The sequence below is a fragment of the Thalassophryne amazonica genome, chromosome 12 (assembly GCF_902500255.1).
Source record: "Thalassophryne amazonica chromosome 12, fThaAma1.1, whole genome shotgun sequence".
Classification (NCBI taxonomy): domain Eukaryota; kingdom Metazoa; phylum Chordata; class Actinopteri; order Batrachoidiformes; family Batrachoididae; genus Thalassophryne; species Thalassophryne amazonica.
In genome coordinates this window covers 4,141,497-4,283,752 of record NC_047114.1, presented here as the reverse complement: position 1 = coordinate 4,283,752, position 142,256 = coordinate 4,141,497, and the positions used below count along the sequence as shown (strand labels likewise).

Sequence of the window (142,256 nt, the reverse complement as noted above, 5' to 3'; positions counted from 1 at the left end):
ACCTTTGTGCGCATGCTTGAGTTTTTTCACGCCTGTCAGTTGCGTCATTCGCCTCTGAGCAGGCTTTGTGTGAGCAGTGGTCCACCCCTCTCGTCGTTTTTTTACTGCGAATAAATGTCTGAACGATTTTGAGCTTTACTGCATCAATTTTTTTCCAGAAACTGTAAGAGACCTCCAGGTGGACACCGTTCGGAAAATTAATATGGCTTTCAGGGACGATTTTATGGGGATTACACAGATTAAAGAGTGATCCAGACGGTTTAAAGACCGCCCACAACTGCTGAGAGCGCGCCACGCTTCGAGCGCCGATCGACAGGCTCAAACCCCGCTGAAACAACCAGATCATTTCCAACGTGAAGGCTTTGTTGATCCGGGACGTCGTCTGACTTTCACAAAAAGGCTGAAGATGTGGACATCAGCACTTTTTCGGCACATTCTACTGTTACAGGAGTTTTTGTCATGGAAAGAAAAGCAGAGGGACGCGCCACGGAGCCGTTCATTACGCGGCACAAAACCATCTCCGTGTTGGTCTCACAGGACGGCTTAAAGGTGGATTTCAGATGGCTGTCGGTTGCTTTTCAGTCATGTGATTATCCGAGAAATTGAGCATGAGCTGGACATGCCCCAACATGTCCTGTGAGGCTTCATCACGGCGTTGCTTTGCGCCATGCGGCTCCACCGCGACGCGCGGAACTCCTCCGCATGTCTGTCTCAATGTGCCGAAAAAGTGCTGATGTCCACGTCTTTTCACAATTCCTGTGCTAGTCAGAAGTTCAGCAGTTGTGGGCCGTCTTTAAACCGTCTGGATCACTCCTTAATCTGTGTAATCCCCATAAAATCGTCCCTGAAAGCCATATTAATTTTCCGAATGGTGTCCACCTGGAGGTCTCTTACAGTTTCTGGAAAAAAATTGATGCAGCAAAGCTCCAAATCATTCAGACATTTATTCGCAATAAAAAAAACGACGAGAGGGGTGGACCAGTGCTCACACAAAGCCTGCTCACAGGTGAATGACGCAACTGACAGGCGTGAAAAAACTCACGCATGCGCACGAAGGTTCAAGCTTGGCTGATGCAATCACACATGAATCAAATCCATATGATTTTTGAAAAAATAAAAAGGTCGGATACTTTTCTAACAGACCTCGTATATAACTATTATAGAATGTCTCTCTGACATTACAGATGGAAAAGCACTGGCATTGTTTCATATTCTAAAAAAAATAATACCATTATCACTCAGATTCTGGGTAAATTCAGAGCACATTTACAGTGCAACGTGATAAAATCTTGAGTCTTGCAAAACTGCAAAAGTTGTATCACGACTGCTCCAGTAATTACAGAGCTGTCTCCATATGAGTGAGTGAGTCCATTCCAGCCAGCTTGTGAAGGGAATAACTCAAACATAATAAATGCTCTTACCTTGTAACTCACCTCATCAAAAGGGCCCATAATGAGGATGAAGTCATTACACAGTTAATGAAAAACCAACTTTATACACTCTAAGTTGAAGTTAGGCTAATAAGAGACTGTATCATTAACATGTTTTAAACACTAAATGCTCAAAATACACACTGGGGGCTAATGATAGCAGACCAACAGGACTACAGGAATAATACAGCATTAATATGAAGACGGACATTTTAGCAATAAGTCATTTTGTAACACTGAATATTCTGAAATAAACTGCAGGCTAATGTTAGCAAGCTAACAGAGGACAAAAGTGATGAGCTAGCTTTAAAGTTGAGACAAACACTGTTAACATTTTAAATCGAGTTCATTTTCAAACACTGAATATTCAGAAATAAACTGTAGGCTAATGTTAGTGAGCTAACAGAGGACAAAAGTGATGAGCTAGCTTTAAAGTTGAGACAAACACTGTTAACATATTTAAAATCGAGGACATTTTCAAACACTGAATATTCAAAAATAAACTGTCGGCTAATGTTAGTGAGATAATGGAGGACTAAAAGGAGAAGGTAACTTTAAAATTCATGTTAACACTGTTAGACACTGAACATGCTGAAATAAACTGCAGGCTAATGTTAGCAAGCTAACAGAGGACAAAAATGATGAGCTAGCTTTAAATTTGAGACAAACACTGTTAACATATTTTAAATTGAGGACATTTTCAAACACTGAACATTCAAAAATAAACTGTCGGCTAATGTTAGTGAGATAATGGAGGACTAAAAGGAGAAGGTAGCTTTAAAATTTATGTTAACATTGGGAAACACTGAACATGCTGAAATAAACTGTAGGCTAATGTTAGTGTGACAGAGGCCAGCAGGAGTCACTGTGCATGTGGTGGTCAGTAAACCTCACTACTCGAAGGCTATGAGGGCAGAGCTCGGTGTCGCAGACCAAAAGGTCCGCCCTGCCTCCACTGTGCATGTGTCATTTGTGACCACAGCAGCTCCTGTGAGATGGATAAACCAGACTGGAGTTCCGGTTGCGCATGTGCGAGTTGGGTAATATCGAACTTCCGGTACAGGGAGCTCGGGATAAACAAGCGTGGTTTGTCAATGGTGAAGCATTGCTGAATTGTTTTAAAACTCTGGAATCGCTGCTTTTATGAGTTTCGCCTGAATATTTTTTTATCCTCTGTGCAAATTAATAACATTGTGGATGTGCAAAGGCCCTTGGTGGCTGATTCAAAAGTATACTACAGATTATACACAGCCGTATATTTCGATGTTTGTATGCTGTAAATTACACCACTGACCACCACAGTGCGTGATGTTCATATACTTGTATATGCTTTCAATTTATCCCATATTTTTGACTTGGTATACGTAATTAATTTGCGGACTGTTAGATAGTGATAGCGTAGATCTATACATGTAGACCAATGCACAATGAACTTTGCATTATGTGTACCAGTAGCTATACTGTTAGTGTCTGTTCGGTTGGTTGGACGGGAAGGCTGGATGCGCCTGGGCGGGCTCAGGAGAGAGTCGTTGGGGGTCCTGAGAAAGCAGTGTTTGCCAGAGGCAAGTCGTGCACTGTGACTTTGAATAAATTTGAAAGTGCGGAATAGTCTGAGTTTGTACTTTGTGAGGGGCTGCATTACAGTAAGAGCTGGGAGAGTAACAATAAGCTAACTTTGAAGTTAAGACAAACATCTTTAACATATTTTAAAACAATTACATTTTCAATGAGTGAATATTCAGGAAACTGTAGGCTAAGTTAGCATGCTAACAGGGGCCAAAAAGGATAAGGTACCTTTAAAATTAAGACAAACATTGTTAACTTATTTTAAATCTAGGACATTTTAAAACCGTGAATATTCAAGGCTAATGTTACTAAGCTAACAGAAAACTACAAGGATAAGCTAACATAAGAGCTTGGACATAGGAGCTTGACACTGACCTCTACTGGTGGTTGGCTCCCACTGCGGTATTGTATCACTTCCTGTTCCGGAGCACAGCGGTGTTTTGCTGTATCTGTTAGCTGTTTAATCTGCCTAGTTAGATTGACCTAGATAACTAGATAACAATTTATTTCACAGTGTAATCTTCACGTGCCTTAACTAAAGCACTCCCTCTGCTGAATCACCTCTAATCACCTCCAGAATAGAATTTAAAATTCTCCTTCTTACTTATAAGGTTTTGAATAATCAGGTCCCATCTTATCTTAGGGACCTCATAGTACCATATCACCCCAATAGAGTGCTTCGCTCTCAGACTGCAGGCTTACTTGTAGTTCCTAAGGTTTGTAAGAGTAGAATGGGAGGCAGAGCCTTCAGCTTTCAGGCTCCTCTCCTGTGGAACCAGCTCCCAATTCGGATTAGGGAGACAGACACCCTCTCTACTTTTAAGATTAAGCTTAAAACTTTCCTTTTTGCTAAAGCGTATAGTTAGGGTTGGATCAGGTGACCCTGAACCATCCTTTAGTTATGCTGCTATAGACTTAGACTGCTGGGGGGTTCCCATGATGCATTGAGTGTTTATTTCTCTTTTTGCTCTGTTTGCACCACTCTGCATTTAATCATTAGTGATTGATCTCTGCTCCCCTCCACAGCATGTCTTTTTCCTGGTTCTCTCCCTCAGCCCCAACCAGTCCCAGCAGAAGACTGCCCCTCCCTGAGCCTGGTTCTGCTGGAGGTTTCTTCCTGTTAAAAGGGAGTTTTTCCTTCCCACTGTCACCAAGTGTTTGCTCATGGGGGGTCCTTTTGACCATTGGGGTTTTTCTGTAATTATTGTATGGCTTTTGCCTTACAATATAAAGTGCCTTGGGGCAACGGTTTGTTGTGATTTGGCGCTATATAAATAAAATTGATTTGATTTGATTTGATAAGACTTAAATATTATCAGTGGTGGGCACAGTTCTGTTAATCTGCTAATTATCGAAGATAATGTTTTCATTATCGGATTAGCTTTTCAGATAACTTTTAAAACCATTATCCCTCTAATTGTCTTCCGATAAGTTTTGGTCCGATAATTTTAGACCGCTAACGTATTTTTGCAGACATGGTAAACAAAGCTGAATAGTTACAAACATTTATGAAACCTAAAATCAGTTGAGTACCTACCTGCTAAATGTTTTGTAGTAGATGTGGAGTTCTATCGTCTATAAACAAAGGAGAGCTGATTCTAGAAGAAACCATTCTATCCTCTGCAGGCAAAGAAGAACTGGTCACAGAAAAGAAAAAAGCTCATTTCTTTTGACCCCATACTAATACTCTGGCAATATCTTCCCAAGTCACCCAGAGGTATACAGTTTTAACTTATGGTTCAAATTTTAACCAAACTAATTTCAGACAAGTTATTTAAATTAATGTCACGTCTGAAGTTTTATAAAGTGAAAATATCAGATATATGTTTTAGTTTTAAAGTAATGCACTAATTTTGAAGGTTTTAGTGTGGAGATGCTGTGCCCAGCAGTGCATTATGGGTAATGTCAGTACATTCACGACAGAAGAAATGCATTTGAGACGCTCTGATCAGGCTCCACACGGACAACAGCATTAAACTCTTTGTATATTGTACCTAAAACTCTCATGAATATATTCTCTGGGTTTATAGATGTTGTCATTGTGTTTGTTTTATGTAAAAATGCCAGAAGAAGCTCAGGTTGCTTCTCATTATTTTCAAATGGAATCATTGCAATCAATTCCTGTTTGCTATTTAGAGTTCTGCTTATGTCAAACACTGTCTGTCATCTTTGTTCCAGAGTAATATAAATAAGATGTCTGAAATTCAGTTTGCGTTTATTAAAGTCCATGCATCTTAAATGTAAACGGATTATCTGGAATTATGTTTTGGCAAGTTTTCACAGTCTCTACTACCATCTACTGGCCAGTAGTGTTCATGGCAGTATTCGCCCTAGTACTGAGCGTCCAGTAGTTGGCAGTGTTCTATTTATTTTGACACCGGTTATATCAGACAGTTATCTAATTACAACTTGGCTTTTTTTTCATTTGTTTTGAAAATGCCTTTTTTTTTACAAATAAAAAATGGCATATTTTACAAAAGCACATTTATCTGTAAACACCAACACACGACACACCTCACATTAACGTGTTGCTTTACATAGAATGAATGAGTCAACCAATCAGTGTTAGCGGAGGCACATTTTACCCATAATCCATTTGGCATCTGTTTGTTTGTTACAAAACTTCAGAATTAGTGCATTATTCAACATTAAACAATATATGTTATATTTTAACCTTGTACAAATGACAGAATTGACATTAATGGAGTTATTCTCTCAGTATTAATTTTATTTAAAAACCAAACCATAAATCAGCACTGCTTTATTTTCCATGAATTCTGCCTCACGGCAACGCTGTTATTGAGTAGAGAGTTGAGCTTTGCTGCTCCTCTCAACTGCTTTGCTGCTGGAAGTTATGTAATAAACAGGAGCTTCCAGCAGGGGGCAGGGTGCTCAAAGACAGAAGTGCTCACTCATTGTTTTGGTCTGTTGTCGCCTTTGATGCTCCCAGAAGTGATCATGATGTTAAAACTCAAAATCAGCTTGTCAGTAGTTGCAAGTGTACCGGTTATCTGTAGATTCTGATAAATTTTTGGGTGGTTTATCAGTTTAGCTTTATAAAAGATAACTTTTCAGTTAGCTGATTATCTGTTACTGAAGCTAATTTTTTGGTTATTTGTGCCCTCCACTGAATATTATTAACATTATGAAGTTGTTTTAGAACAGTGAATTTTTAAAAAAACATTCTCACTTGGTGTAGAAGGGAAACACTAAGTTCTTTAGGTTTCTCCCAGGCTCACAACAACAGATGTGCACATTGATGTGGCACAGGTTTTCCACAAGATGCTATTTGTGATGCAACTCCACATTAGATGTAGAACAGGTGCACGCGGTCTTGAACCAAGAACCTTCTCTTTTGAAAGCAAGTGCGTCAACCATTTGGCCACCACACCAACTGATTAATAAAGGGACAGTTTCTTCTTTTTTTAATCTATCATCTCATTGTTTTATGTCAAAGAATAAAACAAGTTCAAGTACCTTGGGATCTTGTTCACGAGTGAGGGGACAATGGAGCGTGTGATTGGCTGGAGAATCGGTGCAGCAGGGGCAGTATTACATTCGCTCTACCATACTGTTGTGCCGAAAAGGGAGCTGAGCCAAAAGGTGAAGCTCTCGATCTACTGGTCAATTTTCATTTCTACTCTCACCTATGGTCATGAGGGTTGGGTCATGACCGAAAAACTAGATCGCAGGTGCAAGCGGCTGAAATGGGTTTCCTCAGGAGGGTGACTGGTGTCTCCCTTAGAGATAGGATGAGAAGTTCAGTCATCCGTGGGGAGCTCGGAGTTGAAAGGAGCCAGCTGAGGTGTTTTGGGCATCTGGTAAGGATGTGTCCTGGGCGCCTCCCTAGGGAGGTGTTCTGGGCACGTCCATCTGGGAGGAGACCCCAGGGAAGACCCAGGACTAGGCGGAGAGATTATATCTCCACACTGGCCTGGGAACGCCTCAGGATCCCCCAGTCAGAGGTGGTCAAAGTGGCACAGGAAAGGGAAGACTGGGGTCCCCCACTGGAGCTGCTGCCCTCGCAACCTGAACCCGGAAAAGCGGTTGAAGATGAGTGAGTGAGTGAGTGTTTTATGTTCACATTAGCAACAGAGCTGTAGTTTCTCAATTTTTTTTTCTTTACTAACTTCTTCAGTCTTTCTAAGGTCAAAACACAAAAAAAAAGGTTTGGATTTGTCCCGCTTGTCATTGAAGCACCTATCCCAATGTTCTGAGCATTCATGACCTGAACATTTACAAGCAGGTGTGAGAAACTATGAGAACAGATGGCAGGAAATTCCAATGAAATGACAGCAGATCAGACCACAAGACACTGCGAGCAGAGCCCGTGAACTACACAAAGTAGGACTGAGGAACTTGAACGTGAACCATCCTGCCTTGAAATACAAGCAGCTTCAACAGGACGTCTGTAAAAACTCTTCTGGTGCTCTGTGGTGGATACTGATAGACTCGTGTGTCTTCAAACCCTTCCATAGACAACAAAAACACTAGAGTGGACATCAAGCTTTTGTTGCAATATTTTCATCCACCATCTTGTATAAGGAATTGGCACAATTTTTGATTTGTTTGCTTTTTCTGGTGAAAATCTGTTATTGTAAATATTGTAAACCCAGTACATGTCTCTTTTAGTACATTCCTGAAGCAGTTTCACTAACTGTGTTCTTGTGTTTTGAAACTGAATATTTGTCACTATAACCATTTCGAACCTTCGGTGGCCTCCATTATCCATATCAATCAATCAATCAATCAATTTTTTTTTTATATAGCGCCAAATCACAACAAACAGTTGCCCCAAGGCGCTTTATATTGTAAGGCAAGGCCATACAATAATTATGTAAAACCCCAACGGTCAAAACGACCCCCTGTGAGCAAGCACTTGGCAACAGTGGGAAGGAAAATCTCCCTTTTAACAGGAAGAAACCTCCAGCAGAACCAGGCTCAGGGAGGGGCAGTCTTCTGCTGGGACTGGTTGGGGCTGAGGGAGAGAACCAGGAAAAAGACATGCTGTGGAGGGGAGCAGAGATCGATCACTAATGATTAAATGCAGAGTGGTGCATACAGAGCAAAAAGAGAAAGAAACAGTGCATCATGGGAACCCCCCAGCAGTCTACGTCTATAGCAGCATACCTAAGGGATGGTTCAGGGTCACCTGATCCAGCCCTAACTATAAGCTTTAGCAAAAAGGAAAGTTTTAAGCCTAATCTTAAAAGTAGAGAGGGTGTCTGTCTCCCTGATCTGAATTGGGAGCTGGTTCCACAGGAGAGGAGCCTGAAAGCTGAAGGCTCTGCCTCCCATTCTACTCTTACAAACCCTAGGAACTACAAGTAAGCCTGCAGTCTGAGAGCGAAGCGCTCTATTGGGATGATATGGTACTATGAGGTCCCTAAGATAAGATGGGACCTGATTATTCAAAACCTTATAAGTAAGAAGAAGAATTTTAAATTCTATTCTAGAATTAACAGGAAGCCAATGAAGAGAGGCCAATATGGGTGAGATATGCTCTCTCCTTCTAGTCCCCGTCAGTACTCTAGCTGCAGCATTTTGAATTAACTGAAGGCTTTTTAGGGAACTTTTAGGACAACCTGATAATAATGAATTACAATAGTCCAGCCTAGAGGAAATAAATGCATGAATTAGTTTTTCAGCATCACTCTGAGACAAGACCTTTCTGATTTTAGAGATATTGCGTAAATGCAAAAAAGCAGTCCTACATATTTGTTTAATATGCGCTTTGAATGACATATCCTGATCAAAAATGACTCCAAGATTTCTCACAGTATTACTAGAGGTCAGGGTAATGCCATCCAGAGTAAGGATCTGGTTAGACACCATGTTTCTAAGATTTGTGGGGCCAAGTACAATAACTTCAGTTTTATCTGAGTTTAAAAGCAGGAAATTAGAGGTCATCCATGTCTTTATGTCTGTAAGACAATCCTGCAGTTTAGCTAATTGGTGTGTGTCCTCTGGCTTCATGGATAGATAAAGCTGGGTATCATCTGCGTAACAATGAAAATTTAAGCAATACTGTCTACTAATACTGCCTAAGGGAAGCATGTATAAAGTGAATAAAATTGGTCCTAGCACAGAACCTTGTGGAACTCCATAATTAACTTTAGTCTGTGAAGACGATTCCCCATTTACATGAACAAATTGTAATCTATTAGACAAATATGATTCAAACCACCGCAGTGCAGTGCCTTTAATACCTATGGCATGCTCTAATCTCTGTAATAAAATTTTATGGTCAACAGTATCAAAAGCAGCACTGAGGTCTAACAGAACAAGCACAGAGATGAGTCCACTGTCCGAGGCCATAAGAAGATCATTTGTAACCTTCACTAATGCTGTTTCTGTACTATGATGAATTCTAAAACCTGACTGAAACTCTTCAAATAGACCATTCCTCTGCAGATGATCAGTTAGCTGTTTTACAACTACCCTTTCAAGAATTTTTGAGAGAAAAGGAAGGTTGGAGATTGGCCTATAATTAGCTAAGATAGCTGGGTCAAGTGATGGCTTTTTAAGTAATGGTTTAATTACTGCCACCTTAAAAGCCTGTGGTACATAGCCAACTAACAAAGATAGATTGATCATATTTAAGATCGAAGCATTAAATAATGGTAGGGCTTCCTTGAGCAGCCTGGTAGGAATGGGGTCTAATAAACATGTTGATGGTTTGGATGAAGTAACTAATGAAAATAACTCAGACAGAACAATCGGAGAGAAAGAGTCTAACCAAATACCGGCATCACTGAAAGCAGCCAAAGATAACGATACGTCTTTGGGATGGTTATGAGTAATTTTTTCTCTAATAGTTAAAATTTTGTTAGCAAAGAAAGTCATGAAGTCATTACTAGTTAAAGTTAATGGAATACTCAGCTCAATAGAGCTCTGACTCTTTGTCAGCCTGGCTACAGTGCTGAAAAGAAACCTGGGGTTGTTCTTATTTTCTTCAATTAGTGATGAGTAGAAAGATGTCCTAGCTTTACGGAGGGCTTTTTTATAGAGCAACAGACTCTTTTTCCAGGCTAAGTGAAGATCTTCTAAATTAGTGTGACGCCATTTCCTCTCCAACTTACGGGTTATCTGCTTTAAGCTACGAGTTTGTGAGTTATACCACGGAGTCAGGCACTTCTGATTTAAAGCTCTCTTTTTTAGAGGAGCTACAGCATCCAAAGTTGTCTTCAATGAGGATGTAAAACTACTGACGAGATACTCTATCTCACTTACAGAGTTTAGGTAGCTACTCTGCACTGTGTTGGCATATGGCATTAGAGAACATAAAGAGGAATCATATCCTTAAACCTAGTTACAGTGCTTTCTGAAAGACTTCTAGTGTAATGAAACTTATTCCCCACTGCTGGGTAGTCCATCAGAGTAAATGTAAATGTTATTAAGAAATGATCAGACAGAAGGGAGTTTTCAGGGAATACTGTTAAGTCTTCTATTTCCATACCATAAGTCAGAACAAGATCTAAGATATGATTAAAGTGGTGGGTGGACTCATTTACTTTTTGAGCAAAGCCAATAGAGTCTAATAATAGATTAAATGCAGTGTTGAGGCTGTCATTCTCAGCATCTGTGTGGATGTTAAAATCGCCCACTATAATTATCTTATCTGAGCTAAGCACTAAGTCAGACAAAAGGTCTGAAAATTCACAGAGAAACTCACAGTAACGACCAGGTGGACGATAGATAATAACAAATAAAACTGGTTTTTGGGACTTCCAATTTGGATGGACAAGACTAAGAGTCAAGCTTTCAAATGAATTAAAGCTCTGTCTGGGTTTTTGATTAATTAATAAGCTGGAATGGAAGATTGCTGCTAATCCTCCGCCCCGGCCCGTGCTACGAGCATTCTGACAGTTAGTGTGACTCGGGGGTGTTGACTCATTTAAACTAACATATTCATCCTGCTGTAACCAGGTTTCTGTAAGGCAGAATAAATCAATATGTTGATCAATTATTATATCATTTACCAACAGGGACTTAGAAGAGAGAGACCTAATGTTTAATAGACCACATTTAACTGTTTTAGTCTGTGGTGCAGTTGAAGGTGCTATATTATTTTTTCTTTTTGAATTTTTATGCTTAAATAGATTTTTGCTGGTTATTGGTAGTCTGGGAGCAGGCACCGTCTCTACGGGGATGGGGTAATGAGGGGATGGCAGGGGGAGAGAAGCTGCAGAGAGGTGTGTAAGACTACAACTCTGCTTCCTGGTCCCAACCCTGGATAGTCACGGTTTGGAGGATTTAAGAAAATTGGCCAGATTTCTAGAAATGAGAGCTGCTCCATCCAAAGTGGATGGAGCAAGCATTTGTATTTTACTTCTGTCAATATGTGAATTAAAACAGAATGTTGAGTTTTTGCCTTCAGAATTTGAAGTTTTGTGAGAACTTCTTTCCAGTTTCAAGAATTACTGACCACCTTAAGGAGGGAAAATAGAGGAAATGTTTACGTCCATTTTTGCATGGACCTTTGACTTTGATTTTTGTTATGCACCCAGGGAATGGCCCTACCTTGTCTTGGCCGGATGTTCAGTGTTCTAACCCAGGTAGTGACACTACCCTAACTGCTAATAGAAGATCAAAGTCCCAAGATCATGGGTTAAGGGTCATATTCATTTTTTGTAGTTTTTCCATTTTTAGAAATTTTGGAGCAAATGATTGTCACACATGTCAAGATCATTGCCAATATTTAACCTCAACGTTAAATACCAAGGGCAAGGTTAATGGTCAAGGTACTTTGTAAGTAGGTTTCCTCGCACACCGTAGACTTCAATGAACTAATTTCTTTTGGCTTCTCCTGTTTTTCATTGGGATCCCTACACTGATTCCAATTTGGATTTGGCACAGGTTTCTTGCAGGATGTCCTTCCTGTTGCACCTCCAGATGTACATAGAGAACAGGACGCACGGGGCATCAAATTGATGACTTCACTGGGAGGCAAGAAAACGAGCCATTTGCACCACCCATACTGTAGAACATTGAAATATGATATAATGAAGGCCTTATTTCTTTATTTCTAGTAAAGCAGGTAGCTCAGTGGATAAGGAACTAGCTTACAAATGTGTACATCTACATTTGATGTACACCTGTCTGTGTCCTTGGACAAGACATTTAATCTACATTGTCTCAGTCCACCCAGCTATAAAGAGGAACTGGCCCCACATGGGGAAGTAACCTGCATTGGACTGGTGACCTGTCCAAGGGGAACACTGGACAGGATGCCTCATCTACATGAGGCTTTGGAATCCAGAGATAAGCTCAGGGCCTATATAGGACTTATTTCTTTTAAAGTACTTTTGGTATGTCAGTCTGATCTTGATTGACGGCACAGACTATCGGGTGGTATGGCTCTTTGTTTTACCCGTCCTTGTCTTTGGCATTAGCTTACAGCAACTGACTGCAAGCAAAACAAGGATTTTCCTTTGTCTTCCCAACCCACAACCACACAGAAATTGTTTGTATTCAACCATGTGAGTGTCCACAAGTATGAAACAAAACACAAGCTGACCGCGTACAACATGCACTGGGGGACTTCTTGTAGTACGATGGAGGAACAGGCGTTGGATGATATTAACTGCAAGTGCTGGATTAAACCATTTAAAGTTACAATTTCCTTTTTTATCTCTAAAACACAACAAATGCAGCACGGAGATGTTTTGCTGTGAATCCATAAACTGTCTGCAGCATTAATGACATATCATGACATTTATGAATATACTGTTTCCGTATATCAAATACTGAGAGTTAGAAAAGAATAAATGCAATTCAGCTTTGTGTTCTCACTTATAAGTAGTCATTGCTTGGTGAATTTTAAAAATGTTGGAATCTTTTTTAATTATTATTTTTAGGTGTTTCTTGTATGCACCTTGTGCTCATCCTGTGCTTGTAGAGCAAGTGTTCTATCAAATATTTCATGAAGTTTTCGCACAGACATCACTGGAACATCTCATGCTTTTAGCAGATTGATTATTTAAAGTAAACAAAATGTAATACCTAGTTCGTGAATAAACAGTTAAATGGCCCTTTGGGGTCACTGTGACCGTTACTGTACACATACTGTACACTTGTTCCATCTTAATTTTATAACATGTACTCATGCCAACACATCTTTCATTGGCCCCTGAAGGCTTTCATACATTTCTTATTGATTCTAATGTATTTATTTATTTATTTATTTTCTGGAAGGAAATGAGGAAAATGTGCATATGACTCCAACCATTCTGTCAGGTGGCATTAATCATGACAGATCTTTTGAATTGACTGTGATATTCGTTATACCTCTGTGTTAGTTTTAGGTAGGACCCAGCAATAATATTTAAACTTGATTACGGTAACTCCGTCTGAAATCAGTTTGGTGCCAAATTTTGAGGGTCTGTTCCAGTACTAGTACAGGAAAAACTGCGTTCTGCTGCTTCTGGCTGTGTCTATGCAACCTGTCAGAATATACATTACAATCCCAATTCCAATGAAGTTGGGATGTTGTGTAAAATGTAAATAAAAACAGAAGACAATGATTTGCAAATCCTCTTCAACCTATATTCAACTGAATACACCACAAAGATAAGATATTTAATGTTCAAACTGATAAACTTTGTAGGTGGAATTCTTTCCCATTCTTGCTTGATGTACCTTCGTTGTCATATTTTGCGCTTCATAATGTGCCACACATTTTCAGTGGGTGACAGGTCTGGACTGTAGGCAGGCCAGTCTAGTACCCGCACTCTTTTACTACGAAGCCATGCTGTTGTAACACGTGCAGAATGTGTTTTGGCATTGTCTTGCTGAAATAAGGAAGGACGTCCCTGTTGCTCCAAAACCTGGATGTACCTTTCAGCATTGATGGTGCCATCACAGATGTGTAAGTTGTCCATGCCATGGGCACTAACACACCCCCATACCATCACAGATGCTGGCTTTTGAACTTTGCGCTGGTAACAATCTGGATGCTCTTTTTCCTCTTTTGACCAGAAGACACAACGTTCATGATTTCCAAAAACAATTTGAAATGTGGACTCATCAGACGACAGCTCACTTTTCCACTTTGCTTCTGTCCATTTCAAATGAGCTCAGGCCCAGAGAAGGTGGCAGCGTTTCTGGATGTTGTTGATGTTTGGCTTTCACTTTGCATGGTAGAGTTTAACTTGCACTTGTAGATGTAGTGACAAACTGTGTTAACTGACAATGGTTTTCTGAAGTGTTCCTGAGCCCACGCGGTAAGATCCTTTACACAATGATGTTGGTTTTTAATGCAGTGCCACCTGAGGGATTGAAGGTCACGGGCATTCAATGTTGGTTTTCAGCCTTCCTGCTTACGTGTAGAAAGTTCTCCAGATTCTCTGAATCTTCTGATTATATTATTGACTGTAGATGATGGAATCCCTAAATTCACTGCAATTGAACATTGAGAAACATTGTTCTTATACTGTTGGACAATTTTTTTCATGCAGTTGTTCACAAAGTGGTGATCCTCACCCCATCTTTGCTTGTGAACGGCTGAGACTTTTGGGGATGCTCCTTTTATGCCCAATCCTAAGAGTCCTCAGTTCCCAAACACTTATTGAGTGTTGTTAGAAGGAAAGGTGATGTAACACAGTGGTAAACATACCACTGTCCCAGCTTTTTTTAAACATGTTGCAGGCATCCATTTCAAAATGAGCAAATATTTGGACAAAAACAATAAAGTTTATCAGTTTGAACAGTAAATGTCTTGTCTTTGTGGTGTATTCAATTGAAAATGCAAATCAATGTATTCTGTTTTTATTTCCATTTTACAGAACGTCCCAACTTCACTGGAACTGGGGTTGTACCACAGCTTAGTGTCTTCCTGCCCATGTGTACTAATCCCTTGTTACCACCCATTTATAGTAAAATTCTAACAGTGATATGAGGTGATGCCAGCTCAGTCCTCACTTCAGGTCTTGGTTACAAAGTTGGTCCAACATTTTAGGTTTCAACCTATTTACTTGTGTCAAAGTAGTTCCAAAGTAGGTTTCAAACTAGAACAAAATCTGATATCATAAAATGTCATATCTCATACTGTGTATGATCCAACACAAGGGTGGAGGACAAGGAGGAGGTGCTGCAGGAGAATGTTGCTCAACTGCTTCACCTCAGGGAGCTTTGGTGGCTGCTCCCATAAATGATGTCCTTGTGTGCATCTATTTCCTGGACAGACAACCTTTCACTTAAATGATCCAAGTTCCAGCTCTCAAAGGTAATGACAGATCACAAAAATCACCTTTTAACTGACAGACTAAATACAAGCCCTTTATGGCAGGCTGCTTATTTTTCACTCAGACAGCACACTGTGTTTGTGGAATGGGACATGCCCCCAAATTCCTGTGCACTTTACAATGGAAAGATGGGACCTTTCATTTTTTAAAATGTAACAAATTCCTGAAGGTGAAAGTTCAGATGTTATATGGACTTTACATGAGAACATTAATGTTTTTCACTTCACTGTGGCTTTAAATTTAATTTTTCAGTGCAGGAGATACTTTTGTTAATTAAATGACCTGAATACTTCTTTCAACATCCAACTCAATAATCAGTCAACCAAGAAGAATCTCCAACTAACTATGCACTCTTATACATGTATCTTATAACAACTGCTGGTATGCATCTGTGTGTCTGTCACACAGAGGTTGCTGAAGTCATTCACTGGGCCGATCTGCTCAAAACGTGGTACGCGGGTTCGGTTGGGGGTGGACGGTAATGAGTCATTATTGTCCCAATCAAACCAGGACACTGAAAGTTATTGGCGTCAGAAAAATATCCAGTTCTTCCCCGACATGACTCACCTAAGCCAAATTTGGCACATGGGCTCGCCTGCGTGTTGCCAGGTACATACCTCAATTAGGTCCCGATTGGACCCTGAAATTACTGAGGTCATCTCCTCCCAGAAGGGAAAGTTTTCAACCTATCCAGTGCGTCTACATTCTATGATCACAATACAAACTGGATGTGTCTGTAAATCTTGGGTTCTTATGCACAGTATCATGAGTGCCACTTTCTGACAATTACCCCAAACATTTCTACCGTCTACATTTTTACAAATCACAGGTTTATTTTACAACAAATTGTTCAGTCTTCACCATTAACCTTTTGTTAGAAACTAATCACTGGTTTCTCCAAGTGAAATCTAAATCAACAAGACCACATATGCACATGGGAGCTGCGATTTATAGCTATTGTGAAAAGACAAACAACCCTCTCCATATTAAGTGGAACTAATTCACTGCACTGAAAGTAAAGGACATTCCCCTGCACTTATTATTAGGCAGCAAAAATGATGTTGAAACAGTTACCTCTGGTGCTCACAGCGGCTCGTATTACCCAGCTGTGTCACCCTTGGGTGTTGCAAAAGAGCCCCTCTGGCCAGCAATAATACTCACAAACCAAAGCAAAAGGAGCAAAAAGGCTCAATCACGGTTAATGTTGGAGAAAGCTATGTGGGGATTGGGCCGCTGAGCAAAACAAGTGATGACCTATTTCACCATCGCGCCATAAGTGTGTGACGAATTCAGTCTGTTGACTGTTTTGTCCAACACATGGCAACACATATTTACGCAAGAAAGAAAATTTACTTCTTTCATGACAGTAATAACTCCCACATGACCCGAGGTTCTCAGTAATTTGAAGTAAATCTATGATCTTGTGTTGTTCAACCTAACGGAAACATGAAAACATTAAATACGTTGTAAGATTAATTGACTTTGATTTGGCAACAGTGTATTTCATGGAACACACATATAACTGTCAAAAAATAAAGTTTGAGATCACACAACCTTCTCAAATGATATTTTGAATCAGTGGAAGCTTCTAACAGCTGCAACAACACATCAGTATCTGCATCATTTTTGCTAATGTCAAACTTTTTGTTTTACCCAATAAACAATGCAGAAAAACATTTGGGTGGAAATTGTGTCATTATGTAGTTTGTCCAGCAGAGGGAGCACTCCAACAGCATTGATTCCAATCCTGTCAAGCATGGCTGGGAGCCCCATCACCCCTTGGTCACATAAACTACACGAGACAAAGACAAAGTGACCATTCATTTTCAAACAGAGCGGGCGTTTTACAGCAACAAGAGACAAGTGGTTGCTATGCTGCCAGCTAGGTGGAGCCAAAACTGGCAAGAAGTCTATTTTATGCAAATGCTGAGTGGTGCAACATGGCGACTGTCAATCGGAGTGAAGGCAGCCTGATGTACGCTGGTTGGTTATTGGTTAATATTTATATTTATTGATAATAAAAGTTCAAGTTTAAACTGTAAAACTTCAAGTCACACTTAGATTTCTCTGTAAGGAAGGTTTGATAATAATATGTTTGGAATCATTTCTATTTTTAATTGACAGTATATATGGGCAGATATATCAGGATCACAATTTTTTTTTTACTCCTTCAATATCAGCATCAATATCAGCCCCATCAAAATTCCAAATTGGTCGGCCTCTGATGTTTTCCTTCATCTGCTGTTTGTATCAAAGATTTGGGGGAAAATTTGGAATTTGGTCATTTTCTAGTGGGTCAGGTGACACCAGTGATGGCATCATATTTAAATTCAGTTTAAATTTGAAGGTTTTTCTTAAACACTAAAGGAACTTACTAGACATGTACTTTTTTGTATCTAATTAGACTTGTGACAGCTGGACTTCAGTAGCTGTAACTGGAGAACTTTTGCACAGTACGACTTCTATCTGTTACACATCTACATGGTGGAGTGGAACAGAAAGTAATTCTCCAAAAAATGATGTCAAATTTGCACGGAAGACTCAAGCCTAGGTTTGATTCCCGCCCTCCTTTTTCTAATAGTCTTTCTCTGTTTAATGAAAATTTAAATTTATGAAAAATAGTCCCTTGATCAAATAACAGGTTCTAGCAGATGCACATTAATTCCCATGTTATTTGTATGGTTTTTTTTGTTTGTTTGTTTTTTTTGTTTTTTTACTATTTGCAAAATAGCGCCCCCCACAAGCTGCAGACCAAATTTAGAATTTTTTGACCAATAAATGACTAACCAAAGTAGGTGAGGAGTATTTTCCATCAACAAACTAACAAATTAATAATTTTTTTGATGCTAAATTTAGATGTAATAGAGACATACTGAAGTGGAACTAGATCAGAATCGACAATAGTGCTGAGAATATGAACTGATTGAAAGAAAAAAACAACACTTCAAAGCCGAGATGAAGTTTTTAAAGCTGGATTTGAACACAGAAATTGCAAAATCAAACCTGAAGTAGTTTTGGATGTGTGCACGCTGTGTACTGTTCTAGTTAAGGTTTAAAACAAAAAACAGCTACCAAAAACGTATAGAATAATGTCATCTGCATAGAATCAGCAGATTCATCTTTGGGTTTCATACATTCACTTGTAATTTGATATTTGCAAAATGTGGTCCAGATTTTTGAAAAGTCAGCATGAGTCAAACAAGCCACAAAATTATTATTTTGCCCCCTTGTGTGAAATTGAGGTAGACACACACAGCCACGGTAAATAAATGTGATGCTGTTGCTGCTTTTTTTTTTTTCTTTTTTTTTTTTGATTATTGTTATTATTAGTCCTGCCTGTTGTCATCACTCAGCATTAACATGCTCCATCTGAATAACTCAACAATCAGAACATCTGGTGAAATAATCTGCAGTACGAATCAGTAACATAATCAGTGAGGTGTGTCTTTAAACTTCAACTACAGCATTATAAATCAGGTAAATTCAGCCCCTCTGGGTGGAAAAGTGTTTTATGTTCAAATCCTAAAAATAACTGTGACTGGGCCTCGGTGTGCTGTGGGAAGACCGGCCACGATTCTCCACTGATACTAATGATTAAAACAAGCCTCCTCATCTGCTGGACTCTCGCTGTGCCAGATTTCCACCCCCTGCACAGCACTTTTCATTCCAACTACATGACATAAATCAGTGCAGAGCAGAAAAGTGGAAAAGAAGAGTCCCATAAGAAATATATATATAAAAAAAGGAGAATATCACCAGGATCCATTTGGGTAAGAGTTCACTACAGTATCTTTTAAATGCCTCAGTACTTGTTGCACAATCATAACAGGTTCTTGTGCAATCCATAAAACAATGGTTTAAAAAGAGAGAGAATTTAAAAGTGTAAAAGATGAATCCTGTGAGAAAGTTTAATTGTCTCCTGACAGGTTTAAACAAACAGTTAAAAATATTTAAAAGATGAAAATTAAAGATAATAATTGTTCCACTCTTCTGTAACCCTCTGAGATTTTACATCCGCAAACCAAAAAGGAAGCTCACATCAACATCTGCTGCTTTTCTCTAATTTACAGCGCCTCTATTTATTTACTTGTTTGTTTGTTTGTTTGTTATTTACTTGTTTAGGGCTGTTGATTGGACAAAGTTATTCTGAAGATGATTGACCTTTTGGAAATTTCTGCTTAGATCCCTCCCCCCCAAGATATTTTTCTGCAGTTATCAATTATCAATATAATTTATCAATTCATCAATTAAGTGATCATCAGGCAAACAGTGATCAGGCATTCTGATTAAGAGTAAGTTGTGAGATTGTGAAATGTTGTGGTTCCGGCTTCTCAAACATGATTTTCTCTGTTCTCTCCCTCGAATTTGACTTGTTTTTGTTCCACTAGTTGGACAAGTAGACATTTAATGACGTCACTTCGTGCGAAACAGTGATATTTTTCCTTTCAGTTTATTGAAATTTTACTAACTAAAAGTGGACGCAAAAAAAAAATCTTTCTTCAAACTTCAGCTTGCATGTGATTCCATCATGAAGTCACCTTGCATAAAAGTGAAACAAAATGATGAAATCCTATAAATGATCAATGTCCCTCATATGATCAATAATTGTGTACAACTTTGAGTGCCAACAGTTGCAGTGACTTCAAAGATTTCAGCACGTTTGCAATTTTAAAAACACTTGAAAAAGTCGTTTTCCAAGGTGTAAGACGTCACGTGGTGATTAAAGGGCGCATCGCAGCTAAACGCCTGTATGACGTCACTGATTCTGCAGGCTGAGATACTCAAAGCACAAAATAAGCGCACTAAAGTCGCATTATTAGCAGCAGATCCTACCTTTTGTGCGCACAGCCTGTCAGCTCGCTCCACGCTGATTGCGCTTCCATCTGGTACAGACGCGCGCTCTCTGCGCACCGGTTTTTGCTGTGCACGCGCGCACGTGCAACACGCTCCCCCCCAGTTTTCCCTGGAAAGTCCCCGCGAGACGATCCAGTTCGCTCACTGCACAAAGTTGTGCGCAAAAACTCTGTGCTCCTGGAACATCACCCCCCCCACCCAACCACACACACACACACACACACACACACACACACACTTTTCATCCTCCACTGAAAAACCTGACAGAAAGAAAATCTGAAAAAGATATATATATATATATATATATATATATATATATATATATATATATATATATATATATATATATATATATATATATATATATAATGTAAATAAAAACAGAATACCGTACAACAATTTGCAAATCCTCTTCAACCTATATTCAATTGAATACACCACAAAGACAAGATATTTAATGTTCAAACTTATTGTTTTTGTGCAAATATTTGCTCATTTTGAAATGGATGCCTGCAACACATTTCAAAAAAGCTGGGACAGTGGCAACAAAAGACTGGTAAAGTTGATGAATGCTCAAAGAACACCTAATTGGAAACAGGTGAGTGTCATGACTGGGTATAAAAGGAGCATCCCCAAAAGTCTCAGCCGTTCACAAGCAAAGATGGAGTGAGGATCACCACTTTGTGAACAAGTGCGTGGAAAAAATAGTCCATCAGTTCAAGAACAATGTTTCTCAACATTCAATTGCAAGGAATTTAGGGATTCCATCATCTACAGTCCATAATATAATCAGAAGATTCAGAGAATCTGGACAACTAACAACCGGCAAGGCTGAAAACCAACACTGAATGCCACTGACCTTTGATCCCTCAAGTGGCACTGCACTAAAAACCGACATCATTGTGTAAAGGATCTTACCGCATGGGCTCAGGAACACTTCAGAAAACCATTGTCAGTTAACACAGTTCGTCGCTACATTTACAAGTGCAAGTTAAAACTCTACCATGCAAAGTGAAAGTCATACATCAACAACATCCAGAAACGCCACCGCCTTCTCTGGGCCCGAGCTCATTTGAAATGGACAGACGCAAAGTGGAAAAGTGTGCTGTGGTCTGATGAGTCCACATTTCAAATTGTTTTTGGAAATCATGGATGTCGTGTCCTCTAGACAAAAGATGAAAAAGACCATCCAGATTGTTACTATTTGCACAAAAACAATAAAGTTTATCAGTTTGAACATTAAATATCTTGTCTTTGTGGTGTATTCAATTGAATATAGGTTGAAGAGGATTTGCTAATCATTGTATTCTGTTTTTATTTACATTTTACACAACGTCCCAACTTCAATGAAATTGGAGTTGTGTGTGTGTATATATATATATATATATATATATATATATATATATATATATATATATATATATATATATAATGTAAATAAAAACAGAATACCGTACAACAATTTGCAAATCCTCTTCAACCTATATTCAATTGAATACACCACAAAGACAAGATATTTAATGTTCAAACTTATTGTTTTTGTGCAAATATTTGCTCATTTTGAAATGGATGCCTGCAACACATTTCAAAAAAGCTGGGACAGTGGCAACAAAAGACTGGTAAAGTTGATGAATGCTCAAAGAACACCTAATTGGAAACAGGTGAGTGTCATGACTGGGTATAAAAGGAGCATCCCCAAAAGTCTCAGCCGTTCACAAGCAAAGATGGAGTGAGGATCACCACTTTGTGAACAAGTGCGTGGAAAAAATAGTCCATCAGTTCAAGAACAATGTTTCTCAACATTCAATTGCAAGGAATTTAGGGATTCCATCATCTACAGTCCATAATATAATCAGAAGATTCAGAGAATCTGGACAACTAACAACCGGCAAGGCTGAAAACCAACACTGAATGCCACTGACCTTTGATCCCTCAAGTGGCACTGCACTAAAAACCGACATCATTGTGTAAAGGATCTTACCGCATGGGCTCAGGAACACTTCAGAAAACCATTGTCAGTTAACACAGTTCGTCGCTACATTTACAAGTGCAAGTTAAAACTCTACCATGCAAAGTGAAAGTCATACATCAACAACATCCAGAAACGCCACCGCCTTCTCTGGGCCCGAGCTCATTTGAAATGGACAGACGCAAAGTGGAAAAGTGTGCTGTGGTCTGATGAGTCCACATTTCAAATTGTTTTTGGAAATCATGGATGTCGTGTCCTCTAGACAAAAGATGAAAAAGACCATCCAGATTGTTACTATTTGCACAAAAACAATAAAGTTTATCAGTTTGAACATTAAATATCTTGTCTTTGTGGTGTATTCAATTGAATATAGGTTGAAGAGGATTTGCTAATCATTGTATTCTGTTTTTATTTACATTTTACACAACGTCCCAACTTCAATGAAATTGGAGTTATGTGTGTGTATATATATATATATATATATATATATATATATATATATATATATATATATATATATATATATATATATACAGTAGTGTTCAGAATAATAGTAGTGCTATGTGACTAAAAAGATTAATCCAGGTTTTGAGTATATTTCTTATTGTTACATGGGAAACAAGGTACCAGTAGATTCAGTAGATTCTCACAAATCCAACAAGATCAAGCATTCATGATATGCACACTCTTAAGGCTATGAAATTGGGCTATTAGTAAAAAACAAATTAGAAAAGGGGGTGTTCACAATAATAGTAGTGTGGCATTCAGTCAGTGAGTTTGTCAATTTTGTGGAACAAACAGGTGTGAATCAGGTGTCCCCTATTTAAGAATGAAGCCAGCACCTGTTGAACATGCTTTTCTCTTTGAAAGCCTGAGGAAAATGGGACGTTCAAGACATTGTTCAGAAGAACAGCGTAGTTTGATTAAAAAGTTGATTGGAGAGGGGAAAACTTATACGCAGGTGCAAAAAATTATAGGCTGTTCATCTACAATGATCTCCAATGCTTTAAAATGGACAAAAAAAAACCAGAGACACGTGGAAGAAAATGGAAAACAACCATCAAAATGGATAGAAGAATAACCAGAATGGCAAAGGCTCACCCATTGATCAGCTCCAGGATGATCAAAGACAGTCTGGAGTTACCTGTAAGTGCTGTGACAGTTAGAAGACGCCTGTGTGAAGCTAATTTATTTGCAAGAATCCCCCGCAAAGTCCCTCTGTTAAATAAAAGACATGTGCAGAAGAGGTTACAATTTGCCAAAGAACACATCAACTGACCTAAAGAGAAATGGAGGAATATTTTGTTGACTGATGAGAGTAAAATTGTTCTTTTTGGGTCCAAGGGCCGCAGACAGTTTGTGAGAGGACCCCCAAACTCTGATTTCAAGCCACAGTTCACAGTGAAGACAGTGAAGCATGGTGGTGCAAGCATCATGATATGGGCATGTTTCTCCTACTATGGTGTTGGGCCTATATATATATATATATATATATATATATATATATATATATATATATATATATATATATATATATATATATATATATATATATATATATGCTGAAGAGGACATGCCCTTGAAATGGGTGTTTCAACAAGACAATGACCCCAAGCACACTAGTAAACAAGCAAAATCTTGGTTCCAAACCAACAAAATGAATGCCTCGCAGATGTGAAGAAATCATGAAAAACTGTGGTTATACAACTAAATACTAGTTTAGTGATTCACAGGATTGCTAAAAAAGCAGTTTGAACATAATAGTTTTGAGTTTGTAGCGTCAACAGCAGATGCTACTATTATTGTGAACACCCCCTTTTCTATTTTTTTTTACTAATAGCCCAATTTCATAGCCTTAAGAGTGTACATATCATGAATGCTTGGTCTTGTTGGATTTGTGAGAATCTACTGAATCTACTGGTACCTTGTTTCCCATGTAACAGTAAGAAATATACTCAAAACTTGGATTAATCTTTTTAGTCACATAGCACTACTATTATTCTGAACACTACTGTATATATATATATATATATATATATATATATATATATATATATATATATATATATATATATATACACGAGGTCTGTGAGAAAAGTATCGGATCTTTCTCGACAAACAACACCTCCGTGTTGGAAGCCTTACAGGACAAGTTGGAACATGCCCAGCTGTTAAACAATTTCTCTGATACTCACTCGACTGAAAAGCGATCGAAAGCTGCCTGAATCTTACGAATGGTTTCCAACATGGAGGTGTTTTTTGTCCCGCCACGGCTGCGTCCTGACGCGCGAATCCGTCCGCACGTCTTTCATTACAAAATTTACTTTAACAGTGGAATGTGCCGATAAAGTGCTGATCCCGACAGCTTATGAAACTTCTCTGCTAGTTACACGACGTCCTGCATCAACAGAGCCTTAAATTTGGAAGTGATCAGCTCCTTTCAGCCTGTCGATAGTGGCTCGGAGCGTGGCGCGCCCTCCGGCGCTGTGGGCCATCCTTAAAGCAGCAGTAACAATCCTTAATCTCTCTGAAGCCCATAAAATTTTCACCGAAAGCCAACCGAATCTTCAAAATGGTTTCCAGCTGGTTGTCTGGCAGAGTTTCTGAAAAAAAATTTCAGACATTCTTCTGTCAATGAAAAAACGACGAGAGGGGTGGACCAGTGCTCACACAAAGCCTGCCCGCAGGCGAGTGACGCCTTTTCTAACAGACCTCATATACATATACGAGGTCTGTTAGAAAAGTATTGGACCTTTTTATTTTTTCCAAAAACCATATGGATTTGAATCACATGTTATTGCATCAGCCAAGCTTGAACCTTCGTGCGCATGCGTGAGTTTTTTCACGCCTGTCAGTTGTGTCATTCGCTTGTGAGCAGGCTTTGTGTGAGCACTGGTCCACCCCTCTCGTCGTTTTTTATTGCGAATAAATGTCTGAATGATTTGGAGCTTTGCTGCATCAGTTTTTTTCCAGAAACTGTGAGAGACCTCCAGGTGGACACCGTTCGGAAAATTAATATGGCTTTCAGGGACGATTTTATGGGGATTACACAGATTAAGGAGTGATCCAGACGGTTTAAAGACCGCCCACAACTGCTGAGAGCGCGCCACGCTCTGAGCGCCGATCGACAGGCTCAAACCCCGCTGAAACAACCAGATCATTTCCAACATGAAGGCTTTGTTGATCTGGGACGTCATCTGACTTTCACAAAAAGGCAGAAGGCATGGACATCAGCACTTTTTCGGCACATTCCACCGTTACAGGAGTTTTTTTCATGGAAAGAAAAGCGGAGGGACGCGCCACGGAGCTGTTCATAACACGGCACAAAACCACCTCCATGTTGGTCTCACAGGACGTCTTTCAGGTGGATTTCAGACGGCTGTCGGTTGCTTTTCAGTCGTGTGATTATCCGAGGAATTGAGCATGAGCTGGACATGCCCCAACATGTCCTGTGAGGCTTCATCACGGCGTTGCTTTGCGCCATGCGGCTCCACCGCGACACGCGGAATTCCGCTCCTCTTTCCATGACAAAAACTCCTGTAACAGTGGAATGTGCCGTTCATTTCTAAACTGGACGCTGTCTTGATCCGGTATGTCATCTGACTAGCACAGGAATTGTGAAAAGACGTGGACATCAGCACTTTTTCGGCACACTGATACACAGTGGGGTAAAAAAGTATTTAATCAGTCCCTGATTGTGCAAGTTCTCTGACTTAGAAAGATGAGAGAGGTCTGTAATTTTCATCATAGGTACACTTCAACTATGAGAGACAAAATGAGAAAAAAAATCCAGGAAATCACATTGTAGGATTTTTAAAGGATTTTCTATTCTTTTTTTTTTCTTTTTTTTTCTTTTTTTGGTAAATTATGGTGGAAAATAAGTATTTGGTCAATAACAAAAGTTCATCTCAATACTTTGTAACATAATCTTTGTTGGCAATGACAGAGGTCAAATGTTTCCTGTAAGTCTTCACCAGGTTTGCACACACTGTAGCTGGTATTTTGGTCCATTCCTCCATGCAGATCTCCTCTAGAGCAGTGATGTTTTGGGGCTGTTGCTGGGCAACATGAACTTTCAACTCCCTCAACAAATTTTCTATGGGGTTCAGGTCTGGAGACTGGCTTGTCCACTCCAGGACCTTGAAATGCTTTTTACGGAGACACTCCTTTGTTGCCCGAGCGGTGTGTTTGGGATCATTGTCATGCTGGAAGACATAGCCATGTTGCATCTTCAATGCTCTCACTGATGGAAGGAGGTTTTGGCTTAAAATCTCATGATACATGGCCACGTTCATTCTTCCCTTAACACAGATCAGTCGTCCTGTCCCCTTTGCAGAAAAACAGCCCCAAAGCATGATGTTTCCACCCCCATGCTTCACAGTAGATATGTTGTTCTTGGGATGCAGCTCAGCATTCTTCTTCCTCCAAACATTACTAGTCAAGTTTTTACCAAAAAGTTCTATTTTGGTTTCATCTGACCATATGATATTCTCCCAATACTCTTCTGGATCATCCCTATGCTCTCTGGCAAACTTCAGACGGGCCTGGACACGTACTGGCTTAAGTAGCGGGATACGCCTGGCACTGTTACTTTGGTCCCAGCTCTCTGCAGGTCATTCATCAGGTCCCTCCGTGTAGTTCTGGGATTTCTGCTCACCGTTCTCATGATCATTTTGACCCCACGGGATGACATCTTGTGTGGAGCCCCAGATCGAGGGCGATTATTAATGGTCTTGTATGTCTTCCATTTTTTACAATTGCTCCCACAGCTGATTTATTCACACCAACCTGCTTGACTATTGTAGATTCACTCTTCCCAGCCTGGTGCACATCTACAATTTTCTTCCTGGTGTCCTTCGACAGCTCTTTGGTCTTGGCCATGGTTGAGTTTGGAGTCTGACTGTTTAAGGCTGTGGACAGGTGTCTTTTATACAGATAATGAGTTCCAACAGGTGCCATTAATACAGGTAACAGGTGGAGGACAGAAGAACTTCTTAAAGAAGAGGTTACAGGTCTGTGAGAGCCAGAAATCTCATTTGTTTGTGTGTGACCAAATACTTATTTTACACCATAATATACAAATAAATTCTTTAAAAATCCTACAATGTGATTTTCTGGATTTTTTTTCCTCATTTTGTCTCTTATAGTTGAAGTGTACCTATGATGAAAATTACAGACCTCTGTCATCTTTCTAAGTAGGAGAACTTGCACAATCAGAGACTGACTAAATCTTAGGCGCATGTCCACTGTGAGAGACATAATCTAAAAAAATTTTTAAAAAAATCCAGAAATCACAATGTATGATTTTTTAATAATTTATTTGTATGTTACTGCTGCAAATAAGTATTTGAACACCTACCAACCAGCAAGAATTCTGGCTCACACAGACCTGTTAATTTTTCTTTAAGAAGCCCTCTTATTCTGCACTCTTTACCTGTATTAATTGCACCTGTTTGAACTTGTTACCTGTATAAAAGACACCTGTTCACACACTCAATCAATCACACTCCAACCTGTCCACCATAGCCAAGACCAAAGAGCTGTCTAAGGACACCAGGGACAAAACTGTAGACCTGCACAAGGCTGGGATGGACTACAGGACAACAGGCAAGCAGCTTGGTAGAAGACAACAACTGTCATGATTATTTATTAGAAAGTGGAAGAAACACAAGATGACTATCAGTCTCCCTCGGTCTGGGTTTCCATGCAAGATCTCACTTTGTGGGGTGATTCTGAGAAAGCTCAGAACTACACAGGAGGACCTGGTCAATGACCTGAAGAGAGCTGGGACCGCAGTCACAAAGATTACATTAGTAACACATGATGCTGTCATGGTTTAAAATCCTGCAGGGCAGCAAGGTCCCCCTGCTCAAGCCAGCACATGTCCAGGCCATTTGAAGTTCACCAGTGACCATCTGGATGATCCAGAGGAGGCATGGGAGAAGGTCATGTGGTCAGATGAGACCAGAATAGAGCTTTTTGGGATCAACTCCACTTACCATGTTTAGAGGATGAGAACAACCCCAAGAAAACCATCCCAACTGTGAAGCATGGGGGTGGAAACATCATACTCTGGGGGTACTCTTCTGCAAAGGGGACAGGACGACTGCACCGTATTGAAGGGAGGATGGATGGGGTCATGTATTGCGAGATTTTGGCAAACAACCTCCTTCCCTCAGTAAGAGCATTGAAGATGGGTCATGGCTGGGTCTTCAGCATGACAATGACCCCAAACACACAGCCAGGGAAACTAAGGAGGGGCTCTGTAAGAAGCATCTCAAGGTCCTGGAGTGGCCTGGCCAGTCTCCAGACCTGAACTCAATAGAAAATCTTTGGAGGGAGCTGAAACTCCAAACCTGAAAGATTTGGAGAAGATCTGTATGGAGGAGTGGACCAAAATCCCTGCTGCAGTGTGTGAAAACCTGGTGAAAAACTACAGGAAATGTTTGACCTCTGTAATTGCAAACAAAAGCTACTGTACCAAATATTAACATTGATTTTCACAGGTGTTCAAATACTTGTTTGCAGCAGTAACATACAAATAAATTATTTAAAAAAATCATACATTGTGATTTCTGGATTTTTTTTTTTTTTAGATTATGTCTCTCACAGTGGACATGCACCTAAGATGTAAATTTCAGACCCCTCCATGATTTCTAAGTGAGAGAACTTGCAAAATCGCAGGGTGTTCAAATACTTATTTTCCTCACTGTGTGTGTGTGTGTATATATAGGGTGTGCATTTTACATGAAAAAGTTTTTGTTTTTGTTTTGCAGTTTACTTAAAATGCATGTCTTTGCAAATTTCAAATATTTCAGTTAAATAGATGAGTTCAAGTATCTGGTGAGGATGTTCCCTGGGGAGGTCTTCCAGGCACGCCCAACTGGGAGGAGACCCCGGGAAGACCCAAGACACAAAAGAGGGATTATATTTTCCAGATGACCTGGGAACACCTCAAGATCCCTCAGAAAGAGCTGCAGGATTTAGAAGAGGATAGGGAAGTGTGGGATGAGCTGCTTAGTCTGCTACCACCACAACCTGGACCAGGATTATCAGATAAAAATGAATGAATACTTAGATAAAATTAATATATTTGCTTTTTAACTAACATAATACAATTTTGTGGAACAGTCTGACAAAGAAATAAATAAGGTTGATGTTTAATTTTTTTAGTGTACAGACCAAAAGTTTCAAAGTTTTACATGCCGATTTTCTGTCTCTAATTTGAAGAGCACGTGATGATGAGCCACTGATTGAGATTTGGTCATCTTTGGTGCACCAGATTAGAGGAAAAATGTTCATTTTTTCTTTGCTGACGTAATAAATGATAGACTTGCCTGACACTTGCTGAGCACCAACCAGTCTTCTGTATGATTTATAGATGCTAGAAATTAGGAGCAAGTGTGGTTGAATTTAGGTGCAGCTTCTCTGTCACCTGCTGGAATGTCTGGTATTGTTTTATCATTTTGTCAGGTGTGGTTGAATTTATATGCAGCTTGAAATGAACTTTTTTTTTTTTCATTTTCACAGCCCACAGTCGGTCTGGTGGCCACCAAGGTCACTGGTGCTTGTTGAGTAGTTAGTTTCATATTGGATCAGGTGATATGGAGACAGAAGCAGATAATTTCTTCTAATTGGCATTTCGATGTGACATAACAGTACAGACCTGTTGTCCCTGAAACATCTGCACCAAAACCAGGCTGCAAGATGACAGCTTGTCAAACATGTGGCCTTATGCACACCGCGACAGTGACAGACGTACACAAAGGAGGCAAACAAGCACAGCAACCTTTCATCCGAGCATGTGATTATGCTGTCAAACTCGGAGACAGAGTTAGATTGGCGAGTCCAGAGCTGCTGCGTGGAGCCATAAACAAGCCCTCTGAGATGGGCTTCAAAACAAAACCAGCTGGACTAAAACAATTCACAAAAGAACATATTCTGCATGAAAACTGACTCATTGTAGGGGATCCATCCACTAACTAGATACAGAAAAATAGCTGCTCTTGACCCATTTAGGTTGCCAACTTTTTCTTTTCTTTTCTCACTGTGAATTGTTCACATCTACCACTTCTTGGATCCACTACTTTATCCAGATTTACCTTAAAGGTTGAGTCACTCATAATTCAGGAGAGAGCCAACGTTCTCATCATGCTTTGAAAATCTAATCATTAGTTGGCGAGTAATCCTGTTAACAAATTAATAAGAATTTTTTCTGAAATCCAGCCTGATTGTTTTTCACTGTGTTTGTTTTCCTCAGAGCTGCAGAAAGCTGCTAGACCATGAGCCAGTAGACAATTTTGGCTGAAACAATACCACTTAACAGGACTAATCATAATCAACACTTACAATACAGCTTTAGTGAACCATGACCTACACAAAATGTACGGTGGCCATCCAGGGTGGTAGCTGTAGCCAGGTAAATGGTAAATGGACTGCATTTATAGATAGATAGATAGATAGATAGATAGATAGATAGATAGATAGATAGATAGATAGATAGATAGATAGATAGATAGATAGATAGATAGATAGATAGATAGATAGATAGATAGATAGATAGATAGACAGACTTTATTGATCTCACAGAGGAGAAATTCACATGTTACGTCAGCTCTTAAGGTGGGTTCAAGTAGAGGAAAATGTTCATCAAACAGCATGTGCAAAGATAAGCAATAATAATACTTGTAACAGTACAAGACATAAGAAATGAGGTAGAAATAGAATATACGAGGTCTCTTAGATAATAAACCGACCCTTTTATTTTTTTTTTTAACTATATGGATTTGAATGACATGCGATTACACCAATCATGCTTGAACCCTCGTGCGCATGCGTGAGTTTTTTCACGCGTGTCGGTGACGTCATTTCCCTGTGGGCAGGCCTTGAGTGAGATGTGGTCCCGCCCTCTCGGCTGAATTCCTTTGTTTCACACGCTGCTCGAGACGGCGCGCGTTGCTTTATCAAAATTTTTTCTGGACCTGTGAGGAATATCCGAGTGGACACTATTCGAGAAATTAAGATGGTTTTCTGTGAAAAGTTTAACGGCTGATGAGAGATTATGGGGTGTTTCTGTCGGTGTAAGGACTTCCCATGGAGCGGGACGTCCTGCAGCGCTTCCAGGCGCCGTCGTCGGCCTGTTTCGAGCTGAAAACATCCTAATTTAAGGCTTAATTCACCCAGGACATCGTGAGAGAACAGAGAAGATTCAGAAGAGGCCGGCATGAGGACTTTATGTGGACATTCCACTGTTTAAGGACATTTTTTTAATGAAAGACGTACGCGCAAATTCGCCGAGTCGTTTCCGTGACGCAAATCTGGGTGCGCCGTGACAGGAAAAACACCTCCATGTTGAAAACCATTTGTAGAATTCAGGCGGCTTTTAATGGCTTTCAACAAGTGAGTAACTGAGAAATTGTTTAACAGCTTGGACATGTTCCAACTTGCCCGTTAAGTTTTCCAACGGAGGTGTTTTTCCTGCCGCGACCCCCCGCGGTTGGGTGCGGCCTGACATGCGACTCTGCCCGCACGTTCTTTCATTACAAAATGACCGTTAACAATGGAATGTCCGAATAAACTCCTCATGCCGACTTCTTCTGAAAGTTCTCTGTTCTCTGACGACTTACTGCGTCAACAGAGCCTGAAATGTGGAAGTTTTCAACTTGAAACGGTGAGACGCTGCCGCCTCGAAGCGCAGATCGCCGTCAGGCACCGTGAACCGTCCTTAAAGCGACACTACCAGACCAAAATCTCTCATCAGCCGTTAAAATTTTTACCGAAAACCAGCTGAATTTATTGAATGGTGTCCACTCAGTTGTGCCTTACAGTTTTGAAAAAATTTTGATCAAACAAAGCAACAGTCTCTGAGCCATTCCTAAACAATGAAAAAAATCGACGAGCGGGTGGACGGCTCCTCACTCAAAGACTGCCCACAGGCGAATGACATAACCGACAGGCGTGAAAAAACTCTCGCATGCCCACGAGGGTTCAAGCATGTCTGATGTAATCACACGTGATTCAAATCCATATGGTATATGTATATATACGAGGTCTATTAGAAAAGTATCCGACCTTATTTTTTTTTCAAAAACCATATGAATTTGAATCACGTGTGATTACATCAGACATGCTTGAACCCTCGTGGGCATGCGAGAGTTTTTTCACGCCTGTCAGTTACGTCATTCGCCTGTGGGCAGTCTTTGAGTGAGGAGTCGCCCACCCTCTCGTTGATTTTTTCATTGTTTAGGAATGGCTCAGAGACTGTTGCTTTGTTTGATCAAAATTTTTTCAAAACTGTAAGGCACAACTGAGTGGACATCATTCGATAAATTCAGCTGGTTTTTGGTAAAAAATTTTAATGTCTGATGAGAGATTTTGGTCTGTTAGTGTCACTTTAAGGACAGCCCACGGCACCTGACGGCCATCTGTGCTCTGAGGCGGCAGCGTCTCACCGTTTCAAGTTGAAAACTTCCACATTTCAGGCTCTGTTGACCCAGTAAGTCGTCAGAGAACAGAGAACTTTCAGAAGAAGTCGGCATGAGGAGTTTATTCGGACATTCCATTGTTAACGGACATTTTGTAATGAACGTGCTGGCAGAGTCGCATGTCAGGCCGGACCCGACCGCGGGGGGTCGCGACAGGAAAAACACCTCCGTTGGAAACCTTAACGGGCAAGTTGGAACATGCCCAAGCTGTTAAACAATTTCTCAGTTACTCACTTGTTGAAAGCCATCAAAAGCCGCCTGAATTTTACAAATGGTTTTCAACATGGAGGTGTTTTTCCTGTCGTGGCGCACACAGATTCACTGAGTCGTCACGGAAACGACTCGGCGAATTTGCGCGCACGTCTTTCATTAAAAAATGTCCTTAAACAGTGGAATGTCCACATAAAGTCCTCATGCCGGCCTCTTCTGAATCTTCTCTGTTCTCTCACGACGTCCTGGGTGAATTAAGCCTTAAATTAGGATGTTTTCAGGTTGAAACAGGCCGACGACGGCGCCTGGAAGCGCTGCGCGACATCCTGGTCTGTGGGAAGTCCTTACAGCGACAGAAACATCCCATAATGTCTCATCAGCCATTAATCTTTTCACCGAAAACCAGTTTAATTTCTCGAATAGTGTCCACTCGGATATTCCTCACAGGTCCAGAAAAAATGTTGATAAAGCAACGCGCGCCGTCTCGAGCAGCATGTGAAACAAAGGAATTCAGCCGAGAGGGCGAGACCACATCTCACTCAAGGCCTGCCCACAGGGAAATGACATCACCGACACGCGTGAAAAAACTCACGCATGCGCACGAGGGTTCAAGCATGATTGGTGTAATCGCACGTCATTCAAATCCATATAGTTAAAAATAAAAGGGTCGGTTTATTATCTAAGAGACCTCGTATATATATATATATATATATATATATTATACACCTGACATATATACATACACATATATATATGTATATGTGTATGTGTATGTATGTATACATATGTATATGTAAACATGACTGGGATTGAAAAGGAGATAGGAGCATCTTCTTTACAATATGTGAAATGGAGTTTAGATGTGATAAGGTGACATTAGTGCTGGGATTTGTAAACGTGTTGTTATTGCACATGATTTGTGGACATATTATTGCATGTGGTTATTTCACAGTATTGTACAGCCTGACAGCAGCAGGGAGGAACCACCTGCGGTATCGTTCCTTCTTGCACTGAGGGTGCCTCAGTCTGTCACTGAACGAGCTGCTCAGCTCCACTACAGTCCGGTGCAGAGGGTGAGAGGAGTTGTCCATGATGGATTTGAACTTGGCTAACACCCTCCTCTCAGCCACCTCCTCCAGAGCATCCAGAGGACAGTCCAGGACAGAGCTGGACTTCCTGACCTGCTTGTTCATTCTCTTTCTCTCCCGCTCTGTGCTGCCCGGGGCCCAACAGACGACAGCATAGAGGAGAGCAGAGGCTACAACAGAGTCATAGAAGGTCTTAAGCAGAGGCCTGCTCACTCCAAAGGATCTCAGTCAGTAGTCGATAGTCCAGGCGGCGAGATGTCCATCCACACCTGCGTCCTCCAGCTTCCCTCTCAGCAGTGCCGGTCTGATGGTGTTAAAAGCGCTGGAAAAATCAAAGAACATGACTCTCACAGCGCTCCCGCCGGTCTCCAGGTGGGTGAGCACTCGTTGCAGTAGGTAGATGACAGCATCATCTACCCCGATGTTGGGCCTGTAGGCGAACTGCAGGGGATCTCGGGTGTCGCTCACCACGGTGCGGAGGTGAGACAGGAGGAGCCGTTCCATGGTCTTCATGAGGTGGGAGGTCAGGGCAACTGGTCTGTAGTGGGCCGGTTCCTTGGCATGCGGTGTTTTGGGAACCAGGACCACACAGGAGGTCATCCACAGGGTGGGGACCACCCCTAGGCTGAGGCTCATGTTGAAGATGTGGCTGAGGACGTCACAGAGCTCATCTGCTCAGGCCCTCAGCAGCCTCTGGGAGATCCCATCAGGTCCTGCTGCTGTCCTCTGCTTCAGCCGCAGAAGCTGGCCTCTCACCTCGATCGGAGTTACAGTGAGGGGGGAGGGAGGGGGAGCTGAGGTGTGAGCTGAGGTGGGCTGGTGCTGAATACAGTTGCGGGGGGGGATAGCGAATATAGCGCTTTTCTATCTGCATCAGACGCTTAAAGCGCTTTACAATAATGCCTCACATTCATCTTGATGTCAGGGTGCTGCCATACAAGGTGCTCACTACACACCGGGAGCAACTAGGGGATTAAGGACCTTGCCCAAGGGCCCTTAGGGATTTTCCGGTCAGGCTGGGATTTGAACCAAGTATCCTCTGGTCTCAAGCAGTAGACCATCACCTCTACAGGTACAGTTCAAACAAGGATTACACATAAAATGCTCAAATCATATTAAGCATAGTATATCACATTATTGACCTGATCATGAAGATTCCAAAAAGGTATAGTTTGGAGTATCTATAAATAAATGGTTTGGAGTTATGGGGTAAAAACAGCAAGAATGGTGACAAAGGTCAATTCCAGTTTGTGCATTGGTCAAAAGATAAAGCTGATCCAGTTTTGGCAAAAAGTAATTCAAATTATTGATTGAGCTATTAGGTTTAATAAATGGAATCATTTCAAGGGTGTTGAATATTTGGCCTCCAAAGTAAAGGGTCAAACACGGTTGACGTCCATTGGATTCTATGACATGTGACATATGTTATACACGTTACCCTGTATCTTGCAACTAAACAAGTTACAGATGGTGCAAACTAGTCCTTTTTAAAACACTATTAACTCAACCAATAACTTGTACTTTTTCACCAAAATTGGAGCAACTTTAACTTTTGATTTCACCTTTGTCACCACTCTTGCTGTTTTTACTCCATAACATTGTGTCAGATCGTCCAAACTATACCTTTTTGGAATCTATATGACCAGATAAATGACGTGGTTTACTTTTCAATACAGTTGGAGCATTTTTTAAATTTTGACCCGTACCTGGCTCCAGCTACCACCCGTGGATCACCACCATACATTTTTTTTTTTTTTTTGTCAACCCCAGTACACTGAGGCTGGATTGTCAGTGTTGTTTAGTCCAAGTGGTACTGAAAGCCTGCTTGGTCCATGGACTAAGAGTGGAAAAAGACATTATGAACAGGTGATGTAAAAGACCTGCTGGGTTACACTTAAAGGTGACAGTAAAACATTTAAAAAAAAATAAATTGTAAAACAACACAGTGGAAATTAATATCGTTTACATTCTATTGAGATACAATTACCTTGAAAGTTGACAGCTGTCATGCAAAAATCTGCAACAAAGCTGTTTGCTAATATTTGCTGTATTTTGTACATTTTTTTTTCGAGTTTGAATTTTTTTTTTCTTCTAATATTGGCAGATCAGAGCACTCAGAATGGAGTGCATGCCTCTGCCAAAGCCCACCAGGTCTCTGTTTCTCTGTCCTTTTCTCATCTGAAGTACCACTGGGGACTCTGTTTCACAAATAATGCAGAAACCAACAGAAAATAGTGCGCAATATTTAATAAATTATCTTGGAGCCACATTGAGAGCTGGATCCATGTGAAAATTTAGCTTTATATTTATCCTATTTTATCTTCTTCTTCTTACATTTGTATGTTGTATTTTAATATGTTGTAATGGGCTGCTACCTCAGACAGATTTGTCTCAGAAACAGGATTTGAGGGCTTACTGGTTGAATAAAGGTAAAATAAAATAATGAACACTTTCGATTCCAGGGTCGTGCATCAACTTTGGAAGAAATCACCTGAAGGAAAAATCTAAATTTTGACCCCAAGACCCTAATGGCATTGACACTTGGCTAATGAGGTCAATTCCAACATCAGGCTTCATTCATATCCCAACTTTTGTGTAAATGGCCAAAGGACTAAGGGGAAGAAGACAAACAAACAAACAAATGTTGCTCAAAATGTAGGATATGTTTGTATCTTTTTGAATTATGTTGTCCACAAATGGACAAACAAGCAAAGTGGACCAAAACCTGCTTAACCATTAACTGCTTGACAGAAATTGAAAACGAGAACTCAAACACAAGGATGCATCACGTCATAACCACCAACCCTTTTAAAAACCTTCATCCATTTTTGTAACAACACCGCCACCTGCAGGTTGATTTTTGTATTACATCAAATTGAATTTTGTCTCGTGTCGGTTTATAAAGTATTTACTTGTACATCTAACTTGCGTGTAGAGTGCGCAGAGTGCTCATCAGCATCATTAGATTGGTTCATGTTATTTGCTGATACAGTGTCCCCACCTGCACAGATGAGAGAGAAAAACAGGATTGATGGGAGCTTGTTTTGATGGTAATGATACATGTGGAAAAACAGTGCAGCTTTGATAATAATGCTAATCATTATTATTATTATTATTATTATTATCTTTATTCTTTCTGAACTTCAGACTGCCAAGCTCATATATAAGATAAAAAAACATGAAACTCTTTAGGCATTTATATGTAATATTTTGCTGGTTTATTTTACGATGAACGAATAAAACCTATGGCAGTATTTCTTAGATAACTAAAGTCGAAAAGATCCATGCAGAAATAGTTTCATGTTGCGAGCAAGCACAATAGATCCCTACGTTTTAATGACCACGTCACACCGGATTCTGCAGCTTTGCTTTATGTCATACCGCAACGATTAACCCCGCTCGCTCGGACGACTCTGTGAAACAAACATAACACAACTGTCCTTTACTGCGCCATTGCCTGTTAGCACGGTGGCTAGAGGAAAGCTAGTCTGTTGTTCAGGGGCGAGTCGTTTGTGCTCCGAAAGGACGACCTAAGTTGAAATTTGACTGATTTTACCTTTAAAGGTCGTGGTGAGTATTTTGTTCCCAGACATTTTTTCATTTTTTACTTCCTTTTTCTTTTCTATTTTTTGGGATTTTTTTTTTCAACGATGCCTTTTTTGGAGAGAACGTAACGTGCTGGCTAGCGAGCTAGCTAGCTTAGCTAACTTGGAGAGACTCATCCCCAGAAACACGCTGGTTGTCGCTCGGAAAGCATTTTAGCTGCTGTTTTTACGTCTTTTTGCACGCTTGTGTAGTTTTGTTTTTAATGTCGGCTGTTGTGAAGACTTTTCCTTGACGGGACTGATGTGTTTTGGCACGCTTTTCAGCCACCCCTCCCCCGGCTAAGTTAGCGTTAGCTCACTGACCTGAATTCTCCGTGTCACTTTGTTCTCAACTTAGCAGGTTTTGGTTTTTGCAAGCAGATGAACTACTCACGTTTACGTGTATTTTTATGCTTTTCATGTGGTGGTTGGCTAATATTAGCCATGCTAGCCGGCTTTGTGCTAGCGCAGGGCCTGTGCTTCACACTGAAGCCTGCTGGTGGCGCTGTCCGCGCCCAGGCGGGTGTGTTGTGGATAGTTTAGGTAATTTTTAAAATTATTTCTTGGCTCATTCACTTGTCCCTTTTTTTAATGGATTAGATTTTTTCTGCCCCCCCTTCTGTGATGTTTTTTTTTTTTGTTTTTTTTTAACTCCCCCCCCTTATGGATTTGGAGCTTTTTGACTGTATTTAGCATAAGTGTTATAATACATTTTGTTGATTAAAGGTTTATTAATGTGAACAATGATGGTGGCTTATCTGTATTATAAGCAGTCACTCATTCACACCCCCTCTCCCAGACTAATGGGTTGACTCTTAATTATTTGGACAGTCACACAATTTTTGTTGTTTTCCTTGTGTAAAACACCGCAGTGGACATAAAATGAAAGACAATCTATTCCTTTATTAGTCCCTCATAGGGAAATTTATGGTAAGGGAAACTGAGACCTAGAAATGGAAAATGAATAAAAAAATACTTTATCCCAGGCCTTTAACAATATGAAAACTTGGGATGTCTATTGCTATTCAATATTATGATGACACAAATGTTGAACTCCTTGTACTGGTTTCCCACTGTGTCAGCTCTTTAGGATCAAATCTTTCCTTGTGTCAGTGTGTGCAAATACAATGATTTTTCTTATTCACTGTGCCTTGCGTTTATTGCACATGCTCATGTCAAAGTGGTTAAAAGAATGTGATTAATTGTGCAGAACCACTATGTACATTGTGGTACATAGTGTACAAACTGAAGTTATTGTACTTGGCCCCACAAATCTTAGAAACATGGTGTCTAACCAGATCCTTACTGTGGATGGCATTACCCTGACCTCTAGTAATACTGTGAGAAATCTTGGAGTCATTTTTGATCAGGATATGTCATTCAAAGCACATATTAAACAAATATGTAGGACTGCTTTTTTGCATTTACGCAATATCTCTAAAATCAGAAAGGTCTTGTCTCAGAGTGATGCTGAAAAACTAATTCATGCATTTATTTCCTCTAGGCTAGACTATTGTAATTCATTATTATCAGGTTGTCCTAAAAGTTCCCTAAAAAGCCTTCAGTTAATTCAAAATGCTGCAGCTAGAGTACTGACGGGGACTAGAAGGAGAGAGCATATCTCACCCATATTGGCCTCTCTTCATTGGCTTCCTGTTAATTCTAGAATAGAATTTAAAATTCTTCTTCTTACTTATAAGGTTTTGAATAATCAGGTCCCATCTTATCTTAGGGACCTCGTAGTACCATATCACCCCAATAGAGCGCTTCGCTCTCAGACTGCAGGCTTACTTGTAGTTCCTAGGGTTTGTAAGAGTAGAATGGGAGGCAGAGCCTTCAGCTTTCAGGCTCCTCTCCTGTGGAACCAGCTCCCAATTCAGATCAGGGAGACAGACACCCTCTCTACTTTTAAGATTAGGCTTAAAACTTTCCTTTTTGCTAAAGCTTATAGTTAGGGCTGGATCAGGTGACCCTGAACCATCCCTTAGTTATGCTGCTATAGACGTAGACTGCTGGGGGGGTTCCCATGATGCACTGTTTCTTTCTCTTTTTGCTCTGTATGCACCACTCTGCATTTAATCATTAGTGATCGATCTCTGCTCCCTTCCACAGCATGTCTTTTTCCTGGTTCTCTCCCTCAGCCCCAACCAGTCCCAGCAGAAGACTGCCCCTCCCTGAGCCTGGTTCTGCTGGAGGTTTCTTCCTGTTAAAAGGGAGTTTTTCCTTCCCACTGTAGCCAAGTGCTTGCTCACACGGGGTCGTTTTGACCGTTGGGGTTTTACATAATTATTGTATGGCCTTGCCTTACAATATAAAGCGCCTTGGGGCAACTGTTTGTTGTGATTTGGCGCTATATAAAAAAATTGATTGATTGATTGTAAACCAGCCACACACATACAGTATATGCAGTGAATCCAGTGTGCATTCATTAAAACAAATTTAAAAAGTATTGCACAGTTTGTTGACCTGCTGGGATATAAACAAGTAAATGTGTACACTTAATGGGAGCAGTGCAGATTGTACAGTCAAATAATCAAGATGTGCTTGTTGTGTAGAGTTTAAGCTTAACAAATCTTTCACAACTCTTAAGGAATTATGGTCATTTGTATATATTAGGTGTCACAACCCCTGCTCCTGGAGATCACCTGCATCTATTCATTGACTCTGAAATGTTCTCTTGTCTAAAGAAAACCATAAAAGTAATTTGTATTAAGACAAGTAATCCTTATATTTAGTTTGGCCAATTACTTATGGCTGCTGAAATTGGAGGAACCTTTTTTTAATGACTAATTCCTAAATTCTTAATGTGAAATTTAACATTTGTTAAACCTGTTGACTTGTGGCTGATAATTGACACTACAAGTACCTCTTGATGGTTTCAATTCAGTTCCACTGTGGTGGTGTGCAGAGGTAAAATGGCAAAAAAAAAAAAAATCTGTTCAATGATTTATGGACCCGACTGTCACAGAAGCACACGTACAAAATGTACACTGTTGCTTATGATGTCACCAGACATGTCATATTCCACTTAGTGTACCAGAACCCCTTGTTGCACATGCACATTACTACATACTGGCTGTTCTTCTGTCATAAGCCCTTCAACTTACTATGACCATGCAGTCAGTTTTATCCAAGGTGGTTTACAAGTCATGATCATATCTCCACATATTTTATTGGAAAGTCAAACATACCCCCTGAACTACAACTGTGACAAGCAGTTAAATCTGCGCATGTGGACTTAGTGCGTACATAACCTTTGTTTAAATAATGCAGTCGCCAGAAGTAGAGGATTTTCAGCCAGCTTTCTTACTTTGTAGCAAAGAAATAAATCAGATATGACAGAAATTTTTGGCTCTGAAACACACCTCAAAGAAATTAAACGGAATAAATGTAATTATGGAATATGTTGCCAGATCGTGTGTGTGCCTGTGTATGTGTGTGCCGGGGGGTTAAGGAATCGCTAACAAAAACAATCACATTTGTTGGTCTTTCTTTGACTGCAGTGTGTTTTGTGCATGCGTACATTGGTTTTTTGTTGTTGGGATTTTTTTTATATATCTTTCCAACTTTTTTGAAATGCAGTTGGCAAATTAGTTTTGTACTGTAAATCCTTTAAAAAATGTACAACACCTTTTAATCCACTTGAGAACTGAACTATTTGCTGGACATACTCAGTTGAGTTTTCTTCCACATAGAAGTGTTTAACACACTTCACACTATGGCAAGAGGCATCATCATCCTGACACGACCTCATTTCCACACCTATTTCCCAGTGGCATGTTAAAAGTGGCAAGTACGTCCACGTATGCATTGACTGGAGAGTCATTGATTGTCTACTGGTCTTTTACCTGACATGCAACCCTAAATCATAAATGAATTTCCAAATGTACCTGTTTACTTCAGACAGTAATCTTTATGTGTTCGATTAGATCTGCACCAAAGTTAATATATTGTATCAAGTGACCCAGTACAACTTTCATCCAGTGATTGATTCTTTATATTTGGCCTTAAATCCCATTTCATTCACTGCATTTCTTACAGTTTGGAAACAAAATTGACTCTGTTTTCTGGCCTTCTGTTTTTAATTTATTGGGCATTTTCTATTTTTATGGCATGTCATTGGTTTAATTGACAGCTCTATTGTTATAGCCATGTTTAATTTCAATTAGCCAAGCCCAACAGCTTAACTAAGCATTCCCCCTTGCATTTTTGGACTTTTGCTGGTATTTTTGAAATACGAAACTAAAGTTAATTTTCTTAAATATTGTACAATTCTGTATTTTTCTTCATCTCCTTAAACTGGAAAAAAATGCCATTAATCACACAAATTTAATTTCTTTGAGGTATGTTTCATAATGTTCAACATTTTAATAAAAAGCCCTATAATGTCTGACTTGCTGCAGTGTTTTAGGTTTGATGAACACAAGATGATTCCGTCATTTTTACCTGAGGTTTTAGACCCGAAATGACTAGAATAGGCACTGTTGACCCTCCACAGATGCCAGAGGAACACACACTCCTGACCTCACCCCAAATACATTAACTTAGGAAGATAAGGCCTTTAAGATTGTTCTCTGAAAACGTTATTAATGTTAATACATGTAGGTTTGTACCCTTTATTGTTAATAATGAACATTTAAATAACCACAGGCAGTAACAGCCCGGTCACACGGCACATGGCGAAGGGCAACGAAGCCCAAATGAATCAAATCTGGACTTTCATTGGCATCATTTAACCTTTGCACAGCTTTGTTCCTGCAGCTGGTGCTTCATTAGGATTTTTAAATTGTTGAAAAATTTGAACGAATGCCAACGGAAACCTCAATTCGTCCGTATTTCGTTTTGCTGTCGTTCTTGACTTTTTTTATTATTATTATTATTATTATCGTTTGCTTAGTTTTTGTAGCGTTAGTGTTTAGTTGGACTTCGTTCGACTAGCTGAATGTTTTCACACAGTACAAAAGTGGTTTCTGAGAGCCGCTTCTGCGTTCATGTACCGTCGGAAATTACAGGGCAAACAGCCTGTTTGCTTGGATTTTTTTTTATTTGGGGTGGGGGGGTCAGCTTCACTGGCCTCAGACACCTTTATATAGGACAGAATTAATCTTTTGTGTGGATACAATTAATTATTTTGCCACAAGCAACTGCTGACTTTGAAACAACAAAAAAGTTGTGTAATTTCCGATGGTACAGGTGGGTCCACTGACGTGCGCACAGATCTTCCACAGCTTCTGTTTGCAGTTTCTCCAGGACTCAGGTGCTAGGAGCTCCATCCCAGCACTGAGTCCTGGAACTCAGAGATGCAGACACACACTGCTGCAGCAGTGGCTCCAGGCGTGTTTCGTTTAAAGTTTTGAGATCGTTAGCTTCGGTTTTGTTCCTCTTTTCGTCCCTTTTGCGCTCTTGGTTCGCAGGCTATTTGGTGATAAAGCTCTTTTGTCCACCTTTTCTCACCAAATTGTGATCTCCCCTCCCCCTTCATTCAGGAATCATGCCGTGTGACCGTGCCATAAAGCAGATTAATCCTCATGTCATGTTGAACTTCAGGGAAAAAAACATTTAGCTTTGTAAATAAAATGCCCATTAAAACCCTTGGCCATTCTTGCATAGCAAAGGACAGAGTTTAAACTCTAACTTACCAAACTTCATACGATGTATGGAGCCCTTAAAATGTGGTTCACATGAATTGGTGACAGTATTTTTAAACATATCTCTTCTTTTTGTGCATGGTTTAGAAGTTTGACCCTCTGCGCTAACTGTCTTCATCAAATTAAACTGTTCTGAGTTTTTTCTCGAGAAGTCTACAAATGTTTGCTTGGATAACCAAACATTACTTTTGTATTTTTACACAAAATGTCCAAACCCCAAATATACTCCATCCATTACGATTATTGTTAAAAATAAATTTCAATTTTCATTTATATAGCGCCAAATCACAACAGAGTTGCCTTAAGGCGCTTCACACAGGTATGGTCTAACCTTACCAACCCACAGAGCAACAGCGGTAAGGAAAAACTCCCTCTGAGGAAGAAACCTCAAGCAGACCAGACTCAAAGTGGTGACCCTCTGCTTGGGCCATGCTACAAACATAAATTACAGAACAATTCACGGACAAATATACAAGAAGTGCTGTTGGTGCACAGGACAGGAAATAAAATGGCCACACCTCAAATATTCTCCATCTATTACAATTATTGTTAAAAATAAACTGTCCAAACCCCAAATATTCTCCATCTATTACAATTATTGTTAGTAATACTGTTCAAACCCCAAATATTCTCCGTCCATTAGTTATTGTTAAAAATAAACTGTCTAAACCTCAAATATTCTCCATCTATTACAGTTATTGTTAAAAATAAACTGTCCAAACCTCAAATATTCTCCATCTATTACAATTATTGTTAAAAATAAACTGTCCAAAACCCAAATATTCTCCGTCCATTACAATTATTTTTAAAAACAAACTGTCCAAACCCCAAATATTCTCCGTCCATTAGTTATTGTTAAAAACAAACTGTCCAAACCCCAAATATTCTCCGTCCATTACAATTATTGTTAAAAACAAACTGTCCAAACCCCAAATATTCTCCGTCCATTACAGTTATTGTTAAAAACAAACTGTCCAAACCCCAAATATTCTCCGTCCATTACAGTTATTGTTAAAAACAAACTGTCCAAACCCCAAATATTCTCCGTCCATTACAATTATTGTTAAAAACAAACTGTCCAAACCCCAAATATTCTCCGTCCATTAGTTATTGTTAAAAATAAACTGTCTAAACCTCAAATATTCTCCATCTATTACAGTTATTGTTAAAAATAAACTGTCCAAACCTCAAATATTCTCCATCTATTACAATTATTGTTAAAAATAAACTGTCCAAAACCCAAATATTCTCCGTCCATTACAATTATTTTTAAAAATAAACTGTCCAAACCCCAAATATTCTCCATCTATTACAATTATTGTTAGTAATACTGTTCAAACCCCAATATTCTCCGTCCATTAGTTTATTGTTAAAAATAAACTGTCTAAACCTCAAATATTCTCCATCTATTACAGTTATTGTTAAAAATAAACTGTCCAAACCTCAATATTCTCCATCTATTACAATTATTGTTAAAAATAAACTGTCCAAAACCCAAATATTCTCCGTCCATTACAATTATTTTTAAAAACAAACTGTCCAAACCCCAAATATTCTCCGTCCATTAGTTATTGTTAAAAACAAACTGTCCAAACCCCAAATATTCTCCGTCCATTACAATTATTGTTAAAAACAAACTGTCCAAACCCCAAATATTCTCCGTCCATTACAGTTATTGTTAAAAACAAACTGTCCAAACCCCAAATATTCTCCGTCCATTACAGTTATTGTTAAAAACAAACTGTCCAAACCCCAAATATTCTCCGTCCATTACAATTATTGTTAAAAACAAACTGTCCAAACCCAAATATTCTCCGTCCATTACAATTATTGTTAAAAACAAACTGTCCAAACCCCAAATATTCTCCGTCCATTACAATTATTGTTAAAAACAAACTGTCCAAACCCCAAATATTCTCCGTCCATTACAATTATTGTTAAAAACAAACTGTCCAAACCCCAAATATTCTCCGTCCATTACAATTATTGTTAAAAACAAACTGTCCAAACCCCAAATATTCTCCGTCCATTACATTATTGTTAAAAACAAACTGTCCAAACCCCAAATATTCTCCGTCCATTACAATTATTGTTAAAAACAAACTGTCCAAACCCCAAATATTCTCCGGCCATTACAATTATTGTTAAAAACAAACTGTCCAAACCCCAAATATTCTCCGTCCATTACAATTATTGTTAAAAACAAACTGTCCAAACCCCAAATATTCTCCGTCCATTACAATTATTGTTAAAAACAAACTGTCCAAACCCCAAATATTCTCCGTCCATTACAATTATTGTTAAAAACAAACTGTCCAAACCCCAAATATTCTCCGTCCATTACAATTATTGTTAAAAACAAACTGTCCAAACCCCAAATATTCTCCGGCCATTACAATTATTGTTAAAAACAAACTGTCCAAACCCCAAATATTCTCCGTCCATTACAATTATTGTTAAAAACAAACTGTCCAAACCCCAAATATTCTCCGTCCATTACAATTATTGTTAAAAACAAACTGTCCAAACCCCAAATATTCTCCGGCCATTACAATTATTGTTAAAAACAAACTGTCCAAACCCCAAATATTCTCCGGCCATTACAATTATTGTTAAAAACAAACTGTCCAAACCCCAAATATTCTCCGGCCATTACAATTATTGTTAAAAACAAACTGTCCAAACCCCAAATATTCTCCGGCCATTACAGTTATTGTTAAAAACAAACTGTCCAAACCCCAAATATTCTCCGGCCATTACAATTATTGTTAAAAACAAACTGTCCAAACCCCAAATATTCTCCGGCCATTACAATTATTGTTAAAAACAAACTGTCCAAACCCCAAATATTTTCCGGCCATTACAATTATTGTTAAAAACAAACTTGTCCAAACGCCAAATATTCTCCGGCCATTACAATTATTGTTAAAAACAAACTTGTCCAAACGCCAAATATTCTCCGGCCATTACAATTATTGTTAAAAACAAACTTGTCCAAACGCCAAATATTCTCCGGCCATTACAATTATTGTTAAAAAACAAACTTGTCCAAACGCCAAATATTCTCCGTCCATTACAATTATTGTTAAAAACAAACTTGTCCAAACGCCAAATATTCTCCGTCCATTACAATTATTGTTAAAAACAAACTTGTCCAAACGCCAAATATTCTCCGTCCATTACAATTATTGTTAAAAACAAACTTGTCCAAACGCCAAATATTCTCCGTCCATTACAATTATTGTTAAAAATAAACTGTCCAAAACCAAAATATTCTCCGTCCATTCCAATTATTGTTAAAAATAAACTCCAAAACCAAAATATTCTCCATCCATTCCAATTATTCTTAAAAATAAACTGCCCAAACCCCAAATATTCTCTGTTGAAAATTATTGTTAATAATAAACTACCCAAACCCCAAATATTCTCCGTTTACAATTATTGTTAATAATAAACTGTCCAAACCACAAATATTCTCTGTCCATTCCAATTATTGTTAATAAGAAACTGTCCAAAACCCAAATATTCTCTGTCCATTCCAATTATTGTTAATAATAAACTGTACAAACCCCAAATATACTCCATCCATTACAATTGTTAATAATAAACTGTACAAATCCAAATATTCTCCATGTATTAAATTATTGTTTATAATAAACTGTACAAACCCCAAATATCTCCATCTATTAGTTATTATTAATAATAGTGTCCAAACCCCAAATATAATCCATTTACAATTATTGTTAATAATAAACTGTCCAAATCACAAATATTCTCCATCCATTCCAATTAATGTTAATAAGAAACTGTCCAAAATCCAAATATTCTGTCCATTCCAATTATTGTTAATAAGAAACTGTCCAAAACCCACATATTCTCCATCTATTACAATTATTGTTAAAAATAATCTTGTCCAAAACCCACATATTCTCCATCCATTACAATTATTGTTAAAAATAAATTTGTCCAAACCCCAAATATTCTCCATCCATTACAATTATTGTTAAAAATAAACTTGTCCAAACTCCAAATATTCTCCATCCATTACAATTATTGTTAAAAATAAACTTGTCCAAACTCCAAATATTCTCCATCCATTACAATTATTGTTAAAAATAAACTTGTCCAAACTCCAAATATTCTCCGTTTACAATTATTGTTAATAATAAACTGTCCAAAACCAAAATATTCTCCATCCATTCCAATTATTCTTAAAAATAAACTGTCCAAACCCCAAATATTCTCTGTTGAAAATTATTGTTAATAATAAACTGCCCAAACCCCAAATATTCTCCGTTTACAATTATTGTTAATAATAAACTGTCCAAACCACAAATATTCTCTGTCCATTCCAATTATTGTTAATAAGAAACTGTCCAAAACCCAAATATTCTCTGTCCATTCCAATTATTGTTAATAAGAAACCCAAATATTCTCCATCTATTACAATTGTTGTTAATAATAAACTGTACAAACCCCAAATATACTCCATCCATTACAATTGTTAATAATAAACTGTACAAACCCAAATATTCTCCATGTATTAAATTATTGTTAATAATACTGTACAAACCCCAAATATTCTCCATCTATTAAGTTATTGTTAATAATAAACTGTACAAACCCCATATATTCTCCATCTATTAAATTATTGTTAATAATAAACTGTACAAACCCCAAGTATTCTCCAGCCAGTTGTAATTGTGTTTGAGAAAAGCAGCATACTCTAACATTTTAGAAAAGTGGACTGAATACAATACAATAAATTTTCAGTTACAGCTATAAATCAATAGTGTACATTCTGAAGCAACTATGCTTGACTTGAAGCACCTTACTGTCCAAATAGGGATAGAAAAGCAGTGGCTTTTTATATATATATATATATATATATATATATATATACACTCTAAAACTTGTAGCTCATTTAGAAAACAGTTTTTGAAATCTTACATGCACATAGCATTGGTATCCTTGTTAATACACTGAACCAGGTAAGGCTTGGTACAAGATAACCCTGCACAGCTTGACTGAGGTATGTTTTCTGTCGCCTCAGTATAAATCGTGAGGGGTGAAGGTCAAGACACCAGCCCAAACTGACCCCCGCCCCCAGTGTCAAACATCAGACAGACGACAGCCCTGCACACAGACGCTATGGAGTGAGTGATGACCGTTCCAACCCCGTCAGCCCGGGGGGAGTTTACTGTTGATACCACTGCTTTTTTCATGTTTGCTGTTGGGGCTTGTTTCCCAACTTTGATTGATCAGATCCTCCAGTAGTCTCACAGCACTGCATGAAACTTTTTGTGTCCTTATTCAGAGACTTAAACCAAGGGTACAGTATTCTTTAATTGTAGTAATTAGTTTATTCCCTCTACATTTAAAAAATAGCAATGGTAGGTCTTACTGATAAATCAACCTTGTGTGTATCAGCTGATCAAGTGCAAAGGAGGTGGACAACCAATTATCCAGACCTGGGTTTTATTCCTGGTGTGTACCTGTATCCTTGCACAAGACAAGACACTGCATCTGCATTGTCCCAGTCCACCCAGCCAAAAATGGGTACACAGGAAAGTTTGCTGAGTAAAATTTAGTCTGCTGGGATAGCATTTGATCCCAGTCCAAATAGAGTAAATTATACTCTATCACAGAGCTAAATCAACTCAAAACAGTGTAAAATCAACTCTTACTGAAGTAAAACCACTTGCATTGTACAGATGATGTCGCAGACCGAACGGTTAGGGTTAGGGTCCACCCTGCCTTCACTGTGCTTACGTCATCAGCCATGGTTCACTGATAATCACCTTGTTTCTGCTTCAAACTGCACTCCAGTCATCATCTATCTCAGCGACAGATATCAAACTTTACTACAACAATCCTGTCTGCATAAATTTAGCATTATTCCATAATTACAGAAGGAAGAAGCGATCTGAGCAGCATGACTGCACAAGCTGTTAGCTGATGCATTCACTGCGCGTTGGACATTTCATTGCGTTACAGTTGAAAGCCTTGTTTCTGCTTAAAATGGCCTCATTTTAGCTTAAAACTGACTTTAGAATGATTCAAGAGGTTTTATCTTGTCATCTGATGGTTAATAATGCCATTATTCCATTTGATCGCTTTGGGTGGAGAGACTCTGTCCCACGACTGCCCGTATGACACATACGCAGTGAAGGTAGGGCAGACCAATGTGTAGGGGGCGGACCGTTCAGTCTGCCACAACTGTCGAGCAGATTCACTCTGTGATAAGAGTTTAATTTACTCTAGACTGGGATCAAATTCTATCCCAGCAGAGTAAATTTTACTCAGCAAAATTTCCTGTGTACCGGTCTTGGCTTGGGAAGTAACCTGTGATGGACTGACTTCTTGTCCAGGGGGAGTCAGGGGGACTAGTTCATTTCATGCTATGGTATCTGTGGATAAGCTCCAGCCTGATGGTCCTCAGAGCCTTTGTAGGACTTATTGGTCATCATAACATCACCAAGGTTGGTTTGTGTTTTGTGTTGTCTTAACCTCTCCTCCCCCACTTACATAAAGCATGGTGAGAAGGTTGTGTTAAACTTCAGAGGAGGTAGAGTTCCAAAATGTATAGAGCCAGGTAGTGTAAAACATTTTTAGATAAATGAGGTATGTTGGCTGATTTTCATGAAATTTGGTTAACAGCTTTGGGTTTGCCACAGAATGGAACTGTAATAATAACTTAAGTAGTAGTACTTGACAACTATATTGTAATGCCATTGCTTGTAGTACGTTCCAAACTGTTTGGTGCTAACTATCAGAAACTTGGTGTTTTCCACCGACTCACTGTTCCAGTTCCAGTTTGTGATCCCCATTCAGTAAATAAGATCTACCATCCAGTGGGAGAGTTAACAAAATCTTGTTTGGTCATAATCATTTGCTTCAGTCTGTTTACAGGTACTCCGGTACAACTTTTCTTGGAATCGGTTGATATGTAACAGCAACAAACTGAATCCAGTAGAAGTTATTGTTTCCTCCATATGGTCTTGTTGAATTGTGAGTTGAGGGGTGTAACGATACAATAGCTCCATGATGCAGTACACATCACGATATACATAGTTGCATCACTTTTCACATTAAATATGAAGAAAGTAATCTGGTGAGTGTTCTAACTGTAAAGAAATAAATAATTCTAAAGTATAATTGTAACCCTTGATGTTATCTGAAAAACCAGCTGAGGTGGTTCAGGCATCTGGTAAGGATGTCCCCTGGGCGCCTCCCTAGGGAGGTGTTCCAGGCACGTCCATTTGGGAGGAGACCCCGGGGAAGACCCAGGACTAGGTGGACAGATTATATCTCCACATGGGCCTGGGAACGCTTCAGTGTTCCTCAGTCCCAGGTGGTTAATGTGGCCCGGGAAAGGGAAGTGTGTGGTCCTCTGCTGGAGCTGTTGTCCCCGCGACCCGATCCCGGATAAGTGGTTGAAGATGAGTGTGAGTGATGTTATCAGTTCCAAATTTCTGTGTTTAATAAATCATTTATGATTCTTATGCAACAGTTGACTTTTCATGGTATGACTGTACTAATTTAAAAAACAAAACCAAAAAAAAAACATACCATTAGACACATGATTGTCATGGTTCATGATGCGATGTGATTTAATGTGTCATTTAATACTGTTTCTGTAATAAATTTCTAGTTTAAGCTCTATTGTTTTTTTATACCTGTCTGTTGGTCATATTACTGATGTATGTGAGATATACACACACGCACATATATATATATATATATATATATATATATATTATATATACTGATTTTTTTTTAACAGATTAAAGATCTTATGAAATCCTCATCAGTATTATCAGGTCATCAAAAATTATCTGCATTATTATTTTATGGCAATATTTGTACAAACATTTCACTCCATTTTAGTTCCCTTTTATAATCTTTAAATACGCCTTGCGGTAATTGTAACCGTCTAAGCAGGCCCAAGAACTTCGCAGCCCTGCAACCCCATTTGGAGTCTCTCATGTGTTACAAGGGTGCAGGCACTCAGAGCACGCAACACAAAACCGACAGGGGACATAAAACTAGTTTCCTGGCTGTTTATACTTTTTAATAAAGGTTGAGTTTTGTGAAGTACTTGGTTACACTGAAATGAAATCTTCAAAGTTTTTGCCGTTGATGATGATGTTTCACACCCTACCTGTGGAACAAAATTTGTCAAATATGTTTTTAGATCTCTGTTGAAAATCTACATTTCCAGTAACTAAATTTCAAACTGGAAGGTTTCTTAGCACCATGTCCTATACATTTTCAAACTGTCCAAGCAAATCAACCCATGGCGCGAAGTTCCTTGCAAGGCCTTATTTCTCTTGGAAATTCATCAAGCGACTGATGCTAGCAATGCTTGAACTGTCATTTCAGTGTAACTGTAAATAAATTCCCAGGATGACTTTCTTTTGTCTTGATTTACAGTGACAACTGATGGGTTGTGGTGATGAGCAGGAGATGTACTTTAGAGGGATACAAGTTAAACATTGTGCCGCTAAATCTTCCACTTGTGTATCTCTGTCTTCCTGCTAGTCGTTCACCCACCACTTCCAGCCTGATGGCCAGCAACATCACCAACAAGAATGAGACCCACGATCCTCAACTCGCGGTCCTCATCGGGAATCTCACACCTTGCTTGTAACATGCAGGAGCGTAGAGGCCATCTTCTCCAAGTACGGCAAGGTTGCAGGATGCTCCATCCATAAGGGTTATGCTTTTGTTCAGTACTCTAATGAGAGGAACGCGCGAGCCGCTGTTGCCGGTGAGGATGGACGTATGATTGTCGGACAAGTGCTCGGTAAGAGTTCAGTTTGAGTTTTGTTAAAATGTGGAAATGTTAACAGAGTTTAGCAACAGCTCACTGTAGTCAATCTGTTCATCATCAAACAACTATTTTGAAAGTGGATAAACTCCCAGATTGTACATTCTGATGTACTACGTCTACTTGTGGTACAACAAGGGAGCAGTACCAACACTTTGGTTCAGACATGTAGATGACACTTGGATGAATATTAAGATAGATCAAGTGTCAGCCTTTACAGATTATATCTACACAGTGGATATCAACATCAAGATCATCAAAGACAAAGCTTCCTGGACTGTGCATTGTGCTTACAGTGCATTTAGAAAGTATTCACAGCGCTGCACTTTATCCACCTTTTTTTATATTACAGCCTTATTCTAAAATAAATGAAATTCATTCTCTGTCAGCGACCCTTGTCTGGTGAACAAGCTGAAGGAGTTCCATTGCGGATTTGAAAGACAATGGGACAGGTGTCATACCATCCCCCATGATCACCAGCTCCAGCCCATCAGTACCTCCTCCCCCATCCCAACTGGAGCCTGCTCCGCACAAATGCTTACAGCAAGGACCCCCACTTCCTCCCCTGCCACACCTGTCTCCATTCATGAGAGGGATGGCAACAGGCTCTTCAAGAGACAGGGCCTGCGCAAAGCAGCTGGACCTAACTCTGTGTGCCCATTCATACCGAAGAACTGCACAGACCAACTGTCTCCAGTGCTCACAGACATCTTTAACACCTCACTGGAGACATGCCAGGTGCCAGCATGCTTCAAGACCTCCACTATCATCCCCATCTCCCAAAAAACAAAGAACTACAAGACTTAATGACTACAGACCCATCGCCCTGACATCTGTGGTGATGAAGACCTTCGAGTGCCGTGTCCTCACACACCTCAAGGCCATCTCTGACCCACTCCTGGATCTCTTGCAGTTTGCCTACAGAGCCAACAGGTCTGTAGACGCCGCTGCCAACATGGCCCTCCACTTCATCCTCCACTATCTGGAATCCCAGGAACCTATGCCACTATTCTGTTTGTGGACTTCAGTTCTGCATGACAAACTGTCTCAGCTTGGCGTGCCTGGCTCCACCTGCAGGTGGATCACTGACTTCCTGTCTAACAGAAGGCAGCATGTGAAGCTGGGAGGACACGTCTCTGACACACGGTCCATCAGCACCGGATCCCCCCAAGGCTGCATTCTTCCTCCTCTACTCTTTTCTCTGTACACCAACAGCTGCACCTCCAGTTACTATTCTGTGATGCTCCTGAAGTTCGCGGCTGATGTGACCATCATTGGCCTCATCTCTGATGGGGATGAGCGAGGATAAGTCATCCATTTAACACTAAAGATGAGAGATTGGTCACCTGGTGTCCTGGTGCAAAAAGAACAATCTTGAGCTTAATGCCCTCAAGACAGTGGACATGGTTGTTGACTTTAGAAATGACCCAGTCATTTCTGCCTCATCACTGTGGGATTCCCCAGTCGCCATCGTAGACTCCTGTTACCTGAGGATCACCATCACCCAGGACGTCAAGTGGGAGCTGAACATCAGCTCTCTCAACAAAAGAGCACAGCAGAGGATGTACTTTCTGCGGCAGCCGAAGAAGTTCAACCTGCCAAAAACAATGATGGTGAACTTCTATACTGCTATCACGGAGTTAAGGTTGCAAAAGATCCGGTATCGGGATCAGCTTCCAATACTGGCGTAATTCAAGTATTGGAAGATACTGATCCAACCCTCTCAACTCTTCCACAGTGTTCTAGCTGTGGGTAGCGGGAAGACCTTTATTCCAGCTGCTATTAGACTGTTCAACGCACAGTGATTATAGAATACCCACTATTTCACTTTTTGTTTTTATTTTAGGTATTTAGATGGTTGTCTGGATGTCTTTGTGTGAGCTGCTGCAACAGCATAATTTCCTGTAAAGGATCAATAAAGTATCTATCTATCTAGCTGCAAATTTCCACCCAGCTCTCGGGTTCAAATTGTCTGATCATCGAGCACGGATTTTCCGAAAAATGAACTGAGTTGTTGCTGAAAATGTGTGCTGAAAAGTTAGCCACTTCAGCATCTTGAGGCAGCTGAGGAGGACAGTCGAACAGATATTCTGTCCGCTGAAAGGGAAAAAAATCTCCATTATGCCGCGTTCACACCGGACCCCACGTGAGTGACAGCGCGACAGGTTGCCATGTAATCCCTATGGAAGGACGCACTGTGGCCCTCCAAAAGTCCAAGCCACGTAATGCGATGCGATGGACGTGAATAAAGCAATTTCGAGCGATTGGCGCATTAGTGGCGTGATGTTGCATTGCGTCGCGTCGCCCTCTTCCCCAAATTGAAAAATCTGAACTTTTTTGTCTTGTTGCGCCGCAATGACCAATCAGGGACTGGATATGTAGTGACATGGAGATGTCTGGAGTTTATACTTGATGTGGACATGTCCTGTCTCTGGCAGCCAGCCTGTGAGCAGGACTTATGTCCCTTTTTGTCCTTTATTTCACAATTATGACAGAGTTTGAGGGGAGAGTGAGCAGCAGCCCCGCGGCAGCAGCCAGTTTTTTTTTTTTGTTTTTTGTTTTTTTCACGTGCATGTGCGAACAAATCGTAGCAGCTGCTCTGCTCTGCGTCAGCCTGATCCCGTCAGATCTCAGAAGCTAAGCAGAGCAGGATCTGGTTAGTGCTTGGATGGGAGACTGCTTTGGAACACCAGCGGCTGTGTGTGTTTCTCCAGGTGAAACTGGAGTTGCGTCAGGAAGGGCATCCGGCGTAAAACTTGTGCCAGTTACCAATGCGGATTAGCTGTATCCGCTGTGGCAACCCCAAACAAAACCAAGAGCAGCTGAATGAACAACAACAACATGTGTGAACAAATCGTCCATGAAGATAATTTTATTAACTACACAGCTGTATAATAAAACAAATGGTGACTGGTTTATAACACAATTATGACAGAGTTGGAGGGGAGAGCAAGGAACTGCAGCAGCAGCCAGTTTTTTTTTGTTTGTTTTTTTTTTTATTGTTCACATGTGCGCACGCGAACGGGACAGGAGGTCCTCAAACTGGGTCCTGGAGGGGAGGACGTAACGCTGAAAGCGGCCGTTATCCAGACGCAGCTCCTGCAGCAAATAATGAAACTCTGTGAATTGGGAACATCTCATGAGGATGTTGTGAACCCACTGCCGGCGCAGCTGGTGACGTTTGTCAGCTTTCCACAACAAATAGAGCACAGCAACTCGTTCCGTGTGATCAAGGTCCACCATGTCGACTTATGGAATGGAAGGAATGGAAGCGAAAGCAGAGCGACAACCGGCCGATGGTGGCGCTTCCATCACCAGGCTAGAGAGGCGAATTAGTGGTGTCCGGTGTGAACGCGGCATTAGAGTCCTGCATGTGAGCATCACTTATGATATATTTCGAAATTTACAGTTGAAAAGCTTCTTGTTTCCAAAAAGTTCGAAGTTTGTGCAGCACGAAAACAGCGAGAGAGATGGAGAGAGAACTTAATTTAATTTTTACTCTTAACATTTGTTTTGACAATAAAAACATGTTTCCTATGTCAATAAAGCCCTATTGAAAACGAAAATTGAGAACGAGAGAGAGAGTGCTGTCTTTTCTCTTTAAGCCTATAAAAAAATAAGGCTATAAAAAATAAAAGTACCTAATTCTTTCACCAAAACATCAAATCTAGGCTTTCATCTTAGATATACGTTCTGGCAAATTGTAGCTGAACTTTCAGGTCTCCTTTTAAAGAAAATCCTCATATAAAATCAAGAATAATGATGATAGTAATAATATTAATGCAAACAGAGCTCTGGTATCGGAACGGAAAACTATCGGTATTGGCAGATATCCAAATTCAGGTATCGGGATCAGATTGGAAGTGAAAAATTGTGGATCGGTGCATCCCTACATTGAGTCCATCATCTCTTCATCACCATGTGGTACAATGCTGCTACTGCCAAGGACAGGAGCAGACTGCAGCTTATCATCCATGCAGCAGAGAAGGTGATCAATTTCAGTCTGCCATCCCTACAGGACCTGTATGCTCCAGGACCCTGAGGCGAGCAAGCAAGATTATGGCTGATCCCTCCCACCCAGGGCACAAACTTTTTTGCAGGGGGCTGAGGTCCATCAGGACTAAAACCTCAAGACACAAAACAGCTTCTTTCCATCCACAACTGGCTTCATAAATAATGCCAGAGACCCTCTACTCACTTACTGCCTCTCTGCCCCACTACCATAAAGCACAGATTGGTCATCCCTGCACTGAAAGGTACTGTACATCTGTACTACAGTCGTGTGTTTTTGCACTGCTCCATTCCATTATGGTTTGTTTATTTAACAGTGAATATAGTTATAGCTGTTTTACTTCTTATGACCCTTTTTACTTCTAATGGCCCAGTCACACAGCACACGGCGTTAGGTGAATGAAGGAAAAAAGTCCCAAAGTCGCAAATCTTCAAGAAAAAGTGGACAAATGAGCCTGGACTTCTCCCATCACCAAAAAGCCTGAGAACTAACAAAATCAAAATGAAGCGCCAACGTGTGACCATTTCTGCATTGATTCTGTGCTGTCCACAGCCACCTGCAGCAGTGTTGTCTTGACGTGTGCGTGCACAGGTGAGAGAGAGTGTGCAAAAAGGAATACGGACGAATTGGGGGAGGTGATGGTCTAGTGGTTAAGTGTTGGGCTTGAGACCAGAAGATCCTCGGTTCAAATCCCAGCCTGACTGGAAAATCACTAAGGGCCCATGGGCAAGGTCCTTAATCCCCTAGTTGTTCCCGGTGTGTAGTGAGTACCTTGTGTGGCAGCACACTCACATTGAGGTGAATGTGAGGCATTATTGTAAAGTGCTTTGAGCGTCTGATGCAGATGGAAAAGTGCGATATAAATGCAGTCCATTTTATGGCCTTTGTCAAGTCAACAGATCTAACAAAGTAAGAGGTTATTGATCAGGTCAGAATGAGAGAGAATCTTCTTGTACTAGATTTGACTAGAATGTTCGAGAAACTCGAGATGACCGTGACAGGATGTTGAACTTCTTAATGATCAGATTCTGTCTCATTGGAAGAGTACAGTTTTTTAGCGTGTTCAGTGCTGGGATGTCTACATTCTAGAAACTAAATGGCAACTGTATAAATGTCTGTTCCCAGTGCATGAGCAAAATCTGCAGGACTCTGCATTATATAATTAATCTAAAAACCAAGGGACACACTTATGAAGATGACGGGGTGCTCATTTTGGGCAGAAGATGGATGGTTTCAGAGGGATGTGAATGAAGCAGTCTATGGGAAATCCAATATCATTCTGCTTTTGCCATTTTTGCTGATGTGGAAACTTATTTTACAGAATAAGCCATGCAGAAAAACACTGGCTGATGGAAATGGTGTTACATAATTTGTCCAGTAGAGGGTGCTCCGACCATTATTAACTGTTGAGCATGACTGGGTCCACTGTTGTCCCTTGGTCACATTAGCTAAAAGAGATAGAAGCAAAGCGACCAGCTGCCATTCATTTTCTGTCACAGTGAGTTTTACAGTGATAAGAGAGAAGAGTGGTCACAGTGCTGCCATCTGGGTGGGGCCAAAACAGAAGAGAAGTCTTTCAAATCTGAGTGAAGACGGCTTGCCTTTGTCGGTCATTTTTAGAGTTATTTTTAATAAAGTTCATGTTTAAACTGTAAAGCAGGGGGTGGTGGCCACTGACCAAGTGGTTAGGGTGCTTGGTTTCAGTGCAGAAGGTTCCCAGTTTAAACCCCACTCCTGCCAGTTTCTCTATGTAATGGGGAGTTGCATCAGGAAGGGCATCTGGTGTAAAAAAAATAAAAAATAATAATAATGCGTCACTTCAACATGCAGATCCATATCTGATCTGCTGTGGCAACCCCGAGTGGAAAAACAAGGGAACAGCCGAAGGGACTTACTATGTTTAAACTGTAAAACATCAAGCCTCAATTACTTTTCTCTGTCATAAGGGTTTGATAAAGAATGTTAGTTGTCGTTGCTATTATATATGCATTGATTGAGCAAAAATATAAATGCAGCACTTTTGTTTTCGCTCCCATTTTTCATGAGCTGAACTCAAAAATCTCGAACATTTTGAATATACAGTCCCTTAGTATTTCATGCATTTTAATTTGTTTATGGCATTTCAAATACAAAAGTAAATCATGCTTCTCAATATAAAAATTTCTAAAATGATCTTACTTAGACTCAAACTGAAAGTAAATCTCTACAACTTAATATAAATTAATTAAAAGTATAAAAGCCAAGATGATGGGTTCCATAAGTAATCAGCCCCTTTGGTATAATACATGTAAATAATCAGTTTTATGGCCAGTTTTCTTCAGACAAGTCAGGGTATATTGGTTGAAATAAAAGGATTAATAAATGGAATAGTTTTGACTGTGTTGAATGTTTGGTCTCCAAAGTAAAGGTCAAACAAGGTCAACGTCCATTGAATTCAGTGACAGGTGGTGTGTGTTACCCTGTAACATGATAACTAAGCATGACACATAGTGCAAAAAAACCCTATTAACTCAACCAATAACTTGTTATTGGTTAACCAAAATTGGAGCAACTTTAACTTTTTGTCACCATTCTTGCTGTTTTTACTCCATAACATTGTGTAAGATCGTCCAAAATAATATTTTTGGAATCTATATGAATGATGCTGTTTACTTTTCAATACAATTTGAGCATTTTTTAAATTTTGAACCCTAGCTGGCTACAGCTACCACCCTGGGATGTTATCATATGGTTTTGTGTAGCCCATGGTACACTGAGGCTGGATTTTAAGTGTCATTTGGTCACCTTCAGTGGTACCAAAAACCTGCTTGGCCCATGGACTATAAGGATTGGATCTACCATGCTTGGTATCAGTCGGATAATCCTGTTTTTTTTTTTTTTTTTTTTTTGAAGATATCAACCTGGCAGGGGAGCCCAAACCACACAGGTCAAAAACCACCAAGCGCTCCGCTGGAGATATGTACAGGTCAGTCAGTGATGACACCAAAACCATGATGGATTTTAATAGAAGTGAGGGGTGAAAGTAGAAAAACGATCCATGTTAACACTTTCCACTGTCACATTTACAAAAGTTTTTTTTTTTAAGTGTCACTTGTATTTATTCAGCTTGATTGGAAACAGTGCATATAATATATTAAATATTTAAAGCTCACTTGTAAAGTGTCAGTTATTGACATTTTCTTTGTTGACACTAACGTTCTGTTTTTCCCAACAGCAGTTCTTCATTTGAGCTTGATTATGACTTTCAGAGGGATTATTATGACAGGTGAGTCAAATGTTCTTACTCTTCTCCCACACTGAACAGAACCAACAGAAATAATATAGCACCTTCAACTGCACCACAGACTAAAACAGTTAAATGTGGTCTATTAAACATTAGGTCTCTCTCTTCTAAGTCCCTGTTGGTAAATGATATAATAATTGATCAACATATTGATTTATTCTGCCTAACAGAAACCTGGTTACAGCAGGATGAATATGTTAGTTTAAATGAGTCAACACCCCCGAGTCACACTAACTGTCAGAATGCTCGTAGCACGGGCCGGGGCGGAGGATTAGCAGCAATCTTCCATTCCAGCTTATTAATTAATCAAAAACCCAGACAGAGCTTTAATTCATTTGAAAGCTTGACTCTTAGTCTTGTCCATCCAAATTGGAAGTCCCAAAAACCAGTTTTATTTATTATCATCTATCGTCCACCTGGTCGTTACTGTGAGTTTCTCTGTGAATTTTCAGACCTTTTGTCTGACTTAGTGCTTAGCTCAGATAAGATAATTATAGTGGGCGATTTTAACATCCACACAGATGCTGAGAATGACAGCCTCAACACTGCATTTAATCTATTATTAGACTCTATTGGCTTTGCTCAAAAAGTAAATGAGTCCACCCACCACTTTAATCATATCTTAGATCTTGTTCTGACTTATGGTATGGAAATAGAAGACTTAATAGTATTCCCTGAAAACTCCCTTCTGTCTGATCATTTCTTAATAACATTTACATTTACTCTGATGGACTACCCAGCAGTAGGGAATAAGTTTCATTACACTAGAAGTCTTTCAGAAAGCGCTGTAACTAGGTTTAAGGATATGATTCCTTCTTTATGTTCTCTAATGCCATATAACAACACAGTGCAGAGTAGCTACCTAAACTCTGTAAGGGAGATAGAGTATCTCGTCAATAGTTTTACATCCTCATTGAAGACAACTTTGGATGCTGTAGCTCCTCTGAAAAAGAGAGCTTTAAATCAGAAGTGTCTGACTCCGTGGTATAACTCACAAACTCGTAGCTTAAAGCAGATAACCCGTAAGTTGGAGAGGAAATGGCGTCTCACTAATTTAGAAGATCTTCACTTAGCCTGGAAAAAGAGTCTGTTGCTCTATAAAAAAGCCCTCCGTAAAGCTAGGACATCTTTCTACTCATCACTAATTGAAGAAAATAAGAACAACCCCAGGTTTCTTTTCAGCACTGTAGCCAGGCTGACAAAGAGTCAGAGCTCTATTGAGCTGAGTATTCCATTAACTTTAACTAGTAATGACTTCATGACTTTCTTTGCTAACAAAATTTTAACTATTAGAGAAAAAATTACTCATAACCATCCCAAAGACGTATCGTTATCTTTGGCTGCTTTCAGTCATGCCGGTATTTGGTTAGACTCTTTCTCTCCGATTGTTCTGTCTGAGTTATTTTCATTAGTTACTTCATCCAAACCATCAACATGTTTATTAGACCCCATTCCTACCAGGCTGCTCAAGGAAGCCCTACCATTATTTAATGCTTCGATCTTAAATATTATCAATCTATCTTTGTTAGTTGGCTATGTACCACAGGCTTTTAAGGTGGCAGTAATTAAACCATTACTTAAAAAGCCATCACTTGACCCAGCTATCTTAGCTAATTATAGGCCAATCTCCAACCTTCCTTTTCTCTCAAAAATTCTTGAAAGGGTAGTTGTAAAACAGCTAACTGATCATCTGCAGAGGAATGGTCTATTTGAAGAGTTTCAGTCAGGTTTTAGAATTCATCATAGTACAGAAACAGCATTAGTGAAGGTTACAAATGATCTTCTTATGGCCTCGGACAGTGGACTCATCTCTGTGCTTGTTCTGTTAGACCTCAGTGCTGCTTTTGATACTGTTGACCATAAAATTTTATTACAGAGATTAGAGCATGCCATAGGTATTAAAGGCACTGCGCTGCGGTGGTTTGAATCATATTTGTCTAATAGATTACAATTTGTTCATGGAAATGGGGAATCTTCTTCACAGACTAAAGTTAATTATGGAGTTCCACAAGGTTCTGTGCTAGGACCAATTTTATTCACTTTATATATGCTTCCCTTAGGCAGTATTATTAGACGGTATTGCTTAAATTTTCATTGTTACGCAGATGATACCCAGCTTTATCTATCCATGAAGCCAGAGGACACACACCAATTAGCTAAACTGCAGGATTGTCTTACAGACATAAAGACATGGATGACCTCTAATTTCCTGCTTTTAAACTCAGATAAAACTGAAGTTATTGTACTTGGCCCCACAAATCTTAGAAACATGGTGTCTAACCAGATCCTTACTCTGGATGGCATTACCCTGACCTCTAGTAATACTGTGAGAAATCTTGGAGTCATTTTTGATCAGGATATGTCATTCAAAGCGCATATTAAACAAATATGTAGGACTGCTTTTTTGCATTTACGCAATATCTCTAAAATTAGAAAGGTCTTGTCTCAGAGTGATGCTGAAAAACTAATTCATGCATTTATTTCCTCTAGGCTGGACTATTGTAATTCATTATTATCAGGTTGTCCTAAAAGTTCCCTAAAAAGCCTTCAGTTAATTCAAAATGCTGCAGCTAGAGTACTGACGGGGACTGGAAGGAGAGAGCATATCTCACCCATATTGGCCTCTCTTCATTGGCTTCCTGTTAATTCTAGAATAGAATTTAAAATTCTTCTTCTTACTTATAAGGTTTTGAATAATCAGGTCCCATCTTATCTTAGGGACCTCGTAGTACCATATCACCCCAATAGAGTGCTTCGCTCTCAGACTGCAGGCTTACTTGTAGTTCCTAGGTTTTGTAAGAGTAGAATGGGAGGCAGAGCCTTCAGCTTTCAGGCTCCTCTCCTGTGGAACCAGCTCCCAATTCAGATCAGGGAGACAGACACCCTCTCTACTTTTAAGATTAGGCTTAAAACTTTCCTTTTTGCTAAAGCTTATAGTTAGGGCTGGATCAGGTGACCCTGAACCATCCCTTAGTTATGCTGCTATAGACGTAGACTGCTGGGGGGTTCCCATGATGCACTGTTTCTTTCTCTTTTTGCTCTGTATGCACCACTCTGCATTTAATCATTAGTGATCGATCTCTGCTCCCCTCCACAGCATGTCTTTTTCCTGGTTCTCTCCCTCAGCCCCAACCAGTCCCAGCAGAAGACTGCCCCTCCCTGAGCCTGGTTCTGCTGGAGGTTTCTTCCTGTTAAAAGGGAGTTTTTCCTTCCCACTGTAGCCAAGTGCTTGCTCACAGGGGGTCGTTTTGACCGTTGGGGTTTTACATAATTATTGTATGGCCTTGCCTTACAATATAAAGTGCCTTGGGGCAACTGTTTGTTGTGATTTGGCGCTATATAAAAAAATTGATTGATTGATTGAACCGTAACTTTATGTTGCTCACCACTTGCTAATGACCATCATTTCCAAACCTCTTCCTGAATCATTAAAGTGTTTTCTCAGATACGTCAGTTGTTGTTTTTGAGATCAGATACTTTACAGAATTTTGCTTCAGATAAAGATTTTGTGTTTCCTTCATCATGGTGTTCTGTAGAACACCATGTACAAGAATTTGCAATGGACCTTCTTAATAAAATAACTGATTTTTGCAAAGCCTACTGGCAGAAGCTTTTATTACGGCTGCTGTTCATGAACTTGAACAGTTAAAACCAAACATGTATAATCGTTACAGGTGGTTCTACTGCTTAATTTGTGAATTTATACAAATGGAGTGCTACCGTCATAGAATTTTGTCTGAACAGCTCACAATATGTAGCTGTTAATTTAGTAGTTGTTACAAAGGATGGATGCTGATTGATGTTTAACCAACTGACAGAAACGCAGTTGTGTGTAACTTTACAAGTTTAGAGGCCTTAATTTATTTTTTTACTATTTCATTTGTACATAATATATATACATATATTATTTATTTTCTTTTGGCCACAGAATTTACATTGTGTTGAACTCTAGCTGTGATAAACTACTAGTGCTGGCAAGCAATTAAAAAAAGATCTAATTACAAGATGTGCAATTGATAAATTAATATTCAATTACGTGTGTGTGTGTACTCCCAACCACAAGGCACATGCAATGAAAAAAAAAACATGAGGCTCGCAGAAACGCAACGACAATGAATTCAGAAAAATTTCTCTTTTCTTAAAAACAATTACAGAAATATTTTATTGTGTATGTACTGCAAGGTGTATTTGAAGATTAACGTTGCAGTGTCTGATTAAAATCACTTTGAGCAGATGAAATCAGTTAAAAAGTGAAATCACCTGGTGGAGTCAATGGCTGCAAAGAAAACCTGCACCCTCTTGGCCCTTTCTGGAACAAGTTGTCCACCCCTGATGTACGACTTCAGTTGTTCAACAGTCCGGGGTCTCCGTTGTCGTATTTTGCGCTTCATAATGCTCCACACATTTTCAATGGGCGACTGGTCTGGACTGCAGGCAGGCCAGTCTAGTACCCGCACTCTTTTACTACGAAGCCACGCTGTTGTAACACGTGCAGAATATGGCTTGGCATTGTCTTGCTGAAATAAGCAGGGACGTCCCTGAAAAAGACATTGCTTGGATGGCAGCATGTGTTGCTCCAAAACCTGGATGTACCTTTCAGCATTGATGGTGCCATCACAGATGTGTAAGTTGTCCGTGCCATGGGCACTAACACACCCCCATACCATCACAGATGCTGGCTTTTGAACTTTGCGCTGGTAACAATCTGGATGGTGTTTTTCTTCTTTTGTCCAGAGGACACGACATCCATGATTTCCAAAAACAATTTGAAATGTGGACTCATCAGACCACAGGACACTTTTCCACTTTGCGTCTGTCCATTTGAAATGAGCTCGTGCCCAGAGAAGGCAGCGGTGTTTCTGGATGTTGTTGATGTATGGCTTTCACTTTGTATTGTAGAGTTTTAACTTGCACTTGTAGATGTAGCGAAGAACTGTGTTAACTGACAGTGGTTTTCTGAAGTGTTCCTGAGCCCACGCGGTAAGATCCTTTACACAATGATGATGGTTTTTAATGCAGTGCCGCCTGAGGCATCGACGGTCACAGGCATTCAGTGTTGGTTTTCAGTCTTGCCACTTATGTGTAGAAAGTTCACCAGATTCTCTGAATCTTCTAATTATATTATGGACTGTAGATGATGGAATCCCTGAATTCCTTGCAATTGAATATTAAGAAACATTGTTCTTAAACTGTTGGGCTATTTTTTTCACAAAGTGGTGATCCTCGCCCCATCTTTGCTTGTGGACATCTGAGTCATTTGGGGATACTCCTTTTATACCCAGTCATGACACAGTTAGTGTTCTTAGTTCCCAAACACTTATTGAGTGTTGTTGGAAGGAAAGGTGATGTAACACAGTGGTAAACATACCACTGTCCCAGCTTTTTTGAAAGATGTTGCAGGCATCCATTTCAAAATTAGCAAATATTTGCACAAAAACAATAAAGTCTATCAGTTTGAACATTAAATATTTTGTCTTTGTGGTGCATTCAACTGAATAGTGGTTGAAGAGGATTTGCAAATCATTGTATTCTGTTTTTATTTACATTTTACGTGACGTCCCAACTTCATTGGAATTTGGGTTATATACAGCTGTAAACCTGGGCCATTGAGAAAGAATGTGGAGGGTTTCAGTGGGTGGGCTTTTCAATTAGACTATCTGAGGGGGTGTGGTATTTCTGTTACACATGTCTCACAGGTCTTCAATAAGCCACATCACTCATAAATTCTGATTAAATCAGGAGAATTGCTGTGAAAACACTCATACAATTGCAGGACTTGAATGTTGAACAATAAATATCAATTGCATGAAACTATAAAAGGCAAAAAGCGATTTTGCACAATATGATCCCTTTTAAGTATCTTATTGGATCCAAGACCATTTCATTTCAAATATGGTCTTTGAACATTTAAATCTGGACAAAAAAACAGCAAGATTAATGCATTTTCACACTGTCTTAAACCTGTAAGAGCTCCGTTTAATTAACCAGCCTTAAAGCCGAACTAGCGTTTTAGCGCTCAACATCTGCTAGAGTTTACACACAAACTGCCCACATTTGAGACGTATCCATTGACCGTTAAAGTGAGTTACTGTAACTAGTGTTAGTATTGGCGGCTCAAACAGCAGCTCTGTAACTTGGTAATTTTTGTAATTGGGTTTCAGATGCAGAGGTTTTGAGTTTGTTCAGGTTTTGTGCCATTGCATGTTAAATTACTTCAGTTTCCGCCAGTGTTGAAGTCAAGGTCGCCTTCCCTGAGACCAGGGTCGAGTCAGAGTTCTGGGTCTCAGTCTTGGCCTTGGATACCCAGGACTCGGCCTTGAACTTGGGCCTTTGTATACAGAGTCCTGGGTCGCCAAGACCGAGACCCAGGACTTGTACAAACTCTGTCATAGTTGCCTGGCCTGTTCCCATAGACTCGTGCGGACTTACAAGCCACAGCCAACTCTGAGGCAGCTTTATCTAATCTTTGGTGTACTTTCATGACACAGTGTGTTTGGATCACAGTGGTTAATACACCCAGGCAAAGAATATAATACGAGGTCCGTTAGAAAAGTATCCGACCTTTTTATTTTTTGCAAAAACCTGATGGATTTGAATCATGTCTGCTTGCATGAGCCAACCTTGAACCATCGTGTGCATACGTGAACTTTTTCACGCCTGTTGATTGCATCATTTGCTTGTAAGCAGCCTTTGTGTGAGGATGGGTGTTGTGCTCTCGGCGGATTTTCATTGCAAGGAAAATGGCGGAACAACTGGAGCAGCGCTACTGCATCAAATTTTGCCAGAAACTGGGCGACAGCCAGGTGGAAACCATTCGGAATATTCAGACGGCTTTCGGTGACGATGCTATGGGCATCACACAGATTAAGGAGTGCTACAACCGGTTTAAAGACGTCTGCACAACGGTGGAGAGTGAGCCGCGCTCCAGGCGGCCATCAACATGCCGAAATGACCAGATCATTTCCAAAGTGAACGCTCTGGTGATGTGGGACCGTCGTGTGACTATCCGAAAATTGTGGAAGAGGTGGACATCAGCACGTTTTCGGCACATTCCACTGTGACAGAAGATTTGGCCATGAAAAGGGTTGCAGCGAAATTCATGCTGAAGCTGATGCCGCAGCAAAAGCACCTTCATGTTGAAGTCTCGTAGGACATGCTGTGACATGTCCACCTCTTCCACAATTTCTCGGATAGTCACACGACTGAAAAGTCACCGAAAGCCATCTGAATCTTCCGAATGGTTTCCACCTGGCTGTCGCCCAGTTTCTGGCAGAATTTGATGCGGCGCTGCTCCAGTCTTTCCGTCTTTTTCCTTGCAATGAAAATCCGCCGAGAGCACAACACGTCCTCACACAAAGGCTGCTTACAAGCAAATGATGCAATTGACAGGCATGAAAAAGTTCACGCATGCGCAAGAAGGTTCAAGGTTTGCTCATGCAAGCACACGTGATTCAAATCCATCAGGTTTTTGAAAAAAATAAAAAGGTCCGATACTTTTCTAACAGACCTCATAATGCTTGGGTAGTGACAAGGTTGTTTTGGAAGATATTTACATTAGTACTTGTAGACGTAGCATAACGTGTGTGTAGCACTGTGGTGACTACAAAACATGCACTCGTTGACCATCACGTGTGTAACATTTTTTGTTCAGTAGGACGTAAACGGTGCAAAAATAGGTAAAAATGAGCAGCCTCGAACCAGCGTGGGCTTCTTCAAGGCTGGATGATGCCGAGGCCAAGACATCAAAAATGCCTTGAGACCTCTCACGCTGGTTTCCTCTACATGACTCAGGTCATCCTCTCATCCTGGTGAAATTTCTGTCTTACCCCAGAATGTACTCGTACCCGTCCCGTGTCCCGGCTCCCCCACCCCCACTGTCACGGGCCGTCATCCCCTCGAAGCGGCCGCGGGTCACCCTCAGCGGTGGAGGAAGCAGCCGTCGCACCAAGAGCAGCTTCTCCTCTTCCAAGAGCAGTCAGAGGAGTTCATCCAGAACGAGTCAGGGTGCACGTTGATCAAAAACAGAATCTTGTCCGTGTTGACTCGCGTTGCTCAGCCAGTTTCTTCCTGCTGTTTCTCTGCAGTGAAAATGGATGAGCTACAGACCATAAAAAGAGAGCTGAGCCAGATTAAAAGCAAGGTGGACGACCTGCTGGAGAGTCTGGAGCATATGGAGAAGGACCACATCAAGAAGTCAGGTAGGTGAGGAGGAGATGGTGACATACTGCCACCTGCTGGCTGATCTTTAGCACAAAACTTTTCATTCATTGCATTTTGTAGAAATGAAAGAGTGAACCTAAATTCAACAAACACCGCTGCTTTGAAATCCGGCAGACACTAAGAGCATGAAGCCGGAGCCCGGAGAACTGTCTTCTCCTCCACACCAGAGCCAAAAAGACGAGGGATTAAAGAGAGAGCGAGACAGTCAGGATGGGAATGACTCTGAGGAGGAGGACGAGGAGGAAGGATACCTGCTAGAAGAAGAGGTGAGATGAACGCGTTTCCTCAAACTGGGGCTGTTGTGAAGAGCCCTCAAAATGGCCACATTTCCACCCACAGTAATCTATACCCATCATCCTCTGAGCCCCAAGTCTGTGTGTATTAGATTAGTTAATGTCCGGCGAAAAACTCGAAAACCACACAGTTTGTCATTTTTTCAAAGGCAGCATGTAAAATTACCTTAAGACAGAGGTTCCAAACTGATTCCAGAAAGGGCCAAGATGGTGCAGGCTTTCTTTATCATACATAACCATTTACATATCAAATTTGACTTGTCACATGATATTGTACATATCAAATGTCACAAATTCTACATATCACATGAAATCCAACAAATTCATTCTAGTCGGATGCAGTACCCCACTGCACTGAGGAAGTCAGCCGTAGACCTACACTCAGCTGCCAAGTCCTGGCAGAGGGTCTGCAGGCGCGTCTGAAACTCAACATAGGATCGTTCTCGTTTCAGATGGGGACCCCAAACCAAAAAATATTTAAAGCATTTTACTTCAGTCAGTTAAATCCAGTCCAGTAACTCAAAGGGATGATGCTTAATCAAAAATCTGGAAGTTGTATGACTTGCTGACTTGTTCGCCTCGTTGAATGGTATGTTCCAGCTTTCACCAAAATTAAATATTTGTTTCACTGAAAGAATGGAACAAATTATCATTATTTGTTTTATATAACGGCTAAAATAGATCCTTGTCATTTGATATTTTATTAATTCATAAACAACAGAAAAGGGACTTGCATTTGTGTTCCACTACTATTAGACTACAAATTACTACAAATTATGTTTTTATTATAAGTATTAATCCATAGTTTCAAGAAAATATTAATACATGGCCCAAAGTGATAACTCTTGTACTGTATTCCAGCAATTTGTGCATCTTTTGCTGGGGTTCGGATAATTATATTAAGTCAGTAGGCTGCACAATGTCAAGACTGTCAGAAATAGTTCAAGTGTCTTGATATATTAGAGAAATAAATCAATAAAATCAGGAAAGATTAATGATACAGGATACTTTATTCGTAACAAATGGTTTCAGAATGGACAAAATATTTTAGACACATTCCTTGTGGGTCTTATTCAAAATTAACAGCCAGTAATTTTCCACGTGCATAATATGTATATTATGAAGTGAGTGGATATTTTTTATTACCTTGCCTTAGCAGAAATATTTACAATGTTAACATACCGAGGACTTAAACCTGTATTTCGGAGTGGACACTTTTGGACGGAATGATGTTCACATGCTTCTCAATACCAAGTTTCAGAAGATAGTTCAGATATATTTTGCCCTAAGGTGACAAACATAGATGCACTTTATTAAAAGTGTATGTGATTCACAAAGATGTATTTCTTGTTAGAGCAACAGATGGAAAAGTCGGAGTGGACATTTTGGACGGAAACTTACTCATGCCAATTCAATTCTACCCTGTGTGGAAAAAATCCTGGATATAGCCACTATGGCATCATTTAGTAAAAGTACATATTCTAATGTATTTTACCAGTGAATATTTTTGTGGTGAATATTCTTGGAAATTATTCAACTTGGAAAACTGAATTTTTCAAATGGGAAAGTCATTTCTGTCCAAAATTCAACTGTTTGATATATTTTCAAGATAAACAAATAGTTTTTGTTTATTTTTTTTATTTACAGGTACTTCATTCTATCATGTACTTATCCATAAATGACATTTTACCTAATATGTTTAGATACTGGAAATATAAGGCCAATTTCGGTGCAACCCCAGCGCTCTACGATACCGTGAAAATGCCCTTAACACAATATTTATACGTGATCTTTTGAATAATATCTTCTATAGCCTCAGCCCCACTGAATAATAAAACAGGAATAATGAGCCAAGCATGGGTGTGTCAGCGGTTATTCGCAGAATGATCCACATTATAAGCTATCACATATCCGCAACTAAGGCACCTCCATGTGCTTCTCTGAACCTCACATGTGCCAGGTATCAGCCTCTGGTGAGCCTCGACCGACCTGTCATTTGAGGCTCATTATTCATCCTTCATTATTTGGTGGGACCAGGGCTTATCTTTTTTTAAAAAATGTCAGCTTTTTTTCATTAAGGGTGTGAGCTTTCGTCTTTTTCTCATTAAGAATGTGAGCTTTTGTCATGGAATCAGGTGGTTGCAAAGATATCCAGCACCCTTTTGGCCCTTCTGGAATCAGTTTCAGACCTTTGCCTTAAGATGTGCAGTCAGATTTTTCTAAGCAAATTGTAACTCTAAGATTGTGGTTTTTTGATTGTGGGTTTTTTTTTTTTTTTTTTTTTTTTTTTTTTTTGAGCACATTATAAACACGCTGTTGATCCCAATGGAGGCGCTTGCATTAAGCTATCATTAGCTCATTAGCATCATGTTACGTGACACCTGTTAGGATTGCTTTAGGTGACGCTGGCGAGTTTTTGAAACACGTGAAGGATTAGCTCCATTGTGAATGCCTGTTTTGAGGCACTCCCTTCGCTCTGGTTCTGTTCCCACAGGTATTTATTTTTTTAAGGCATATTGTAAATTCCGTTGCTCACACTGGAGGCACTTGGCTCATGCTGACGTTTGGTGCAGTATCGGTGTCTCAATGTCACATCTATCACCAAGCCAGTTACACAACATATTATATAAAGAGTGTGGAAACGCTGCTGCAAAACAATGACGCCATTTACTGATTATGAACTGCAACTGGGTTAAACGTAGTAGTTTTAGTACTTTGCCAATAATTGCTCAAAGAAAAGCCAAATGATTCAACAGATCATAAGTAGTTGTCCTTTATTAACTCATATTTCCTAAATACTATTTTCTAGATTTTATGTAGTCTAATAAATGTACTAAAATAATAGTTCATATATTTAAAGTATGTTCATTTTTGGGCAGAGTTTGATGCAAAGAAAGCAGATTATACGTGAAAATGTATCCCAGTGAAAACGTGATAGCTGACCATATGAGCTGCAGTCCTTCAGACAAGAAGGTGCGCCAACACGTGTTAGAAAAGGAGTCTGCCACTTATTTATTCTGTGGAAACCAAAAGCCCGGCAGGTTGAGTTTTATGAGAAGTCTAATTGAGAGTTTGAATGTTCGAATATCTTTTTTTAACTGCAGCTGAGATTTGCTCAAAGCAAGTTGGAGGACTTGTTTAACAAGTTCTCACAGTTACTGTCAGTATCTGCCTGATCAGTTTGCACGGTGCCAAATCACCTCATTTCAACTCAACTCGGAGAACTGTACACAAGCAAGGTGAGCAAACACAAAGTAGACTGATAAGAAACAACTCTGTTTGCTCATCGGAAGAAACTCTTGCAGATTAGAGTCAGTGGGGTGACCATCTGTATTGGTCGTCTTAACAAAACACAAGATAGATGGATGGATAGATAGATAGCTTTTATTATCATTGTCATTACAACAATGAGATGTCCGCACTCACATTCCACATACAAACAGTAATTGATCTACAATTATTGTTTACCGTAATAATGGCACACATCAGAATTAGGACAACACATATACATTTGACATTGTTTATGTGCACTAAACTTGAACAGTCCGTTTCCCAATTGAGGCGATGTGAGTGTGTTTGTAGCCACTGCAACTGTCAAGTCGCGCCGCCAGGCCAGCTTGAGAGGATGAGGCCTGCTGCAGGGAGGGACTTTTAATTTAACACTTTTTACAGTTCCACTCACTCAGCCAAATCCCATTTATGAATTAAGAATATTCCTAATTTTGAATTAAGAATATTCACCGGCATCTGAAACCTTCATCTTCAACTGCAAGGCACGCATCAGCTCCAAGGTGACATCCAGTTTGCGTCTGAGTTCAAGAGTCAACACAGTCTGAGAATGTACTGCCTTGCTGACCTCGTTAATCATGACAAACAAGCGAGGGCCCGTGGTTCTTGATACCGCCGTCTTGCCAATTTTCCGGTAGAATAGGGCAGCACATAAGCCAAAAAGTACCAGCCCTGCTACCATAAGACCAAAAATGAGTAGGTCCTCGACGTCCTCCACAGAGAAAGGCGCCAAGCATGCCACACGCCAGGAACTCCAGGAGTCGAGGACATAGCCCGCAGGATACGTTCCATCTGGGCAGGTAGGATCCCCCAGTCCTGACCTTCTTGTAGAAAAAATGGTGTCAGTAGCGTTCAGAGACCAGCTGATCTATTCCATGGCTAATCAAGAAGCACAAAACAGGACTGTAAGAACACACAGTCTCACAGTGGAGAAATTCACATGTTACTTCAGCTCTTAAAAAAAAAAGTCATAATGACCACATATAGTCCAGTATTCAACCAGGAGCTAAAGATTAGAGGCTAACTGAAGTAGACTACTGATTTCAGATCAATCATTGAAATGCCATGACGCAGCTCTACCCTCCCTGCAAAATCCTCCCATGTCCCGCATAGCAAGATTTCAAATTCAAAAGCTCTGATATAGACTGCACTCATCTCAATGGAGGAACGATTCCAGTCGGACATGATACAGGACGGGTTCATGCCACCCTAAGCGCAATCCCTCTATTCATTCATTGCCAACTCTTATTAGCTTATTAGCTTGCCCTTTGTAGAGCCATAACTTCCAGTCTGTTACCAGTATTTGAAGGTTATGAATTGAACAGCAGGCATGTATCCGCCAGCAAATAATCGTAACCACATAAAGGAAACCACATAAACATTAAAGGCCCTGTCACACCTTGACAATTTGAGGAGGTGATAGTCTAGTGGTTAAGCATTGGGCTTCAGACCAGAAGATCCTCTTTTCAAATCCCATTCTGACCAGAAAATTACTAAGGGCCCTTGGGCAAGGTCCTTAATCCCCAAGTTGTCCCAGTGTGTAGTGGGCAGCTTGCATGGCAGCACCCTGACATCTGGGTGTGAGTGTGTTTGTGTGAATGGGTGAATGTGAGGCATAATTGTAAAGCGCTTTGAGCATCTGATACAGATGGAAAAGCGCTATATAAATGCAGTCCATTTACCATTTAGCCAGTGTATGCCAATCGTATTAAAACATGCTGGCAGAAGTCTAATAAATTAAGGGTAAATTTTATATATATATATATATATATATATATATAAGAGCACATTGAAACACAATGAAGCTCGCTGGTGTACGTCCTGATTAGCTGAGCTCCTCAAAAAAACTTTGGGGCATGCTGAAAATTTTCAACGCGTGCCAAACGTGTGACTCATACGTCCTGCACATGTGGGACATAAGTTGTAGGTAACTTATGTGATTGTTGACACACATTTCTTGTAATTTACTCATAAGTCTAATCCGTCCATTAATGCTGGCCACTGATTGGCTGGAAGCTGCGGTCCGTATGCAGAACGACTGTTTCATTCACACACGGAGTACAACCGCAATTCCAATAAAGTTGGGACGTTGTGTAAAATGTAAATAAAAACAGAATACAAGGATTTTCAAATCCTCTTCAACCTATATTCAATTGAATACACCACAAAGACAAGATATTTAATGTTCAAACTGATAAACTTTATTGTTTTTGTGCAAATATTTGCTCATTTTGAAATGGATGCCTGCAACATGCTTCAAAAAAGCTGGGACAGTGGTATGTTTACCACTGTGTTACATCACCTTTCCTTCTAGCAACACTCAGTAAGCATTTGGGAACTGAGGACACTCGTGATTGGGTATAAAAGGCACATCCCCAAAAGGCTCAGCCGTTCACAAGCAAAGATGGGGCAAGGATCACCACTTTGTGAACAACTGCGTGAAAAAAATAGTCCCAACAGTTTAAGAACAATGTTTCTCAATGTTCAATGGCAAGGAATTTAGGGATTCCATCATCTACAGTCCATAATATAATCAGAAGATTCAGAGAATCTGGAGAACTTTCTACACATAAGCGGCAAGGCCGAAAACCAACATTGAATGCCTGTGACCTTTCATCCCTCAAAACCGACATCATTGTGTAAAGGATCTTGCTGTGTGGGCTCAGGAACACTTCAAAAAAACATTGTCAGTTAACACAGTTTGTCGCTACATCTACAAGTGCAAGTTAAAACTCTACCATGCAAAGTGAAAGCCATACATCAACAACATCCAGAAACACTGCCACCTTCTCTGGGCCCCAGCTCATTTGAAATGGACAGACGCAAAGTGGAATAGTGTGCTGTGGTCTGATGAGTCCACATTTCAGATTTTTTTTGGAAATCATGGACGTCGTGTCCTCTGGACAAAAGAAAAAAAGACTATCCAGATTGTTACCAGTACAAAGTTCAAACCCCAGCATCTGTGATGGTATAGGGGTGTTTAGTGCCCATGGCATGGACAACCTACACATCTGTGATGGTATGGGGGTGTGTTAGTGCCCATGGCATGGACAACGTACACATCTGTGATGGCACCATCAACGCTGAAAGGTACATCCAGGTTTTGGAGCAACACATGCTGCCATCCAAGTAACGTCTTTTTCAGGGACGTCCCTGCTTATTTCAGCAAGACAATGCCAAGCCACATTTTGCACGTGTTACAACAGCGTGGCTTCGTAGTAAAAGAGTCAGGTACTAGACTGGCCTGCCTGCAGTCCAGACCTGTCACCCATTGAAAATGTGTGGAGCATTATGAAGCGCAAAATACGACAACGGAGACCCCGGACTGTTGAAGAACTGAAGCCATACATCAGGCAGGAATGTGAAAGAATTCCACCTACAGAGCTTCAACAATTAGTGTCCTCAGTTCCCAAAGGCTTATTGAGTGTTGTTAGAAGGAAAGGTGATGTAGCACAGTGGTAAACATACCACTGTCCCAGCTTTTTTGAAACGTGTTGCAGGCATCCATTTCAAAATGAGCAAATATTTGCACAAAAACAATAAAGTTTATCAGTTTGAACATTAAATAGCTTGTCTTTGTGGTGTATTCAATTGAATATAGGTTGAAGAGGATTTGCAAATCATTGTATTCTGTTTTTATTTACATTTTACACAACATCCCAACTTCATTGGAATTGGGGTTGTAAATCTGACCTGTTCATTTCAGTCCAATTCACCGTCACAGACTGACATGAATCCACATAAACCTCCAGATTTTTAAAATGACATCTGGAAATACTTTAATTCGTGGCTGGAAATGTAGTGTTTTAAAGCAAGTCCCTCAGTGGTTTTTCTGCTCCGGGTGTGTTTCTCATGCCAGTGTTGCGCTGTGATCACACAGAAGCGCTGTGATGAAACTTTTAAAAAGCTGTTGATGTAGTGTGACCATCAGACGACCTGATCGATCGATCAGGGTGATCACGCCTGACTAATGCGCTGTAACTCTTTAAACCGCCGCCGCTGTCTGTGTGTTCATCAGACGAACTGCTCAGTGAGGTGTGGTCACGCCTGATTAATGCGCTGTTCAGACATTTAAAGCGTCGACGCTGTCGGTGATCACCACACCAACAGATCAAACAGCACTTCAGTCAGATCACACTTGATCACGGTTGACTGGCGCTTTAAAAGTTTAAATCATCACAGCGATTCATTATTCAGGTCTGATCAGCGGACCTGAAAGCAGCCGCTCGACACTTTAATAGTTTAAAGAGTCACAGCACTCCACTCATTCACGGCAGTGTTTACCTCAGCCAGTCCACTCATCAGCATTCTGTACACAATGGTACTGACCCAAACCACTGGGTGGAAACGGGGCTGCCGGCATATGCTGGATAATTGTCAAGGTGTGACAGGGCCATTACATTCAGCTAGCTTGGATTCCCACCATCTCGTGTGGATGTTCAGTCGAGGCACCAGATCCCCACTAGACAGGTTTGTGGACAAAGCACAACAGAAATTGTCAGAATGACTAATCTCACCTTAACATCAGTGTTGGCGTCCATTGACTTACGTCCATCAACACTTTGCTTACAAATGTCTTACATCTTGAGGTATTTGGCCAAATAAATACTTTGTGAGTATCCAAAGGATTACACCCACCTTGGCCAGAAACATTCAAATTTAGTTCAAGATCAGTTTTGACCCCTTGGCCTTGGGTATTTTTTAACATCTTGTCCTCCATACCTCTTTCCATCTGTGTTTTTGCCTTCATGTAATGATGTAAACACATTATATTAGGGGTCACCACCCCTGCTCCCGGAGATCACCGACTCTGCAGGTTTGACATGTCTACCTGCTGAAACTGCAGCTGAGTAGTCATGTTTCCAATGTTTTCCTTGCTGTTGACTGGATCAGCATACCTGACTTGGCTAACTGGCAGTAGGTGGAGCAGGCAGAGTTATTAAGAAAATGCAGGGCACATGACAAAGAGCGTTCATCGTTTTAATGTCAGTGATGCATCATAGCATGGAATAATGATGATAATTTTAATAACTAAAATGTTTAAATCAGTATTACTCTGGGCCTAAATTTTACTGTAGTTCTGAACTAAGTTTTATTGATGAGTCATCTTCTATATACATAAAGGGCTAATTTTGTCTCTGTCACTTGACTGTCCTGTACAACCCAGTTTGCCTTCCTGTCTGAATACATTCAACCAAAGAAGTTATTTGATTCAACATAACATTATATTCATTCATTCATTCATATTGAATCTGTAAAATATAATTACCTTTGGTGTACAACCCAGTACAGTTTGAAGATTTTCTGTTTGAAAACTTTGTATTTTCACCATTTATGACAAGACAGGAAAAGCTGGAAAGATACATAAAGGTTAAAGGTAAGACATCTTTTACTTCCTAAAGACACAATTAAGGGCAACCAATAATTTAATGCCTTAATCTATTCCCTTTATCTATTTATCTATTATAGAATTCAGCTTTAACCATTACTGCTAGATATAATCTATAGATCTATTACAGAATTCTGCTTTAATCATTATTGCTAGAAATCTTACACAAAAAGAACTTTCACTTTAATTCTTTATGGTTACTGGGCAACCAATATTTTAATGCTTTAATCTCTTCTCTTTATCCATTTATCTTTTATGGTTACTGGGCAACCAATACTTTAATGCTTTAATCTCTTCTCTTTATCCATTTATCTTTTATGGTTACTGGGTAACCTGACACTCTGGATGACCAGGTCAAGCTGCCCTTTGATCACACCGTTCATGACATATGTGAGTTGGTGGCCAAAGTCTTTACAAACCTCTACCCTAACTACCAGAACCACAACTGGCTGAGCGAGCGTGCTATCCTTGCTCCAAAGAACTTGGCAGTGGATGACATCAATGCTAAGCTTCTGGCCCAGCTTCCAGGACAGGCCTCCAGCTACATGTCAATTGACACAGTGCCCAATCCAGATGAGGCGGTTAACTACCCAGTTGAATTCCTTAACAGCCTGGTACCAGCAGGCCTCCCACCACAGAGCTTGGTGCTCAGAGTTGGTGCCCCAGTCCTCCTACGGAATCTCGACCCACCCAAGCTCTGCAATGGAATGTGACTTACAATTAAGAAGTTGATGCCAAGAGTCCTGGAGGCCACAGTAATGACAGGCAAGGCCAAGGGAGAAGATGTCTTTATACCAAGGATTCCACTTATCCCATCAGACATGCCATTTGAGTTCAGGTGTCTGCAGTTCCCAGTCAAACCCAGCTTTACAATGTACATCAACAAGGCTCAGGGACAGTCCCTTCAGGTGATTGGACTGAGTCTGGCAGAGCCTGTGTTCTCCCACGGCCAGTTGTACAGTAGTGTTCTGAATAATAGTAGTGCTATGTGACTAAAAAGATTAATCTGGGTTTTGAGTATATTTCTTATTGTTACATGGGAAACAAGGTACCAGTAGATTCTCCTAAATCCAACAATACCAAGCATTCATGATATGCACACTCTTAAGGCTATGAAATTGGGCTATTAGTAAAAAAAAAGTAGAAAAGAGGGTGTTCACAATAATAGTAGCATCTGCTGTTGACGCTACAAACTCACAACTATTATGTTCAAACTGCTTTTTTAGCAATCCTGTGAATCACTAAACTAGTATTTAGTTGTATAACCACAGTTTTTCATGATTTCTTCAAATCTGCAAGGCATTCATTTTGTTGGTTTGGAACCAAGATTTTGCTGGTTTACTAGTGTGCTTGGGTCATTGTCTTGTTGAAACCTATTTCATGGGCATGTCCTCTTCAGCATAAGGCAACATGACCTCTTAAAGTATTTTGACATATCCAAACTGATCCATGATACCTGGTATGTGATATATAGGCCCAACACCATAGTAGGAGAAACATGCCCATATCATGATGCTTGCACCACCATGCTTCACTGTCTTCACTGTGAACTGTGGCTTGAATTCAGAGTTTTGGGGTCGTCTCACAAATTGCCTGCAGCCCTTGGACCCAAAAAGAACAATTTTATTCTCATCAGTCCACAAAATATTCCTCCATTTCTCTTTCGGCCAGTTGATGTGTTCTTTGGCAAATTGTAACCTCTTCTGCACGTCTTTTATTTAACAGAGGGACTTTGCGGGGGATTCTTGCAAATAAATTAGTTTCACACAGGTGTCTTCTAACTGTCACAGCACTTACAGGTAACTCCAGACTGTCTTTGATCATCCTGGAGCTGATCAATGGGTGAGCCTTTGCCATTCTGATTATTCTTCTATCCATTTTGATGGTTGTTTTCCATTTTCTTCCACACGTCTCTGGTTTTTTGTCCATTTTAAAGCATTGGAGATCATTGTAGATGAACAGCCTATAATTTTTTGCACCTGCATATACGTTTTCCCCTCTCCAGTCAACTTATTAATCAAACTACGCTGTTCTTCTGAACAATGTCTTGAACGTCCCATTTTCCTCAGGCTTTCAAAGAGAAAAGCATGTTCAACAGGTGCTGGCTTCATCCTTAAATAGGGGACACCTGATTCACACCTGTTTGTTCCACAAAATTTACAAACTCACTGACTGAATGCCACACTACTATTATTGTGAACACCCCCTTTTCTACTTTTTTTTTACTTATAACCCAATTTCATAGCCTTAAGAGTGTGCATATCATGAATGCTTGGTCTTGTTGGATTTGTGAGAATCTACTGAATCTACTGGTACCTTGTTTCCCATGTAACAATAAGAAATATACTCAAAACCTGGATTAATCTTTTAGTCACATAGCACTAGTATTATTCTGAACACTACCCTGGCTTACCAACCCTGGCTGCTCCAGGGTTGGTAACCCAGAACAGCTGTACATCCACTCGCCAGGTGGCATGACAAGGAGCATTGTCTATCAAGCGGCTCTTCAAAACTAATGGTCAGAAAACACTAAGTGAATTTCATGAAGAAATATTTCTCCATTCTAATATTTACATTTGCTGTTTAAAGCCATTTTATGTTTGTGAAATTGCAATTAAAAACAGTGAAATACACCACTACCTCAATTCATTGATATTTACATTTACTGTTACCTACCTTTTGTGTGTAATTTTGTTATAAATTTGATTGCAAGACAAAGTCTGCATGAAGGACTTCAAATGTGTTTGTCTTTTAACCAAGTATTTCCACTGCTGGACAAACTTTAGCCCATTAAATATTACATTTGTAAGACATCAGTATTATAAAAACAAATGTTGGGCAATTGTTTTGATTAAAATCATTTTAATAAACTTTTCTGCATAATTTCTTTTAAAACTTTTCTGCATAACTAAAGTGGGATGTGAAGCAATATCTTTTTTATGTACATAAATGTAATCACTAAGCTTGGCATTATTGGGTCTGTTTGGAGTTGTAGTTTTAAATTCAGGTCAATGATGATGAATTTAAAAAAATGATTATGGCTCTTGTGTTTAATAATCTTATCAAACAAACATGTTGGTTGTGATATCAATTTTGATTAAAGGCAAAGAAAAGGTGAAAATGTGCAAAAGAAAATACAAATACACTCATTAAGCAGTACAACTAAATTGAGGTGGATTGGAGTGAGAAAATAGTCATCACAAAAACCTCCAGAATGTATCCCTGGACATCAAAACCCCAAAATTTTCTGAGGGCCTTAACCAGCCCCCAGACCCCTGCTGACTAAAGGTCCACTTTCACCAAAAAAAAAAAAAAAAAAAAAAAAAAATTCAAATCCTGCCTCCAGGCCTGAGATTTTAATTTGTGTTGAATAAATTAAAATTGTAGAAAAGCTGTCCCCTTAATGTGTTTATCCTGAAGTATTTACGTACTGTATTTAGTCTTTCATGAAGGGGGTGTTTATAGATGGTTTGCGTGCTCGACTGTGTGCCGTACACAGCCTTATATTACATACAGACATGCGCACTGCATGCAAGAGAAGCAGTGTAACATGAAACAATTGTTTTTGTGCTTGCAGTAACTACTTCACCATTACAAAAAATGACACCGTGCAAATATTTTTACTCTGCAGCATTCAAGCTAAAAAATTGTGAAAGAAGCAGAAACTCATCTGGGAGTGGTGTAGGAACAAGGATAACCTAACAGCAGTGCTGCTGCCTGGGGGGGGGGGGGGGGGGGGGGGGGGGGGGCAGGTCTGTGGGTTGACTATGACTGTTCTCACCATCCTTCAACTTATCTGAGATTTTTCTTGGCCTGCCACTTCGGGCCTTAACTAGCACTGTGCCTGTGGTCTTCTGTTTCCTCACTATGTTCCTCACAGTGAAAACTGACATCTGAAATCTCTGAGATAGCTTTTTGTATCCTTCCCCTAAATTATGATGTTGAACAATCTTTGTTTTCAGGTCATTTCAGAGTTGTTTAGGGGCTCCCATGTTGCCACTCATTATAAGAGATGCAAAGAGGGGAAACATTTGCAAATGGCCACCTTAAATACCCTTTCTCATGATTGGATTCACCTGTGTAACGAGGTCAAGGGTTAATGAGCTTACCAAACTAATTTTGTGTTCTAATTAGTGCTAAATGTATTCAAATCAATAAAATGACAAGGGTGCCCAAATTTATGCACCTCACCAATTTTGTTTAGTTATTGCACACTTTCTGTAAATCCTATAAACTTCATTTCACTCCTCAAATATCAGTGTGTTCAGTGATATATTTAACTGAAATTTTTGATACAGACAACCAGTGATTTATAAAGGAAAATCATGTAAATTATCAGGGGTGCCCAAACATTTACATACAACTGTATAATATGCTCAGCAGGAGAACAGTTTGCTGTTTTCTTAACTGTTTCCACTTTGTTTTACCTTAAATTCAAGGATGCAATCATAAAAGGGTTTCTGTTTAAAAAAAAAACAAAGGTAGATGGTGAACAGCTTATGATTTGGCTGTGAAAAAAAGATCATTTTATTTATTTATTTATTTTTGCTTGTATGGGTGGTGGCCACCTATGCCAATTCAACATGCAGCTTATCGATCCGATTCCTTATTGATTCCCTTATCGATACCTCTTGTGAATTTTCTGTGTACTAAAAGTAGGCTTTACAGGTTTTCTATGTCAACAATATTTTAAATTTGTCACTGGATCCTTGATCGCGACATAAATAAAAATAAATAAATCTGTAGTTTTTGTCAAAAGCATTTCCTTTCAGACATTTTGGCATGAATGTCTCTCTGTACCTCTGAGCTGCGCTCAGCCGGCTGCTGCACGTCAGCGCAAGATGTCTCATTTTGGGAGAAAAAAACATTTTGATTGCAGTTTGTTTGTATTACAATTGTATTACAATTTTTGGAAAGAGGTGTCATTTGATTTAAATGGCGTTTCGCTTTAAATTTATTAATTCCAACTGGACTCTATCGTTCTAACTTGACTCGGCAGAGAGCTGCGCAGCATTTGGAGCTGTGTGAACAGAATGGAGGAGTGACTCACGATTGACATATTCAGGGATGAAAGTGGTGAAAAACAAAAAAAGCTGAAATCCAAAATTACCCCCCAACACCACCCACACGAAAATGTTTGAATTCTAGAAGCTCTGAAATGCAATCTGGGACTATTCCAGACAATAAACTGCAGTGAGTGCAGCATCCATTTAGTGAGAAAAAAACCCCCAACTTTCCTTATTCAAATTCATTCCAGTAGTATTCTGCTCTTACTAGGATGCAGCAGTTTTCTAGTTTGGCAGATAGTTCTAGAGGAAATCACTGAAGAAATTAACACACTGAAAATATGGTTTGACAAAACAAATTGTCATTAAACTTAAATAAAACAGGGATGAAGTAGAGGTGTAAGAGTCACTAGGTATTCACAGGAAACAATTATTTCTATATGTATTTATTTTGATTGTTAGATGGTTTTATCTTTTGTGTTTTGTTTCATTAGGTTCTTTTTGTCTCTTTCTCTAAAATTGTATTGTAACATTATTAGTCTATTATTATTATTGACTATTATTGTCTATTATGTAGACTATTATTATTGTTGCTATTATTAATATATGAATAAAAATACATTTAAAACAATTACAGTTTGACTCTTTTACGACAACGAACGCTGAGCTATTAACTATACAGAAAACAAATCAACACAAACGTGCTGAGATGCGAACAGCTTAATGCTAACTTTAACATCGAAAACGCTATAGACATGCTAACGTGTTAGCATCGGTCCCATTTTTAAGTTGTAAAATACGTGTATCAACTGTTTCAGAAGACCATAACAGGTCGGTTTAACATAAAAATATTAACTGTTACTCAGACATATGCTCTTCAGGGTTTTAGCGGGAAAAATTAGGATAGAGCGAAATAAAACAGTGAATCCACAAATCAGTAGATCGAAGCACTACTTCGATCTGCGAATCACTGCTTTGATTGGTTCAAGGTTCAAAGCAAAGCCATGCTGCAGAAAAGTTGATTAGACCCACTGCAGGTCTGTAATCAATGTAGAGAAATAATCATTTTCGTGACGAACACCCCCCCCCCCCCAAAAAAAAACAACAGCCACTCTGAAGGACCGATAAGGGAATCGTTAAGCAAAATGGTTATTGATGTTGGTGGATCAAATCATTTCTTAACAATACCCGAAAGGAACCGGTTCTCGATACCCAACCCTAGGGCTCTGCATGTGGTGTGGACGGAAACACTGCATTCATTTCCTGCGTATAGAAAGTGACTAAAAAAGACATAAAACATGCATGTTCCTCAGTTTGCCAGTTTCTAAAGCTTATTTGTTTTTTAGACTCTGTGGTTTACTAATGCATGTTTCTAGCTGGGAAAAATGTTATTTCTGAAGCCAAAATTGAGACGAGCCTTAAAAATGTGCTTTAAACCATGATCAGCTAAAGAATTGCTTGTCCCTACCTTAAAAGATAGAGGTACTTTTTTTTTATCTAGAGTGTGTGTGTGTGTGTGTGTGTGTGTGTGTGTGTGTGTGTGTGTGTGTGTGTGTGTGTGTGTGTGTGTGTGTGTGTGTGTGTGTGTGTGTGTGTGTGTATATACATGTTCTCCCACTTAGAAATCATGGAGGGGTCTGAAATTTTCATCTTAGGTGTATGTCCACTGTGAGAGACATAATCTAAAAAAAAAAAAAAAAACTCCGGAAATCACAATGTATGATTTTTTTTTTTTTTTTTTTTAATTTGTATGTTACTGCTGCAAATAAGTATTGACCCCCTACCAACCAGCAAGCATTCTGGCTCTCACAGACCTGTTAATTTTTCTTTAAGAAGCCCTCTTATTCTACACTCTTTACCTGTATTAATTGCACCTGTTTGAACTTGTTACCTGTATAAAAGACACCTGTTCACACACTCAATCAATCATACTCCAACCTGTCCACCATAGCCAAGACCAAAGAGCTGTCTAAGGACACCAGGGACAAAACTGTAGACCTGCACAAGGCTGGGATGGACTACAGGACAACAGGCAAGCAGCTTGGTAGAAGACGACAACTGTTATGATTATTTATTAGAAAGTGGAAGAAACACAAGATGACTGTCAATCTCCCTTGGTCTGGGATTCCATGCAAGATCTCACTTTGTGGGGTAAGGATGATTCTGAGAAAGCTCAGAACTACACAGGAGGACCTGGTCAATGACCTGAAGAGAGCTGGGACCACAGTCACAAAGATTACATTAGTAACACATGATGCTGTCATGGTTTAAAATCCTGCAGGGCAGCAAGGTCCCCCTGCTCAAGCCAGCACATGTCCAGGCCCGTTTGAAGTTCACCTGTGACCATCTGGATGATCCAGAGGAGGCATGGGAGAAGGTCATGTGGTCAGATGAGACCAGAATAGAGCTTTTTGGGATCAACTCCACTTACCATGTTTAGAGGATGAGAACAACCCCAAGAAAACCATCCCAACCGTGAAGCATGGAGGTGGAAACATCATACTCTGGGGGTGCTCTTCTGCACAGGGAACAGGACGACTGCACCGTATTGAAGGGAGGATGGAAGGGGTCATGTATTGCGAGATTTTGGCAAACAAACTCCTTCCCTCAGTAAGAGCATTGAAGATGGGTCATGGCTGGGTCTTCCAGCATGACAATGACCCCAAACACACAGCCAGGGAAACTAAGGAGGGTCTCCGTAAGAAGCATTTCAAGGTCCTGGAGTGGCCTGGTCAGTCTCCAGATCTGAACTCAATAGAAAATCTTTGGAGGGAGCTGAAACTCCAAACCTAGAAGATTTGTATGGAGGAGTGGACCAAAATCCCTGCTGCAGTGTGTGAAAACCTGGTGAAAAACTACATGAAACGTTTGACCTCTGTAATTGCAAACAAAGGCTACTGTACCAAATATTAATATTGATTTTCACAGGTGTTCAAATACTTATTTACAGCAGTAACATACAAATAAATTATTAAAAAATCATACATTGTGATTTCTGGATTTTTTTTTTTTTAAAGATTATGTCTCTCACAGTGGACATGCACCTAAGATGAAAATTTCAGACCCCTCCATGATTTCTAAGTGGGAGAACTTGCAAAATTGCAGGGTGTTCAAATACTTATTTTCCTCACTGTATACACGGTATATATATATATATATATATATATATATATATACACACACACAGGATGTTGTGTGAAATGTAAATAAAACAAAACAATGATTTGCAAATCCTCTTCAACCTATATTCAATTGAAAACACCACAAAGACAAGATATTCAATGTTCAAATTGATAGACTTTTTTGTTTTTGTGCAAATATTTAATCATTTTGAAATGGATGCCTGCAACACATTTCAAAAAAGCTGGGACAGTGGTATGTTTACCACTGTGTTACATCACCTTTCCTTCTAACAACACTCAATAAGTGTTTGGGAACTGAGGACTCTTAGGATTGGGTATAAAAGGAGCATCCCCAAAAGTCTCAGCCGTTCACAAGCAAAGATGGGGTGAGGATGACCACTTTGTGAACACCTGCCTGAAAAAAATAGTCCAACAGTTTAAGAACAATGTTTCTTAACCTTCAGTTGCAAGGAATTTAGGGATTCCATCATCTACAGTCCATAATATAATCAGAAGATTCAGAGAATCTGGAGAAGTTTCTTACAAGTAAGCGGCAAGGGTGAAAACCAACATTGAATGCCTGTGACCTTCGATCCCTCACACGGCACTGCATTAAAAACCGACATCATTGTGTAAAGGATCTTACCGCGTGGGCTCAGGAACACTTCAAAAAACCATTGTCAGTTAACACAGTTCGTCGCTACATCTACAAGTGCAAGTTAAAACTCTACCATACAAAGCGAAAGCCAAATATCAACAACATCCAGAAACACTGCCGCCTTCTCTGGGCCAGAGCTCATTTGAAATGGACAGACGCAAAGTGGAAAAGTGTGAGTCCACATTGCAAATTGTTTTTGGAAATCATGGATGTTGTGTCCTCGGGACAAAAGAGGACAAAGACCATTCAGATTATCAGTACAAAGTTCAAAAGCCAGCATCTGCGATGGTATGGGGGTGTGTTAGTGCCCATGACATGGGCAACTTACACATCTGTGATGGCACCATCAATGCTGAAAGGTACATCCAGGTTTTAGAGCAACACATGCTGCCATCCAAGCAACGTCTTTTTCAGGGACGTCCCTGCTTATTTCAGCAAGACAATGCCAAGTCACATTTTGCACGTGTTACAACAGCGTGGCTTCGTAGTAAAAGAGTGCGGGTACTAGACTGGCCTGCCTGCAGTCCAGACCTGTCGCCCATTGAAAATGTGTGGAGCATTATGAAGCACAAAATACGACAACGGAGACGCCGGACTGTTGAACAACTGAAGTCGTACATCAAGCCAGAATGGGAAAGAATTCCACCTACAAAGCTTCAACAATTAGTGTCCTCAGTTCCCAAATGCTTCTTGAGTGTTGTTAGAAGGAAAGGTGATGTAACACAGTGGTAAACATACCACTGTCCCAGCTTTTTGAAACGTGTTGCAGGCATCCATTTCAAAATGAGCAAATATTTGCACAAAAACAAAGTTTATCAGTTTGAACTTTAAATATCTTGTCTTTGTGGTGTACGAGGTCTATTAGATAAGAAACCGACACTTTTATTTTTTTTTTTAACTATATGGATTTGAATGACATGCGATTACACCGATCATGCTTGAACCCTCGTGCGCATGCGTGAGTTTTTTTATGCGTGTCGGTGACGTCATTTCCCTGTGGGCAGGCCTTGAGTGAGATGTGGTTCAGCCCTCTCGGCTGAATTCCTTTGTTTCACACGCTGCTCGAGACGGCGCGCGTTGCTTTATCAAAATTTTTTCTGGACCTGTGAGGAATATCCGAGTGGACACTATTCGAGAAATTGAGCTGGTTTTCGGTGAAAAGTTTAACGGCTGATGAGAGATTATGGGGTGTTTCTGTCTGTGTAAGGACCACGGAGCGGGACGTCGCGCAGCGCTTCCAGGCGCCGTCATCGGCCTGTTTCGACCTGAAAACATCCTAATTTAAGGCTTAATTCACCCAGGACGTCGTGAGAGAACAGAGAAGATTCAGAAGAGGCTGGCATGACGACTTTATGTGGACATTCCACTATTTAAGGACATTTTTTAATGAAAGACGTGCGCACAAATTCGCTGAGTCGTTTCCATGATGACTCGGTGAATCTGTGTGCGCCGTGACAGGAAAAACACCTCCATGTTGAAAACCATTTGTAAAATTCAGGCGGCTTTTGATGGCTTTCAACAAGTGAATATCTGAGAAATTGTTTAACAGCTTGGGCATGTTCCAACTTGTCCGTTAAGGTTTCCAACGGAGGTGTTTTTCCTGTTGCGACCCCCCGCGGTCGGGTCCGGCCTGACATGCGACTCTGCCAGCACGTTCTTTCATTACAAAATGTCCGTTAACAATGGAATGTCCGAATAAACTCCTCATGCCGACTTATTCTGAAAGTTCTCTGACGACTTCCTGGGTCAACAGAGCCTGAAATGTGGAAGTTTTCAACTTGAAACGGCGAGACGCTGCCGCCTCGAAGTGCAGATCGCCGTCAGGCACCGTGGGCCGTCCTTACGGCGACACTAACAGACCAAAATCTCTCATCAGCCGTTAAAATTTTTACCGAAAACCAGCTGAATTTATCGAATGGTGTCCACTCAGTTGTGCCTTACAGTTTTGAAAAAAATTTGATCAAACAAAGCAGCAGTCTCTGAGCCATTCCTAAACAATGAAAAAAACGACGAGAGGGTGGGCCACTCCTCACTCAAAGACTGCCCACAGGCGAATGACGTAACCGACAGGCATGAAAAACCTCTCGCATGCCCACGAGGGTTCAAGCATGTCTGATGTAATCACATGTGATTCAAATCCATATGGATTTTGAAAAAAATAATAAGGTCGGATACTTTTCTAATAGACCTCGTATTCAATTGAATATAGGTTGAAGAGGATTTGCAAATCATTGTATTCTGTTTTTATTTACATTTTACACAACGTCCCAACTTCATTGGAATTGTGGTTGTAAATCTGACCTGTTCATTTCAGTCCAATTTACCATCACAGACTGACATGAATCCACATAAAGCTCATGATTTTTGAAAATGACATCTGGAAATGTAGCTTTTTAAAGCAAGTCCCTCTGTGGTTTTTCTGCTCCAGGATCGTTTCTCATGCCAGTGTCCCAACTTCATCGGAATTGGGGTTTGTGTGTGTGTGTGTGTGTGTGTGTGTGTGTGTGTGTGTGTGTGTGTGTGTGTGTGTGTGTGTGTGTGTGTGTGTGTGTGTGTGTGTGTAGTGTGTGTGTGTGTGTATGTATGTGTGTGTGTGTGTGTGTGTGTGTGTATGTATATATATATATATATATATATATAAAAACACCCATCCATTTTCTTCCGCTTTATGGTCGCGGTCGCGTCGCAGGAGCAGCAGCTAAAGCAAAGCCGCCCAGACCTCCCGATCCACACACACCTCCCCCAGCTCCTCAGGGAGAACCCCAAGGCGTTCCCAAGCCAGCCAAGAGACGTAGTCCCTCCAGTGTGTCCTGGGTCTCCTCCCGGTGGGACGTGCCCGGAACACCTCTCCAGCGAGGCGTCCAGGGGGCATCAGAAAAAGATGCCCGAGCCACCTCAGCTGGCTCCTTTCGACTTTGAGGAGCAGCGGCTTGACTCCAAGCTCCTCCCGAGTGACCGAGCTCCTCACCCTATCTCTAAGGGAGCACCCAGCCACCCAATGGAGGAAACTCATCTCGGCCACTTGTACTCGCGATCTTGTTCTTTCGGAGCCAAATCTCATGAGCATAGCTGAGGGTCGGAACGTAGATCGATAAGTAAATTGAGAGCTTTGCCCCCCTGCTCAGTCAGCCTTGAACAGCAGTGAAGCATTGTGGGTATGGAAGTCCATGTTGTCCCCAAAGATGCTTGTAGTTTTAACGTGGACTTAGTCCGGTTAAGTTGAAGATGGCTAACGAGGGGCCGCTTGAACTGACTTAACTTCATTCAATCTGTGCAGGTAAAGAGTCAAGAGAGGGAGGAGGAGGAAGAAGAGGAGGAGGAAGGCGAGCACGTGGAAGGAGATGAAGATGCCGATAGCATCAACGGCGAAGACGAGTCATAGGTCCGGACCACATACATGCAGGCAGCATCCACGCAGCTTCCTGCAGGAACTTGGACTCTGGTTTTAACACTAATTGTAGATACAAAAATGTGCACACACACACACGAGCATGGTGCACCTGCTCTGTCGCCCCATTGTCCCGCTGGCCTCGGATGTGGTTCTTGTTTGTTCTGGTTGGCTCTGGCTGTAACTGGAATAAGTGTCTGTAGGTTTTGATTAGTTTTTACCGCGTCATTATTTGTCTTCGGGAGAAGGCAGAATGATGAAGTGTTCTCAGAGACGACAGCTCGAAGGACGGCTTCATGCTGCAATGATAATTTTGCGTCCAAAAACACTGTTTGATTTAGCTCAGATGTTTTGTCTTTGGTGAGTTAGTTTGTTTTTGTATGTCCATGTTAGTTTTTTTTTAAATATACTTTTCAGTTTAATTATAAAAGAATAAATTGAATTAAAATCATAAAATTCTTCATGCCTTTTCTTCTTAGTCGTAATTAAAGGGTATCCTGCACTACAGCACGTTGTGATTTTCACGTCATCACTAGGGGCAGTAGCGTACAACAGAAGTAGTCCAAAGTGTAAAGTGTTTTCATGCAGTTAGCATTTGGCTTCTCCCAGTGGGCTCAGGTTTGTCTCTATGTTCCTACATGTTGATTTACACAAGCGTCAAAATGTAACTAAACATTCAGGCTGGGAATTGATAAGGACCTCACAATACCATACGCATTGAATTATATGGGCCACCATATCGACTGTATCGTGATATATTGAAGTACTCTACATAGTTTATTGCAGATTTAAACTTATTAAATATTTACACCATATTACACTGTTTAACTCAGCAGCCAAATGTGGCATAGATCCATAATGTTGCTTACGTGTCCGAAGTTGGGATTTTCCATTGCAACAAAGCTTTCAAACATTGTTTTAGCTAAATTATTATGATTTTCTTTGGTTTGAAGCTAAAAATGCATCCACATGTTGGCTTTTAATAGAAGAAGGTGCTATTTTCTGGTGCGCTCACTTCTGAAATAATGCCTGAACTGACTGGTACTGGGAGGTAACCCGCCTAGGAGCCCTACAGTGACCTCTAGAGGAGCGGAGGTCATAGCGATCTGGGGAATTGGAGGGAGATTTGAGGACATTTTAGCAGAGTTGCATCAGCAGTCATTAGACCTCTTGGTGGTTGTATGTTTTACCTGACAGCGGGGAAAACTCTGACCAGTACAGTTTTATCATTACTCCAGGACCAGTACTAAGTTGCGCCCGGTGTAGACCTCCATCAGAGCTTTTGGTGACCAACAAATGATGTTTGCCTTCTTGGTAGCTTGTAAAACAAACTTGAATTGTACATCTTCACATAAACTTTATTAAAATAATTCCAACTTTATTCTGCAAACAGCACAAATAAAATAAAATAAAATATCCCTTCCACATGTTTATATTAACAAAACATACACACATAAATATTAAAACATGGTAACATGATGTGATTTTCCTCTAAAGTGTGTTTGGATGCTTTGCTTGTTAAAGCTGACTAAAGCCAGTGGTTCCCAAACTTTGTCCCTTGGAGAATGTGCTCCCCCCTAACCTACTCCCAAGTGTGGGTGTGCAAGCGTGTGTGTACAAATGCCTGCACACACACATCATGCAGAAGAATAGCCCGGGTAGCGGTAGCCGTGTGGCTAAAAGAATTTGTCTTCTTTTAGTCACACTGGCTTACAATCTTCATGTCTCCAACATACATCATACATGTTACATGTATGATTATTGGGGGTAACGAACACGTCAAATGATGAAATGTTTGGTGTGTAAATTTGGCGGCTGATGGTGGTGGTATCATTTAATGGATAAATTACAAAAGTGTGACTAAAGACAAAATGCATCATTTAGCCACATTTGCTCACTTTATTATCCTGAAGGATATTTTTAATGTGAAATTGCATTTTGCATTAAAAAATATCAGTGCAAGCCCAGAATAGTGATTCAATCCATTCTTCTTTAATGCATATATAACTTTTAAGTACATTTTCTCCCCCTTTTCTCTTGTTCATTCAAAGAACAACAATTTGATTATCCAGTGAGTGAGTGAGTGAGTTATGACTTTGTATAATGTGCACTTTTAATTTTGACTGTGTGTCTGAAGGCAAAACCTCACAGGGCTGGGGCCGGTGTCTGGGCCCAGGATGGGGAACCAGGGTGTGAGTGACGTTAGGAAAATGGGTTTAATATCATTTCCAGACTGCTTGTGGAGCCATCAGGATCATTAACAAAGAAAAAGCTACATTACACTGCTTAAATGTGTGCATGAATACAAAACCTGAGTACATAATAATAATAATAGTAACCGTATGATTCCAAATGTTGTTTGATGCAAAACATCCCTACTGCAGCCCTCAGCTTGTCTCTGGTACAAACGATACAAAAAAATAAGTCTCTACATGTCTGAACTGCTTTTGGGAAAAGATCTCACAGGACATTTTCTGACACTCAGTTTCTCTAATGCGTTTAGGCAGTGGCATTAGCAGGCTTCATCGTATCCCATCAGCCCCAGCGTTAGGGCTTCAGCAGGGCGAGCAGTGTGGCGATATTCAGCAGGAGCACCAGAGCTGGAGAGGGAGAGAGAAAGCGGGTGCGTGAAGTTTATTTGCACACAGAATGCAACATTAGACACATTACAATAAAATTACTTCGCAGCACTTTGGCCACAGTAGAGCGCTCTGCAGTGACACGTCTTCACTGTGAATCCACGAAGACAAAGTCTTAACATGTACTAGTCTCTTTGAGGACCCACCCAGAAATTATTTTATTTTCCAGTCGGCACCATAAGCAGTAAACGGTCTCTACAGAACAAACACGACTCAAAATCTGTTTGATACAAATGGAACAAAGACTACGTGCACTCACGTCTGAATGTGTCTTTTTATTTTATTTTATTTATTTATTTATTGGTAAAAGTTTAAGAATTTGTTTTGGCCTAAAATAGTTTTTTGAAAAGTTTATATTTTCTAACTAATGTTCAAACCTTTCAGAAAATGTGCAGTTTTTTAGGTAACCCTGGTATTAAGTCAACCAATACAAGAGAAACAGTCAAACTGATGTGTGGTTTTAAAATCTAATTTAATGATATTGAAATTTATTGTTGAGATTGATTAATAGGGTGTCCGTGCCCTGTCATAGGTGCCTTTCTAGTCCTACATGCAGTACGTTCCACTTCTACCTTGAAATCGGCTGAGTTGAGTAAATACTGTTTGACTGTTGCACCCTGGTGCTTGGGTTGACCCGTGACGTGTGCACTGTGCACCCCTCAGCGGTTCTGTCATACTGTGGTCACAGTGTCTGACGTGGATGTGTATGGATTACCGTGAGCAGGCGTAACTCCAGCGGCTCTGTTTCCTGTGGGAGGGGCGGTGGTGGGGACGTTGCTGGCCGGGTTGTTGAGATCCAGAGGAGCAGTAACCAGACTGATGTTTAAGGGGCCGAGTGTGCCTGAAGAACAAAACCAGACAATAAATTGGTTAGAGGTCTTGGTCTTCATGTTGAATTTATGTTTATCTGAGGTGACACATAATGTGATTAAAGTAAAACGTGATGTTGTTTCTCCATTTCCAACCAGGGGAGCCAATACTGTGCTATGTCCCTTTCCATATTTATATAAACATTTGAGTGCAGTGTATTATCCATCTGTCATCCAGCCCTTTACTAAACATTATATAGCAGGTATTTATTTGGATCTAACAAGTTTGGGGAACATTTTATGCTGAATCCAAAACTGGGAATGATAAAATATCAGTTCCAATTGGGAAAGGCTACATATTGGTAGCCCAAGTTCTTACTCCCCCCACCGAGCTTTCTGCTCTACTTGCTGGATGATGGAAAATAATTAAATGAAAAACATTATAATGAAAAAAAAATGCCCTTGACAAGAATTTCCACTGTACAAATTTGTATTTTTGAGTTTCTGAAAAAGGTTGGGGGTCGGTAAAAATTCAGTAATTTTTTTGCTAAATATGGAGAGAAAATATGATGTAACAAAGGTTTGTGTTATTTTACTGGCTTTTTGTCCACATTTGGTCTGATTTTAAAGTTCTATCACTGATTTTTGTATTTTATTCCCGTTCTAGCAGTGTATGATCTCTGTTTTATTGTCCACCCGCCGTTTAACCGTCTCACACACCGTGTGGCCGTTTGCGTGTACACTTACTGCCGTTCACACTGCCGGTGGCGAGGAATAAGACCAAGGCCCTGCTGGTATTATAATTAGGGACCGTGAACTCACACTGGATCAGGCTCTGGTTCACCTTGCCACGGATGTTTGACACAGTCTGCAAAAATGTAGAGACGGAGAAGGTTAAAGGTCAACAAAATAAGACCACTTGTACTTTCAAGTTTTTGGAAGATGAGTAACTACTCTAGTTTCTAGAATGTTTTTTTTTTTAACTAGTTTGGCAGGCCCTGCTACTTGTATACCAAAATATCAGACATTTATTGATAATAACCATATCAGATTTTCCCAGGAATCAAAGCACTAAATAAAATAAACACTAATAATAAATATGACAGTAAAAAGTACAGTATAAGAATGCACAAAAATCTCAGAGCTGATAATACTGAAAAAAGATGCAATTTATACTCCCGTGTGACTTAGATATGGGTTTTTCCCTTTTCAAGAGGCATTTTTTTTTTAACAGGTGAGACTTGTACTCCAGAAAATATGGCCATCAAAGTTAATTTCCCCTTTCAGCCAAATCAAAGTGACCATGAGCACTCGTGCTCAGGCACTTTGTTCCTCAGAAAATTTCTTGTGGGAATTAGAATGGGCCTCAAAATTTCTTTAACATTGTGTGTAATATGTTTTCTAGAGCCTGACTGATGTACCAGTTGGACAATAGTATCAGCTGATATTAACTTATACGTGAATGTAGAGAAACACTGACAGATGGACATGGTGTCATCACGTAGTTTGCCCAGTAGAGGGTGCTCTGGCAGCATTGCTTACAATGCTGTCAATCATGGCTGGGACCTCATCACCCCTTGGTCACAATACAAGAAACAGAGACAAAGCGACCAGCTGCTGTTCATTTTCAGAGTGGGTGTTTTACAGCGACAAGAGACCAGCTGGGCGGGGCCAAAATAGACAAAAAGTCATTTTCTGCAAATACTGAGCACCCGCCAATCCGAGTGAAGGCAATGTGACCACAGCGTGACATATGCTAGTTGTTATAGCTAACAGTTAAACATCCAGCTTTAGGAACACCTTTTTTGTTATAAAGGTTTTAGAACAAAATGTTTGGAATCATTAGTTGCTGGTGTGTTTCTGGCTGTCAGTTTAAACAAAACCTAAGGTAACTTTGTCAGGTACTTACGGAGTGCGTTTTTATCACATCCATAAGTTCACGTGCACATTACTCTTTCCTGATTTCTACAACATGATGTGAGGTGTGTGAGAGAAAGAGGGCGGAGCCTCACCTGGTCGATGGGCATTAGCACGTTGTTGGTGTTGTTTCTCTCCATTGTTTGGAAGAAGAAGCTGTTGTTGGCGTTTCGTCCGCAGATCATCATCAATGACACACCCTAAGAAAATAAAGAGCGGTGAAAGGATGATTCCCTGAAACTCAACGCACCAACACGTTCCCATGTGGCACCATCTTTAGATGCTGCCTGTCAATCAAATGATGGAATGTTGGTTTTGCTTCCCAATTTTCCAGTTTGGTCTGTGTGGCCGTATTCATCTTCAGGCTTCATGTTTGGGTCGCTGTGAGTGCAAAACAACACACCAGAGCAGCCTTATGACCAGAGGGTCGTAAGTTCAAAACCCCCGCCCCACAAAGTAAAGGAAGAGGAGTGTTTATTGGAATATCACCTTCAATTAAAAAAATTTAATAAATGGCTGTTTAGTCTTGTGATTCTTATGAACAGGTTGAATGGGACAGATCCAAAAAAAGAGTGCAGCTATGAAACTGAACAGCACTCACTGTAAGTTGAAAGTTAGTTGCCAGCAGAGTCAACATGTCTTGTCAACCGCTGGTAACACCCATTAACTCATAAACCTAAAGGGCGTAAAGCATGAAACTGGATTAGGAGGAGTTCCGATGACTGAATTTAATGTGAGGGAAGCCAAAGCGTGCAGTCATTAAACGTTCCCGTTGAACTTCTCACATCACACCTGCTTTGTTCTTTTGTTTTCTGCTCAGCCAGCTGAGCTCCTCTGGGTAAAATTCCCATCGGACTCGTTTCTTGAGCACCTGTTGCGGCTTCACCCTTTGGAGGCGGAGAATCATTATGAGTCCAAATGGTCATAGTATCGAAGAAGACACCTGCTAACACATCAATTTAAATGTTTTTAATAGCTGGTTTTCTTCCACTTACTTTGGAATTTAAATGCTAAAATCGTCCAACTTAATGGAAATTCAGCTGCACTTATGTTGTGGTTAAATAACAGCACATGAGATACAGAATGAGCAGTCAAACAGCCCCACAGCTGATCCAACCAACAGTCACCAACACCTCGCAGGAACAAAGTGGAGACCCGGGGGCTGGTTTATATCCCCCGAAGGCCAGAAGGGGGATTATGTCCCAGCGATTTCTGTCGTCTGTCCGTTCCTCCCAAAAAGGGTATAAGCTTTCTGAAATGAACTCCTCTCACACTTGTAGGTGGAATTTCCTGGAACGTGGTACAAGTCCTTCTTATAGGTTGGTAATACACATATTTTCATATTGTTGCATTTGGGCTCCTTTTACCAGAGTTATGGTCCTTGATTGACAAACCTAGACATTGCCACTTTCATGAGTTGGTGCCTGCATTATGAAATCAACTACTCTCACATTTTAGAAGGAATTTTGGGAAACTTTCCTTGAAATGCACTTGTACCACAGCAGTATTTGCCAGCAGAGGGATATTGTGCTGTCACAGTACTCCTGTTATTCTTGGACTTAGGAACACAAAACTGACCGTTGATCTGATTGGCTGGCTGTGGCATCATTCCTTGTGTTATATCAGGCTACCCTGGATCAGGAACACAAGAGAGTCAGGAAAATCCTGACATATTCGAATCCCAACACTTGACCGTTGCGTTTCCACAGTTTGAGAATATTCCCCGGAGTCATGACACATAATCTAGAAATTTCCTCTGTAAATTGAATACTTCCTAAAACAAACACAAAAATCTCTTACTTTAGAGAAAGACCGAGATAATTTATTTATTTATTGGCTAACTTTAACAAGCAAGGGCCAAAAATGGCTCAATCTCTCAAAATCAATAAAATTCTGAAATCTGGATCCGGACTTGAAGGTGGATGAAGCACCAGTGACTCCTCTTCACCCATGTAAAATTTTTCAATCAGAACATTAAAATACATGCATATGGTGTCAGTGATTGAACATGACATCACGTCCAGCAAGAGAAGCCACCTCAAAATCTGCAGTCCAAACTGAAACGTCTAAAACTTATTTACGATGGAGTCCAAATAGGTTCATGAAGAATTTCCTGTTTAATTTTGTCCACATTTTCTATCCTCAGTAGGGTTGAAATAAATAAACAGAATTTAGGTGATGCCCATCTCATCCCGTGGCTTCACATTTTGAAATGTATTGATATCTGGAGTATGTGATTTCACCTGATAGTCATGAGGGACAGTTTCCTGTTTCCTGGGAGAACTGCCTTAATCTTTGTGTGAGAATCCGCAGTATGATCCCTTGATCAGCGTGTTATCCTTCACAGATGAGTTGCACAAAAACTACCCATACAAAGCAAGCCAGTTGAGGTGGTTCGGGTATCTGGTAAGGATGCCCCCTGGGCGCCTCCCTAGGGAGGTGTTCCAGGCATGTCCATCTGGGAGGAGACCCTGAGGAAGGCCCAGGACTAGGTGTAGGGATTATATCTCCACACTGGCCTGGGAACACTTTGGGATCCCCCAGTCAGAGGTGGTCAGTGTGGCCTGAGAAGGGAAGTTTGGGGTCCCCTGCTGGAGCTGTTGCCCCCGCGACCCAGTTGAGCAGCAGTTGAAGATGAGATGAGACAAGCCAATTTCCTTCATTGCAGACCAGTTATTTTGGGTGAATTGCTCAACATGACAGGTACGTGGCTCTCGACTTTACCGGAAACCTGCGTGCTGATTGATTTTCATGGTTAAAAATCATACTGCATTATGAGAAAATTACAGTGCATTTATGGAGATGCAAAGCCCCTGAATAACTATATCACGGGGGGAAAAAAATTGTATTGTTTGGTTTTCAGGTGATATCCATGGAATGGGATGAAACGAATAAAGTTTGTGTTGAAGAAACCTTTAAAATTTGATGTTGATCAGAATCCAAAAATGAGTTCTGTAACATTTTGTTCTTAAATTCTTTGTAGACTCATAGCTGGATTTATGGCCAGAAAGACGCAATAATGGCTCAGTCAGCGCCAATGTAAAATTCAGTGACCATTCAGACTTGGCAGAACAGTACCTGCGTAAGTACCTAAGTAAGTCTTACCGCTGATATATTCAAAGTGCTGCCCATTGCTATATATCCTTCAGACTGTCCTGAAAGCTCACTGTTGACATCTCTGATATAGTTGGTGGCGTTCGTGGTGCAGTTGGTCCCGTTGGTGGTGCAGTTGGTCGTGGTGTTAAATGAACCAAAGAGACAGCTTGTTGACTTAACGGGATCACAGTCATTTGGTTTTGAGATACAAAGTTTAGTTCGTCCACATCCATCCCGAGAGATGTTTACCTGCACAAACAAAACATAGTTGTATATAGACCATGTAAAAACTAAATTAATAAATACAAATATGAATGTTTATGAGTTCAACGGTACAAATATTTAATTCGGTGAAAGCTGGAACATTCTATTCAACGATGCGAAGCCGAGTTGAATGGAATGTTCCAGCTTTCACCGAATTAAATATTCGTTCCTTTGAAAGAATGTAAAACATTCATTGTGTTTTATATAATGGCTAAAATAGATCCTTGTCATTTGATATTATATTAATGTACAAAGAACAGAAAAGGGACTTGCGTTTTGGTACCTCCTTAGCGCAGCAAAAAAAATCACATCAGAAATGAATCCATCTTTGGTGCGTCACTGCTGCTTTGACATCAACAATCCAACACAAACTTTAAATAGGAGTACAAAAATAATTGTGACGATGAAGTCCGCCATGCCGTGCATCAAATTGTCGTCTGTCAGCAAAATTAACTCCGCCATGTTTGTTTTAAAGCTAAGCGCTGTCCTGCTTGTGTGTGCGCTTGTACTACCAAAAAAAAGACAGTGTACTTCCTCAGTGCAACAAAAAAAAAAATCACATCAGACAGCTTACAGCGCAGTGGATTTGTGTGTGTGTGTGTGTGTGTGTGTGTGTGTGTGTGTGTGTGTGTGTGTGTGTGTGTGTGTGTGTGTGTGTGTGTGTGTGTGTGTGTGTGTGTGTGTGTGTGTGTGCACGCTCAAAGTGCAATGGTACCAAATGTATGGAACCAAATTTGCACTCTAAATGCAATGCAACACAAATGGGACGAATAATCCATGTTACAGGACATACAAAGCACCAATCAAATGACAAGGATCCACTCAGCCATTATAATCTAATGTTCACTAACAATCCAGCAGATGGCAGACATGTCTTTGGAATATTAATTAAGTTAAACCCAGTTGCTTTTTGGATTGATTTGGTTCATCAGAGTTCATCCGTCCATCCAGATCAGTGACCACAGTTATTAAATTATTTATTAAAAAGATGTTAAAGTGACACTGATAACCACATAACTGAAAAACAATGAAGGCAGTTATCATATTAGTCACTAGTCGTTAGCTAGTAGTCACATCATCTAATTTGGTAAAATCCTGAGCTAACGGAGAACAAACTTGCAGTGATGGATCACTTTAGTTTGCAGTAACGGTACAAGTATGTTCTTTGTTAGCATTCTTAACATACCCCACAGAAGTCACGCAAGCTAACCAGCTTCTGGTTAGCCCAGCTAGCTTGGTTAGTGTATAGCTGACTTAAAAACAAGATTTAGCTGGTTTGTACGAAAATAGTGGTTTCTACTGTTATTTTTACCCAGTTCTTTTATGCAAGATTCTGCCCCTTACCAAAAACCAAACCATTGTATTCCTCATTTTGAGTTTATTAAAGGTCACGTCAAAAACCAGGCCTGGCACCCTCACAGACAAGTGTCCATCTTGTGAAAGGCCCCTAAAATGAGTCATACAACAATTTTTAAACCTTGTGGGTGTTAACAATCGGTGTGGTTTAGTCTCACATTTCTAATGTTACTGGCTCTCACCAACAGGGGGAGATCTCCCTGTGTCTGAAACTTGGACATGTGATGAAGTAAAACTTTACTTATCTTTCTCAGAACTTCCAAACAAATAACACAAATACTTGATAGCTACATGAAGCAAAGAATTAGCACAGTTATTATCTAACAATACTCTCTGTTTACAGGGTAACGCTAGCAGCTATTCAATTATTGACTTTAACCTCATATTTGTGATGTTAGCTATATGCTAATTAGCGTGACAACACAATGGCAGCAGGAAGTCACACGGATTCATTTACGTCATTAATTCCTCATCTCTTAGTATTATTTTACCAAAGAAGTGTAGCTGTTTAGTTAATATTCTCTCTGCTGGCAAAAGTATGTTTTTTTACAACTGTTAGCTGAATTACATGGAAAAATGATCAACTCGATTTGATTAAATTTAATGAGTGTGATTAGATTTTTGTGATAATCCAGATAAGGATGTGGGAGCTCTACTTCATCTTTATTCTTGTTTATTAATCACTCAAAGTATTCCACCACATGTGTTAAAAAATGAAGGATGTGTATGTCCAGTTAGCCACAAGTATGCAATTTGGTACAATTCCAGATCTGTCAGGTGATGTTTGAAAACCTTTGGCTTTTGGTTTGTATTCTGAGCACTTTTCGACATTTGGCATCACACAAAATAAATAAACACGGTTTAAATTCAGTGTAATAGAATTATAAAGGCAGGGGTGGTGGCCAAGTGGTTAGTGCGCTTGGTTTCAGTGCAGAAGGTTCCCAGGTCAAATCCTACCTCTGCCCATTTCTGCATATACAGTTGTATGCAAAGGTTTGGGGACCCCTGATAATGTTCATGATTTTCCTTTATAAATCATTGGTTGTCTGGATCAGAAATTTCAGTTAAATATATCATATAGCAGAAGAACACTGATATTTGAAAAGTGAAATGAAGTTTCTAGTATTTAAAGAAAGTATGCAAAAATTATTTAAACAAAATTGGGCAGGTGCATAAATTTGGGCACCCTTGTCATTTCATTGATTTGAATACATGTAGCACTAATTACTGGAACACAAAATTGGTTTGTTAAGCTCATTGACCCTTGACCTCCTTACAAAGGTGAATCCAATCAAGAGAAAGGGTATTTAAGGTGGCCATTTGCAAATGTTTCTCCTCTTTACATCTCTTCTAATGAGTGGCAACATGGGAGCCTCTAAACAACTCTCAAATGACCTGAAAACAAAGTGTTCAACATCATGGTTTAGGGGAAGGATACAAAAAGCTATCTCAGAGATTTCAGCTGTCAGTTTCCACTGTGAGGAACACAATAAGGACACGGAAGACCGCAGGCACAGTACTAGTTAAGGCCTGAAGTAGCAGGCCAAGAGAAATCTCAGATAAGCTGAAGTGAAGGATGGTGAGAACAGTCATAGTCAACCACAGACCTGCTCCAAAGACCTACAACATGATCATGCTGCAGAGAGTGTCTCTGTGCATTGTTCAACTATACAGCGCACTTTGCACAAGAAGATACTGTATGATGCTGTAATGCAGAGGAAGCCTTTTCTGCGTACACGCCACAAACAGAGTCGCTTGAGGTATGCTAAAGCACATTTGGACAAGCCAGCTTCATTTTGGAATAAGGTGCTGTGGACTGATGAAACTAAAATTGAGTTATTTGGACATAACAAGGGGCGGTATGCATGGCTGAAAAAGAACACAGCATTCCAAGAAAAACACTTGCTACCTACAGTAAAATTTGGAGGTGGTTCCATCATGCTGTGGGGCTGTGTAGCCAAAGCAGGTACTGGGAATCTTGTTAAAGTTGAGGGTCACATGGATTCCAGTCAATATCGGCAGATTCTTGAGAACAATTTTCATGAATCAGTGACAAAGTTGAAGTTGTGCCAGGGCTGGATCTTTCAACAAGACAACGACCCTAAACACTGCTCAAAATCTACAAAGGCATTCATGCAGAGGAACAAGTACAACATTCTGGAGTGGCCATCTCAGTCTCCAGACCTGAATATTATTGAAAATCTGTGGTGTGAATTTAAGCGGGCTGTCCATGCTCAGAAACCAACAAACCTGAGATGTTTTGTAAAGAAGAATGGTCCAAAATACCTTCAACCAAAATACAGACTTTCACTGGAAGCTATAGGAAGCATTTAGAGGCTGTTATTTCTGCAAAAGGAGGCTCTACTAAATACTGATGTATTTTTTTCTGTTGGGGTGCCCAAATTTATGCACCTGCCTAATTTTGTTTAAAGAATTATTGCACACTTTCTGTAAATCCTATAAACTTCATTTCATTTCTAAAATATCAGTGTGTTTGTCTGCTATATGATATATTTAACTGAAATTGTTGATCCAAACAACCAATGATTTATAAAGAAAAATCATTGAAATCATCAGGGGTGCCTAAAGTTTTACATACAACTATAATGTGGAGTTGCGTCAGTAAGGGCATCTGACGTAAAACTTGTGCCAAATCAACATGCAGATCCTTGGATTTGCTCTGGTGACCAAACAGTGAAAACAAGGGAGCAGCCGGAGGGACCTACTTTTATTAATGTGGCAGGTCCATTGGGCATATGGATGGGAGTCCATGGTAAAATTTACAGCCCAATTATAATATAAAGGAAAATGGCTAATTTTATAGGCAAGCGCTATTAATAATATAATTTATATTAATATTTTCTCTGAAATGTGGGCGTGGCCTTTTTCTGAGGACTTTTGATCTATAATTCATAATAATTAATTTTGTTGTGTAAAACTAAGTATACAAATTTATATATATCGACACATCATAACAAAAACAAAAAATTAATACATTAAAACCTGGTGGTGTTGCTATAATAAAATCATAATTTCTTTTACTTCATGACCTGATTCACCTTTTTCATCAATTTCTCAAAACCTCATCAATATTTATTATAATTGGAAGCTACCTCAGTGACATATTAACAACAAAAATCTGTTCCAGATTTTTCTGATTTAATGCAGTTTCTGCACAGACATTTAGAAAATTCTGGAAAAAAAATCTTGCAAAAAAAAAAGTTAGACATTTGTCAAAAAATAACACAAGTTCTCAAGCCAGAATTTAATAACAAATGTCCATAAACAAAAACCCAGAGGTACTTAATTTAGAGCAAATGAACTAAACATCATAACTGAGAAAATGAGAAAGCAGCTGTTTTGTTTTTTTGTCTGACTCTCAGTTTTAGTCAGTGTGATGATGTAGATTTTTAGACGTTAACTCTTAAATGAATTTTTACCGGTAAATCTGGAGAAAATGACAAATGGAACGTTCCGTGGACACATGGTGCCACAGAGACCAACACGATGGCAACTAACAGGCTCAGTCCTCGTTCCATTTCTGTAAAAGCAGAAGAACACAAAATATCCAAAAATCAGAAAAAACAGAAAAACTCCGTTATCAGGCCGTTAGAATGAAAGTTAAAAATGTAGAAATCCACATGAATCAGGTGTATAATTATAAGTGTGCTTTCAGATCAGCTTCTAAGTGTATGTAGATTGTTAAAATAATTACTGAATTAAAGAATGAGCGTCGGTTCAGGTGTCAGTCTCACCTGTGCTGTGGAGGCGCGATGCGGATGCGATGATGTTCAGGAGATCGTTGAGAGTTTGTTTGCTGCTTTCAGCCTCTGAAGATAATTTAAGACAAAGGCTCTGTGTTGATGCTTTTTGGATGCAGGTGGGTGGATTTTTCAGGAGGGGAGGCGGAGCCTTGTGAGAATCCACCTGAGTGAGTACCAGGAAGGTGTCTCTTCCTTTTAATGCTCTAAGCTCATTGTTTGGAAACGGGTTCCGCCACTGTGAGCAGAAAGTCGTTCACTCATTCTGTCAACATCACAGACTTTCTGAAAAAGTTGTGAAACAAAGGGGAAGGCATTCCTGAAATAATTACATAATCAGAATTTAGTTTCCTCATTATTGTTGTTAATTCATTGGTCATTTTACAGGTTATTTGGTTTTATTTGATTTTGACATCTGTAGGTGTGCAGGTGGGTGTGAATGTGTTTGTCTATTTGTGGACCTGTGACAGGCTGGTGTCCTGTCCAAGGTGAATCCCGCCTCACACACTATGACGGCTGGGATAGGCTTTAATTGGAGTAGCAATTGAAGATGAATGAATGAGAGTGAAAAAAATTGATTAGCCGTGGAGCCTTTCGCTGTAGCACTACATTCTCAACAACAGTTTATGGGATTAACAGTTGGACCAAGTGAACACAGAATATCATTGTATGCTGATGATGTTATTTTATTCATATCAAATTTTTTAAAAAGAATTCAGGCCCTATTGTAACTTATAAAGGTATTCAGCAATATATCAGGATGTAAAGTAAATCACAACAAACTGTCCGTACTACTACTCAATACAAATCTGGTAGTTGAGCAATTGAAATATCTGGGAAGACAAATTCAGCATAAAATGGAACATACTGCTAAAGCAAGTTACGATCCTCGACTAGAAGAATCTCTCGATAAATGGATGTCATTACCCCTATCAATAATTGGCAGAATTAGTATTTTTCAAATGAGTATACAACCCAGATTTCTTTATTTATTCCAAAATATCCCCTGCCACCAGATCCAGGTTTTTTCCATTTGTTTGTTCATATGGAACAAAAACAAAGCTCAACTCCACCTCTCTTCACTTTGTTTGCTATATGATTGAGGGGGATTAAAGTGTCCATATTTAATGTGGTGTTACTGGGCTACACCACTGAGAACTATTATGTTTTATTTTTCTTCAAAAAATTCCCCACATTAGACAGAAGTGGAATCTTGTGACTAAAAGCTTTTCCCTTGTACATACATTCACAAAACAAACTAAACACCCAACACAACCCAACAATCAAGATTTTGGTCTGATGTCTGCAAGAACCATTTTTTTTATTGCCTTACAGCCCAACATGGGGTAACCAGGTTTCTTTTTTTGTTTTTTTAAGGGGAGGTGATGGTCTAGTGGTGGGCTTGAGACCAGAGGATCCTCAGCTCAAATCCCAACCTGACCGGAAAATCACAAAGGGCCCTTAGGCCCTTAGGCCTTAATCCCCTTAGTTGCTCAATTACAGTACAGATCATTTACAAAGAAATATGGTTTGGTACCAGATTCTTTTTTGTTGGGCTCGTACACAGAAAAGTGCAATTATACTCAAGAGGAAAGTGCATTTGACTCATAGTGGCCAAAAACAATGTACTGCAGAAGAAGTGCAGACCAAATATTTTATTTTGGTATCACTGGTGCATAAACAACAATAAAAAGAAAAAGGAAAAACTGAATCAGTTTTTGCCTATCAGGACACGAATCTTCAGTAAAAATGTAATAAAGATTTATGAAACATTGTGGACTCCAGCTGTTCACAGAGAAAAACAAACAGGTGAAAACATTACCTCCTCCAACTTCATTAGACTGATTGAATATCATAGTTCAAAGTCAGGAAAAGTCTTGGAAAATTGGAAAAATCCTGACTTTTAACACTGAATGAATTTTAAAAAATTCATAACTGTCAAAAAAGATGAAATTTCTTTCATATTTGAGAACATTATATAGGATGGTGTCCTTTATTTGACTAACAAAGTTTGATCTGGATCCGATCCAGATTACAGATTTTGTGGCCGTTTAAATTTAACATTGAAAACGCCATTTAATGTATATTTTACATTATATCATAATCAAACGTGCCCCAATCACTCTTACATTTGAAAGTGAGGTGCAGACTGACACTCACTATCACCTGACAAAGTTTGATCTGCATCTGATTCATACTGAGGATTTACCAGATATTTGATCTTAACTTTGAAAAGCACTTTTGATGTATATTATTTTGTATTATATTTTAGCTTATGAAAAGCCACTTCGAACATGACTTTGACCTTGAAGATTTTTTTCCAATTTGTGTAATTGGAGGCTAGTGTTGGTGTAGGTTTGGGCTCTACACTGGCATGGTGCTCTAGTTACTATTATTATTATTATTATTATTATTATTATTGTTATTATTAGCAGTAGTAGTAGTAGTAGTAGTAGTAGTAGTGGAGTTAATTCAGGTGGTAAAATGACTAATACCTTGACTTTCCTGTGGTGTCTAAAACTTTTTCACAGTTATGTGAAATATTTCTGTGTTAATTCAGAGTTGGTAGTTTAAGTTCAGCAGTGTTTCTCTTGCAGGACATTTAAATTACATTTTTATTTTTTATGGACATGAAGAGGAATGAATGATCTAAAAATCATCCTAAAATGATTAAAACAGTTATTTGAAGTTAGTTTGATACATTTTTACATTTGTTTATTTCTAAAGAAGATAAATATCTCTCTTGATCTCAAAGTGGTTAAAATAATGTTTTCTGATAAAAAAAAAAAAAAGAAAGAAAATTCTGAAATTCTCAAATGACCTGAAAAAATTCTAAAATTCTGCTTGATATGACTTCAGTAATTGAACTTGCTGTGGGATCAAACTTTTGTCAGATGTTTTTCCACTTTGTCACATCCTGGTTACTTTACTGCAACTATAAACTGGAATTACCCAAATTCATTCCAACCTCAATAAACTTTGTATTACGGCTTTCAGAGTCACCTGCTGGTGACACACGTTCAGGGTGTGGAGGCAGAAACTCAGCCAGTCCCTCTGGATCTCTACTGGAAGCCACAATTCTTCACGTCTCCAACATTCTTCTGACATTTGTCATGTTTCTGCCCACGGGGGGGGGGGGGGGGGGGGGGGGGTTGTGAAAACTGCAAACTCACAAAAGCACAAAGACGTTAAAGATTTAAACGTCATCTGTCTTTTCCTCACTGACAAATGTAGCAAACATTGTAAAAAAACTTGTTTTTAGTGTGTGTGTGTGTGAGAGAAGATAAACATCAGAACAAAGAAAAGATTCATTGAGGTCACAAAAGTCAAGGGAGTGACAAAGTGACTGAGAACAAAGAACAGAGGAAAAACTGATGGAACATCAAAGTGACTGACTGACAAACAGAACAAGATTATCAAAAAAATAACACAGTGCTGAAAAAGCCTCAGCCGTATGAGCACCGTGGACTTTACAATTTGCAGATATATATGTATATATAAAGTAGCTGAGTCCCCCGTTCTACACAAGGATAATAGAGATGAATTTTCCTGTCACTTTAGTTAAGGTGCAGTAAGTTGCGTTGCGTTGTGTGTATGTTGTCGTCATTCATTTTCATGGAGCAACTTGTGACATTTATGAGACTCAAGTGAATGATGATAAAAGGTGATAATTATAATATAATATACATTTCTTGTTATTTACATGAATTATTCAGATTCTGTTGTCTCATGAAATTCAGTAAGGTGTATCTTATATATTATATTCCAATTCTAAGGTGGAACTATGCCAGTATATAAAGGTATATCTAAATATCTAAAAAGGAAGAGTAAAATAGGAGAGTAGAAAAGAGTAGAGTAGAGCCATTTAGGTGCCTGGTCTTGAGAACCAGGGATGGTGCACAGTTTGCACATGTTTAAACTCTGTTTTGTCACATGATCATTTCAGAAGGACAAGAACAGAAATAAGCGTTTATGCTTCTTTGTGTTATCAGTGAATCATTGACACATTTACCTCTGTATGTTAATGTCGATGTTGCTGAATAAAGTCAGTGTTTTCTGTTTTCTGACTTTGGTATCATTCGATTCTTCCTCTTTTTCGTTATTTTGCTGAGTTCTTCGACTTTCTGTGCAGCATTTACGTCACTTCGATCACCTGAACTTTGAACCAGGTCTCGGCTGTTGGATGTTGGTGAGATGTCCTCTCTGACCTGTGGCTCTGATTTAGTCCGTCCCCGTCACAGGCTGAAGGTGTGAGATGTCTGACTGACAGTGATTTGACCTTTAACACCATCAAACCATAAATTAAGACAACTTCCCTTCTTATTACTTATTAGTAATTGGAGCGGGCTGCGGCCTCAACTTTACCTAAATTCTGGGTCTTTTAGTGAAGTTTAGGGCTAGTGGTCGGCGATCACCTTAGTATTTCTCTGTTTTTCTTGTTGATTAATGCTCACAAATTATACAGTATTTCTAGTGTTTCTGATGCCTGATTCTGTTTAAGGTGCAGCTCCATCCAGAGATGGGAGTTGTATTCGTGCTGGAGATCCTCCTGTCCTGTGCGCCAACAGCATTTCTTGTATATTCGTCTGTGAATTGTTCTGTGAATTGTTTCTGTAATTTATGTTTGTAGCATGGCCCAAGCAGTGAGTCACCCCTTTGAGTCTGGTCTGCTTGAGGTTTCTTCCTCAGAGGGAGTTTTTCCTTACCACTGTTGCTCTGGGGTTGGTAAGGTTAGACCTTACCTGTGTGAAGCGTCTTGAGGCAACTCTGTTGTGATTTGACGCTATATAAATGAAAATAAATTGAAAAATAAATTGAAATTCCCTTCATGTTAACTCTGTACTGATATGAATCATCACACAGTTTGTCTGACTGTGTCACGGCGTTGGGGCCGGACACAAACCGGACCGTTCAGTCTGACGATGTCACTGGAAACAATCTCGTTCCCATGACATGAGTCATATCAGCATTGATTTTTAGAAATGTCCACTTTCCTCATTTTCAACATTTTGACTTCCAGTTCAGGTAATTTTGCACAAACAATCTACAGGAAATATTCTGGATTTATTTGATTTTTGTTGTATTTTCATTGAACATTATACATTCTACTTACAGCTGGTGCACTTTTTTTTCTCCCAAAAGCAATATCTTTAAATTAAACATGACATTAAAAAAAAGAACTTCCTCTGTCTTTTCCTTTAAATCAAATGTAGACTGAATATACTTTTCATGTACACAAATAAAATTAGGTCCAAGACAAAGAGATTATTTACATAAACAAAGTTTTGCTGTGTTAGAAGTGTAGCACATATAATAAGATACTGTAAAATAAAGTAAAAAGGAACAAACATTCCAACTTCTGTAGCTGTGAACTGGGTTTTTTTTTTTTCTTTCTTTCTACACTGTACGTCTCAGATAAAATCAGATCTAACTGGTTTTATGTACTCTATCCAGTTTAATCAGATTTTATTCTATTGAGCAACAACTCGTAGTTGATGGATTTTAATTGTCCTAAATCTTAATGTAGATTAACTCCCAAATATTTTATTGATTTTAAGTCCAAGTTAAGTGGTAAAATGGTAAATGGACTGCATTTATATAGCGCTTTTCCATCTGCATTAGACACTCAAAGCGCTTTACAATAACGCCTCACATTCACCCCAATGTGAGATTGCTGCCATGCAAGGTGCTCACTACACACCGGGAGCAACTAGGGGATTAAGGATCTTGCCCAAGGGCCCTTAGTAATTGTCCAGTGAGCCTGGGATTTGAACTGAGGATCCTCTGGTCACAAGCCCAACGCTTTAACGACGAGACCATCACCTCCCCTAATGATATAATGGCTTCTCTCCATGAATGAGGAATTTCTCCCTCCTTCATCACCCGGTTAAATGCCCTCTGCAGACGTGGGACTAATGTTTCCTTCAGTGATCTGTGCCATCCTGCAGTGAACCCGTCAGCAGCTGGGACTTGTTGGCCTTAAGATTTCAGATCGCTTTATTTATTTCTGTCTGTCATTTCAGCTGTCAAAGCTTCATTCTGTTCTTGTGTTACTCTTTGTAAATTTAAGTTCTCTACAAAATTTATCCATCTGGGTTTTATTAAGTATCCAGTTGAGCAAATAGGTTTTTATAATAAACTTCAAAGCACTTTTGAATTTCATCTGTTTTGTCCTCCGTTGTTTTTGTATGTGGGTCCCTTATTTTATATAAATATAGTTTTTTTTTTTTTTTGTCTAGTTTTTTCAGTTTAAACGCCCCCCCCCCCCCCCCCCCCCCCCCCCCCCCACACACACACTTAGTAATATCTTTGTTTTGTGAACAGTAGATTTTTTTTTTATCTCCTTTGCATAGATCTCATTTATTTCTGCTCTCTTTTTGTTAATTTCGTGATTTTTTTTGTGCCCTTCCAATTTGTCTTTATGCTCAGTGTTCATCTTTTTTTAGGTCTGATTTTAGTGTGTCAGGTTCTAACTGCCGTACCTTTTTTAAATGAGCTGTTTTGGCCGTTACCTTCCCTCTCATCACGGTCGTACACACGTCCCACAGCACAGACGGGGACACCTCACCACTATCCTTATCTAATATAGACGTCTGAAGTTCCTTCACTATTCCTTCCTCCATCTTTGATTTCTTTCAAGTTTCAAGAACTCTTGTATCTCTTGTAAGATTGTTTCCAGCTCTGCCATGTTGTTAGCCAGTTGTTGTGGGTTTCTTTCCTCCCTCTTGGTTCAGCCGCGTTGCCAGCTTGACTTTCCCTCTCTCCCCCGTTAGCTCTTCCACAAGTTCAGCTAATTTGCCTCTTAGCTTGGCTGGCTCGTTCCCGGGCTCGGGATCCAAATCCGCATTTTTAGTCAACTTCTGATTTTTTTTCCTGTGGTCCTAACCATCATCCTTGTTACCACATTCTGGTATTTATTCTCATTTTCTCACACCGACAGGTTTATACGGCCCTTTTAAGATGCTACCATGTTTGAGTCCGTCCGGAAGTCCCAGAAATAATCTGGATTTAGTGGCCGGAGCTATACGTTTCTGCAAACTGAACACAGAGTCTGAAAACTCATTGGTGCAAATGTAAAATGACTGCTGCACCGTGCACACCACGCCGAGAACCTGTGGGGGTGATATGATGTAGAAAGTGGTTTTTAGTCACCATGATGGAAATTTGTGCACAGAGCAGGTCCAACGTGGAACAAGTCCATCTGCTCCTATGCTGGTATCTTTGTGTCGAGTACGTAGTGATCTGGAGTTATTGTGTCTCCACACACAAACAAGTCATTCCCTTTTCCACAGACAGGTTTTGCATCCTGTGGCAAAGAAATCGGACGTCCCTGCACGTGTTCTTTGAGCTTGAGCTTGAGCTGGTGTGGTCCAAATATCCTGAGGACTATGCCCCACCCCGCACTTGATACTGTGTGTCTGTGGCTGTTATGTGGCGCCCCCTATGCAACTGCTTGTGCAGACTCAGCATGGCTGGATTTTCACCCTTTAAACTCCTCCCACCTACTGTCATCCACACAGCCATCACTATGGCAAATCATCCCTCGATGAATGCCCGCGGGTGCACAACACTCATCTGCAGGCATTACAGTAACAGCACGTTGTTTCAAACACACTTGCATGTGCATCACCAGATTTGAATGACGAGTGTGTGCATGCGCTCCATCGATGGCGATTCCGCACTGGCCTGAAAGTGCAGGCGAACAATGTTTGATGCAGCGATGGTCCATAAGTAAAGAATTACTTTGGTGCCTGTTGTGGAATTTTCGTGATGAAGCCAGCAGAGAAATGAGACCCCCAGAGCAGTCTTAAGGACCCCTGCCTTAGTAAAACAAATGTGGAAAAGTGTGTAAGTGTGGAAAACAATCAGATGTTTTGTCGTAGACTCTGAGAAACACTCCTTGCTCTATCAACACAGGCCAGCAGGGGATGGATGACCCTGACCCACTATGCAGAATGTGGGAACAATTTTTCACCGACAGTACCAGTTTCACTTTCATATCCAACAGACCAACAGTTTAAGAACAATGTTTCTCAATGTTCAATGGCAAGGAATTCAGGGATTCCATCATCTACAGTCCATAATATAATCAGAAAATTCAGAGAATCTGGAGAACTTTCTACATGTAAGCGGCAAGGCCGAAAACCAACATTGAATGCCCGTGACCTTCGATCCCACAGGCAGCACTGCATTAAAACCGACATCAGTATGTAAAGGATCTTACCACGTGGGCTCAGGAACACTTCAAAAACTATTGTCAGTTAACACAGTTCGTCGCTACATCTACAAGTGCAAGTTAAAACTCTACCATGCAAAGTGAAAGCCAAACATCAACAACATCTAGAAACGCGCCCCCTTCTCTGGCCCGAGCTGTGGTCTGATGAGTCCACATTTCAAATTGTTTTTGGAAATCATGGACGTCATGTCCTCCGGACAAAAGAGGAAAAAGACCATCCTAATTGTACCAGTGCAAACTTCAAAAGCCAGCATCTGTGATGGTATGGGGGTGTGTTAGTGCCCATGACGTGGGCAACTACACATCTGTGATGGCACCATCAATGCTGAAAGGTACATCCAGGTTTTGGAGCAACACATGCTGCCATCCAAGCAACGTCTTTTTTCAGGGACGTCCCTGCTTATTTCAGCAAGACAATGCCAAGACACATTCTGCAACGTGTTTAGCAACAGCGTGGCTCGTAGTAAAAGAGTGCGGGTACTAGACTGGCCTGCAGTCCAGACCTGTCGACCATTGAAAATGTGTCGCACATTATGAAGCACAAAATACGACAACAGAGACCCCCGGGACTGTTGAAACAACTGAAGTCATACATCAAGCAAGAATGGGAAAGAATTCCACCTACAAGCTTCAACAATTAGTGTCCTCAGTTCCCAAACGCTTATTGAGTGTTGTTAGAAGGAAAGGTGATGTAACACAGTGGAAACATACCACTGTCCCAGCTTTTTTGAAACGTGTTTCAGGCATCCATTTCAAAATGAGCAAATATTTGCACAAAACAATAAAGTTTATCCAGTTTGAACATTAAATATCTTGTCTTTGTGGAGTAATCAGTTGAATATAGGTTGAAGAGGATTTGCAAATCATTGTGTTCTGTTTTTATTTACATTTTACACAACGTCCCAACATCATTGGAATTGGGGTTGTAGTTGCGTTGGAGCAGAACTTTCAGCTGAACCCTCCTATATCCAGAAAATATGGCTGCAGATTCACTGTTTGAATGATTTGGTTGAAATATTCAGAGATGGAAGTTTTCAGGTTATTCCTGGAATTCTGTTTTGTTATTCAGCCGATTGATGTATTTTTCTAGAAAACAGAGAGCTGTCTTGCATTTACGAACTGGTTTCTGGCTGAAAAATGGTCAAAATCCCCAAATATTTTATTCTGGCAAATTTTCTCCTTCCTGCCTTCACTGTGGGTGAGGACAACCTGATTGGCTCCTCTGACCACCAACAGAACGTTTTAGAAGTTGCGTACACATCGAAGATTCTGCTTGATTATTTTTGTATTATGTGGTCTTCCGAGAGCAATTCAATGGCTGATCGATACCAACGTGTTCAATGTGAAGAAAGTTTAAATCTGACAGCGAACATGATCATTCTTCAGCGAGAAGACCATCTTGAGAAAGGTGTGAAGAATAAACTGAAGCAGACGTTGTTATGTGTCGGACGCAGCTCGGAGAACCGACCAGCGTTTGAAGGACCCAGTATGAAATAAGCAGAGCACGGTACAAAGGCTAACTGAATTTAATACATAACAGTGATCATAATAATACTAAAAGGTGCGGCCTGGCTGTGGTGCGCTCCCAGCAGCGCTAACGGTCCGGAGCCAGAAGCTGTTTCGGACCCAAGGACCCCGCCGACACCCCCCAGGTGGCCGCAACAACCGAGTCTGTGAAAGAAGGAACCATTATGTGAGTCCACACTCTACACACAGAACACTTAAAGGTGTACAAACAGCAAACACTTCCTGGCTTGATTACTGATCAGCTTCCCAACCTGCAGGCATGGAACATCCAGTTCACAAAACTCCACCGCAGTGAAAGCTGATACATGACTAACATACAGCTCAATACAATAAGGTGTGAGGGACACCACATTTACTGACTGTATAACTGTTAGTCACAAAATCTAACGTACCTCAGGAAGTGTGCTGACGAGCGTGAGACCTCACCCCCTCCTCTTTCACAGACTGTGCATCAAACCTGGACATTCTCAGCGTCCGCTGCTGATGAGATGCTCCCAAGACCACGATCTCACCGTCTGGCACAAGGTCGAGTCTCTGGCAAATACACACTGTGCACTCCAGTCTTAAATGCCACATGCTCCAATCCATCCAGATGCACCTCAGCTGTGAGTCCTGACGAGTCGCAGGTGATCAGGGTGAGGTCCTGACAGCCTCAGCAACACAGCCACTCAGTCCCAAACGCACGCCACCTGGGAGGAAAACAAACAGACAAACAAACCGGCAGCCAGGCCCCCCCAGCCATATAACAGACGTGGCTGGAAGAAAAAGATGAAAACAGATTTCTTGTCGTATGTAAGAAAAACACAAACACAAGGCAAAGTTCGACTTCAGCTAACATTTTGTTTGCTCACTAAATAAGTGTTTTTCATGTCATTCACGCAGTCAGTGAAACCCAAACACCCCGTACATGACATGAAAGAAGTAAACTTAAGTTTCACAGCTCTTACTTTAGATAGTTTCGCTGTTGTTTCGAAGTGCACAGGGAAAAATGATCGGGAGACGCACAGAAAACACAATTGCGAACACAAGCAGTCGCTGATTTAGGGACCATCGAACAATTACGTGTCAACTAAAAAAACGTGGAATCTTGACAACGTCTCATCTCTTGCATTAACATAACAACTAAACTTAATGTATTCACTTACCTAGAAAGAGCACTTGTACAACTAAAAACAAAAAATGCTCTTTGGAATGCTGACAAAATATTTTCTTGATGTTGTATACTATATTCCCTATATTTCCAAATGAGAAATGTATTCAGTGTATTATCAAATTAAATGTGATTTGAAAGTGACTTCTTCAGTGTGTCTGATCTTATATGTCCGCTTGCTTAATTTAGGTAGATATCTCATGATAAAGTTTTGAAATTCTATTCATGTCGCTAAGGCTTATAGTTAGGGCTGGATCGGGCTGACCCGGACCATCACCTTGGGTTGTGTGCTTTGGACGTGGATTGTGGGGGGGTTCCATGATGCACTGTTTCTTTCTCTTTTTGCTCCGTATGCATCACTCTGCATTTATACATTAGTGATCGGTCTCTGCCCCCTTAACAGCATGTCTTTTTCCTGGGTTTTTTCCCTCGGCCCCAACCAGTCTCAGCGGAGGACTGCCCCCTCCCTGGGCTGGTTCTGCTGGATGGTTCTTCCTGTTGAGGGGGAGTTTTTCTTCCCCACTGTTGCGGGTGCTTGCTCATAGGGGGTCGTTTTGACCGTTGGGGTTTTTCATGATTGTGTATGGCCTTGCCTTACAATATGGAGCGCCTTGGGGCAACCTGTTTGTTGTGATTTGGCGCTATCTAAGAACAACAGTTGATGATTGAAACATGGGCATTTGTATCCGTACGGTATGTATTATTTATTATTACTTATATTATCATTGTTTTTTTAGTTCGGGGCCAGGTTTACTTCATCGGATTTGTCCACGGACCTTGACATGATGGTCAATCCGCCTAACTGGGCTGCACACCCTACAATTTACGACCCATCGAACCGGATCAACTTTACTTGTCACTCCAATTTCAAGTGGCCACCTTTCAGAACCTTTATTCATTGGAAGATTTCAAGAATCAAGGGCAAATATGGATCCTGGACATAACTTTTTCAGTTACTTCTCAATAGCTTTTACAGTTTTCATCCAAGCATAAGGCAAATTGTTTTATTTTAGACTGGGGCCATATCCTCACCTTGCACTAAATTTGTTTTTGTGGAAAAATCCCAACATCAGGGTTAAATAAGGTGCCAGAGGCCACAATTTAATGTTTTGCCTCAATAGGTTTTTCAAATATCATCCTATTCCTGGGGAAATTGCTTTAATTTAATCTGGGGCCATATCCTCACCTTGCACGAGCTTTCTTTTTGGGGAAAAATCCCAACATCAGGGTTAAATAAGGTGCCAGAGGCCCAAATTTCAGGTTTTTCCTCAATAGCTTTTTCAAATGGCAACCTATTTCTGGGGAAATTGCTTTAATTTAATCTGGTGACATATCTTCACCTTGCACAAGCTTTCTTTTTGGGGCAAAATCCCAACATCAGTGTTAAATAAGGCACCAGAGGCCCAAATTTCAAGTGTTTCCTCAATAGCTTTTTCAAATGGCAACCTATTTCTGGGGAAATTGCTTTAATTTAATCTGGGGACATATCCTCACCTTGCACGAGCTTTCTTTTTGGGGAAAATCCCAACTTTATGGGTAAATAAGGAGCCAGAGGCCCAAATTTCAGGTTTTTCCTCAATAGCTTTTACAGTTTGTATCCATCATTGACTTTTTGAATAGAAATTTGATCAAATTAAATTAATAAATAAAAATAAGGCCTTCATGACTGAACTTTCCATCACACATCCACTTTAACAAGCGACATTCATACCACTGCACAAGCAAATGCACCAGAACTGACCATCAATTTTTTTTAATCCACTAGATGTGTGTAAAGCGCCTTGAGGTGATCTTCAGACTTCAGACAACTTTACTGATCCCAAAAAAGGGCAATTACGTTTACACTCCAATTACCTCAGACAAGATGCAGCAATTAATCCACAATTATTACTTGTTTACCGTAATAATGGCACACATCAAAATTAAAGACAACACATATACATTTGACATTGTTTATGTGCACTTAACTTGAAGCAGTCCGTCATCCGAATTGATGCAAAGTGGGTGAAGGCCGCTGCAACTGGAGTTGCACCGCTGCTAGCTTGGGGGGAACGGGGACCTGCCACAGCTAAAAACCACGCAGCCCCCGGAAGGGACAGGGGTGGCGTGAGTGGTGGCTGGGATGGGGTGTGTGATGGGAGGCAGGAAGGGAGGTAAAGGGAAAAATGGAGTATGCTTCAGTCTTTGTCCATGTGTAAGTCTGTCAGTTTATTGTCTTTGTGGGTTGAGATTAAAAGGAGCCGAATAATAATCTCACCAAGGCCTGTTGACATTCCTCTGGAGGAAAACATTCGGGCAATTTGTCCTTCAGGCTTGATAAGCCTGGCGTGTTGTGGTTTTGAGCAGTGAAAAACACTTTTAACAGTTCCACTTGAACAACCAAATCCCAATTATGAATTAAGAATATTCACCTCATGAGTTGGTGCTAAATAAATTCATTAATATGAACTTTATTTTTAAATGGTGGATGCAGCCTGTGAGCTGTTGCCAGCAGCCTCCATCTTGCTTAGCATTATTAGATTATATATTAGATTAAGTAGAAATGTAGTGCTCTGAAAATGCTGTTTTGTGCACTATTCAGGTACACCTACAAACTGTCTAATCTTTTATCAGTTAACAATGGAGTGTCAGCTGGTAAATAAAGGTTAAGTACATAATAATAATAACAATAATAATAAATTGTGGAGTGAGCTTTCATAAGTGTACAAGGTCTGTTAGAAAAGTATCGTACCTTTTTATTTTTTTCAAAAACTATATGGATTTGATTCATATGTTTTTACGTCAGCCAAGCTTGAACCTTTGTGCGCATGCGTGAGTTTTTTCACGCCTGTCGGTTGCGTCATTCGCCTGTGGGCAGGCTTTGAGTGAGCACTAGTCCACCCCTCTCATCGTTGTTTCATTGCGAGGAAATGGTGGAATGATTTGGGCTTTTTTTCTATCAGAATTTTTTCAGAAACTGTTAGAGACAGGCAGCTGGAAACCATTCGAAAAATTTATCTGGCTTTCGGTGAAAATTTTATGGGCTTCTCAGAGAATATGGAGTGTTACTACAGATTTAGGGACGGCCCACAATGGCGCATGACGTGCTGCGCTCTGAGCCGCCATCGAGAAAGAACCCACCACAGAAACCACCACATCATTTCTAAACGGATGGCTGTGTGGAGCCGGGACCGTCGTGTGCAATTTCTCTGGTTATCACAAGAGCTGGACATCAGCCATTTTCCGGCAGATTTGACTTTTAACAAGAGATTTTGTCATGGAAAGCTGCGTGGAGGCTTCGTGCGTCACGACCGATTCGCTGATGAAGCGAGACAAAGGAACACCTCTGTTTTGGAGTGGAGGAGGACAACTTGGGACAAGCCTATCTCGGCTTTCAGTGCTTACCAGTCGAGTGAGTATAAGAGAAATTGTGGAGAGCTGGGCATGTCCTCTGGCACTTTTTCTCTCAATTCGTTGGGTCATATGACAGTCACTTTGACATTGTATATTCTACTAATATAAGAATATACACAAATGAGATTCATTTCTATGTGACATGCTCCATATTTCAATGTACTGTTTTCAGATTTGTCTCAACCTGATCCAGAAATTATTGAATAATCTTACTTTCACCGTGGCTGGCTTATATATTATTTTATTTATATTTTCATGGAGTAGCGTTCCGTAAAAGTGGCACTGCAGGTGAGTTAAGAGCAGTCTTTAATCTTCATATCTTTGATATGATGCAAGCGAGCGAAGATCTTACTTTCGCCCCTGATTATTTCCCATCTTTAACTTCATGATAAAATTAATTAAGGATCAGACTAGTATCTGGTGTCATGGAAGACACAGTGTTTGACAAACTGATGGTATTATTTTCCGTCTGGACTGGGATTAACAAATTCATTCAAATCTATTATATAAATAGTCTGATCCTCTTCTGTATGTTTTGACTAATAGTTGCTGTACAAATGTGGGACTGAGTTTGAATAAATGAAACAGCACAGCAGTGGCGCATTTATGATGAAACTCTCTTGAAAACTTTGATCATGTCCACACTGATTTCTACTTATGTTAGGTTGTTAGATGCTAACTAAAACGGCGGCACTTTGACAACAGCCAGTGAATGAGCGGATCGCCGTGGTCCTCCATCTTGTGAGTACATAGAAATCAGTGGTGTTAATTCAAAGAAAATGAGGTGCTGCAGGTTGGGGTGTGCTGTTCATGGTGCTGGGTTTTTCTTGCAGAGCTGCTGTCCATGGTATTTATGTGTAAATAAGGTCCCAGGGGCTAAAATTTCCAGTTTATTCCTCAATAGCTTTGTCATCATATCTCTGGGGAAGTTGATTTTATTTTTTTAATATTCAGCTATGTTTTAACTATTCAAAACCTTTATATTTGAAAATAAACCTTGCAACGTGCAAATATACAGACTGGGCCTGTTTGTTTTAGTTTTTAAATAGTTTATCCAGTTATTGAGGATTGTGTGAAAGTCATTTTCTTTCATGTGATTGTGTTATCTAGGTACATATATTATAGTCTAGACATAGAGATATTCTAATACATATGCATTTTTGAATTGGTTACATTCACAAGTGCAGAAGATCACAGAATGCGTATTTGGAAGGAGTGAGTAAGTGACTCTCCCTGTCAAAACAAGTGATGTGGTGCTTTTAGAATGACACACTAACAATTAATCACACTTTTTTAAGTTGTGAAATTATTTACTTTGGGAAAGCGCTGATAATGTGGTTTTATCACACAGGATAAAGACACAGAAAATACAGTGAAAGGACAAACTGAGATATGTAACACAATGCATTTCAGAATCACAATAGCTTTTATTCACTAAGTATCCACATAATAAAAGGAATTTTACTTCAGTTTAAAATGAAATCAAATCAATTTTTTTTTATATAGCGCCAAATCACAACAAACAGTTGCCCCAAGGCGCTTTATATTGTAAGGCAAGGCCATACAATAATTATGTAAAAACCCCAACGGTCAAAACGACCCCCTGTGAGCAAGCACTTGGTGACAGTGGGAAGGAAAAACTCCCTTTTAACAGGAAGAAACCTCCAGCAGAACCAGGCTCAGGGAGGGGCAGTCTTCTGCTGGGACTGGTTGGGGCTGAGGGAGAGAACCAGGAAAAAGACATGCTGTGGAGGGGAGCAGAGATCAATCACTAATGATTAAATGCAGAGTGGTGCATACAGAGCAAAAAGAGAAAGAAACAGTGCATCATGGGAACCCCCCAGCAGTCTACGTCTATAGCAGCATAACTAAGGGATGGTTCAGGGTCACCTGATCCAGCCCTAACTATAAGCTTTAGCAAAAAGGAAAGTTTTAAGCCTAATCTTAAAAGTAGAGAGGGTGTCTGTCTCCCTGATCTGAATTGGGAGCTGGTTCCACAGGAGAGGAGCCTGAAAGCTGAAGGCTCTGCCTCCCATTCTACTCTTACAAACCCTAGGAACTACAAGTAAGCCTGCAGTCTGAGAGCGAAGCGCTCTATTGGGGTGATATGGTACTAAGAGGTCCCTAAGATAAGATGGGACCTGATTATTCAAAACCTTATAAGTAAGAAGAAGAATTTTAAATTCTATTCTAGAATTAACAGGAAGCCAATGAAGAGAGGCCAATATGGGTGAGATATGCTCAGTTTAAGCTGCACTATGTCAGTACAGCATGTATAAATATATACTAAACATGGAATAATTCAGCAGAGAAAATGTACAAATGAAATGTGCAAATAAAACAATCACAACAAAGTTGTCTCAAGGTGCTTCACACAAGTAAGGCCTAACCTTACTAACCCCCAGAGCAACAGTGGTAAGGAAAAACTCCCTCTGAGGAAGAAACCTTAAGCAGACCAGACTCAAAGGGGTGACCCTCTGCTTGGGCCATCCATGGACTGTGGTAAACCAGAAAATAGAACATTGCAGTAGTCCAAACTAGAAGAAACAAATGCATGAATCAGGGTTTCATCATCAGCCATAGACAGGATGGGACAAATCTTCGCTATATTTTGCAAGTGGAAAAAAGCAGGATGGGATCAAATAAACAGGTTGTGCTTTCTGTAGACGTTACGAGTTTCGTCAGCACACCTAGTGAGTTACTATGAAATTCTGTAGATCTAGGTAATACCTCAGTGATGGCACCCACCTCAATAGCAGGGTGTAGTGGCTGGGTTAAGAGTGGCAGGGTGTAGTGGCTGGGTTAAGAGTGGCAGGGTGTAGTGACTGGGTTAAGAGTGGCAGGGTGTAGTGGCTGGGTTAAGAGTGGCAGGGTGTAGTGGCTGGGTTAAGAGTGGCAGGGTGTAGTGACTGGGTTAAGTGACTGGGTTAAGAGTGGCAGGGTGTAGTGGCTGGGTTAAGAGTGGCAGGGTGTAGTGACTGGGTTAAGAGTGGCAGGGTGTAGTGTCTGGGTTAAGAGTGGCAGGGTGTAGTGGCTGGCTTAAGAGTGGCAGGGTGTAGTGGCTGGGTTAAGAGTGGCAGGGTGTAGTGACTGGGTTAAGAGTGGCAGGGTGTAGTGGCTGGGTTAAGAGTGGCAGGGTGTAGTGACTGGGTTAAGAGTGGCAGGGTGTAGTGACTGGGTTAAGAGTGGCAGGGTGTAGTGGCTGGGTTAAGAGTGGCAGGTGTAGTGACTGGGTTAAGAGTGGCAGGGTGTAGTGGCTGGGTTAAGAGTGGCAGGGTGTAGTGGCTGGGTTAAGAGTGGCAGGGTGTAGTGACTGGGGTTAAGAGTGGCAGGGTGTAGTGACTGGGTTAAGATTTGTCAGGGTGTAGTGACTGGGTTAAGAGTGGCAGGGTGTAGTGCTGGGTTAAGAGTGGCAGGGTGTAGTGACTGGGTAAGCAGTGGCAGGGTGTAGTGTCTGGGTTAAGAGTGGCAGGGTGTAGTGACTGGGTTGTCATTACCTGGCTTGTGTCATTCACAGAAATCACACTTCCAATGGTGTTACATTATAACCTGTACTCTTCCTCCTTCAGTGCCAGGCAGCCTTGGTGGTATCAGCGGGGACATTCATCACAACCAATCTGGTGGAGGAAAGAGCATGGCAATAAATTCATTTTTTATTTGTAAATGTCACTTTTTTCTTGCTGACTTGCCAATTACCTATGTGCTATTGACCATGAGCAGTATTTTGGGGATTTTTAAGTATATATTAACAACCTGGTCTCATGGCAAGTCATGATTCAGCAGCATGAAATATACATTAATCTATTGGTTTGTGATATTGTGATGAAAAGTGCCTCATTTTCGTCACGGCAGCATGAATTCCTTCTAATTCATTCCGTGATGGCTGCACGAAATTAAAAGTAAAGTTGGGGGGGGGGGTGTCTCGGGGGTGGTTATGTTAGGCTGGGGGGAAAGAGTAAGATTAGGTTATGGTTAAGGTTAGGGTTTTGGAGTAGGGTTAGTAATAGTGAGTTAAAAAAAACACCCCTTCACTAAAATTTAACTCATTTTGTCACGGCAGCACAAAAAAACAAAAAACAAAAAAAAAAGTGAGACTGGGCTGATATAAATAAGTATGCCATGATCACATCACAGATTGATTGAGGAGAAATCATGTTCAACAAAGACATGATATTTCATGTTCAGTTGATTTAGTGTCTCCACTATGTTGTGTGTCACGATAGACAACATTGAATCCCAACAATCAAACTTACCCACTGTATTTCTTGAGTTTCCACACTCACATTAGACAGGCCGCATTGTGAGAAACTGGTCATGGTTCTGTGAACACAATGGAAGAAATGAAAAGTAATGCACAATTTAACACAGACAGCAATGTTCTACAAAGTACTGTCAGGTGATTAAATTCACAGATGACTGCAGTATTTCCTGTGCCATCTCCGTGCGGTAGTCCTGAATTGCTTGTGGCATGCCCTTCTATGCTGATTTGCTCAGGCACATCTGGGAAGCTGGAAATGATGTCTCTTGCAATCTGTTTTACAAACCAAAGTGATGCACACTGACATCAGTTATCCAGACATAAATACTTTGTTGGCATATCTGATGCTGACAAATACAATACAATGTCTATTAGAAAAGAACCGACAGTTTTTATTTTTTTAAAAACTATGGATTGAATCACGTGTGGATTACATCAGCCAGCTTGAACCCTCATGCGCGATGCGTGAGTTTTTTCACGCCTGTCAGTGACGTCATTCGCCTGTGAGCACGCCTTGTGGAAGGAGTGGTCCAGCCCCCTCGTTGGAATTCCTTTGTCTGAGAAGTTGCTGAGAGACTGGCTCTGTGCTTGATCAAAATTTTTTCAAACAACGTGAGGACCACATCTGAGTGGACATCATCAAGAAATTCAGCTGGTTCTCGGTGAAAATTTTAACGGCTGATGAGAGATTTGGATTGTTCTATCGCTGTAAGGACTTCCCACGGAGCGGGACTTCGCGCAGCGCTCCGAGGCGACGTCGTCATCCTGTTCAAGCTGAAAACCGCCAAATTTAAGCCTCTGTTGACCCCAGGACGTTTGTGAGAACAGAGAACTTTCAGAAGAGGTCGGAATCAGCAGTTTTCTCCGGACATTCCACTGTTAAAGGAGATTTTTTTAATGAAAGATGTGCAGACGGATTGGCGCAGCGCGCCCACAGAGGAAAAAACACCTCCGTGTTGATCACCATTTGTAAAATCCAGGCAGCTTTTTGGTGGCTTTCAGTTGGTGAGATTGAGAAATTGTTTAACAGCAGGGCATGTTCCAACTTGTCCTTAAGGCTTCCAACGGAGGTTGTTTTTTCCTGTGGTGGGCGCGCTGCGCCAATCCGTCTGCACGTCTTCACTTAAAAAAAATCTCCTTAACAGTGGAATGTCCAGATGAACTGCTGATTCCGACCTCTTCTGAAAGTTCTCTGTTCTCTCACGACGTCCTGGGTCAACAGAGGCTTAATGTGGGAGGTTTTCAGCTTTGAAACAGAAATGACGACGTCGCCTTGGAGTGCTGCACGACATCCTGCTCCATGGGAAGTCCTTACAGCGATAGAAACAATCCAAAATCTCTCATCAGCCATTAAAATTTTCACCGAAAACCAGCTGAATTTCTCGAATGATGTCCACTCGGATGTGCCTCACAGTTTTTGAAAAAATTTTGATCAAGCACAGCGCCAGTCTCTCAGCAACTTCTCAGACAAAGGAATTCCGATGAGGGGGCTGGACCACTCCTTCCACAAGGCGTGCTCACAGGCGAATGACGTCACCGACAGTCCGTGAAAAAAACTCTTGCTATGCCCACGAGGGTTCAAGCTTGGCTGATGTAATCACACGTGATTCAAATCCATATAGTTTTTAAAAAAAATAATAAGGTCGGATACTTTTCTCACAGACCTCGTATGTTTGCATTACAAACTGTTCAGTATTTCCAAGTGATCGGTCTCTGCTCCCCTCCACAGCATGTCTTTTTCCTGGTTCGCTCCCTCAGCCCCAACCAGTCCCAGCAGAAGACTGCCCCTCCCTGAGCCTGGTTCTGCTGGAGGTTTCTTCCTGTTAAAAGGGAGTTTTTCCTTCCCACTGTAGCCAAGTGCTTGCTCACAGGGGGTCGTTTTGACCGTTGGGGTTTTACATAATTATTGTATGGCCTTGCCTTACAATATAAAGCACCTTGGGGCAACTGTTTGTTGTGATTTGGCGCTATATAAAAAAATTGATTGATTGATTGATTTTCTACACAGCCAATTATTTTTGTTCTCTCTAGAGGACATAATAAATGGCTATTTATAATAAATAGTTATTTCATATGTATTGAGTCTCATTGTCCTCTAAAGAGAACATACTTTAATGATCAATTAAAAATACGTTTTGCTAGGAAAATGGAGGATTAAATCTGCCGAACTTCAGACTGTATTATTGGGCAGTCCAATTAAAGCTATAGTGGCATGGATCATTAGTGATCAGAGAAGCAATGGGTCTCTATGGAAGAATATTCTGTACCAGGATTTACCCTAGCACAACTTCCATTTCTCAGCACGCAGGCAATGAAAAAATTAAAATTACAAATATTTGGGTCAAACATACCTTAACAATTTGGAATAGGATTCAAAAGCAGTTAAAAGGAAAGGTTGTTTTCTCTGGTGGTTGGCTCTCACTGCGGTATTGTATCACTTCCTGTTCCGGAGCACAGCGGTGTTTTCTGTATCTGTTAGCTGTTTAATCTGCGCAGTTAGATTGATCTAGTTATCTAGATTACGATTTGTTCCCAGTGTAATCTTCACGTGCCTTAACTAAAGCACTCCTTCTGCTGAATCACCTCTAAATTATTTACACATTATTCACTTTGCGTGTTTTTAGGAATCCGCTAGCTTAGCGTAGCTACTAGCTCTTAGCCGATTTAGCATGGCGGCTTCTCCTGTCTCCTCCCGCACTTTTCTGCTCTGGGTGTGAAATGTTTAGTTATTCCTCGGCCTCCTTTAGCAGTAATGGTACTTGTAATAAGTGTAGCTTATTCGTAGCTTTGGAGGCCAGGCTGGGCGAATTGGAGACTCGGCTCCGCACCGTGGAAAATTCTACAGCTAGCCAGGCCCCTGTAGTCGGTGCGGACCAAGGTAGCTTACCCGCCGTTAGTTACCCCCTGGCAGATCCCGAGCAGCCGGGAAAGCAGGCTGACTGGGTGACTGTGAGGAGGAAGCGTAGCCCTAAACAGAAGCCCCGTGTACACCGCCAACCCGTTCACATCTCTAACCGTTTTTCCCCACTCGACGACACACCCGCCGAGGATCAAACTCTGGTTATTGGTGACTCTGTTTTGAGAAATGTGAAGTTAGCGACACCAGCAACCATAGTCAATTGTCTTCCGGGGGCCAGAGCAGGCGACATTGAAGGAAATTTGAAACTGCTGGCTAAGGCTAAGCGTAAATTTGGTAAGATTGTAATTCACGTCGGCAGTAATGACACCCGGTTACGCCAACTAAAATTAACATTAAATCGGTGTGTAACTTTGCAAAAACAATGTCGGACTCTGTAGTTTTCTCTGGGCCCCTCCCCAATCGGACCGGGAGTGACATGTTTAGCCGCATGTTCTCCTTGAATTGCTGGCTGTCTGAGTGGTGTCCAAAAAATGAGGTGGGCTTCATAGATAATTGGCAAAGCTTCTGGGGAAAACCTGGTCTTGTTAGGACAGACGGCATCCATCCCACTTTGGATGGAGCAGCTCTCATTTCTAGAAATCTGGCCAATTTTCTTAAATCCTCCAAACCGTGACTATCCAGGGTTGGGACCAGGAAGCAGAGTTGTAGTCTTACACACCTCTCTGCAGCTTCTCTCCCCCTGCCATCCCCTCATTGCCCCATCCCCGTAGAGACGGTGCCTGCTCCCAGACTACCAATAACCAGCAAAAATCTATTTAAGCATAAAAATTCAAAAAGAAAAAATAATATAGCACCTTCAACTGCACCACAGACTAAAACAGTTAAATGTGGTCTATTAAACATTAGGTCTCTCTCTTCTAAGTCCCTGTTAGTAAATGATATAATAATTGATCAACATATTGATTTATTCTGCCTTACAGAAACCTGGTTACAGCAGGATGAATATGTTAGTTTAAATGAGTCAACACCCCCGAGTCACACTAACTGCCAGAATGCTCGTAACATGGGCCGAGGCGGAGGATTAGCAGCAATCTTCCATTCCAGCTTATTAATTAATCAAAAACCCAGACAGAGCTTTAATTCATTTGAAAGCTTGACTCTTAGTCTTGTCCATCCAAATTGGAAGTCCCAAAAAACCAGTTTTATTTGTTATTATCTATCGTCCACCTGGTCGTTACTGTGAGTTTCTCTGTGAATTTTCAGACCTTTTGTCTGACTTAGTGCTTAGCTCAGATAAGATAATTATAGTGGGTGATTTTAACATCCACACAGATGCTGAGAATGACAGCCTCAACACTGCATTTAATCTATTATTGGACTCTATTGGCTTTGCTCAAAAAGTAAATGAGTCCACCCACCACTTTAATCATATCTTAGATCTTGTTCTGACTTATGGTATGGAAATAGAAGACTTAACAGTATTCCCTGAAAACTCCCTTCTGTCTGATCATTTCTTAATAACATTTACATTTACTCTGATGGACTACCCAGCAGTGGGGAATAAGTTTCATTACACTAGAAGTCTTTCAGAAAGCGCTGTAACTAGGTTTAAGGATATGATTCCTTCTTTATGTTCTCTAATGCCATATACCAACACAGTGCAGAGTAGCTACCTAAACTCTGTAAGTGAGATAGAGTATCTCGTCAATAGTTTTACATCCTCATTGAAGACAACTTTGGATGCTGTAGCTCCTCTAAAAAGAGAGCTTTAAATCAGAAGTGCCTGACTCCGTGGTATAACTCACAAACTCGTAGCTTAAAGCAGATAACCCGTAAGTTGGAGAGGAAAATGGCGTCTCACTAACTTAGAAGATCTTCACTTAGCCTGGAAAAAGAGTCTGTTGCTCTATAAAAAAGCCCTCCGTAAAGCTAGGACATCTTTCTACTCATCACTAATTGAAGAAAATAAGAACACCCCAGGTTTCTTTTCAGCACTGTAGCCAGGCTGACAAAGAGTCAGAGCTCTATTGAGCTGAGTATTCCATTAACTTTAACTAGTAATGACTTCATGACTTTCTTTGCTAACAAAATTTTAACTATTAGAGAAAAAATTACTCATAACCATCCCAAAGACGTATCGTTATCTTTGGCTGCTTTCAGTGATGCCGGTATTTGGTTAGACTCTTTCCTCTCCGATTGTTCTGTCTGAGTTATTTTCATTAGTTACTTTCATCCAAACCATCAACATGTTTATTAGACCCCATTCCTACCAGGCTGCTCAAGGAAGCCCTACCATTATTAATGCTTCGATCTTAAATATGATCAATCTATCTTTGTTAGTTGGCTATGTACCACAGGCTTTTAAGGTGGCAGTAATTAAACCATTACTTAAAAAGCCATCACTTGACCCAGCTATCTTAGCTAATTATAGGCCAATCTCCAACCTTCCTTTTCTCTCAAAAATTCTTGAAAGGGTAGTTTGTAAAACAGCTAACTGATCATCTGCAGAGGAATGGTCTATTTGAAGAGTTTCAGTCAGGTTTTAGAATTCTCATAGTACAGAAACAGCATTAGTGAAGGTTACAAATGATCTTCTTATGGCCTCGGACAGTGGACTCATCTCTGTGCTTGTTCTGTTAGACCTCAGTGCTGCTTTTGATACTGTTGACCATAAAATTTTATTACAGAGATTAGAGCATGTCATAGGTATTAAAGGCACTGCGCTGCAGTGGTTTGAATCATATTTGTCTAATAGATTACAATTTGTTCATGTAAATGGGGAATCTTCTTCACAGACTAAAGTTAATTATGGAGTTCCACAAGGTTCTGTGCTAGGACCAATTTTATTCACTTTATACATGCTTCCCTTAGGCAGTATTATTAGACGGTATTGCTTAAATTTTCATTGTTACGCAGATGATACCCAGCTTTATCTATCCATGAAGCCAGAGGACACACACCAATTAGCTAAACTGCAGGATTGTTTACAGACATAAAGACATGGATGACCTCTAATTTCCTGCTTTTAAACTCAGATAAAAACTGAAGTTATTGTACTTGGCCCCACAAATCTTAGAAACATGGTGTCTAACCAGATCCTTACTCTGGATGGCATTACCCTGACCTCTAGTAATACTGTGAGAAATCTTGGAGTCATTTTTGATCAGGATATGTCATTCAAAGCGCATATTAAACAATATGTAGGACTGCTTTTTTGCATTTACGTAATATCTCTAAAATCAGAAAGGTCTTGTCTCAGAGTGATGCTGAAAAACTAATTCATGCATTTATTTCCTCTAGGCTGGACTATTGTAATTCATTATTATCAGGTTGTCCTAAAAGTTCCCTAAAAAGCCTTCAGTTAATTCAAAATGCTGCAGCTAGAGTACTGACGGGGACTAGAAGGAGAGAGCATATCTCACCCATATTGGCCTCTCTTCATTGGCTTCCTGTTAATTCTAGAATAGAATTTAAAATTCTTCTTCTTACTTATAAGGTTTTGAATAATCAGGTCCCATCTTATCTTAGGGGACCTCGTAGTACCATATCACCCCAATAGAGCGCTTCGCTCTCAGACTGCAGGCTTACTTGTAGTTCCTAGGGTTTGTAAGAGTAGAATGGGAGGCAGAGCCTTCAGCTTTCAGGCTCCTCTCCTGTGGAACCAGCTCCCAATTCAGATCAGGGAGACAGACACCCTCTCTACTTTTAAGATTAGGCTTAAAACTTTCCTTTTTGCTAAAGCTTATAGTTAGGGCTGGATCAGGTGACCCTGAACCATCCCTTAGTTATGCTGCTATAGACTTAGACTGCTGGGGCGTTCCCATGATGCACTGTTTCTTTCTCTTTTTGCTCTGTATGCACCACTCTGCATTTAATCATTAGTGATTGATCTCTGCTCCCCTCCACAGCATGTCTTTTTCCTGGTTCTCTCCCTCAGCCCCAACCAGTCCCAGCAGAAGACTGCCCCTCCCCTGAGCCTGGTTCTGCTGGAGGTTTTCTTCCTGTTAAAAGGGAGTTTTCCTTCCCACTGTAGCCAAGTGCTTGCTCACAGGGGGTCGTTTTGACCGTTGGGGTTTTACATAATTATTGTATGGCCTTGCCTTACAATATAAAGCGCCTTGGGGCAACTGTTTGTTGTGATTTGGCGCTATATAAAAAAATTGATTGATTGATGAGCTATGCCCATTAGTGGAAATAGAGTTTTTTCCTTCCTTTTTAGATAGTGGTTTTCATGGGTGGGCCAAGAGGGGACTCATCACACTGAATCAGTTATTTGATGGAAATGTTATGAAAAGTTTCGCTCAACTAAAAGCTAAATTTGAGTTACCAACAAGCGATTTTTATAGGTATTTGCAAATAAGAAGTTACATCACAAAACATACAGACTGGGAACATATTAGAAGAGAATCTACAAACATAGAAAAACATTTTATCAATTTGGTTGAAAATGCAGGGGTAATGAAAGAACAAATTTCATTAATGTACCAAAAATTGTTGATTGATATGGCAGACAACACGCAACACATAAACAGCAATGGGAAATGGAGCCAGTGTCACTTTAGAGGATGCTGTTTGGAGGGATATTTGCTCTGGTTGCCATAGGGGAGTGAGCAGTCAAAGTTGGAAGGAGTTTGATTGGAAGATGAAAATTAGATTTTTCAGAACACCATTGAAGTCCTTCCACTTCAAAGTAAATGTCAATGACAAGTGCTGGAGAAATTGTGGATTTGTGGGAGACCAAACCCACATCTTCTGGGACTGTCCCCACATACAGAACTACTGGAAAACTATTAAAAGCAATGTGGAGAATAGAATGAAAGTGAGCATCTTTCTGGACCCTATTACTTTCTTATTGGGTGTTTTTCCAGACAACTTTTCTCAGGATCAAAAACTTCTGCTTCACCTTCTTTTGATGACCGCAAGAAAAATGATCACAATTTATTGGTTGAAACCGGAATCTTCCACAGTTGAACAATGGACTCAAAAAATCAAACATATGTATATGATGGAGCAGTTGACAGCTCAACTTCATTTAAAGGCTCTGTTCTTCGATAGAAGATGGGGGCCGATTATAGACTTTCTTAAATAGAGCATAAGCCTACACCTTTGTTTTCGATCTTTAATTGTATGTATTTTATGTGATGCCCAGTCTCAGGACAATGTTAATGTTATTGTCTTTGAAATGACAATAAAGTTCAAAAAAAAAAAGTTTTGAATTTAAACACACCCTCATCACAAATACTCCACAGCTGGATCCATCCTTCTGAATGAGTGTTGTAAACTCCTGGCTCCCATTTCACATCTGTCCATGCTTCCTTGCCAAGATGATTTCTTCTCATCCTGAAAAATTGCCTGTAAGGGATGAAAGGTTTTAAATAATGTTTTCCAATGTGCAGCATTGCAATCTATGCTTATATTATGAATTAAAAATTTCAGGTTGATTACCACTTTACTCACTTAAAGCCATTAACTGTCTGCAGTTTCTCATCCTTATCTGCAGTTTTCAAAGGGTCGAGAAGGAAAATCTTCTTGGAAATGGTATGCAAGTACTGTGTGTGCAAAAAAAGATAAATGAATAGTCATCATTAAAGTAAAAAGTGTATTAATGAAGTTAATAGATAGTACATTGCCCCCACAGCATTCTCACTACAAGTTTCCAATGTCCATTGTCGTCGTAAAATCCAATGGCCCCCTGATAATTATGAAAGTCCACAGTTCGTAGTCTTTGTCTGTTACGTTGCTCTGTTGTTCCATGAAGAATGACTTGCACGGTGTAATGGTTCAAGGGAAGCAGATGGTTCTTTGAGTATTTTTTAATACTCAACAATAGGTAGAACTCCACTGCCTGTCAAAAAAAAAAAAAAAAAAATACTGTATTCGATACCACGTGGTAGTACTTCATTCATTCTCAGGGGAAGGCATTTGATAGTATTATCAGCAAGTACAGTATAGTGCTTAAAGAAATAAAAAGGTTAAGGAAACATGTAAGGTATAAACTTAAGTTTGACAGACGACATGGCAATTGCTCATGCCTCTGCAATTCAGGAATGAAAGAATGAATGACTAGAAGGAACAGTGCAATTCAGGTAGCAGATATATGACAATTAAATATTAATATTAAAAAGAACCATTTGACTGCAAGAAATTTGAACAGAAACAGTGAATAGTGGACAGTGTAGTCCTTCTGCTGTATTTATATGTGTAAAAGAGGGGATGTGGCGACTAAATAGAAGTGCAAATGATTCATGTTCCATCACGTTACTGTATCAGACAAGTTCATTTTAAATATTAGTATTGTCCTCACCTCTCCAACAAGCCACTCAGCCTGGGCCAGTGTTTGGAATTCAGATAGACAGAGGACTGCTCGCTTCCTGTCTAGTGTGACAAGCACCGCTACAATTTCTTCAGAGGAAGTCTTGTTCCATAGCTTTTGCACCTGACAGAAAAGACCAGACAGTTCAGTACAGGTCACTAAATTAATGCATGTGTGTAATGTATATCATATATGCAGCATTAGAATTTTTCAGATGGGACATGGGACAACAAATCAAGTTCATGATAGTAAAGGTTACATTTCATGGATTTACTCAAGGACATTATATTGCAGCTGATCTGCTCTGTGTCAGCTTGATACCATCAGATCTCAGTAGCTAAGCAGAACTCTTTGGTACACCAGCAGCTGTGATGTTTCTCAAGGTAAAACTGGAGTTGCATCAGGAAGGGCATCGGGCGTAAAACTTGTGCCAAATGCGGATCTGGCTGTATCCGTTGTGGTGACCCCAAACAAGACTGGGAGCAGCTGAATGGACAACAACAACTGAGATACATTATAACATAAGAGGGTACGCTCATTTGCTCAAGGTTAGATTGAAGTATAGATAGCTACTGTTAGTGTTTTGGGAGTGAGGGAAACTCTTCAGAAGTAAGACATAGCTAGACATATGATTCTAGAAACCAAGAACAATTGATAGTGGAAATGATTCTGGATTCAAATAATATTTGTGGTGTTTGTAAAAGCAATATGTGTATAGCTGTTTTTGGTTGTGACAAGAGTTTAGACTTGTTTGACTCTAAATTTGGAATGCCTGCATCATTTTTGCTATCACCTTAATCACATGTTGTGATGTGGGTTGTATTTGTTTTCATTGTTGTAGATATACAACCCCTGGCAAAAATTATGGAATCACCGGCCTCGGAGGATGTTCATTCAGTTGTTTAATTTTGTAGAAAAAAAGCAGATCACAGACATGACACAAAACTAAAGTCATTTCAAATGGCAACTTTCTGGCTTTAAGAAACTATAAGAAACCAGGAAAAAAAATTGTGGCAGTCAGTAACGGTTACTTTTTTAGACCAAGCAGAGGAAAAAAATATGGAATCAATTCTGAGGAAAAAATGATGGAATAATGAAAAACAAAAGAACGCTCCAACACATCACTAGTATTTTGTTGCACCACCTCTGGCTTTTATAACAGCTTACAGTCTCTGAGGCATGAACTTAATGAGTGACAAACAGTACTCTTCATCAATCTGGCTCCAACTTTCTTTGAGAGCAGCCTCTCCTACCAGGCTGCTCAAGGAAGTCCTACCAATATTTAATGCTTCGATCTTAAATATGATCAATCTATCTTTGTTAGTTGGCTATGTACCACAGGCTTTTAAGGTGGCAGTAATTAAACCATTACTTAAAAAGCCATCACTTGACCCAGCTATCTTAGCTAATTATAGGCCAATCTCCAACCTTCCTTTTCTCTCAAAAATTCTTGAAAGGGTAGTTGTAAAACAGCTAACTGATCATCTGCAGAGGAACGGTCTATTTGAAGAGTTTCAGTCAGGTTTTAGAATTCATCATAGTACAGAAACAGCATTAGTGAAGGTTACAAATGATCTTCTTATGGCCTCGGACAGTGGACTCATCTCTGTGCTTGTTCTGTTAGACCTCAGTGCTGCTTTTGATACTGTTGACCATAAAATTTTATTACAGAGATTAGAGCATGCCATAGGTATTAAAGGCACTGCGCTGCGGTGGTTTGAATCATATTTGTCTAATAGATTACAATTTGTTCATGTAAATGGGGAATCTTCTTCACAGACTAAAGTTAATTATGGAGTTCCACAAGGTTCTGTGCTAGGACCAATTTTATTCACTTTATACATGCTTCCCTTAGGCAGTATTATTAGACAGCATTGCTTAAATTTTCATTGTTACGCAGATGATACCTAGCTTTATCTATCCATGAAACCAGATGACACACACCAATTAGCTAAACTGCAGGATTGTCTTACAGACATAAAGACATGGATGACCTCTAATTTCCTGCTTTTAAACTCAGATAAAACTGAAGTTATTGTACTTGGCCCCACAAATCTTAGAAACATGGTGTCTAACCAGATCCTTACTCTGGATGGCATTACCCTGACCTCTAGTAATACTGTGAGAAATCTTGGAGTCATTTTTGATCAGGATATGTCATTCAAAGCGCATATTAAACAAATATGTAGGACTGCTTTTTTTGCATTTACGCAATATCTCTAAAATCAGAAAGGTCTTGTCTCAGAGTGATGCTGAAAAACTAATTCATGCATTTATTTCCTCTAGGCTGGACTATTGTAATTCATTATTATCAGGTTGTCCTAAAAGTTCCCTAAAAAGCCTTCAGTTAATTCAAAATGCTGCAGCTAGAGTACTGACGGGGACTAGAAGGAGAGAGCATATCTCACCCATATTGGCCTCTCTTCATTGGCTTCCTGTTAATTCTAGAATAGAATTTAAAATTCTTCTTCTTACTTATAAGGTTTGAATAATCAGGTCCCATCTTATCTTAGGGACCTCGTAGTACCATATCACCCCAATAGAGCGCTTCGCTCTCAGACTGCAGGCTTACTTGTAGTTCCTAGGGTTTGTAAGAGTAGAATGGGAGGCAGAGCCTTCAGCTTTCAGGCTCCTCTCCTGTGGAACCAGCTCCCAATTCAGATCAGGGAGACAGACACCCTCTCTACTTTTAAGATTAGGCTTAAAACTTTCCTTTTTGCTAAAGCTTATAGTTAGGGCTGGATCAGGTGACCCTGAACCATCCCTTAGTTATGCTGCTATAGACTTAGACTGCTGGGGGGTTCCCATGATGCACTGAGTGTTTCTTTCTCTTTTTGCTCTGTATGCACCACTCTGCATTTAATCATTAGTGATTGATCTCTGCTCCCCTCCACAGCATGTCTTTTTCCTGGTTCTCTCCCTCAGCCCCAACCAGTCCCAGCAGAAGACTGCCCCTCCCTGAGCCTGGTTCTGCTGGAGGTTTCTTCCTGTTAAAAGGGAGTTTTTCCTTCCCACTGTAGCCAAGTGCTTGCTCACAGGGGGTCGTTTTGACCGTTGGGGTTTTACATAATTATTGTATGGCCTTGCCTTACAATATAAAGCGCCTTGGGGCAACTGTTTGTTGTGATTTGGCGCTATATAAAAAAAATTGATTGATTGATTGATTGCTGTTGCCAGATCAGCTTTGCAGGTTGGAGCCTTGTCATGGACCATTTTCTTCAACTTCCACCAAAGATTTTCAATTGGATTAAGATCCGGACTATTTGCAGGCCATTGACATTGACCCTATGTGTCTTTTTGCAAGGAATGTTTTCACAGTTTTTGCTCTATGGCAAGATGCATTATCATCTTGAAAAATGATTTCATCATCCCCAAACATCCTTTCAACTGATGGGATAAGAAAAGTGTCCAAAATATCAACGTAAACTTGTGCATTTATTGATGATGTAATGACAGCCATCTCCCCAGTGCCTTTACCTGACATGCAGCCCCATATCATCAATGACTGTGGAAATTTACATGTTCTCTTCAGGCAGTCATCTTTATAAATCTCATTGGAACGGCACCAAACAAAAGTTCCAGCATCATCACAATGCCCAGTGCAGATTTGAGATTCATCACTGAATATGACTTTCATCCACAGTCCACGATTGCTTTTCCTTAGCCCATTGTAACCTTGTTTTTTCTGTTTAGGTGTTAATGATGGCTTTTGTTTAGCTTTTCTGGATGTAAATCCCATTTCCTTTAGGCGGTTTCTTACAGTTCGGTCACAGACGTTGACTCCAGTTTCCTCCCATTCGTTCCTCATTTGTTTTGTTGTGGATTTTCGATAGAACTCTTCCAATCATCCTGCATGCGTAATAGTGCATTATGGGTAGTGAAAAAAAAAACAGATTAAAGAAGGAAGAGTGGACATTCAAAACGATTTTACACACACACGTTTGTAGTAGTAACAGCCACTAAGTATATACTGTTTCAAAAATAGAAAAATGTTACAAATTTACGTATGTTTAAAAGGTGTTACCTTAAAAAAAATAAACTGACCATTTTACATTATCATGAGGTTTTACGAAAACCAAGGGCCATAAGTTAACATTTTTCCTCCATAACTTTATTTTCTTGTGATTGAGGAAATAATCCTGCGATAAGAGATTATCTAGCCTAGGTGATGTTTAGTTAACTGATGGCCATTCTGGGCTTCCATAGGTACCAAAACAACTGTGTATACACTTTAGTTTCCTGGAGAAAGTCAAGGTGATGTCCGACTGTCGCAGGTAGATGGCTCCTTTAGAGAAGTGGGGATGGACCAGTTTTTGGTTGACTTCAGGTGGTGGATGCTACGATGCACAGAACCAGACTGAATGTTCAAACTTTCTGATTCGTCTTTGCTACTATTCGAGTGATCCTTTGATACTGCTAGGATGCTTGCCTCTACTGGTGGTTGGATCTCACTGCGGTATTGTATCACTTCCTGTTCCAGAGCACAGCGGTGTTTTGCTGTATCTGTTAGCTGTTTAATCTGCGCAGTTAGATTGATCTAGTTATCTAGATTACGATTTGTTTCCCAGTGTAATCTTCACGTGCCTTAACTAAAGCACTCCTTCTGCTGAATCACCTCTAAATTATTTACACATTATTCACTTTGCGTGTTTTTAGGAATCCGCTAGCTTAGCATAGCTACTAGCTCTTAGCCGATTTAGCATGGCGGCTTCTCCTGTCTCTCCCGTACTTTTCTGCTCTGGGTGTGAAATGTTTAGTTATTCCTCGGCCTCCTTTAGCAGTAATGGTACTTGTAATAAGTGTAGCTTATTCGTAGCTTTGGAGGCCAGGCTGGGCGAATTGGAGACTCGGCTCCGCACCGTGGAAAATTCTACAGCTAGCCAGGCCCCTGTAGTCGGTGCGGACCAAGGTAGCTTAGCCGCCGTTAGTTACCCCCTGGCAGATCCCGAGCAGCCGGGAAAGCAGGCTGACTGGGTGACTGTGAGGAGGAAGCGTAGCCCTAAACAGAAGCCCCGTGTACACCGCCAACCCGTTCACATCTCTAACCGTTTTTCCCCACTCGACGACACACCCGCCGAGGATCAAACTCTGGTTATTGGCGACTCTGTTTTGCGAAATGTGAATTTAGCGACACCAGCAACCATAGTCAATTGTCTTCCGGGGGCCAGAGCAGGCCACATTGAAGGAAATTTGAAACTGCTGGCTAAGGCTAAGCGTAAATTTGGCAAGATTGTAATTCACGTCGGCAGTAATGACACCCGGTTACGCCAATCGGAGGTCACTAAAATTAACATTAAATCGGTGTGTAACTTTGCAAAAACAATGTCGGACTCTGTAGTTTTCTCTGGGCCCCTCCCCAATCGGACCGGGAGTGACATGTTTAGCCGCATGTTCTCCTTGAATTGCTGGCTGTCTGAGTGGTGTCCAAAAAATGAGGTGGGCTTCATAGATAATTGGCAAAGCTTCTGGGGAAAACCTGGTCTTGTTAGGAGAGACGGCATCCATCCCACTTTGGATGGAGCAGCTCTCATTTCTAGAAATCTGGCTAATTTTCTTAAATCCTCCAAACCGTGACTATCCAGGGTTGGGACCAGGAAGCAGAGTTGTAGTCTTACACACCTCTCTGCAGCTTCTCTCCCCCTGCCATCCCCTCATTACCCCATCCCCGTAGAGACGGTGCCTGCTCCCAGACCACCAATAACCAGCAAAAATCTATTTAAGCATAAAAATTCAAAAAGAAAAAATAATATAGCACCTTCAACTGCACCACACACTAAAACAGTTAAATGTGGTCTATTAAACATTAGGTCTCTCTCTTCTAAGTCCCTGTTGGTAAATGATATAATAACTGATCAACATATTGATTTATTCTACCTTACAGAAACCTGGTTACAGCAGGATGAATATGTTAGTTTAAATGAGTTAACACCCCCGAGTCACACTAACTGTCAGAATGCTCGTAGCACGGGCCGGGGCGGAGGATTAGCAGCAATCTTCCATTCCAGCTTATTAATTAATCAAAAACCCAGACAGAGCTTTAATTCATTTGAAAGCTTGACTCTTAGTCTTGTCCATCCAAATTGGAAGTCCCAAAAACCAGTTTTATTTGTTATTATCTATCGTCCACCTGGTCGTTACTGTGAGTTTCTCTGTGAATTTTCAGACCTTTTGTCTGACTTAGTGCTTAGCTCACATAAGATAATTATAGTGGGCGATTTTAACATCCACACAGATGCTGAGAATGACAGCCTCAACACTGCATTTAATCTATTATTAGACTCTATTGGCTTTGCTCAAAAAGTAAATGAGTCCACCCACCACTTTAATCATATCTTAGATCTTGTTCTGACTTATGGTATGGAAATAGAAGACTTAACAGTATTCCCTGAAAACTCCCTTCTGTCTGATCATTTCTTAATAACATTTACATTTACTCTGATGGACTACCCAGCAGTGGGGAATAAGTTTCATTACACTAGAAGTCTTTCAGAAAGCGCTGTAACTAGGTTTAAGGATATGATTCCTTCTTTATGTTCTCTAATGCCATATACCAACACAGTGCAGAGTAGCTACCTAAACTCTGTAAGGGAGATAGAGTATCTCATCAATAGTTTTACATCCTCATTGAAGACAACTTTGGATGCTGTAGCTCCTCTGAAAAAGAGAGCTTTAAATCAGAAGTGTCTGACTCTGTGGTATAACTCACAAACTCGTAGCTTAAAGCAGATAACCCGTAAGTTGGAGAGGAAATGGCGTCTCACTAATTTAGAAGATCTTCACTTAGCCTGGAAAAAGAGTCTGTTGCTCTATAAAAAAGCCCTCCGTAAAGCTAGGACATCTTTCTACTCATCACTAATTGAAGAAAATAAGAACAACCCCAGGTTTCTTTTCAGCACTGTAGCCAGGCTGACAAAGAGTCAGAGCTCTATTGAGCTGAGTATTCCATTAACTTTAACTAGTAATGACTTCATGACTTTCTTTGCTAACAAAATTTTAACTATTAGAGAAAAAATTACTCATAACCATCCCAAAGATGTATCGTTATCTTTGGCTGCTTTCAGTGATGCCGGTATTTGGTTAGACTCTTTCTCTCCGATTGTTCTGAGTTATTTTCATTAGTTACTTCATCCAAACCATCAACATGTTTATTAGACCCCATTCCTACCAGGCTGCTCAAGGAAGCCCTACCATTATTTAATGCTTCGATCTTAAATATGATCAATCTATCTTTGTTAGTTGGCTATGTACCACAGGCTTTTAAGGTGGCAGTAATTAAACCATTACTTAAAAAGCCATCACTTGACCCAGCTATCTTAGCTAATTATAGGCCAATCTCCAACCTTCCTTTTCTCTCAAAAATTCTTGAAAGGGTAGTTGTAAAACAGCTAACTGATCATCTGCAGAGGAATGGTCTATTTGAAGAGTTTCAGTCAGGTTTTAGAATTCATCATAGTACAGAAACAGCATTAGTGAAGGTTACAAATGATCTTCTTATGGCCTCGGACAGTGGACTCATCTCTGTGCTTGTTCTGTTAGACCTCAGTGCTGCTTTTGATACTGTTGACCATAAAATTTTATTACAGAGATTAGAGCATGCCATAGGTATTAAAGGCACTGCGCTGCGGTGGTTTGAATCATATTTGTCTAATAGATTACAATTTGTTCATGTAAATGGGGAATCTTCTTCACAGACTAAAGTTAATTATGGAGTTCCACAAGGTTCTGTGCTAGGACCAATTTTATTCACTTTATACATGCTTCCCTTAGGCAGTATTATTAGACGGTATTGCTTAAATTTTCATTGTTACGCAGATGATACCTAGCTTTATCTATCCATGAAACCAGAGGGGACACACCAATTAGCTAAACTGCAGGATTGTCTTACAGACATAAAGACATGGATGACCTCTAATTTCCTGCTTTTAAACTCAGATAAAACTGAAGTTATTGTACTTGGCCCCACAAATCTTAGAAACATGGTGTCTAACCAGATCCTTACTCTGGATGGCATTACCCTGACCTCTAGTAATACTGTGAGAAATCTTGGAGTCATTTTTGATCAGGATATGTCATTCAAAGCGCATATTAAACAAATATGTAGGACTGCTTTTTTGCATTTACGCAATATCTCTAAAATCAGAAAGGTCTTGTCTCAGAGTGATGCTGAAAAACTAATTCATGCATTTATTTCCTCTAGGCTGGACTATTGTAATTCATTATTATCAGGTTGTCCTAAAAGTTCCCTAAAAAGCCTTCAGTTAATTCAAAATGCTGCAGCTAGAGTACTGACGGGGACTAGAAGGAGAGAGCATATCTCACCCATATTGGCCTCTCTTCATTGGCTTCCTGTTAATTCTAGAATAGAATTTAAAATTCTTCTTCTTACTTATAAGGTTTTGAATAATCAGGTCCCATCTTATCTTAGGGACCTCGTAGTACCATATCACCCCAATAGAGTGCTTCGCTCTCAGACTGCAGGCTTACTTGTAGTTCCTAGGGTTTGTAAGAGTAGAATGGGAGGCAGAGCCTTCAGCTTTCAGGCTCCTCTCCTGTGGAACCAGCTCCCAATTCAGATCAGGGAGACAGACACCCTCTCTACTTTTAAGATTAGGCTTAAAACTTTCCTTTTTGCTAAAGCTTATAGTTAGGGCTGGATCAGGTGACCCTGAACCATCCCTTAGTTATGCTGCTATAGATGTAGACTGCTGGGGGGTTCCCATGATGCACTGTTTCTTTCTCTTTTTGCTCTGTATGCACCACTCTGCATTTAATCATTAGTGATCGATCTCTGCTCCCCTCCACAGCATGTCTTTTTCTTGGTTCTCTCCCTCAGCCCCAACCAGTCCCAGCAGAAGACTGCCCCTCCCTGAGCCTGGTTCTGCTGGAGGTTTCTTCCTGTTAAAAGGGAGTTTTTCCTTCCCACTGTAGCCAAGTGCTTGCTCACAGGGGGTCGTTTTGACCGTTGGGGTTTTACATAATTATTGTATGGCCTTGCCTTACAATATAAAGCGCCTTGGGGCAACTGTTTGTTGTGATTTGGCGCTATATAAAAAAATTGATTGATTGATAACTGTGTCAAACTAGCAGTTACATCGAGAGACTGAGGCGTAGCCCTCACATTGTAAGGGAATGCTAGCAACGATACTTTGGCCACGTGGCTCACCTCCTTGTGCATGATCCTGTACACAGTGCATTGGTGTTGAGGATTCAACTAACCTGAACAAAGCCCATTTTTCACCTGGAGGTTTCAGACAGATGGACACTTCCAGGAGTTGGGGATGGTCCAGCTCAGGGGTCACCAACCCTGTTCCTACAGGGCACCTGCCTCACTCCCAGGCAATTAACTATCAGGTGTGCTCAGCCAATCAAGAGCTGGAAGACACCACTTAAAAAAACAGGTGTGACTTGAGTAGGTTGATGTGGAAAACATACAGGGCAGGGGCGCTCCAGGAACAAGGTTGGTGACCTCTGGTCCAGCTGTTTACGTGGATGGTTGACGAGGATCAAAAGCATTTCCATCGTATGGTGGATCTGGCACTGCGCTACTCCAGCGCTCACTTCCACACTGAGTCCAACCCTTCTTTTCTTGTGCCAACAGACTTGATGCAACAAAAATTGTCACTTTTTGACCAACAAGGATCAACAGGAAGTATTGCTGCCACCTTCAGACAACAAGGTCTGAATACAATTCACTCTTTCGGCCGCCAACGATGTTCTCTGCTTTCTGCTCCCGATTTTCAACTGTGTCCCCTCATTCTTTTTTTTTCTCAAAGGTCTTTTTATTGATACAATGTAACACAAATTGGTACATTATACAATCGTACATATTTTCAAAATATACATTTTTTTTAACGCCAAGAACAAATCCCCAGACAGCAAAGACCATTAAACATATACAACTATCAATACAACAACACCAAACACACACAAACAAACAATAATCACATAATATGAACAATGTTAATACAGTACAGTTAAAGAGAGGGAAGCAGGGGGAAGGAGAGAAGGGGGAGGAAAAAAAACAGAGGGGCTGGGGCTACTCGGAGACAATAGTAGTGGATTTATTAAAAAATGTCATGAAAGGTTGCCATACTTTAGAAAATTTGTTTTCTGAACCACGGACAGTATATCTAATTTTTTCCAAATCCATACAGGACATAATATCCCAAATCCAATGAGTATGAGAGGGAGGAATAGGGTCCTTCCACCTCAGCATAACAGCTCTTCTAGCGAGTAACATTGAGAAAGACAGCATTCTAAGCTTGAAGCCTGGCAGGTCGAGATCTGGGGCAACCCCAAAGATGGCAGAGACAGGGTTTGGCTTGACATGACACTGCAAGACTTCAGAAACTGTAAGAAAGACTGACTTCCAAAAATTGGCCAGGGAGGGACACGACCAATACATGTGCAATAGTGAAGCAGGTGCACACCTACATTTTTCACAGGTTGGATCCACGTTCGGGTACATGTGTGCCAATTTAACCTTGGATAAGTGCACACGATGAACCACTTTAAATTGTAAGAATGCATGCCAAACACACATTGAGGAGGAGTGCACCTGGTTCAAAATAGAATCCCATACCTCATCCGAGAGATTTGAATTAAGATCCTGTTCCCATACAGTTTTAATAGCAGCCAATGAGGGGCAGTGTAATTTGGCAATTAAGTTATAAAGTTTAGACAATACACCTCTCACTGTAGGGTTAACTGATAGGAACTCATCTAACGGGTTGTCAGGGGGTTTCATTGGAAATTGTGGTGTCATACTCTGCACATAATGCCTGACCTGTAAAAATCTAAAGAACTGAGTAGATGAGATTCCAAATTTTGTAGTCAGCTGAGCAAAACTAGAGAAATGGTTATCCGAATATAAGTCGGTAAAGAATTTTAAGCCCCTTTTATGCCAAGTATTAAAAGCAGCATCAGCCACAGATGGAACAAACAAGTGATTAGCTGCAATTGGACTCAGAAGTGAAAAAGCCTGGAGACCCAAAGCCCTTCTAAATTGGGTCCAAATTTTCAAGGACTGCTTAACCACTGGGCATCCATGCACTGAGGACCCAGAAAGGGGAAGAGGTACACCCAAGAAAGCAGACAAAGAAGCTCCTGTACCAACAGCAGGGGCCTCCATAGTGACCCAGACCAGGGACAGAGGTTCCAGATGAAAGTGCCTCCAAAACAACATACATCTAATGTTCGCAGCCCAATAGTAGTGCTGAAAGTTAGGCAAGGCCATTCCTCCCACCTGCTTAGGCCGTTGAAGGAAAGCCTTTCTCAGTCTTGGATGCCTGCCATTCCAGATAAAAGAGAGGATTAAGGAGTCCAAAGATTTAAAGAACGATTTTGGAATCAAAATAGGAAGACACTGAAAAAAGATAAAGAAATTTAGGAAGCAGCATCATTTTCACCGAATTTATTCTGCCCAAAAGAGACAGTAACAGTGGGGACCATTTAGAAAGAAGCTGTTTTGATTGATCAAATAATGGAAGAAAATTATTCTTGAACAGATCACAAAAATGTCTAGTAACACACACCCCCAGGTATTTGAATTGTTCAGTAACAACTTTCAGAGGAAAACTTCTGTAATTGAGACATACAGCCTCCTTATTAATCAAAAATAGCTCTCTTATTTAAATTGAGTTTGTATCCAGCGAATCTACTAAATTTATCCAACATATCAAGTACCACTGGCAAAGAATTAAGTGGGTCAGAGATATACAAAACCAAGTCTCTGAAGATGCCCTGTGCCTCCCTACTACTACGAATTGCAATAGCAAGTGGCTCGATAGTTAGGGTAAAGAGGAGAGCACTCAAAGGACAACCCTGCCTCACTCCACGATACAGTCTGAAATATTCTGAGCACCGACCATTAGTAAGTACTGAGGCTGCAGGGCTCACGTACAACAGTTTAACCCAAGACTGAAATAAAGGACCAAAACCAAATTTCTTTAAAGTAAAAAACAAATATTCCCACTCAACTCTATCGAATGCCTTTTCTGCATCCATAGACACTAGACATTCAGCTACATGGCAACCAGGTGTGTAAATAATGTTGAACAAAGGCCGAATATTATAAAACAAATGACGATTTTTAACAAATCCGGTTT

At 40.2% G+C, this 142,256-nt stretch overlaps 1 protein-coding gene and 1 pseudogene across 1 annotated transcript; one reads left to right on the top strand and one right to left on the bottom strand.

Moving 5' to 3' along the window:
- The first annotated feature begins 37,262 nt into the window (after positions 1–37,262).
- LOC117521100 lies at positions 37,263–89,031 on the top strand (annotated as a pseudogene).
- An 876-nt stretch (positions 89,032–89,907) lies between these two features.
- Positions 89,908–102,658, bottom strand: LOC117521101 (putative ferric-chelate reductase 1). The gene is made up of 7 exons (XM_034182416.1): positions 102,407–102,658; positions 102,092–102,192; positions 97,041–97,280; positions 94,031–94,135; positions 92,766–92,886; positions 91,925–92,050; positions 89,908–91,170 (listed from the first exon to the last, which is right to left on the bottom strand). The coding sequence occupies exons 2-7, from the start codon at positions 102,188–102,190 to the stop codon at positions 91,118–91,120; spliced, it is 744 nt and encodes a 247-aa protein (XP_034038307.1). The 5' UTR covers positions 102,191–102,192; positions 102,407–102,658; the 3' UTR covers positions 89,908–91,117.
- Positions 102,659–142,256: the final 39,598 nt, after the last annotated feature.

Coding starts and splice junctions, on each gene's coding strand:
- LOC117521101 (XM_034182416.1), bottom strand. CDS start 102,190: ATGGAACGAGGACTGAGCCTGTTAGTTGCCATCGTGTTGGTCTCTGTG. Junction 92,051..92,765: donor CACCGGCAGTGTGAACGGCA/GTAAGTGTACAC, acceptor TTTGTTCTTCAG/GCACACTCGGCCCCTTAAAC. Junction 91,171..91,924: donor TGGAGTTACGCCTGCTCACG/GTAATCCATACA, acceptor CTCCCTCTCCAG/CTCTGGTGCTCCTGCTGAAT.